The sequence below is a fragment of the Solea senegalensis genome, linkage group LG7, assembly GCF_019176455.1.
Source record: "Solea senegalensis isolate Sse05_10M linkage group LG7, IFAPA_SoseM_1, whole genome shotgun sequence".
Lineage (NCBI taxonomy): Eukaryota > Metazoa > Chordata > Actinopteri > Pleuronectiformes > Soleidae > Solea > Solea senegalensis.
Genome location: NC_058027.1, coordinates 28125347 through 28257903, shown reverse-complemented (window position 1 = coordinate 28257903; position 132557 = coordinate 28125347). Strand labels below are relative to the sequence as shown.

At 41.9% G+C, this 132557-nt stretch overlaps 1 protein-coding gene and 4 non-coding genes across 7 annotated transcripts; all 5 read left to right on the top strand.

Annotated features, from left to right (window-relative positions):
- The first annotated feature begins 18848 nt into the window (after positions 1–18848).
- Positions 18849–125999, top strand: LOC122772414 (cell migration-inducing and hyaluronan-binding protein-like). Of its 3 annotated transcripts, none has more exons than XM_044030440.1 (29): positions 18849–18942; positions 47254–47440; positions 60180–60317; positions 61043–61181; positions 62480–62716; positions 63825–64004; positions 68308–68378; positions 70494–70589; positions 71838–71959; positions 78486–78633; positions 81147–81338; positions 86091–86260; positions 88185–88394; positions 91550–91755; positions 103761–103830; positions 106133–106261; positions 109686–109771; positions 111097–111228; positions 111650–111685; positions 112562–112717; positions 113970–114150; positions 114542–114757; positions 115287–115498; positions 118436–118621; positions 118844–119048; positions 119638–119724; positions 121495–121652; positions 121974–122074; positions 122176–125999. In XM_044030440.1, the coding sequence occupies exons 2-29, from the start codon at positions 47386–47388 to the stop codon at positions 122301–122303; spliced, it is 4047 nt and encodes a 1348-aa protein (XP_043886375.1). In that variant the 5' UTR covers positions 18849–18942; positions 47254–47385; the 3' UTR covers positions 122304–125999. The 3 variants fall into 3 exon arrangements, with proteins under 3 accessions (XP_043886375.1, XP_043886377.1, XP_043886378.1); XM_044030442.1 differs by lacking the exon at positions 18849–18942 and adding an exon at positions 37204–37254; XM_044030443.1 differs by lacking the exon at positions 18849–18942 and adding an exon at positions 37237–37259.
- trnas-cga lies at positions 102444–102525 on the top strand. Its single transcript has one exon. It is a non-coding gene; the product is annotated as a tRNA-Ser (tRNA).
- On the top strand, positions 104585–104666 carry trnas-cga. The gene has a single exon. It is a non-coding gene; the product is annotated as a tRNA-Ser (tRNA).
- trnas-cga lies at positions 105163–105244 on the top strand. The gene has a single exon. It is a non-coding gene; the product is annotated as a tRNA-Ser (tRNA).
- On the top strand, positions 105742–105823 carry trnas-cga. The gene has a single exon. It is a non-coding gene; the product is annotated as a tRNA-Ser (tRNA).
- Positions 126000–132557: the final 6558 nt, after the last annotated feature.

Genomic DNA, 132557 nt, shown 5'->3' with positions numbered 1-132557 from the left:
AAACGCTCGGACATAAACAAACGCCGCTCACCTTTTCTTTTATTCTTCATAAAAAAACAACATGAACACATGGTTTCCTATTGGAAAGAAACTAAAAGACTAAATCGACCGAGGACAACAAAGACATTTAGATTCAGGACAAGACAGAAATGACAGATGTGGCTAATGCAGGAGGACAGTAGAGCGAGATGAGGGACGCATGCGTCTCCTCAGGACGTTTGAATAACTGACAGATGTGGAAAATACAATTCTAGGTCAGGAGAGGGCGCTGTGGTCACATGATCAACTGTATCGTCAAACATTATTGAAGTCTCTCTCTCCCCCTTGTTCATAAATGTGGGCCCAGTTTGATTGACAGAAGACGACGAGATCGTCCCTTCGTCTTTTGGAGTTTGAGACTTTAAAGGATTCAGTTCTTCAGAGAAACTGAGTTCAAGCTTTGGGACAAAATGTTCTGGACAATAAAATGTCACACATGCACACACACACACACACACTATATATATATATATATATATGTAATTTGCCGAGATAAGCAGTAATAAGAGCTGAAACCCTCGTTTCATCAAGTCAGCTTTGGTTTAGAATGTCTTAAGAGTATGTTCACTGCCTCTGCTGTTGATTGACAGCCTTTGACTTTATAAACAATCTCGCTCTCAGGACACACTTGGTCCACTGCTGCCTTGTTTGGTAAGTTTTCCATCACTTTGGTAAATCCAAAAGAAGAAGTTTGTGACACATAAGTCAGAACATGAGACGTTTAAATGAACTAATGAGGACGGCAGTGGATCGACGGCTCCTGTAATCTGATTACTCTTTGGACTTTGGTTTAAAAAAGACACAAACTGGAGTTTCCGGTCGGAACAGAAACTTTATTTGTAGAAACTGAAATCCTTACATCACGCTTATTTGTTCTGCTCGTTCAGAACCGCTCGTTCAGACGGCGTCCATCATTGTCGTTTGCACGTGTCATTTAAATGGATCTGACGCGTTCGGGTGCGTCGCGTGACTGCTGCAGATGCAGATGCAGATGTTGTGACATTTTCACTTAAACACCTGAAGTGAAAATGTGAAAAGCACTGTGAAAATCTGGAGGGTTCTCAGCCTTTCATTACGCAGACAAACACAAAGTGACGGATCTGTTTTTGTTGCAGGGTAAGAACAGTTTGGGTTTAATCCCCGGATCACGTGTCGCGTCTGCAGCCGCTGGCTTTTCTGCGTCCGTGTGTGTGGAGATGAAACGGCGCTGACGTGTCTGTTACACTCAGGAATCCACTTTTCTCTTCTCCCACCTTCATTTTCTCCTCTGACGGTTATCGCGTGTAAAAGCCAGGCTGGTTCCTGTCTTTATTCCAGGTGATAGATTTCTCCTTTTTCCGCCAAGCACAAGATTGTTTTACGATGAGGAATCCATCCGCCGCCGCGCTCTCAGTCAGACCTGATGGATTTGGCGTGGGATCCCGGGGCCGCTCTGGGGAGTTGCCTTTTTTTTGCAGCCTTCGCGGCTTTGATTGAAAATGAACGTGTTAAATCGTGGCAGCTCACGTCAGCGCGGGATCAGGCGACGGGCTGAGCTGTCCCTCCACGTCCTCGTCTTCTTCACGCCCCCCCGCCTCTCGTCCCTGCCGCGCTTCTAAAGGCCTATCCGTCACCTGTCTCCCGCTCCACTTCCTTTCATTTACATTCATTCCGACTCCGTGTGACGCCCTTTATCAACCTGAGGTTGGAAACATGGATGAAATCCACCGCAGAGCGACGGTAACTGAATAAACCCAGATTAAGGACGTGCTAATCAACACTTTGTCTGCACTTAACAGCTGTGCTAAGCAAGATTGGTGTCACACGGGCATAAATAATCTATATTAGGCCTGAAGTCCTGCTCAGATAAGAATTATTATTTTCTCGGAGAGCAGCGTGGTTGATTTGAATATTTGCTGCACTCACTTATTCATTTCCTCTTATCTTGTATTTCACTGATATTCTCCAGAACAAACCTTCATCTTGATTTATGAAGCGCGTTAATGGATTAATTTGCGCGCCACGTGACGCCGCAGCGGCTAACATTGTCGCCACACAGCAAGGAGGTCGCCAGTTTGGACTGAGCGGTTCTGTTTGTCTGGAGTTTGCGAGTTCTCAACGGTCCAAAAACGCACCAGCTCTGTGTGTTAGTGCATGTCTGTCTCTGTTTGTTGACCCTGGTGACCTGTCCCGGCAAAAAACGGAATAAATCCACAATATACAGTATATGAACCGTAATAGAAAACATGCACTAAATTAACCTTTTATATACATTTATATTTGAATATTTCGTATATTTGGCTCCGTTTCCACTCGTGCAGATGTCTGCTTTCATTTTGGATTTCAAAAACCTCCACAGGGACAGAGACGAGTTGGACCCAGTCTTTCTAGTTCTCTGAGAATCTCGGTTTCAAATCCATGCAAAAATTGGTATAAAAGTGAAATTCCGTAACTCAATCAAAAAAAGTGAGGAATTGATTTAAGACTTAGTGAACTGGTGTCCTGGTGGTTTATGTCTTTTATACGTTTAAACAGTGTTTATGGATTTTACCGTTACTGTAAAGCACTCAGGGCGACTGTGTTGTTGTTTTCTTGGATCTGCCGGTTGGCGCGCGACCAAACGTCAGACGGATTCAAATTTAAATGTTTGTAGAAAGGAGGATGCTTTTATCCTCCGCCTGTTGTTTGCTCTGTGAGTGGTGGCTGGACCGCGGGAAGACGCTGAGGTTGCAGCTGGTGGGAGCTAAAACTGTGAATCTCCAAAAATGTCAGCTGCTCCGTGATGAAGGGAAAACACAAGTCTTTCATCGCTCGTGTGTGTGTGTGTGTGCGCGCGGGCGCAGGGACCATGGATTGGCCCGAGCAGCGGACCACTTGCCCTTTTTGGCCGAGCTTGGGAAAATATGATATTCCTGTGGTTGCTGCACAAGTATGAGTCGCCCATAATTGCTCGAGTTTGGCCAAATTAAATCACCGTCCAGCCTTTTAACGTTTTATTACTTTTTTATAGACACACTTTCTCACTGGAGACAGAGATGGGACATCGCAGGGTCGTAAAGATGATGTATCCCATGTCCTTTGCCACCTGTCCTGTCTGTGACCCGACAAACTTGATGTAGTTGGCAGAAAATGGGGGCTTGATGTTTGAAAATTATATCATGATATTCCAGGGAAAATTTGGGTGTCGATATTTAGGACCATTAAAAACCAGTGTTTCATTGGTTATTTCAGGCAGCAGCATTTATGAATGCAAAAACAATAACTGACAACTGTGACCACAGGGTGGCGGCAAAAGCAGCCACAGGCTAAAAGCTAATTCCGATGTTACTGAATACGGAGGGGTGGTCACGATTCACTAGCTCTGTGTTGCTGTGAAGGTCCAGCAATCTGTTGTTAAGGTCCCTAAATGTGACCTCTGACCTCCAATAACGTGATCACACATGGAAGGAATAATGTGAATCATTATGCAGCAAATGCTGTGATGGTAGTTTTAACAGATCAACATCACCTAAGGTACAGTGCATAAAAGGCCTGAAGGTGGCAGTAGACGTCACGTTCCTTTAATTTTGTCGTTAAAGCTTAGTTAAGCAGCTGTCGTGTGGACAATAACTGTCGCAGTATTAAGTGATGAGGTTAACGTGGCTCCTTGAATGCATCTCGTAGCTCTGCCTCACACCGTGGCCAATCAAACAATTTCAGGGAGGAGATTCCGGGGATTTGAGATCTCACAGAAACTTGCGTGATTTATCGTGACTTCAGAATATAAACAGACTGTCGGTGGCAACAGTTAACAACTGTTGGTGCTATTTACAATTTGTAACTCACCCAGTTTTTGTTTTAAACTTGATAAATTAACGGAAAAACTTCCCTGATCTGCTCGACTACATATTCATCGGTTTCTAAGCCGCTCGCTTCCCCACACTAGATCTTAGTTGTTGGAGTTCTTGCTCATTATTGACACTTTTATTAGTCGCCGCCGTCGACCCACTTCACCTCCGGGGATACATTTTAACCATGGACACAAAACCACAACCAAGATGTTTATTCTGTACCAAATGTGCAAACGTAACATTTGCAAAAAAGTAAAATAGCAACAGTTGTTTTTTTTCCCGAGCTCGAGACTGTGGAGAGTTCAGCAGAGAGAGCGAGAGAGAGCCACAGCTGCAGAACTCTGCAAAACTGGATTCCAACAACCAGCAGGTGAAGCAAATGTCAACGGCTAGTGCACAGAAGGCTACAATACAGCTGTGCATGGTTTCACAAATGAGCTCCGAATTCCACATTATCTTAGAAAAGGGAAAACATGGAGACCAGAAGGGAGGACATGGAGATAAAGAAGGAAGAGATGGAGAGCCAGGCAGTGCCGTCTCCTCTGGGGTCCTCAAGGGCAAAAAGAATTTGACCTTTGTCATGGTTAGAAATCTGAAAAGCCTAGTTTATGTTAAAAATAAACATCTTATGTGCAGCCAGACCTTATTCGTAAAATTCTCTTCATTCCTTTGGGCCCAATCATTTCTTGTTGAATTACCAAATACCAAAGATGTTCTCCTCTGCAGAACTGGCACTAAGGTCACATTCATACATTTTCATGTGAAAACAGCGTTCTCAAATAAAAATGATCTGCACGCAGTCGAGCGTTTCGGCAGAAATCTGCTGTCCGTACTCGATTTTCACCTGAAAAACATACACAAAGTCACGTGTGTCAACATAAACGAAGCAGAAACCACAATAACTGGAGAAAAGTCAGAGACTGCAGACTGCAACTGAGGGGGCGGAGCCTCCACTGGGCGGTGCTTAAAGCAGAGGGCGGAACTTCAAGCAAAATAAAAGAATAAAAACACAATCACAGTCTTATCACAGAAATTCTGGTTATGGTTCGGTAACGGAAACTACAAGAGAATGGGCGGAGCTACGGGGGTTGATTCTTATCCTGAGGTGAAGGCCAAAGAGAAGCGGCGGCTCTTTAAGAGTTAACATGTTCAGTGGTGAGGGCAGATTTCATTTCCATCGGTAACTCGTTCCAAAGTTTAGGGGCAGCTACAGAAACGGCCACGATCGCCACCAGATTTTTATTCCCAGGGATTTTTGGCACGTTATCTGGCACAAGTAGCTTTAAGTAGGGGATCTTTTTACAAAACGTTAAATTTCTTGAGAGAAATAAGTGCAATTTCAAAAGTAGTATGCCTAAATTTACCATGTACACGTGAATTACAACCTACACATCACAGTGGATCTATGCAGGCTCAGTATTAGTACAAATTAGTATTAGTACAAATACAGTATTTCACACTTTGATTAGATTCAAATCATAGTGTGAAATTTTAACAAATTTATCCTGTGGGCCGGATTGGACCCTCTGGTGGGCCGGTTCTGGCCCACAGGCCGTCTGTTTGCCACCCCTGCTTTAGGGGACTTGTGTTTTGGGTTGGACGAACATGAAACAAAAAAAAACTGTTAAGACGTAGATGTTCACAGTGCAACCAGAGCTGACTTAAAACAATCAAGTCTCAATAAAGTGCCGTAAGAATTAGTGCATTCAAGAACCGCGTAATTTTGGTGTTTATTATAAATGGAACAATCAAAGTTGTGCATAGTTCAGACTCATCGGGAGCTTCTGTCTCGTAATGCTGACAGCAGCGGGGACGTCTGACCTCTGAACCCTAACAAGCTCTGCGTCGGCGCCGATTATATTTCTTTTTTTTTTCGAGCACAGGTTGTGGAGGTCGTGCAGTGCTGGACGGAGTTCTGAGGGAGCGCTGCCAATTATTTCGCTGGCTTTTTTTTGAATGAAATGATGGTTTTTAAATTGAAAAGAAAAAACAAGCCCACACAGAATAATGTGTGTCGTAGCAGACGTGGTGTGTGGGGTTAAACGCGTGGAGGCGGGTCACAGTCCCAGTGAAGCGGCACCGGAGCGGTGAATCGCGCGTGCCAGGGAACGGTCAGGTGGAAAGAATCCCAAAGAAAGGAGATGGAGATTTGCTGGCGGTTCAATCTCAAAGGGAAGCATCCGAAGAAAGGGAGCAACAGGAGAAAAGGGAGATTATCTTCCAATTATTCCACGTTACAATGCACCTAGCGAGGCGAGGTTTGGCCTCAATAGTTGCTGACAGATGCTGTGTGGCGGGGGCGCCCGGCGACGAGGCACTTATTGTCATTTTGTTTAGTGTGTTGCATTTTCTTCGCTCTGAAAGCGACAAACTGCTGTTTTCTCCCCCGCAGCATTTGATGTTTAGAGGAAAACAATACAAGGTGATTATTAAAGCATGTTTTTCTTGTAAGCGATCAAATCTTTCATCACATAACCTTTGAATCAAATGTAATTCAAGTGATGCACGACTCGGTAAATTGGAGAACAGCGTTGGCAACGCGGGGGAAACGGCTTTTTGGCTGATTTCAGACGTGCACTAGTCTGACGTTGTCCAGAGGGGCTGAGAGTAAGAATGCAAATGTTGGCAGAAGTTATTCTGGACCTTTCCAGGACTTTCCAGACCTTAATCAGTCAAATCCCACCCAGACTGTGTAAGTCACACAGTATGTGAATAAAACAAAAGTTACGTGCCATGGATTCCAGAACATACCCAGACCCATTTTCCCAGACAGATAAGATAAGTCTCATTTACAGGCTGTTGCTTTGAATTCTGGCCTTAAAATCCTCTGCCAATCACAGAGCAGCTGAGTGAGAGAGAAGCTTTAATTCAACTCCAGGTTTAACGTCTTTGTGAAGCTGAGCATCGGTCACAGACACGCTCAATGCAGCGTCGTCATCCACGATGATTCCTCCTTCATCGTGGGATAAACTGAGCGCTGAAGGATTTCCGTGTCCGGGTATCGGCTGAATGTCGGGGAGCTTTAGCTACACTGTGATGTGTCTTGACACCTTCTGGCCTCCAGAGGGAGCCAGTGACGGCTGCAGAACCTGAATTTAGGACACAGTCAGTCTTCTTATCGGCTTTTTTCGGCTAAATAACTTTATCTGAATGTCCTGCAGTTGAAAGACTAGAAGGAAGGAAGGAAGGAAGGAAGGAAGGAAGTATCAGGGACCAAAAGCTTCTACGTCTCATTTTTAATGTCTGTGAACATTTAAAGCTCTTTTTCAATCCTGAGCTAATGTTACAAGGACTACTCAATTAATCGCCAACTGTTTTGATTGTCAATGTTTTCTTTTTTAAATAATGAAAAACAAGAGCTCTGATTTTTCAAGTTCTTACATGTTTTCGATTTAAAGAGCGAAGGATGAGAATAGTAGTAATTTCCAGAATAGTAGAAAAGAATCGTAGCTGAAGAATAAGAATAATAATCATGTCTCTACTGGTGCTTGTGTTTCAAAAAAAAGAACCAAAGGAATCATTAAAACTGAAAGTTTGGTTTGTGGACATTTAAGAGCGTCGTACTTTAGGGTCATGCTGGTGTTTCTCAAACTTTTTTATACCAAGTAACCACCTGAGAAAATAATGATCTCTCTTAGTGACGCCGTTATCACAAACTTTCAAAATACAGACCAACAAAAGTTAGCTTTTTGTAATTTGTTACCTTTTTTACACACCAAATTCCTCAGCTCGTGTGTGGTACACGTACCACAGATTGAGAACCATGGATTTAGAGGTTTCATGGACCAAACAGCAACTCGATGGTTCGTCAGTTGTGGCCTCGGTGGAGTCACGACTGATGGTGGGAGCCTGGTTTTAGGCAAACCATCACAGCCACAAGACGACAGTCAGGGTTCACGGGGTGGAGCAGTGGGCTGCATCTGTTGCCTGGCAACAGAAAGACCCAGGTTTGAGACCCGGTTTGTGTTTCTCTCCTCGTGGGTGCGTGGGTTTTTCATGGTTTCTTCCCACAGTCCAAAACCACGCAGAGGTTAATTTGAGCATAGGTGTGAATGAATGAATGAGTAAATGAATGAGTAAGTGAATGAATGAGTGAGTGAGTGAATGAATGAATGCGTGAGTGAATGAGTGAGTGAGTGAGTGAATGAATGAGCGAATGAATGAGTGAGTGAATGAATGAATGAGCGAATGAGTGAGTGAATGAATGAGCGAATGAATGAGTGAATGAATGAATGAGATGAATGAGTGAATGAATGAATGAGTAAATGAATGAGTGAGTGAATGAATGAGTGAGTGAATGAATGAATGAGTGGATGAGTGAGTGAATGAGTGAGTGAATGAATGAATAAATGAGCGAATGAATGAGTGAGTGAATGAATGGAGGCCCTTATGTGGAGGATAAACAATGAATGAATGAATACAGATGACATTCAGTCAACATGGGCGGAGCCGTCCAGAGACGGCCCTTGGGTCATGTGTCACATATGAGTTGTGTTTGTGTCTCCAGTTTATCGGGTGGGCGGAGCTCAGTGTGGAGAGCCTGCATCGATTTAAAGACCGGGGGCAGGGGGCGGGCGGTGTTTTAAACAAAGCAAAGATGATTTATGTTTTGTCCACGATGCAGAATATTAATTTCCTACTGAACGCTGAGATGTGCTCGTCTTTTCTTCAAATGTGGAGGACGTGGACGTGCAGTCATTTCAAATATGAGATGCTTCACAGTTGTGTGGGTTGTGGGGAGGTTTTATTTTTTTTGTGTGGCCATAAAAAAGCTGGAATACTCAGAGATGCTTAGAGGACGCGGCACATGAAAGCAGCAGCAGCCTCGACTGTGATTGTTCAGCTCCTGCATCAACGTCGGTTAAAGAACCCAAATCCAGCCGTGCTCTGTATTCCGCCGCCGTCACAGGTGAGATTCAAGGATTCACCGCGTGTTTCTGCTCACTGCTCGTGCTGAACGCTGGGAAAGCACCTGCTCCTGATCCTCTGTGATCCGTGTCAGAGTCTGGACTCTGTGCTGTAAATGAATGAACGAATGAATATGACCAGAGAACTCAGGAATTACCCTGTGATCGATGGTTAAAAATCCTGGTTAAAAACGTGTTGGGAAACGTCTAAAATGTCGCAGATCAAGCGTGAGCCCGATCACGACCACGTTCAGTGGTATTTCAGTTCAGTGACTGTGTCTCCGGTCGTGCAGGAAGTACTGAACGATTCTGTGAACGATTCTTTTTAATCCACTGATTCTAATGATTCAGTTACACCCAAAACAAACTGCTTTACGACTCACTAACGCCACGGCAGTTTCACGCAGCCGTTGCTGCAGTGACTCCGCCCACATTGAGGAGGAGCTATATTGTAATGGAAACGGATACTGAGTGGAGATGTGCTGTGCCGAGGCGAGGCGAGAGAAGCCGTGCTGGGAACCATGTGGTGGAAAAGTGGCATTAGCCCCGAACTGAACCACTTCCTCAGGAATGAAGTTCAGCCTCATTAGGACCAGGTTTTGGTCTCCATGAGGACCACTGGTCCTGACAAGGTCAGTGTTTGTGACAGAGAACACACACACACACACAGACACACACACACACACACACACACACACACACACACAAGATGGAGTCTGAGGTTTTAGTCAAAACATCAGAGGTGTTTCAGCCCAGAGCTGCAGCACCAGTTTCATCTCCACATGAGGAACCCTCCTCCCTCCTCCTCCCCTCCTCCTCCTCCCTCCCCAGACAATCACAGCCGCGCTGCTGTTGTCTCCCCGTGTCACCACTCGGCGCACGTCCACACACACACACACACACAAGCTGTCGTACGTCTCGCGGGACGGTGACAGAACAGTTCACGCTCCTCCTTCAGTCGCACAGTCCGGCTGACGGCGTGTGTTTTATTCTTCTTTTATTCACAGTCTTACATCTGTGAACGTGTGTCTCCTGCCTGGACGTCTCCCGCACAGACAGACAGACAGACAGACAGACACACTGATGCCGCAGCTGCCGCAAACTGACCTGTCTGAAAAAAGTACAAAAAACAATATCAGTCTATCAGAGCTCTCATCAAACACTCACATATGTAAAAGAAAAGGATTAATATGAGTGACTGTGAAACACTTTAAAACTGTAGAGTGTAAGTTGGTGACAGTGGATCAGTGGTGGAGCGAGTCGTCTGTCAAGTTGTGTTGTTCGATTCCCTGACACTAAACCCCATGTAGCTACATTGTTTGTTGTTATCGACCAGTGTTGCTAACAAACTCTCACAAGGTGATGTCACTCCCTCTTCCGACTTCCTAGTGCCGACATAAATGGAATGCAGCATTAGTGACATCTTAAAGTCAGACTGCAGAGAATCAGGAAACTACGGTGGCCCTTGTGGTGAATGTCTCTATATTAATATAACATCTTCTATCACTCATCTGTCATCTCTCATACCCACTCACACTTGACCGAGCCGGGAATCGAACCCACGACCTCTGAGTTGGAAGACAACTTGTTCTACCACTGAGTTACTGTCGCCCCCTCACATACCAATATTAAAACACAATATTCCAAATTCATGGTATTTCACAGTAAAAGTGTATAATTCACAATCAAAACACACATGTGATGCAAAATAAATCCAATAATATTCATAATATCCCAGAAAAAAAAAGATATTGCTAGCAAATATATTTGTGGTGGGCCACATGTGGCCCGCGGGCCGCCAGTTTGTCACCTCTGCCATAGCACGTGTGTGATGATGGAAGGAAACCATTCAGTGAAAAACAAGAAACACGCAAACTCAACTCAGAGAGCGGAGCTGGGACAGACCGGGGTTCAAACCTGGGACCTTCATGCGGCGAGGCTACAGTGCTAACCACCGTGCCACATTTAAAATGTCTTTTACTTTCTTTCCTGACATTTGTCTTGTTTGTCAGCGTCTCAGAGGTTCACGCCCACAACAGTCGACGCTACATGGAGACGCCGTTGTGATGTTGATGGCGCTCTATTAAGAGACCAAAACACACACACAGACACACACAGAGACACACACAGAGACACATACAGAGACACATACAGAGACACACACAGAGACACATACAGAGACACACACACATACAGAGACACACACAGAGACACATACAGAGACACACACAGAGACACACACAGGGACACACACAGAGACACACAGAGACACACACAGAGACACACACAGAGACACACACAGAGACACATACAGACACACACAGAGACACACACAGAGACACACACAGAGACACACAGAGACACATACAGAGACACACACACAGAGACACATACAGAGACACACACACAGAGACATACAGAGACACACAGAGACACACAGAGACACATACAGACACACACAGAGACACACAGAGACACATACAGAGACACACACACAGACACACACAGAGACACATACAGAAACACACAGAGACACACACAGAGACACATACAGAGATACACAGAGACACATACAGACACACACAGAGACAGTCACACACAGTCACCTCTTGGCCTGTAAATTACTGTTTGTTCAGCTCTCTGCTCCGTATTCTCCGGCATGAAGCAGCTTGTAAAGACTGAGATTAAGCTCTCAATAATGTTACGATGATTGCTCTGTAGCTCGGGACTGTGTGTGTGTGTGTGTGTCTGCACGGCAGTGCGAGTGTCGACAGGTCAGTGAATCGGGGATTAGACTTGTGAAATGACAACAATGCAGTGGAAGGTATTCAGACCCTGAGTGTATCCGTGTGTGTGTGTGTGTGTGTGTGTGTGTGGACACACGGTGCATATTTACTCTGCTGAAAGAGCGCGACTGCAGCAGCATAATTGTCAGTTTGGGAGGAGAACTGATTGTTGGGGGAACATCTGGCTGCTGCTGCACATACGGAGCAGAGCAGGTGTGTGGACGGGTTTTACAGACCTGTGTCAGTCAGGTATTTACGCGTTTCTCTGCTGTGGTGCACGACTGACACTTGAGGAGGAGGAGGAGGCGGGGCATAGGTACACCATATATGGACCAATGATGATGCATTCAAGTACTTTAATATGGAGTTGGTCCCACGTTTGCAGCGATAACAGATCCCACTCTTCTTGGAAGACTTTCCTCTAGTTTTGAAGTGTTTCTATGGTGAATTTGAATTTGCAGTGTTGGACAAAATGTCTCAGTATGATGAAACACTAAGAGTTAAAGGTTAGCGACCCAGAGCCCAGAGACTAATGGAAGCATCTGAATTACTTATACTTAACAGACGTGGATATACAGTATAGTGCATCTAAGATGCTCTGGTGTTTGGATTGAATGTACATAGATTAGCACATTCGGTCCTTGAATTTGAGGGAATTGCTCTTGGGAAGTCCTTGAATTTGATGTCAACCAAGATTAGGGAACCCTGGTTATATAAATTAAGACCATTTTCCTTAAAAGCAGCAGAGTTTTAAATCAAGGATGAGACAACCGTGATCACGGTTTTATTGTTTCTTCGCTTTTACTTCCATTTTACATACTTGAGTTCTCTATGTGTACGTGCTGATGCTTTTTGTGTTTTATATACTTTGTCATCACTTTACTGTATGTTGACGCCTCACAAAGTAGCTGCAACCTTAGGGGCTGCCCATGCGCTGAACTCGCTAAAACGCGTCAAAAATCATCGTTTTCCCAAAGTAATGAACCCTTTCTGTCAGAAACCAGTCGTCGTCATGGAGACCAAACATTTAAATTAACTGGTTATAGTTAAGGTTCGGGATGAGGCTTTGTTCAGGTTGATGAAATGAATGGAAGTCAATGCAGAGTCCTTTTAAGGGTAGCTGGTGGTGAGAGAGTGAATTGGCCCCGTGTGTTTTTTCGTCTCTACAGGTTTGATTGGAAAGTGTTCACCTTTGTGAGACTCGCCGCAGGCAGAAGGATGAACAGATATAGATGCAATATTTATCACCCTCATCTAATCTGCATGGAAACTCTGTGTGGGAAACATGCTAGTACACGAGGAAGTGTTGCTAAGCAAAAAATATTGCTCCAAAATGAGATATACACCCAATGAAATGAACTGACAACCCCATGAATAACAATCGCTAACACAGCATTAATATTTCAAGGTTGAGTTCTTCCAAATCACAAAAAAAAAAGCTTATTTCCTCACACGGCGCTAATGGTATCCAGCCAAACAGAACATTTCATTCTGCCCTCTGAGCAGCGACGGAGGTGAAGGGATTTGTGTTTGTGGAGCTCATCGCATTCAAAGAGAAGGTCACAGGACAAAGTCATCAGCAGACATCTCTTCTTTTTCTGCAAGATACTCCGCAGAAGCACAGCCGTGCGGCTGAGGTTACCATTTTACTATTTTGTTCTGGTGAAGATGAGAATTGGATGTTCCTGAACAAAACTCGCGAACATGGTGTCAGTGCTTTCCACAAGGACATGAAGCAACAGCGGGAGAAAGAAGATTAAAACATGTGCAGATATTAAAAAAAAACTTGTGGTTTTAAGTATTTAAATTGTGGTTTGATCGTGTTATCAGTGATGTCAGTAGATATTATTCATTTTCATTACTGTCACATTCACTGGATTAGCTCACAGCTGTGTGTCAATGAATGAGGATTAGCATCGCTGACTCAGAAGGAAACCGTTGGATTGTCTGCTCGGGGTGGGGAGTGGAATCCTTGCCCCAAGTCAGGGAGTTTAAGTAACGTCTTAACGAGTGTATAGGAATGGGAGCGGCGGGAGTGGTATTGTGTTTGCTCCGCCAACCTTTGAGATGGAAAAGGGGCGGAGCCTGTCTCGAGCTGCCCCCCCCACCCCACCCGATGATGGTTGGTGATTGATGGACAATTAGATTTTTGATTATCAGTATTTAGTGGCACTCTCTTTAGTTAGTGAGTGGACCTCATGTGGTTTTTGCATCAGTGAACTTACGAGGTTCCTTGAATGCATCTCCTCCAAGTTTAAATTGACCAGGGTCTTTGAATCAGGGTTCCCGCACGTTGTTGAAATCCTTGAAAGTTGATGTCAACCAAGGTGTGTGAACCTAGATCAACACACTTACGAACCCTGCATTATGTTTGCTAGCTCTCATGCACTGGAGTTTAGAGTGATTTGGTTGATGATCGATGGACAGTTAGATTTTTGATTAGCAGTATTTAGTGGCACTCTCTCTCTACTTTTGTTCATTTATTTGCTAGTTTTGGACAAAACATCGGTCCATCAGTTGGTTTTAACACATATTTCGATTAGATAAAGATAAGATAAGATAATATATTATAATCCTTTATTCATCCCACATGGGGAATTTTGCCGTGTTACAGCAGCCAGCAGTCACTAACAGGTAGAATATAAAGACTGTTCAATATGTGCAGGAAACAAACTATGAAAACAAGAGGATATAAAAGTATTTACAAGTAAACAAGGGAAACTCAGGGAAGAAATATAACAGTAATCTAAAAATGACAATAGTTACCTGAAGTAATGTGTCGTTATTGTTGTTTGTTTCATGCCATTCAATCCCACTGTATCATCTTTAATTGCAGCTGCACTCGGTGCAGGTTTAGACTGAGAACATCCCATTAGAAAATGGCAGCAGGGCAAACAGCAGACAAAGAAGGTTTTATGCTCCAGTCGTTGGCTGTATTTTCTGACACGCATTAGCCTGTTGTTAGTTGTGTTTATGTGTGTGTGTGTGTGTGTGTGTAGCTGTCCCTGGCATAGACAGTGCACATAAATCACAGCCAGGTATTGAACCCTCAACTAATGAGGGAGTCAGGTTTTCCTCTATGTGGGTCAGAGAGACTGTGACCACACATTCATGCACACACACGCGCTGTTTCTCTACCTGCCGCTCAGATGTGACGCCTGCCACGGCGACTGAAATAACACGCGAGGCTTGTTAAGGCCCAGGCTGTTAGTGGCCAGAGAGACGAGATGTTATCAAAGATCAGTGAAGTCAGTGAAGTGTGTGTGTGTGTGTGTGTGATTTGTGTCAGCTGACGCACCTGTGTGCTGCCGTCACTGCTCTGGAATCTGACAGTTACACACACACACACACAAAGAGAAAATCTCTGATGTGGGGCTCCATCATTTTCCTCTTCCACATGATCAGGCTATAAAAAGACCGGCGGTCAGAGACGGGAAACTGTGGAGGTTATTAAAAAGATAGAAAACATCTTTTATCAATGATCTAATTTGTGCTGCATCTATTTACCACAAGCACACATTTAGTTAGTGGATTTCATGTGGTTTTGCATAAGTCAACTTACGAGGTTCCTTGAATGCATCTCCTCTGAGGTCAAATTTACCGGGGTCTTTGAATCAGGGTTCCCACATGTCCTTGAAATCCTGGAAAGTTGAACCTTGATCAACACGCTGCAAAACCTGCATTATGTTTGCTAGCTCGAGAACACTGGAATATTTGAATATTTGACCAAATTTGTTGAACCTCTGTCGCCGTCAGTTAGTGTCCAAACTCAAAAGATGTTAAGTTTGTCCTTTGTGAGCTGCTGTAGAAACAGGGCGGTCAAACATGGCCTCCGTGGAGCTCCCCTCATTCTGGGATAATGAAAAACGGCAATTCATGTGTCGAGTCCACGTTATCTGCTGTGTTCAAATCGGACGCACATTTTTTGCGGGATCCTTTTGTACATCTTGTGACATGATGAGAGCGATGGACACAACAAACCGGACTCCTCCCCCTTTTTTATAAAAGGCGGAGCCGTCGCTTTTTTTTTTTGTACATTTTTCAAGTCAGTCAGGCGGTGGGTGGCGTTAACTTCAGAAGAGGTTATAATTAATTATTCTTTAATTTCTATCTTAAAGTTCATACCAGTGCCTCTGCAACAACACTTTACTTCCTCTCTCTGTCCTTATTATTGTTGTTATTATTATTAACAGTGAGTTGTTGATTTGATGACTCAGTCTCCTGTGACAGTCGGTGACTTCTCGTGGATAAAAACAACAGTCATTTATGAATAACGAGGCGTCCGTGTGATCCCAAAGACGCTGGGCTGACATTTGAATCAGCTCGGTGTAATTAGCTCTCGTCTTCCTTGTTCTCCTGCTCGTGAACGGACTCTGAAACAAAAAAAAGAAAAGAGAAAAGGAGCTGCTGCTTTCTCTCACTGTACAGTTTATATGTGAAGTGCATGTGCGACCTCGGCGTCTCTGCTCCTGGGGCTGATAAAGGCACGAGGCAATCAGAGTGCGCTCGATTCTTGTGTCTTGGTATTTACGTGACATTTACCGGCTGAATTATCACATAAAACCCTCCACTTTCTGTTGTTTCTCTCCAGCACATTGTCTTTCATTGGATTTCTACTTATTTGATTGGATTTCCTGATTCTCAGCTTCTCCACGACTCGTCACATCCAGCCGTTTATCCCCCTGTGCTGCTTATATCTTTTATCCAGGCAATTGCGACATTGCTTTCAACCATCAACATCATTTTCTCAATTAAATGATTACCTGTTTTGAACCATAAAATGTCAGGAAAATTGCTGAAATGACGACGTGCTCAGAATGTCTTCAGTTTCTGTGTTTTATTATAAATCAAATGTGAAAATATTCACATGTAAGAAGCTCAAACATTGGAAAACCTGTTCTAATTATTAAAGAAAACCTCAAACCGTTAAATCAATTGCCAAAATAGTTGTCAGTTAATTCAGTTAACTCCAAACGTGATAAAACTATTATCACTTTTCCTTTTTCAACCATATGACGTCATAATGCAGGTTATTATTATAACGAAGTGAGTGCCCTGCATGTGAATTTACAAGGTTTCTTGAATGCATCTCCTCTAAGATCAAATTGTGATTCGCTGGCTTCCTGCAACAGCGCGAGTGAAATGACCGTAATAACCACGCGCTGTGTCTGACGTGCAGCTTCTCAGCAGTAATTACGGTGATCAGACAATGATGTGTTAATGCGGCGTATGATGATGAGTTAGTCTAGTCATTTTGTTTTTGTCTGTATTTACATCGGAGCTGGGGAAATTTGGCAAAAAGGGGTCAGAGGTCAAAAAACAAAAAAGTAGTATCATTGGATATGGAATAAGAAATGAATGAATTAAAATATTTAACATGATGTATATATATGTATGTATGTACATATATATATATATATATATATATATATACATAAAAATATGTGTGTTAACATTTGTTACTTTTGGTCATTAATGGTTTGTTTGAACATTAATTGAGTTAAGAATATTGTTTAAAATTGCACAGCAGTGCAGACATGAGATGTTTGGTGTTGTTCAATAACTGGAATTCAACTAATAAACAGTTCTATTTTATCAGTTGGAGGAGAAAAGAAAATATCTGGGCCAAAAAAAACAAACCTACTATCAGACGACCTTTACGTAAACCCACTCACGCGCTGAGTAACTAAATGTATAAATAATAACTGTGTAGCTCTGTCGCTTTGTTTTCTCTCTGTGAGACAAATGACTTTGTTAAATTTGCTGTCGTGAGAACAAATGTTCTTATCCTGATTCACGCAGGTTCCCAGAAAATGCCATTTCTCTCCAGTGCTCTTAAAATGATGATGTTTATTGTTAACAATGAGATGCATGCACACACACACACACACACACATACACACACAGTGTGTTTCTGCGTGTTCTCTGTCATGGCAGACACTTGTTATTGTGTGGGATAAATTACCTTGTTTTTGATTCAGCTGGAAAAACAGGAAAGTCTCCTGTTTTTTTTTTGCTAAATTATTTTCTGTTTTTTGCAGTTTTTTCACCACAGTTGTGTTTTTTTTTTTTATCATTATTATTATTGTTCTTATTTTATTATTAAACTGCTGTGACGTCGTCTCTGAGACGTGACCGTCGTGACTAATGACGAGAGACTGTTCAGAAGTGGTTTCATTTTATGAGAAAATATTCCACTTTCTACTACACTTCATGCTCTCACTGGCCACTTTATTAGGTACGGCTGTGGTTTTCTACTGATTCAAATCCGTGACCTTCATGCTGTGAGACAACAGTGCTAGCCACTATATCGCTGCGTGGTATGATCATTGTATGTTAGATTCTCGTTATTATTATCTTCTTATCTGTTTAAGTTAACAGTGGTTTCAGTGTGTTATGGAGACATTTTTTGCAATGATCACAAAATATCGGGAATCACAATCATCACGGTCGGGATAAACGTAGCATCCGATTTAAATAATATTCCCTTTCCGATGAGCAGCAGCGGCTAAATGTGACTGCTTTGCGAGTTTCCAAACAAAGTTACGTTTACACGCACAGTTTAATCAAACTTAGGCCGTAGTCCGACTAAGACGGGCAATCGGACAACTTGCCGAGTCCGACTATACATGCGGAGGGGAAAAGTCAAAGTCAAAGTCGCCAAGTCCGACTAAGCGCATACGTACAGGAGTAATCGGACTATGAATCGCATTATCCAGATATGTTAGTCTGACTAAGACTAGCTCGATTGTAGTCGGACTAACGTGTTTGCATAAGAAAGCCAAATTATTGTGTTAGTCTGACTAAAATGGGACTTTTAGCACTGAATGATATGAAAACAGTGTTTGAGCAGCCAGACTCAGGTGGTTCACACCCGGACGTCTACGACACGAGACGTTTTATCTGCAGAGTGCCAAAATGATTTCATCAGGTGTGAAGCTGTGTTTCCGTGTGAACGCAGCTTCACACCTGACCCCCTCCCATCGGCGCTCTGGTCCAGGCTCCGCCCCAAACCACTGGAAGTCGTGTTTCTTTGTCATGTTAGTAACACGTTGTATGTATTTGCGACACAGTAAACAGATTAGCGCAGCCTCTGCTGCTAAATTCTGCCTCTAATTTCCTCTGACAGTTAACATTTTTCAGGCTTCAGTCTTTCCGAGCTCGTCATCCTGTGACAGACGTGATCTTTGGCCGTTGGACAGATTTTTCTCTCTGCTTTATTTCTTGTTTTCACTCGCCGTGAAGTTATTTCCTCTGTGGCAGCAGAACGCGTGACGTCATCTGTGAAAACCTCTGTGTTTGCAGGTTCACTGGACCGAGCGAACGCTTTCAAGTCCGATTCTCGCCGAGGGACACGCACGGGGGATCAGGAGGGAGTGCTGGCTGCACATTTGTCAGGAGGTCAGTGGTTTGATTCCCAAATCTATGAGTGTGTGTGTCGTATATGCATCATATCATGTATCTTGTAACTTCAACTGTTCATCGTTTTCTAAAGTATTAAGATGTAAAACTCACAGGCTGAACTCACGATATTCACGGAGGAAGGATAATCTGATTATTATAATCCAGCTGTTTTACATTTAAACTCATAGTATAACTCTACTGCTTCTTTATTATCCTCTGCTATGACAAAGAAGACTCACTTTATTGTCCAGGCTTCAGTGTCTCTGGAATTATTATTCCACCGATGGTTTTAGGAGGAAAAACTTGAGGAAAAACTGATTTTCAGCCATAAAACAAAAGACTTGTGTCATAAAATGTATTCCTATATAGCCTGGGATTGAACCCTCAACCCTCCGATTGACAGATGACTTGCTCGACCACTGATCCCACAATCGCCCTGAACTCCACGACATCTTAAGAATATGTTTGCTGCTTCTTCTCACCTGTAAACGAATATTCCGTAAACCCCTCATTTCCCCACACTAGTCTCCAGAGGGAAAATCAGCAATTCTACATCACAGCGCAGTGGAGTTGTTGAGCCACTGCTGCCTCTCTTAGTCAGTGAAAGTGTGTTTGCAATTCTTACTTCAGATTTACCTCAGTGACACAAACGTACCACACGAGGCAGCGGTGGCCCAGCAGCTCCTGTTGCTCCCGTGAGCTAAAAACGCTGATTTTCTCTATGAAATTGGGTGTGGGTTAACAAACGTAGGTTTCTGTCTAGTAAAGCATATGAAAACATATTCATATGATATTTTTGACGTAAGAAAGAACTATTTGGTGGCTCAGACTAAATTTGTTGAGTGGTTAAAATGTGTTTTTCTCTGACATCTCCGCTGGCAGCCGTGCTTTTAGTGCAGGTAATTATCGTGAGGCTGGTTATCAGCGATGACAGCGCACTCGCTGAAGTCACTTGGTGACGGCGTGTTAGTGTCTCAGGAATTCAAACAATAATAAAGAAAAGAAAAGAAAAACCCTCTGGTCATCACCGTAGTTCTCTAAAACTCTCTGTGTGTCCATGTGAAGCAGCGACAGTGATCCCATTGTTACGCTGGTGATTTCAGGCTCACAGTGACAGCCTCCACTTAGATTTTCTGACAGTTTTTGTTTTGGACTCTCTCTAAGTGTCTTGTCAGCGGATTGGAGTCGTTAATGCGACGCCCCTGAGACAGATGTGGTCGTTACAGCAGGGAAATCAATTATCACGACCTCGGGGACGTGAACTGGTTGTCAACACGTTCGCTGCCTGCGAGGATTTCGCTGCCGGTCACTGCTCTGAACATAGAAATATAGACAGTAGAAGCAACCAGGCTCCTGTTGGACGACGCCAGCTGTGTTGTGCACTCATACGGGCCACACTCCACGAATTTGTGCGAGGAACCTGTCGTTATCCTTGAGATTATTATTCTATCTGAATAAATGTGGCACGGAGGTCACATCTGGCAAATGCGATATTGGTATAGTTCCCAGACCAGACCAAGGGTCTCTATTGTGCCCTCTATTGTGGGTGAAAATGGAGGCAAAATTGAGTTGCACTGAATTTCCCGAAACTTGGTGGGAAGATGTTAGAGACCAAGACCATGTTATAGACACCGTTTGGAATTTTGAGCAAACTCGTCCGAGCATGTTTGCGCCAATTTGTACAATATTGTTCTAAATGTGGACATAGTTACAAAATTGACATCACGTTCAATTGAAGAAGAGCTGAATCTAGAAATTGAGACCAATAACTCTTCAGGAAAATGTTAACTGACATGCATGGAATTAGATTTGTGTCAATATTTTCAAACAACACTTTTTAAGAAGCAAAAAAAATCAATTTAAAAATATTGTATTTTATTGATTGAAAATACACTTGTTCTTTGCACTCCCTGGTTTGTTCTTTAACAGAATCTAAGGTCCTGACCACAGCCACACATTTTATTATTATTATTATTGTTTATTTATTGTATTATTCTTATTATAATAATATTTATTATAATTTCCCTTGTTCAAACCTGAATAATAATCAGGACATGATTGTTTCACCAAAGCAACACAAGCGCATGTGAACAGTTTTTTAAGATTTAATGTCGGCAAAATGGGATTAGAAAATGTTCATTTTGTTGTGGAGAGCAACTTCAAAACAGCGACCATAAAAGAAAGCATAATATTGATCAGGTATCAGGTGTTGACCATTGGTTTCCGACCAAAGTTCCAGACCAGATTTTGAGTTAAGCTTGTTAGACGAGTGTCTCCTCACAATGAATGTTTGCAGCAAGGCTTCATTTCCTCAACACAAGTAAGTAAATGATTCAAAACAAAAAATAACTCCTTTGTGCTACTGCTTCGTGTCTGACTTAATTACAACCTACGACACATGTGGGATCGCCTAATTATACTTAGCCAGATGTTTTGCTGACAGTCGGAGCTGTGGTTACTTCAAAAACAGCAACAACTCAACTCTTTTTTAGGTTCGAGAGGTTCTGACACTAAAAAAAAAGAAAACAAAAAAACACCCACAAAGCTAGTTCTCAAATCGTGTCACTCGCGTGAATGTGGTGGTTTATTCACCCGAAAAACACAAGCAAACAAAACTATTAGCAGTTAGCTGCGATTTTAGTCTGATTTTCTCACAAATGTCTCTTTTAATAATTTGTCAGTGGATGCTTTTACATGTTTGACTGATGAGTTTTGACTGATATTAAATTGCTGATTCATTTCATACGTCGTCATAATTCAGAGCAGGGACCGCTCTTACGCGAGGTGAAAACTGGACTTATTTAATTAGTTTTAGTTTTAATTATTTAAATTAGATTTTGAAGCACATCAATTATTTTCCAATGGCTTCATTCACTCATTGAACATTATCATTCGGCCATAAAAACGCTGCTCTTTCCGACAGCAGCTGCTTCTTAATTAATATCTAATCATGCCGCCGTGGTTGGTGTTTGGCGGATTCTCTGCGGTGGCGGCTGTTCAGGTCCATCACCCTCCGCATTCGGTCCAATTATTCTCAAGTTTGTCTGGGTGTTGCTGTGCTCTGGACCCACGTCCTAAAAAAATCGTTAATGCATGTGAGGCTGATCGTGGTTTACTGTGCGTCCCTTTTGGGAAAGTGCATGTGTGGTGATCTACATCAGAGAAGAGACTCAAAGTCTTTTGATACTCCTCGTCCTTTTCTTATTTTTTAGTGCATGGCAACGAGAGAAAGTGCTGCAGCTTCAAAGTACCTCCATGTAAAAAGCCGTTTTATCCGGCCGCTCTTTGAGACACTGGACATTAATGGCTCCCAAGTGGACGTGTGTGTAGGAAAAAGGTGGCATTTAAAAGGCCATTCATCCAGCTGCTTGGACACTGGCTGCAGGCTCGTTCTCTTTCATTCCACTGACTGAATCACTTAATGAAGGTTCACAGGATGATGGCGACGCTAAAAGAGAATGACTAATGCTTCAAAAGAGACAGACAAGGTACCTTTCCTGCCCCTCTCTGTGCCGCTCCCATTCCACTGTGGTGGCTTCATTGTCTGTGATTAAGGGAACGTTTGAGAGCAATAAACCCAATAAAAGAGCTTCTATGGTGTCTCAGCCTCGCTGTGTCTGTCCATTGTCCTGCCTCTTTTGCGTTTATCCAAGGGTGCAGAGACGAATGTCTGACAGACTGTGGTCATGAGCTGCAGGTGGACCTTCCAAGTGAAGCCTGCTCTCAATCAGCTGAGGCAGTTTGGGGGCTCCAGGCAAAAAGATTCAGGGGGAACCTCACGTCACGCCAGACCGAAACCACCACCACGATAGCACATTGCATGCAATTACAGACGTTTGCCCACGGACAAGTTAGCTGTTGTTAGCATTTAATTTAAAAGTGGTACCCAAAAATAGTCATTTTCTCGAGTATGGCTTGGTAGTGCGGCCCACGACTGTTCACACCTGGCATAAAAATGTGTTGGTGGATGCGACTCGCTTGACCTTCTAAGATTGGAACTGACTTCCCGTGCACTGCGTTAAAATGTACATGTGATGTCGTACAATGTTCGCAAGAACAATTATGATTTGAACAAGTCTGAATATTCAGATGTGTCTGATGTCGGGTTGAGGTCTACTCGCGCTTCCCCTTCGCATTGCTGGACCTTTTACCTCGACAGTACCCCGGTTGTTTTTAAACAACAAGATATAGCGTAAAATAAGGGTCACATGGCGGTGTAGTGGCTAGCACTGTGTGTCACAGGAAGAAGATTCCCGGTTGGAATCCCGATGGTTGGTCCCTGTGTGTTTGCCCTACGATGGACTGGTGACCTGTCCAGGGTGTGACCCCGACACCCTTCTTGTGGTTCTTGTGTTTGGATCTGAGGACACATTCTGGGTGGATCAGGAGAGACCAGATCTGTACTTAGCGTGATCAGATTACTCAGAAGGGATGTTAAACCAGGTCTGAACAGGGTAATTGTCTGGATCAGGTCTGATGTGGTCTATGATGAATATCCAGAAAGCCACAAATTCACTAGGGCACTGACAGAAAAAAATTCAGGAGCAGTTTTCAGGGGCCCCTCCTCAGCTTGGAACATCAGATATTTGTGTGCTTGGCAGCGCCCCTGTTCACAAGGTTTGGAACTGAGCATGTGGTTCTAAGTTGTGGTGTGTGTGTGTGAGCATGAGGTTTTACTGTGGCACGTGATCGCAGCAGGATTTCAGCCTTCCTCATGTTTCCTTCCAGGGGGTTGTCAGTTTCTCTTAGTGTTTATGAAACACCGTTAGATCTCCTGTGTCTTCAGTGTAATGCAGATCCAGAGGTACCAAGCTTGATCGTAAGAGACGTCCTCGTGTCCCGCAGGCTGATTGTTGGCGTGACGGCACCGCGAGCGTCACAAAGGATAAAGGAGATCGTATAGTAACCGTGACTAATCGAGGTTCATGTGTAGAGTAAGACCTAAAAGACCAGAGTGTTGCTGTCAGATGTTGCTATCAGGTTTTGCACTAGCAGATAAACTAATGGTCGTCTCTCTGAACCGGCAGCACGGACATGAAAAAGATACCAATTCTCTCGTCTGGAATTGACGTCTGTCCTGATCCCAGTACATACGGGCAGTGCTATGTACAGGTCTGATCAAACGAATCGGTTTCCAAGAGATGTTTGGTAAATGAATGAATCCCAACTTCATTTTACGCTTTAACTAGCAACACATCCAGGGTGGAGCTCATCTCGTCTGCCCGTTAAACGTGACATTACGTTTACATTTAAGCATTTAGCAGATGCTTTTATCCAAAGCAACTTACAAAACAGGAATGAGCTACATAGAAGACGTCTTAGATAGGAACAGTGGCCTGAAGATGCTCTTGGAAGAGCTGGGTTTTCAAGAGCTTCTTGAGAGTATGATTTCTAGTTGGGATTCAACAGCATTTTATGAATTCTAAATCCAGTCAAACCCTAGTAGATAATCGGATTTGGGGTAGTCTTCAGGGCTATGGTTGTCAAACGTCTTCTTTTGGCTTCGCCCTACTGCCTCCATCTTGTGTCCTCTTCTTTTACACCAACTGTCCTCATGTCCTCCTTCACAACATCATAAATAATCAATCTTTAACATCCTTTGTCCGATATAGTCACTGTCCCAAACCATCGTGACGTCAACTTGAGCTGTCCCTCGATGCTGCTCATTTCTAATCCTGGTCCATCCTGGTTGTTCTAAATCCCCTTGATGAGAGCTGGATATGAAACTTCAATTCTCTTGTGGTGTTGACCAGATTTTGTGCTGGGTGTGGAACTTTAGTACTTTTGTGGCGTGGACTGAATGTTGTACCTAATATCACAAATGTGTTGTCATTCAGTATCAAGTTGTGTTAATCTCATCAGCATCAGTGAGCCAATGAGCATGCATGAAGGTGGATGGACCACCAGAAGCTAAAGAATTCTATAATGATGATGATAGTAATGTATCAAAGGCCGGATATCGATACTAGATTGAAACATTTCAGTCACTTTCCAGCTGGAGTGTTCGTCTCACCTCAGAAAACAATCACAGAAAATCACGATCGGGAGCTTAGAAGACGACGTGTGTTTCAAGTTTGTAGCTTTGAGCACAAGGAGAGAGCGGCGATAAAGCAGTGCAGCTGTTAGTGTCGCTCTGAAGTCTGCTGTGAGCCTCAACTTTATTAAAAACCATAAACGATTCTGTCTGTCATCGCTCCGACTCCTGCTCCCGCTCCGCTCTACATCCACCATATTTACTGCGAGCCACCGGTGGTTTTAGGGCGCAGCTCTAAAAGGAAGGAGCCGCAAATCTGGGAAGTCATACATAAAAAATGACTTTATTGTGTATTGATGTGTAACTATAAAGCACCTGTGATAACATATAGAGGGTGTCACCGGTAAGTAGCCTTAGTTTTCACAAACTTGAGCTGAAGTTAAAGCTGCTTTAGATCTGTGAATGTACAGTTTGTAAAAGGCCTCACACACGCAGACTTGTTTTTATATCTTACTGAGGACACATCATAGATATAATGCATTCACTAACCCCTTACCCTAACCTTAACCATTAAAACTAAAACCCAGTTCAGTTCCAAGCCTAAAACCAGATGTTAGCCCTTCAAAAGGTTGTGAGGACCAAACAAAATGTCCCCACAAATATAGGTTTTTACATTTTTTTTGGACCAGGTTTAAGCTTCCTCATACATATGCGACAACAAGGGTATGTATCTGCTAACGTTAGCTAACGCTAGTAGTCCTGACCGGGGATACAGGCTGCGTCATTAGCTTGCTAATGCTAACATTAACTACTTTAGATTACATGTCACTTGATTTGTTCTTTGTACTTCATCAAGTACAATATGGTACTGCTTGATTAAAAATATTATGTGTATGACCACAAAATGTAAGCGACACCACTATCGTGAACATTGGTCCTGGATTGACTAAGTAAATGTAGCGCCCCCTTGTGGCAGTACGAAATAAATCCTTAAGATTCAGTGACGGCGAGATAATAGACGACGTTTCTCAATGCACAATAATACACTAATACACCACTAATCTGATAATCGTTAAATCGTTTGAGGGAGCTTTTAACGGCATAAAACTTAAAATTTCAACGTTTTCAGCTTCTTCATTGTGAATATTTCCTGGTTTCTTTTGCTCCTTTTTATGGCAGTAAACTGAATATTTTAGTTTTTTTATGAGAACCTCATCATTTTGAGGTCTGGCAAAAAAAACAACAAAACTATTTCACTCCTTTTTTTATGAACCAAACAACAAATCAGTTCTTTGAGTAAATCTTTGTCAAATGAATCTTAATTATGAGTTGCAGCCCTAATGAGTTGCAGCCCTGAGTGACAGCAGGGATTTGACGTGAGGTGAAAAGGATGTGAGGTGTGTTTTCGTCCGCGTGTCAGACGTCTCACATTTACTGCGTGTGTGTGACAGACGAGCAGCTCCTCCCGCACCGAGCTTTAATCTCAGACGTACGCGGACGTATATTTACACGCAGTCAGTCAGTGCAGCTGAGGATTTCACGGGCGTTTGTTTTTAAATCCGCCCGCCGTCAAAGCAGCGCTGCCTTCCAAGCCTTCAACCACGCACGCAGTGGAAGTCCTGACAGTCCTGACGCGGATACACGTGCACACGGTACAGCTCAGGTCTGTGCCTTTCATGTCGTCAGTGGTTTTACATTCAAGAATTCCGTCTCCGTGTTTATATTCCAGACTCTGTGTTGACTTAAAGAAGAAGAAGAAAGTAAACCGCAGGTCGCAGCAGCTTACGCGAGGTTCTGTCGCCATGTCGGGAACACGGGGATAAACCGATTTTAGCCACTTAAGCTAATATAATCAATGTATTCTTGAATCTACAATGTCACAAGAATCAGGTCTGTTGCTTTATCTCACCCCGAGACGGCCTTTTCTGAGGTTTTTAACGCTTTGTAAGAAGACATCTACGTAAGACATCTATACTCCTACACCAAAGCCCATAGAGAAAATCGGTGATTTAACATCACAGCACACAGGAGTTGCTGATCCACTTTTGCCTCCATCACTAAGTGCAAACGTGTTATTTTGTGACTTTGCTGTGAAATCCTTTCGGTCCGATTTACCTCGGTTGACAAAAACTTATCAAAAGGCAGCGGTGGAGCAGCGGCTCCTCGGTCCCCGTGAGCTGAAAACACCAATCTTCTCCATGGACATTGGTGCAGGAGGGTGAAGGTTTTACAAACTTCAGTTTGATGTTGTAAAACGTCTGAGTCATGGTGAGCACACGTGACATCCTGGACTTTATTATCTTGTTAAGTGGCTAAAATCAATTTGTCCTTGTGTCCCTGCTGGCAGCCACATCTCTAGTATTATTATTATTATTATTATTATTATCATTAATATTCATTCACACTACAAAAATCAAACAAATTATCGCTGCCATTTAAAAAGTTTAGTCCGATGACAGCACAGACTGTTGAGTTGCATGGAGCGATGACGGGGCCCGGGGTCAGGGATCACGGCGACGTCTATGAGCTGAACATAAACTTGAATTAAGCCTTGTTATTTTTATTTATTTAAATCCTTTTTTATCCCTTGTTGTGATCTCTGTCTGTCCTCTCCCATGAATGATGCAGCGGGCATTAAACGCCACACAGAACCAGAGAGTTCTGCATCAGTAAATTGGAACCGAGAGGGTCAGTCGCTCACAGGGGACACGGAGAGTGAGCTGAATGCTGCGCCTCATATTAATAATTCAAGCGTTCTTTGGCACTGACTGTGTGAATGAAATCAATTTACAGGCGGTGTAAATTACAGTAATTACACTGGTCTCCCTCTGGGGAGCTGTAGACAAATCCTTGATGGTGGTGAAGGTGGAGAGCCGGGTTTAAACACCGCTCAGCAAAGCTGGGATTTCAGTTGCCGGGGGAACCCGCGCGCATTACCCAGAGATTTGATTAATGATGAACTGTGGGGCCAGGGAATTAAAGCCGTGATTATGTCCCTGCTCGATTGGCTTCTTTTAGGCCAATAAATGCGGCAGTTAAATCCAGCGCGCGGCCGGGATTTGAAACGCGTTTTAGACGGCGACGGCGAGAGATAACGTTGATTGAAACTGTGAGTGGATGTCGAAGCTGAATTAAAGGCACAACGCTGGTGTCGCCGACACGGAGGCAAGACGCCGACTTTTCCTACAAGCTGCTGTTGTGTTGGTAATAAGTAATAAGTACGTAATAAGTAATATCCTGTGGATTCTTTGGGGAGATTTAGGATAATTTACAGAAACTGTGTCATATACAAAGTCGTAGACAAAATATAGAATAATAAAGATCTATAAATGTCTGTGTCTGGAGGTGTCCTGTGGACAGTTTTACTATTGTGGTCTATGGGAATATTGCTTTTTGGGCCACATAAGTATATTTTTACAGTGGCCACTTGGAAAAAGAAAATAGCTGCAAAGCAGAGGGGGAGGAGCCCTATGGATCCATGGCTCCATGTGATGGAGGAACACACAGTCCAGTTCAACTGTATTTGCATCAAATCTGTTTTAGCCAAGCGTTTGCTACCGTATATATTATTCACCAACTAAGTTATCACGTTAAATCCCATAAATCCTGGTTAATTCCCATGGAAAGTTTACAAATTTGAGAATTCACGGAATACTGCAACCATAGCTTGGTACGACAAGATCTCGACAAGTTCCAGTTTTGGGTCCCTGTGCGTTTGCATTTAGCTTTACCTAACCTCAACCTCCGAGTTGAGAAATATCTTCATTCTTTTCTTTGTTCCACGCCCACCAGTCGCCATACGTGGTTTTATACGCGACACAAACTCGTTTCTTACAAAACACAAGTGGAATCTGTACCTTGACAAATACGATCTTGAATCAAGAACCGCTTGTGTGTAACTTCAGTGTAATGTGGTTTGAAAAGCCCTGAGCTGTGATCATTTGTCAAAACTAGTGTTTAATCCAACTAACCGGCTGACAGAGGAGTCGTTCCTGGTGTCAAACATCAGTCATTAAGCTGCCATTCACTCACAGACGGAGTCAGGTTGGGGTCCGTGGTTTGACCCGGGCTTGGTGGGGGGTGGAGCTTCCTGTGCCATGTGATAATACACCTGTCACGCATTGTGACTGTGATTACAGTCAATGACTGTAGTTAGAATGACTGACAGTGTGATAGAGCGTGTTATTGGCTGTCCACGTTAATAACAACATCATTTACAATCCTGTTTCTTTAGGGCACACACAATATATATTACATCAAGTATTCCCAAACACTGGGTCGGGGCCCACAGCTGGGTCACAGGAGATTATTTTGGGGTCCCCAAACAACCTTTTTAATTAAGATTTATGTGTATATGTTTTAAAAATGACATACATTTTACATACAAAATTAGATACATTTCTTGGAAATGATTTGTTTCACTGTTAATTAATTGCCAAATTGCACACAAAGCTGCTCTTGTCACAATGTATTTAGTGATTTAGTTCAGTGAGTCCCAAACACTGGGTCTGGGGCCCACAGATGGGCCTACAAACCAAATTTGGTGAAATTCTCCCAACCTTTTACTGAAGATGTGTGTGTCTGTGTTTTAAATAACATGCATCAAAGTCAATTGTAATGAATTTACAATACATTTCTCAGAAATTATTTGTTTGCCAATTCAAAATGATATTAGCTGTAAATGAGTCGCTACATTGTTCACAAATTTGGTTGTATATCATGATTTGGGTCACAATGGTTTTAAAAGTGGGATACTTTGTCTTCTTGTAACTTAGTACCTGTTAGCTCTGTTTAATGATGTCCATCAGCGTCTTGTTGTTTTTAACATCTGACTGACTTTGACTCATCAGATTAAAGAGCAAGTCAGTGAACAATGTCTAATTTAAGCCATTACACAATAAATTCTCCGAGGATGAAACAAGATTAAATCATCGCGCTTCCAAGGATCTCTCCTTACATGGTCTTTAAAGAAGATAGTCAACAAGGCAGGTGAAAGTACAAAGCAATGAACAATTAATACATAAAACTAATCTTTCCAGATTTGTATTCATCGTAAAATCTCTGGATTCCAAGTTGATGATGTGAGAAATGTGTATTTGGATTAGTATACCTTTCATTTTTGGTACTGTTGGTCCAAACTTCTCTGTTTCTCCAAAGTCTACGTCATCTTAAACATGTGTTTGCAGCTTTTTATCGCTGTTCGACGACATTTTCTGTCCGGAAGTTTGTAAACGCACTCACCCTCCTGCACCAAAGTCCATAGAGAAAATCAGTTTTAAGCTCGTAGCGACACAGGAACAGAAGCTGCTGGTCCACTGCTGCCTCGTTTGGTTTAGTTTTCGTCACTGAGGTAAATCCAAACTGAGAGTTTTCAAACATGGACGGGCTTGTTTTCCCTCTCTGTGTCGGCATCTCTCACAGCTTCACTCCAGGAAACCCACACATTCCCATTAAGAGTGTGTTTCCTTCTCTTGTGGCGACGCTAAAGTGAGTTTCACGCCGCGTAGCGACCGCGTTACTGCAGCAGCCGCCGCCGCAGGACTGTTAGCATGTGTGAATGTAAATTCCACCTGATGGATTCATGTTCCTCTTGCTGTCATTAAGCGACGCGACGCGTCCCCCCGGTAGCTTTGATAGCTGTGCTCGCATGGGATGTTTTATACATCATGGACACGTGACGCGCGGCCTCGGCCATTTTACAGGTTCAGAGATCAACAAACCTGTCAAGTTGAGGAGATTTACCCAGATTAATAGAGGAGAGGAAACGTATTCCATCTTCTACCCGTGACAAGCCGGTTCAACAAACCGACCGCTTCCCTTCCCCACATTAGACTTGCTAATACAGTGTTCTTTGGCACCGCTGACTGTGTATGTGTACAGTATATTACTGTGGGTTTTTCTCTTTTACTTTCTTTCCTTTTTCTTCCTCTAATCTGACTTTCAAATGCCGGACCACTCGGCAAGGCTCCCGTAGAAACACGGCCATGTTATTAAAAAAACATCCTCAGTGTTTTCCAGGGAAGTTATCAGAGCAGCTCGCCGCTGTGTCAGGAGTCATTTATCAGGAAACGGAGATTTGTGAGCCGCTTCGCATCGAGCGCGTGAAAGGGAGCGATGTCGCCGCGCGTGCAGTCCCTCGGAGGAACGAAATTAATAGGTGGTCACTCTGTTAAATGTTTTGTTATGATATTCTCTCTTTGCTTTCATCAATAACTTCTGTGAAAAGGCCTTCAGCGGCAATGAGCTGACACGTCCATCAAGTCCTTTTCTGCGCGTCCACGTCCTGAAATCTGTTATCTGCACTCCACTGTTGCCCAAAAGCAGTTTTAAATCCTTTAAAAGAGCCACTCTGTCGTTATTGTGCTGTCGTGTTAATCCTTTAACGCCGCAGAGATGCTTATTTACTTTGTCGCAGGCCCAACACTCACAGTCACCAGAGAGCCGACCGCGGATTAATCCGCACCTAAAAACAACAAACCAATAAAATCCACCACTGTCTCAAACTCTGAAAATGACTTTTACTGGCAGCCATTTTACTGACGGCGAGCAATTTTTGTTTTACTTGTTTTCATCATTGGAAAGTGGAACTTTGCAGGTCTGGTCGTTCTCGAAAGAGCTCCCCCTACAGTTTCGGAGTACATTTTTTAAAACCTCCGTCTGACCTCGTAACTTGTGCAGGATCCGTGTCTGTGCCGAGGGAAGAACAGCCAACCACCCCCTGAAAAACAAACCCAAAAATCGTCGGGCAAACAATAGCAAACGCAGAGAAAGTCCCAGATTTATCCCAAAGTCAACAGCGTGTTTTTCAATTCTTGGTCGGACGTTGACTCAACTGACCCCTCGCTCGGTCAGACAGTCGTTTCCTCTGGCAACGGTTTTCTCTGCTTCATTATTCGTTGGCTCTAAAATAACGCGATCACTGCCTCGATCTTAAAGCCGGCACCTGGTTCGGAGGTGACCATGTTTCCTGCGAGACCCAAGACCTGATCCAGACTGATCTTTCAAGGCTGGGCGGTGGGGGGAGCGGAGACGACAGCGAGCCGTTTACAGGGTTCCCTCTGGTCCCTGAAATCCCTCACAACAGACGGTTCTTTTGAAAGTTCCGCCTTCAGCAGTCGTATTTTATCAGCTGATCAATTATCGGCCATAGTATAACTTGTATCGGTCGACGTCATGTCGTGATATTTTAAACTCAGGGCTTGTTGTTACGCGGGTGTGAATGTGTCGAGGTGGATAAAGCTCATCAAAGCGAGCCCGTGGCCTAGATGTGGTGTTTTGTTGTTTGGGGCTCTGTCCTAGTTTAACAGCACAGCGGTTGTGAGTGTGTCTGAGTGCATGTCTTGGCACAGCAGGTTTCCCTCTTTGAACCCAGGAGATTGTCAACTTCACAACCGTCTCTCCTCCCGTTCTCTCAGCATGGCTGCCGCACCTCGCCAGGAGAGAACGCCTAATTGGAAGAAGTAATTAAAGCGAGCGTCTTATTTATTTATTTATTTCGAGCATCGGTGTCGGGGACCTGCTGCGACGGGTTCTTGTCATTCAGGACTGATAATCACATGTGTGAGGCTGGGAGCGGCGGCGGCGGCAGCAGAAACAGTCTCTTACACTTGCTGCACTTACCTTATCACCAGTGAGCTGAAACGTGTCTCATGTGGAATATTTAGCGCCTGAGCACCAACTGGTGTGAAGGCCTATTGTATCCACTCTGAATGTTCTTTTTCTTCATTTTTAGGGCCTCGTCGTGCACGAAAAACTCTGAATTTGTGACCTGACTTGAGTTTTACGACGAGATTTAGATGATTATAGTTAAAAAGAAATTCATATTTCGTGTTCCCACTAGCACGTCACTAGCCAGCCATTGCACCACCTACTGGCAACAGGAAGTAACAAATATTAACAAATATGAATGGTGTGGTCTACGTTTGCTGTACTTGGACATGACAAATTACTGGTGGCCTCGCTCTAGCGCCACACAATGGCCATTGTGGTCACTACACACCCTGACACGAATGTGGTTGCGAGAGTTTTTAAATGAAAAAAACATTTTAAATTCACCTTATTTTAAATGAACCTGAAATTAAATGTCAATTGACCCAAACCCAGTCCAACAGGACTCGACAGGCCGTGGTTCTCAAAGTGTCGGTATCTCGTACAACCTGAACTCTCCCTTTAAACTTTAGGCTGTGGTGGAGAAAGAACAAGTAAACACCTGGGAATCGTGTGATAGTGAACTGACTTTTCCACTTCCTGCAGCGACACATGGATGACACCTCTCGTCTGTTTGAAGCTCTTCTCTTTCCCTGGAACAAAAACCCTGTGTTTTCTCTCTCTCTCGCAGCCCTCTGTGCTTTTACTGCCTGCTCCTGACTCACTGTGATTACTTTCATTATGTTTGTTGCCTCTGACGCGAGCTGCACTGCGATGGGCTCGTAATGAATCGACTCCAATGGAGAGCAAAGCCACCGTGATATGTTGCTGTAGCGCCAGTCTGTGTGGACGGCAAATGACACGCATTTTGGCCTTTTCATATATCAAATGTGACGTAGCTCTGTGCTAATTTTAGCCACTTTAATGTTGTTTATGTTTAAACTAATCACAGAGATTCTGTTTTTCTGTCACGCAACCGCGGCGCGTACCTACACGTACACACAAACACACTAAACGGTGAACCGATGTTAATGCTGTGCCTGCATTTACTAATAGAGAAGGGAGCTAGCACACTAGCATACTACTTTGACTAGCTAAACCGAGACACTTTTTGATAACATTGTAAAAAGTAATGACTGTAGTTATGTGTAATACGTATAAGCCCAAGTTATTACAGTAATATCTGCTGAAACTTTAAATGACTGTTTGGAGTAATGTTAGCGTCAGGCTAACGCCTTGTAATTGCATCAGCATCTTTTTTCTGCTGACTCACTGTTCTCTAAAATGACCGTGGATTCACAGTCAGGCTGTTAAAAAACACTCTGCTTCGGTTTGTGTTTATAACTGTGCTGTATTAGCGTGCAGTGCTAGTGAAGTGGACCTCTGTATGAACCTCCATACATTATTGTTTAATTAAGTTAGTTCAAGTTGCGTTTGATAGCAATGTTTTTGTCACCGTTTAGAGTCGAACACGTCAGTGAAAATGAAATTGGAACTCTGTTTGAGGGCACTTGACTCAATTAACTACAAAAACATGAATGATTTGGTCTTTTAATGAAAATGATTGACTTCTCTACCTTTTTATTTACACAAACAAATAACTAATGGCCTTTTTAAAATGGTTATACCGCGTATAATTACGTATCGCATAAACTACACCACTGGTCCTTCGTCTCCGTGCATTTTGCTTCTCCCTGCTCAGCATCGTGACGGCACCACGGACACACTGAAGGTATTTTTTAAAACCTTAAACCACCCACAAACCCAGCACCTTGTCCACCGCCCCCCCAGCCCCCCCGGGCCCCCGTCGCCCCCGCCGCTCTCCTGTCAACCGCTGCTGATGTTAAACAGGTTGCATCATTTCCCCGAGTGTGTTTCGGTTTCATCACACTTACGTGTTTATCTGCTGTAATCTCAGTGTTGTGCAGCGATGGCACAGTGTGACTGCAGGGCTCGCCCTCAATCCACGCTGCTGCTGATGCTGCTGCTGCTGATGATGATGCTGCTGCTGCTGATGATGATGCTGCTGCAGCACCAGCTTTAATGAGGTCATTTCTCTCCTTCCTTCCTTCTTATTTTACTGTAACTCTGCAGAGATTTCATCATTTCACGGCAGCGACAACAGGATCAGTGACGGACTGAAAGCTAAAGCGGTTTGACGTTCACTGATTCTCTGATCACATTTCTGCCTCTGATCTTCCACTGAAGCCTGTAGGTGTCAAAACTATGATATTGTGTTGTAAAAAAAAATAAAATAAAATCATATTCACTGAATTCACAATCATTTTGATGTTATTGATAAAAAGGGTCAACCAACTTGACATCAGCATCAGTGCGGCGTAATTTTATCCCTCCCTTTGATAAAATATTACATTTTAATAAGAACAAAATGACTTGGGGGAAAAAATAGTGTTAAATAACTTATAAGTCATAAATAACTCTCTCTAATCTGCATTTTCTTTATTAAATAAAAAATGATCTATAAAGTGAATATTAAATACACGGAACAGGTCATCAATAAACTAAACTTATCAAAAAATTTGTAATATTAAAAAAGTAGGTTAGTGTTTATAGGCAAAGTTTTCTTTCATAGTGAGAAAAACAGAAAAATCATAATAAATAAGATGATTAAAAATCATAAAGTCATTCAAATGAAAGAAACGATAATGACAATTATTTTCCAATTTCACATATAGAAACGGATAATGAGCGTTTCCTCCCGTTTCGTCCCAGTTGATTTTTTCCATCAAACGCTAAGTTACCCGAATGTTGTGACAGGGGGAGGAGCTTCTCACGGGGCGACAATAAAGTGTTGACGGCACTACACTGTGTTACGGAGAAGATATTAAGTTTTTAAATGTTTTTTCGGTGGTTGCACTTTGCAGACGGTCCCTGCCCTCCGGATCGACGTCGTTTCTCCACTTTGTCTTTTTGATGAAAGCGACGCTGCAGCTTTTGTCGTCCACGTTGCTATGTTTTAAAATGTTCCAACATTTCCTTTTTTAACAAAAAACCCACGTGTTTTGTGTTGTCAGTGTGTGTGTGTGTGTGTGTGTGTGTGTGTGTGTGTGTGTGTGTGTGTGTGTGTGTGTGTGTGTACGCACCACTGCAAACACGTGTAGGTATGTCTGTACAGCAGCTGACAGGCACTGCGTTTCCTGTGTGTGTGTGTGTGTGTGTGTGTGCGTGTGCATTCTTGTGTGACAGAGTTCATTCATCTGTGTCTTGCCCAGTGTTTTCCTGCTCATGCTAACCTTGTTAGCTGTACCTGGATCAGGTTGAGGACAGCATGTTCAGTATGAGACCAAATGTTTTTTTTCCCCCCACAACCAAATCCAGACTGAAGCACACACACACACACACATTCTTGTTCCACATTCTCAGTGAGGACTCTCATAGACATACAGTATAACGCGCTCCCTTACCCTTTACCTTAACCTTAACCATCACAACTAAATGCCTTACCTTGACCCTTGACCTGATGTTATTGTTGGAACATACTGTTCCTGTGTTGTTTGTGAAATCACCGTATGGCAACTTTAACTAATAAATTATACAGTTCTAACTAGGGATAATAATCGGTATCAGTCAGTACCGGTACTGGTCTTGGATATCGGACAGATGATGAAAATGTCATTTTATATAACTTTGGACTGTGAACGTATGTCCAAATGTGTGTGTGTTTATATAGTTTAATAATCATTTCATCAAATTTGTCTTTAGGTTGTGCTGAAAAAAAAGTGTTATTATACAGGGCTGAAACGATTAATTCAATTACTAATGAATCGTCAACTATTTTGACTTTTCTTTGCTCCGTAAAACAAAGAAATCATTAAAACTGAATCATTTTGGTTTGTGGACAAAAACAAAGACATTTGACAAATACTGATCAATATTTTTCAACATTTTATAACGTTTTATGGACCAAACGAGACGAATCGATGATGAAAACAGTTGTTAGTTGCAGCTTCACTTCTTCTAGGCCTCTGTATTTAAACGTTTTAACATAGTAATTGGAAAAAACAGCCTAAATAAAGCCTCTGTGTTCCTGAGGATTAAATAAAGTTGTGAGCACAGGACAAAATATAGGTTTTAAATGAAAAAAACAAAACACTGCAGCTTCTTCTCTTCTGAGGGAGCTTGAAACAAAGTCTTTTAACCACAATTCTTCTTAAATCTTTGCCTTAAACTCAGTGTTTCTGCCAGGGAAGGTCCTAAAGACAAGAACACACACACACACCTGAACCTCCTCCTCCTCCTCCCGTCTGTCAGCATGTGTGTGTGTGTGTGTGTGTGTGTGTGTGGAGGCTGCTCTGTTATCAGAACTGGCTGCCGAGTGAATTGTGTTTCCCAGTGTCAGTGCAGGCCCTCAAGCATACAGGTTCATATTTTTAGCACCCAGCCCTGATTCTCTGTGTGTGTGTGTGTGTTTGTGTGTGTGTGTGTGTGTGTGTGTGTGACACAGAGAGAGAGAGACAGAGAGACAGAGAGAGAGACAGAGAGACAGAGAGACATATGGCTGGCCCACACTTTTCTTTGGAAACCCTAAGCAGAATTTGATTCTGACCCCGCCCACACTTCACCATCTGATGTTAGTCAAACAAAACGGTGAGTGCGGCGTGTTTTACCACCTCTGTTATCACAGCTGCTGGAGTGGAATCAGGAGAAGCTCCATGAAGACCTTTAATGTAAGGTGAACTTTATTAATTTTTATTATTTTTATTATTTTTATTATTTTTACATTTGGAGACAAAACAAATGCATTTGATGTATTTTGAATAAAAAAAAACAACCTAAATTATGGCATCAAAATTGCTTCGAGAAGTGCAATTTAAACTCAGAATTCTAACTTTAAACTGAGAATTTAAACTCAGAATTCTGACTTAAAACTCAGAATTCTGACTTTATACTCAGAATAAAGAATAAAGTCAGAATTGTGAGTTTAAAGTCAGAACTCAAATATTTTTTTCCTGTGTGGCCCTAATATTCTTCCGTAAGAGTCTTATTTTAAACTTTAAAGCCTTTTAACTCACTGGTGATGCAAATAAAAGAAAGATTAACGGGGAATAACTCGGGAAGTGAAGTTTTTTTATGCTTTTTTTCCCGTTAAATGTGACGCGATTAAGCATTTAAATCCTCATTTTTTGTTATTTGTTTAATTTTCCATGCACTCTGTGTATACATATATGTGTATATATACACAGATATATGTATATATGTATATATACATATATACACATATGTATATATACACATATGCGTATATACGCATATATGTGTATATACATATATACGTATATATATATATATATATATATGTATATATATATAAATAAAAAAATATATATAAATACGTATATATACACAGTAGAAGAGTATTACCGATTTTCCTCCAAGTACCACCAGAGGAAGTTCGTACCACCGGTGGTACACGTACCGCAGTTTGAGAACCCTGATTGTAGTGGGTTTGGTCGTAATCCGATTTGGTGTTTTGAACACTTCAGGTTTTATGGGTTCAGTGACTTTAACACTAAAGTGAAAGGCGACTCCAGTGAAGCAGGGACGAGTGGGAGTGGTGCTGCCCCCTGCTGGCTGTTTGTGGGTGTGCAGGATTAAGCAGTGCCGTGTCTCCAGGTTTGTGATGATATCCGACTCTCTCTCTCTTCTCTTGGAATGAAAATATAATGTAATCTTTTTTATTAAAAAAAAATCTTTGGCAGTCGTGCGTGTCAGTCCTGAGACGGGAATGTCAAACGTCTTCCTGGAGACGAGTGTGTGTGTGTGTGTGTGTGTGTGTGTGTGTGTGTGTGTGTGTGTGTGAGAGGTGTGTGCGGTGCTGCGCGGCAGTGCACGTGTGTGTGTAGTCAGCAGATTTCCTTCACCTCCACATGGCCAGTGTTCAGCCCGACCTCAAAGGCAGCTGCTGCTCGCGCGGCTCCACCCCGACACTCCCTCACAGAGATATTATTACACACTATTCATAGACTTAACGCTTGTTTCTGAACGAGATTAATTGCAAGTTTTTGTTACTTTTGGAAGTCATAAAAGCAGCTGTGCGAGTGTCCTCCGCCCTCAGTTAACCTCCGGCTTGTTTGGTGTGTCGCTGTGTCACTGTATGTGTCGTGCAGACGGTGAAGGCGGTAATTTCACTCTGAAGCGTGTTATTTAGGAAGTGTGTGTCTGTGTGTGTGTGTGTGTGTGTGTGTGTGTGTGTGTGTGTGTGTGTGTGTGTGTGTGTGTGAGTGTGTGTTGTCAGAGCAGTGGCAGCTTGTGTTTAAAAATTTCACAGTCACTCTGAGCTCATAAAGTGTCCAATAACCCGGCGGAGTGTGGTCGCACACGAGCCGCCGCCGCCGCCGCGCACTCTCTCACAACTTCATCTCACATTAAACGGGATTTGTTACGCGGGGATTTTACGACTCTTGTCTCGCAATTTTCCGACACTGTAGTTTACTGAGGAATCACATCGTTATGGGAGATGATAGCGATGAAGAGCTAGTTCTGAGGGAGACACAATGGTTGTCAAACTGCGGAACGTGCACCACCAGTGGTACGCGAGCATCTTCTGGCGGTACTGGGAGTTAAATCAGAAATACTGTATTTTCCTGGGGTCAGAGTGGAGCTGAGGGATTAAATCAGAATTACCTTATCTCTCACTCCATCTTAATCTAATTTTACGATACCAGTGTCAGAAGTAAAGCAGGACGCAGAGAGAATAAATCTTCTCGATCTATTTACAACGTTGGTGATGATAGTCAGGTGTTGTTTGAGAACCACTGGTCTAGCCCGATAACATGCTAATTTAAATGCCTGATTCCAGTTCCTGAACCTTTCTGGTACCAATCCTGATTTGTCATTTGCGTCGTTCTCATTCACCATGAACTCCCAGACCATTTGTGACATCTGGAACATCCCAAAACTCCTGGGAAGTGAAAGTTATCTGGGCAAAAAGGGGGCAAGAAGGCAGAAGTAGCCGCCTTGTCACGCATGCACAGAGCAATCTGCAGCGACACGTCACCATTGCTGGTCCACTGCTGCCTCGTGTGGCGAGTTTGTGTCACTGAGGTAAAATAACTCACTTGAATGCTCCTGTGAGCTGTGATATAAAATCACTGGTTCTCTCTGTGGGCTTTGGTGTGGGAGAGCGAGTCAATCAAATCACGTTATGCAAATGCGGTGATGTCATTTACAGATGTGCTGCTGCCACATGCGACCCTGAGATTCATTACAGATGTTGAGGCTTCTCTCACCGAGAGGCAAAGTATTTATTGGCGTATGTTTGTCTTTAAAGCTCTTATCAGAAAATTGCTTTCATGAATTGCATCTGTGTTTTTTGAGGAGACACTTTGGGTCTTTTTCTTCCGTCACCACGGATCGACCGGCTCGTCCCTCGGGTTCCTCTTTCTGTGTCAGTGCAGCGATGTAATTGGAGTCTTTTGAAACGATATCAAGCATAATTCACTCGGTCATTTTAGACATTCATTCAACGAGCGCACGCTAACAGCCTGCATCTGTTCTGACTTGGTTGAAAATGACTCTGTTGCTGCTCGGCATGAGTGGAAATGACACGTCTGCTTTTAAAGCTGCACTGCGTAACTTCATTATTGGGCCTAAGTTTGGTCTTTGTCAAATTATGTGAAGCAAAACTATCAGACCAGAGTGAGGGAGTGTTTGTGTGTATACAGCAGCAGAGCGGGTTTCACGCTACAACTGAAACGCGACACCCGCGACAAACAGTGACATGAAAGGAAATCAAATCGATCATAAAACAGACCATAATAATCAATCTGGACAACGACCACAGGGATGAGCAACGGTGAGTTTCCTTAAAGTCATGTGTTGTCATTTTGAGATTCGAGTGAAGATGCGACGTTTAATTTCTTTATTTTATTTATCGTTTATTTAGCCATTGGAAGGTCATTGAGACACAAGATTCCCACTTCTTTTCCAGGACTTTGCCAGGACATTTTCAACCATTCATTCTCACACCTACAGTCAATTTAGACAGTCCAATTGACCCAATGTCCATTTTTCATGGTTTTTGGACTGTAAAAGTAAAGTGTCGAAGTATAGAGGCCATACCAACAAGATCCTTTAAAAACATAAATATCTGCAGTGGATTCACCGAGACTCTAGCCCCTGAAAGAGAGGGAAATATTAACTTGAAAACACATCTACAGTAGCAGTGACATGGCCTTTAATCGTGAGATCAGTGGAAACAACAACACACACACACACACACACGCCCTCCCCTCTGTCTCTCTCTTTAGGAAGTTCATATAAACACAGCCTTGTTTTCCTGGCTCACTGTCGTGAAGACCGTCCGACACGAGTCCAGCTGGCTGCGTGGACTCACGTCGACAGGCTTATTGAGAAATCACAAACAGCAGAGTGTTGAGCGGCGGCTTAATGGCCGACGGCGCGGCAGCGGCGCGGCAGCTCAGGGAAATCTGTTTGAACTTTAAGAAACGCCAAGACGGAACAAGCGGCTGTTGTTAATCACACGTGAACGCTCCGCTGAAGTGGCTCCTGCCTCTGCTCACACACGTGTGTGTGTGTGTGTGAGAGTGAGACAGTCAGAACCACATCTGTCTGTCAGAGTTGGAACGTCCAGGTAACTCCTGGAAATCCATGCGTGTCAATTGATTCAAGATGTTTTTGTCCTACAGTTTGCCCTTTACTCGCGTCGCTCTCACAACGAGAGTTTTGTCGCCATGCGATCTGAACGGGAAACCCCGTTTGGCTACTTCTTGTTACCGCTACGCACACACACACACTCACCATCCTCCATTATCACCTCCAGCAAAACCGTGGCCAAGTCGACGCGACTTATTTCGATTTAATGGCTGTAGAATTGTCAAAAAAAATGTTTTGTGTGTGAGTTCTTCTGCTCCTTTTTTCCAAGATAACTCTCACTCTCCATATCTGACAGTTAGTCAACTGCTTTAGGAATTACGGTACTGAGGAGCTGACGTCACAAACGTGCGGACTCTCGTCTGTGATTGGACGGTCCTGAGGGTCCACCGTAATGACAAGTATATGGGCGCAAAGCTCTTTTTCTCTGCTTTCCGGTATCCATGCATCCATCCATCCGTCTTCTACCACTTTATTCTCCACGTGAAGGAGCGAAAGGTGACATTTTCTAGCTCTAGGTGCAAATGCTAAATCCTGTCGGCGACAGGTAACGGATGGTTTCATGTGCCGGTCGTCGCTCTTTCACTTTATCAGCTTTTCTCGACATCGTTGGAATGTCCAGTTCTCTGTTCCAGCTCTCACTGGATCCTCTCGTCAGCCACCAAACACAGGAACAATGAATGAATGAATCCTTGACTATTTTGATAATCGATTAATCGGTTTTTTGATGATTAAAGATTTCACAGACTCAGATTCCGGATTGTTGCAGCTTCTTAAATGTGAATACGTTCCTCGTTTCTTCATTAAAAGTAAATCATTTTGTTTTTATGGACAAAAACGAGACATTTGAGAACATCATCATTTCCAGGTTTGACTAACACTGATCGTCATTTTATGGACCAAACCATTACTCGATTAATCGAGAAAATGATCGGCAGATTAAGCGATGATGAAAATAATCGTTAGTCAGTTGCAGCTCTAATCTGCACCTCGACAACAGTTGTGGTTACCACCCACCAAAAAACGTAAGTTCTTTTCTGAGAACTAAAACAAAATAAAACATTACACTTATGTAGAGGTCTCTGGAACAGTTCATGCCAGACATGCCTACAAAAACAGGAATATCGCCACCTAGTGTATCGGAGGCAGAAACCCCGCATTCGATAGTTATTTCCCTGCTAGTTTCCAGAAGTCCGATTAAGTGTCATCGTCGCAATGTAAGTGTGAGTGATTTGGTTCCGTCTTCGTCGACGAGAGCGAGCGCGTGGATACAAAGTCATGACGGAACACGCTTCGGTCGTTAATCACACGTGAATGCTTCACTTAAACGGCTTTTCAGTCAGAACACATTGGATCAGAGGATGAATGACTGCAGGCTTCACATTCTTGGGAGTTCACCGGACTCGTCTACGTCTTTGTCTTTGTCTCTGTGAATCGTCGCGGTGGACACACGTACACTTTGTGAAAAGGTCGGGAACAATGTGGTGAGTGATGGACTTGGTCAGGGACAAATAAAAGAAACCTCGGTCCAAGTAAGAAAATAATCCTCCCAAGCTGAAAGCCTCTCGGAGCGAATTAAGAATAGAGCCTTTTAGTTTACTGACCATGTCGTCAAACCACTCTCAGAGAAAATAAGGCTACCAACCAGGAGAAAATAAAAACTACTCTAGCTCAAATGTACACTCATCTTAAGAATGTGTTCGCCACCTTTTCTCACAGTTTAACAGCCTTTTCTGGATGGAAACTAAAAGCTTTCTCCACCACACTAAAGTCCATAGTTTTAAGCTCCTGGGAAGACGGACACTGCTGAATGCTAAATTTGTGTCATTGAGGTCAATCCGGATCAAGTCATGAAATAGGACTTTTAAATGTATTGGTGGAGGCAGCAGTGGATGAGTATTTCCTGTGTGCTGTGACGTAAAATTGGTCATTCTTTCAATGGAGTTTGGTTCAGGAAAGTTAGCGGTTTTAAAAAATGCCCACACTTCCATTTCCAGTTTTAAAAGGCTGCGTAACACTGAGATAAAGCGGCAAACATGTTCGCTGGTGTAGATTTTGTCACGTGAGACTTTTGTTATGAGGCTAAAATTGGGTTTTCTTGGTGTTTGTCAGACATTTTTATTGGATACTATGCTAACAGAGCATGAAGCTGCCAGCGTCAGATGGGATTGGTTGTCTTAAGTTGCCATTTACGTCATCAGAGGTCAGAACTTGGAGTGACGTCACGTCAGTTGAGAAGTTGGGGGGAAAAAAACATGGTTGCAAACATATCTCAGGCTTTAGCCATTGTTAGCAAGTAGTCGTGGTGTCCCATGTGAGGGTTGTGTGGTTGCTCCAACTTTCCGAGTTGGAAATCTGACTTCAGGACCGGAACGCACCGTCATCCCAAAAATATACCGGTTGCAGAACGGAAGCGCTGCGCTCTGATCCGCGCAGCTCCGCCAATGCTTGCGTCTCACTTCCAGCTTCCGTGCGGCTGGACAGCTGGAGTCGTGAGACTAGGTTCTCTCGTGGCATTGCCTGCACGGAAATACACTGTATGTGTCGAAAAGACAACAGACAGAGCAGTATAACCCTCCCAAAAAGAACCTCCTACAGGTTCTCTTGAACAACAGAACATCCTGATGAGCTGTCGGTCCAAAACCAACCATGACCGTCTCAAGATGCTTTGAAAGGTCTCTGCAGAGAGAAGATCTTACAGTGACACCTCTAACAGCAGGTCTTATATAATTTGCCTGTGGTATGTTTCATTCAAAGAATTCCATTTCACTGTACTGATCAAAAATGTGTTTGCATTCCAGTGAGGCTAAACCTCAAAGGCAGCGATGCAGCTTTCACTGCCAACCCAGGAGCCTTTTGGCCATGAAATGGAAACATGTGAGCCCCCGCATGACACAATCCCACTCATAAGGCATCAGTGGTAAATACATGCACGGGTATCTTGACCAGCCATGTAGTCATTCACATGTTCCTGATGTTTGGGTCACTCTCCGGGTTCCTCCAGGTTTTTCTTTGGGAACCTGGATCTCATTCCCAGAACTAAACGCAGTCCAACAGTCAGTGGAGACGAATGTTCAGTGTGTTACCGCTGCAGTCTGAGCTCAGACGAGCAGAGGACGGGCGAATGATTGGTGTGATGTGCGATGTGTTGCTTGTTTTTCAGTTGAAGATTGTCTCCCCTCTGCACTGGGCCTGTGGTGACGGTGGGGCGCCGTAAAAACCTCTAATAACAGCAGTTATCTTTCTTTAGTGACTAAGCCGGATCGTTTTTTTGATGAGTCACGATAACAGGAAGCTGAAAACAACTGTACCGTAGAGAGTGTGGATTCCTGACTGTTTGAACTCAAATTTAAAGGACAAAGCACCATGATTCTCAAACTGTGGTATGTGTACCAGTAGGGGTACGTGAGCTTCCTCTGATGGCACTTGGAAAATAAGAATACCAACTCTTCTTCTTCTTCTGATTTTATTTGGTAGTAACGAGTAACAGAGATAGTTAGATTTGTACTTTTTTACATGACAACACTGTTTAAAAGAACCTCAGTCATAAGAACACGAGAAAAGAACCTGAGATGAACCGAAACCTCCTGAAACTGTGACCACGACGACTCACTAAAACAGGCTCTGTGCCAACAAGAGGAAACTGAATCTTTGATTTTCCCTGGCATCTGCGGCCGCTCGGGGGATTAATCTGATGCTAGACAACACAATCATATGATTCCAATCTGCAGAGGAGATTTTCCAGGTTAAAGGTTTCCCCGTGATTACAGCACAGCTGTGAACCGCGAGCGTGCGCGCGGCCGCATCAGCACACGCACACGTCCGTGTTCCCAGAGAGCAGATGTCTGGACGGAGGTGAAATGTGCTGGCAGGAATAATAAAGGCACCAGCAAACAAACTGAATGGAGCACAAAGCTCTGTCCGGCTCATTAAGTCTCACCCGTGCAGAGCTACGTGTCCGTTAAATCGGCCGACTAACTGCGGCTAACTGAGCAGGGAAGCTAAGTCGGTTACACGGTTTAACAACAAGGTAATTAAATGATACACTAAATTATGATTAATTATTATTATAGTGCTGCTTTATGGCCACGGCGTCTCGCTGACTTCTCTGCATGGAAGCACACGCTAATTAAATTGAATGGAGATGCCACAGGCTCAGCAGCTCTGCCAGTTTTCTTTTTTTAACTGGAGGTCACGCTACGCTAGGAGAATCTCTGCCGAGCAGGTCCGTGTTTTCACCAATTAATCTGCAGTTAAACGTGGTTAAATCATTAAATGGGTAAATAAAAAAAATGTCAAATGTCACGGCATGTTTGGCAGACTTATATTGTACTGTAGCAAAGGTCAGGGAGACGCCGCTGCCGCTAATGTGCTAACGTTAATGTGTGTTCATGCTGAATAAGAAGCGTTTTTTCGCGCCGTTTCATTCGGTCTTTGGATAATTTGTGTTTACTCGTGTGAAAGTACGTTGATGTTAATTATGGACTGCGACTGCTCCCCGGGGCTAATGCTAAAGCTAACCGACCTAGTTTCCTCAGGCACGTTTTGGCCTCCTCACCTGGTCTCACGGCGACTCTGTGATACGGAGCGTTTATTGAAAACCTGTGAAGCGACCGAGCGTAAAGACAATTTACACGAGAGAATAAAAAGAAAGTTCTCCATCCCGTTATCTGTGTGCTGTCACGTTCACGTAAATGACGGTAAAGTGTCGGAGTCTTGTGATCACAGCTTTGAGAAGAAGGAATTAATTTGAGTGCTAATTTGAAAGAAACACTCCTGGGCAATGTTAAAGGTTAATTAAGAACATTTCTCTCTCCACACCCGGAGCAAACACATGCACATACTCATCTGAAATGAGGATGTTCTGTTAATGTTCACCGCGAGATGAACTGACAGCCAAGTGACAACAGCGCAGCCTCATCGTCTGCTACAAGAGACTGAAACTGAGGCGTAAAAAGGAAAGGGGAACCAGCGGAGACTGAAACTGATGAGCACAGAGCACAGAGACAATTGTTTTGTTGCATTTTGTTTAACACGGTGACCCTTTCACTGCAAAAATTGATTTTCAAGAGAGTTTAAGAAAAGAAAAATCATTGTTTTTCACTCCTAATCGCTCTCAGGTCCTTACACTCTTCTCCCTCCTGAGAGATATAATCTCTCCACTGTGTACTGGTTCTGCCTCCTTCTGGTCGGGTTAGAGTTAGGGTTAGAACCACCCTAACCACCTCTACTGGCTCCTCTCGATGTTTCCTGTGCTGCTTCTACGTCTAAAATAACGCCATCACTGCCTCGATCTCATAGCTGGCTAGATGGTGTTCGTATTTCTCACAAAATAAACCTCCTGATTCTGTACAAAACTAAGTTAGGAGGCCCTGATCTAGCAAGGCTGGTTTCCCAACATTTAAATCGCTTATAGCGGGGCTGTTTTTTTTTACAGTGCTGCCAAAGTCATGATGTCTTTGACTTTAAGTCTAAGTCTAGTTCACACACGATTGATTTAAGGAGTTCTGCGAGTTGCAGCAAGTTGTCCCAGTGTCAAGCCCAAGGAGACACACCAATGGCTCCCTGATGCGTCGCAGAGCCCTGTTCAACATTTCAGATTTCCTTTAAGACTCAAGAACCTCGCCAGAGCAAGTGCTAAAAAAAACTAGCAGGTACTATCCCTAATGGAGAAGCAAAAAAAAAACAATGTTGACGTCGCTGAGGTCTACATCAGAACTTGGGGGGGTTTGGAGGTTCCGTTTGTACAGTGTGTACAGTACATATCTGCGGTAGCAGCTGAAACGCTGTGGTTCCTCTGCTGACGACCACGTGTAAACAACTAAATCTGGGTTTAATTTTTAATCCCGTGCAAACCTGTATGATCCCGCTGCCTCACACACACAGTAAAAAATAATCTGCCGTTAGCTTTTTGAAGATAAAGCTAAAATCCCCACAATGAGGCCGGTGCTGTGACAGACCTCCTGCCAGCCTCGTCCACCGGGGGAGTGCTTCAGAATCACCCATTTGTACGTGTCGTGCTGAGCCCTCTGCCTCTCCATGTGATGTTTCAGGTGCCTTCGGTGGCGTCCCGCTGTGAACTCGGCACTTCCCACTCTGAAACCTTCTCTGAAGCCCGCCGGGAGGTCTGGAGGAACCTTTGAAGGCCACAGATTTGAAGTTGGACTGCAGGCAGGCTGAGGGAGATGAAGACATGTGCCGTGTTCCTGGCAGCTCTGCTGCTCCCCGTCATCCACGCAGGTGAGTTACGGCGTTAAGTTTTCTTACCACCGCATGAAATCACTGCAACATCAGGACCGGGGATAATGAGAAGATTGGGGGTAAAGTGAGAACGAGAGCAAGAGGAAAAGCTCAGCTTTAACATCCATTTTTCATTATGTCGACCTTGGAATAAGAGGAAGAATGCCTTTTCAGCAAGATCTGAATGTGATACAACTGGGGCGAAACATTGAATTATTCATGTCATTATTCAGCATCATTCATTCATCCTCCCAGCATGTATGCAGGCAAGACTGTCTGTGAGGATGACTCTCTGAAAGATATTAGAGAAGAATAAAATAAGATATTATAACAAAATGAAACTTTTTGTCTTAGGCAAAAACAGGTTCCAGGAAGTCCTCATGGAGACCAAAACCTGGTCCTGATGGGGCAGGACCTCATTTCTAAGGCTAACATTTTAATTGTGGTTTAGGTTAAGTTAAGGATTTAGGTTAGACGTTAACTGGTTGTGGTTAAGGTTAAGGTTTTGTTGCGGTAGTCAATGCAGAGTCCTAAGGAGAATAGCTGGGCAAACCTGTATGTGTGTGTTCTTGAATGTGTATCTTTATGAGGACCAAAACAGATATAAGTCAGGTTAAGGGCTAGACATGTAGTTGTTATAGTTAAGATAAGGTTATGTTTTGAGTGAGTGTCCTCACTAAGACTGCTGTATAAGAATGTGTGTTGATTTCCTGCATCCTCAGCATGAATGAGCTGCAGCCGTCAGCTGGAACTTCAGCACCAAACAGCAGATTTGACAAAGTTAAGCTTCTTTTTTTTTTCTGCTTGTCAAAAACAACACGCTAACATCTGCTAACGTCTGAATTTTGACAAATGACTGAGAAAACACGCTGGATCAGCACTAATGTAAACATGACAGCCCACAGATTAATGTGCTCATTTAATCTACTCATGGTCACGTCCAGCAAAGATGCATATTTGAATATTCAGAGGGATTATTTTGAGTATGAGCGCGAGTGGAATGAATGCGGGGTTTACAGCGCGATGAGCTAACGAGATGCATTCAGCTACCCTGGTAAAGAAGTACCTACTTGTGACTGGAAACTTTTCAGATAACCAGGAACCCTAGAGGGGCGGGGCTGTGTGCTGGAGACCTCTGATTGGTGGAACACATTTTGCACAGCTGTGGCGTCAACTTAGCGACTTTCTCGCTCGTATTCAGACGCCTCTAGTGACTCTTTTTCAAAAGAAAGCGACCATAATATAAAATCTAGTAACTCTCTTTCTGGTATTTCTGGAGACTTTCGGAGACTTTTGGTCTTCGCACAACGGATGGGACCAAAGTCTTTTGAGTGAGTGAATTTAAAGTTAAAGTTTTTGCTCGTTTCAGTCACGGTGCAGTTAGTTTAGCATTCACCTGCTGCCACTGAAGAAAATCACCATGAGCTTAAGGATTTACAGCTGAGCAGGTGCTGAAGGAAACTAATCCTCACATCTGAGAGAGAGAGAGACAGAGAGACAGAGAGAGAGAAAGAGAGGGTCATTGAGGAAGTCAGGATTATGTAATCAAGGCTGTAACCCAAGTTGTTTTTATGTCTTAGTGAGGACACGTCATCGAGATAATACATCACTGAGCCCCTTAACCGTCACAACTAAAAGACACAAACTAGTGACTTGTAAAGCAGTTGTTTCCGGTTCAAATGAATCATTAGAATCAGTCAATGATTAACGATTTGTTCACAGAATCGTTCAGAACTTCTGAACTGAAATATCACTGAACGTGGTCGTGATTCGGCTCACGATCGCCGGCTTTCAGCAGTGCTGTCTCTAAATACACCAGACTCCTCTGTTATTGACATTTTTGACATTTCCTTTGCTAAATGTCTTTTTTAACTGACCTACAGTTCGGCATTGTTCGGCACATGTTAGTATCGGCTCAGCTCGCTTGGAACCTCGTCAGAGCAGGTACTCGAAGTGCTAAACTAGTTCCTAAGAAAAGGTTCTGCCTCATTAGAACCAAATTTTGGGTACAAGTACACACACCCACACACACTGATGCATTCAATGCTTACCTTGACATTAAACCCTAGGTTTTAATGTTGTATTTTAACTCAGTCAAACTATGATACACTGGAGAGTAAAACTACAAAAAAACATTTGAAATGATGTTAAATGTCACTAAGAATCAACTCTTAAAGCTGTAGTACGTAACTTAAAAAAGGATTTTACTCGTTACAACTGAAAAACAATGTCAACGTTTCCACCGACAATGTTTGAACATAATCGCTGACCTAATAAAAAGGTCATATTTTGTTTGAACAGCCCCACTTCCTGCTCTCAGCGTTGCATGATGGGATTGCGTGGTGTCAGCTTCCTTGTATATTGTAGAAACATGGTGATCCAAAATAGAGCTGAGCTCTTTAGACTCCAGGTCTAAATATTAAAGGCTCATTCTGGGTTCATTCAAACAACAACAATTCAAAGAATCAGGTGATTATTAATTTTTTTTCTCTGAAAAATAATTTCACTTCAATTTTACATACTGGACCTTTAATAGAAAACACAGCGTGGTTTAAAACGTGCTCTGAGAAAACAGGAGAGAGACGCGGAGAAATAAAAACAGGCTGGCGACGACAGTAATAATAATGATGTGTAATAAAAGTGGAGCTGAGGGTTGAAAAACAACTTCCACAGCTTCCAGGTTTATATTTTATTTCAGTGCATTTTTTAAAACCAGGTGAGAAGCAAACAATAAATACCAGAGAGGCAAGTTTCAGCCTGAGCGCATAAAAGAAAATAGAATTAACAGCACAGAGATACAGAGCAGCGTAAACAACATAAACTCCAGCCCCGCAAACACAAACATGATAATGCTGCCGTTGCTTGGCAACACAGTGGTCGATGGTTGATGTCTTTGTCCACTCTGTTTGACCACGTGTCCACGTTTGTGGACGGAAACTGAAATGGACAAGGAAAACGCTGGATGACGATCCTGGCGAGACCAAAGGGCCATTACAAACATGGCCGTGGAGGCGCATAACTCGTAATTATGACTTTTTATCTCATAATTTCAACTTTCTATCTCATAATTATGACTTTTTATCTCATAATTTAAACTTTCTATCTCATAATTATGACTTTTATCTCATAATAATGACTTTTATCTCATAATTTCAACTTTCTATCTCATAATTATGACTTTTTATCTCATAATTTCAACTTTCTATCTCATAATTATGACTTTTATCTCATAATTTCAACTTTCTATCTCATTCAACTTTCTATCTCATTACTTTTTATCTCATAATTTCAACTTTCTATCTCATAATTATGACTTTTATCTCATAATAATGACTTTTATCTCATCATTTCAACTTTCTATCTCATAATTATGACTTTTTATCTCATAATTTCAACTTTCTATCTCAATTATGACTTTCTATCTTATGACTTTTTATCTCATAATTATGACTTTTTATCTCATAATTATGACTTTTTATCTCATAATTATGACTTTTTAGCTCATAATTTCTACATTTTATCTCATAATTATGACTTTTATCTCATGATTTCAACTTTCTATCTCATATTTATGACTTTTATCTCATAATTTCAACTTTCTATCTTATAATTATGACTTTTTATCTCGTAATTTCAACTTTCTATCTCATAATTATGACTTTTTATCTCATAATTTCAACTTTCTATCTCGTAATTATGAATTTTTATCTCATAATTATGACTTTTTATCTCATAATTTCTACATTTTATCTCATAATTTCTACATTTTATCTCATAATTTCGACTTTCTATACCTCTCTTGTTTCTGGTGGAAACAGGCTTCCATAAGAATTCGACCAATATGTGGATTTTTTTATGGTAAATACCATTTTTTGGGCCCCATATTTTCAGCTGATTTCCTCATCTGATAAATTAGAACTGTTTATTGAACAACATTATTGGTCTTGTCTAAATCAATTATGTACAGTATGTTGAATAGAAATCATGTATACACTGAATTTGCTTCTGAAAATCACCAAAAACTCAGAATTATATATAATTTATTACATAAATAGGCTGAAGATAAGATTTAAAATTCAAATTAGTGAGTTAAATTTTCAGGTCATTGTCTTAAAAATGAACCTGAATCTCAAGCTTTGTTTATTCCATTGTGTTGAGTTGAATTTACTCACTTTTGCGACATTGTTTATGACTAACAAAGAGTAGCAAGGTTGTTTTTTTTGGAAAACAAAAACAAAAAAGTCTGATCTTTCACACAAATGCCAAATTTTGTTCAAATCCAGATTTGACTCTTTCTTTGTCTTCCACTGTCCACTGTCTCTCTCTCTCCACCGCTGACGTGAGATTCCGTGCAGAACAACGAGCGAGTAAAGTTACAACAAGAGCGAGCAAAATGACGACGTGACGTCTGGGAAATGAAAATTCCAAGATCTCTGTGTCACCAAAGAAAAATGACAAAGGACTGACTTTGACCAAAGATGGCAAGGACAATCACTCGTCCACAAGAGGCTCCTACAAGTTAGTCCTCCCATCTTCAATTCTGTCAGCACATTCGGTCCTTGAATTTGAGGGAATTGATCCTTGAAAAATCCATGAAAAGTCCTTGAATTTGATGTCAAGTCAAGTCAAGTCGACTTTACTCGTAGAGCACATTTGAGAACAACTGGGGTGCTTTACAGAGTTACAGCGACCGATAGGAATAAAACCTGTAAGTGGAGTGTTTTTAAGGAATTAAATGAAGTTTATCTGATAGAAATCATTCAAACTGAATCATCATCAAGGCATTTGAGAGCGTCAACATTTCCAGAGAGTCTGAGAAACACAGATCAACATTTTCAGACATTTTTTACAGATTACTCGGTTAAACAATAAAACGGTAACATAATAAAATGGTGAAATGGTCAAATCAAATCCACAATCTGGATTAGATCTAGGATAAACTAGATGAAAGACTGTATGGGACTGATGTACCAGGACACATTGGAGGTTCTGTGTGGGACCTTCCATCAGCTCTCGACTTTACATTTACCCAGGTCTCTGTAAAGCTGAAGAGCATCCCATAATAACAACAGAAAACGCCTGCACTTATTACCCTGCTCTCCTCTAAACTGCCGCAGAACCTTTTATTTCCCCTGATTTATTATTTTGTGGTGTAATTCTCACCTGGGATTGTTGTTTTTTTTTAGACGGGGTTCAGACTCGGGTCATGTTTTTTTTTCGCCGTATAATCTGGAGCGAATCGGAGCAGGTTCAGCAGTTTTCACTCACAGCTGTCAGACGCCGCAGTAACTGTGCAGCCACACGTCTCCGAGGACCGACTTCAGACGCTTCACCACAAACTGGCGAGAGGAGCAGCTGCTGATGAGGAGCTTTTTCGGGGTTTAGCTTGTGTGTTTCTTTTTTTGTAAACGTTTCCATTTTTGTGGCTTTTAATGCCTCAGTGCTTGGAGGAGGTGGAACGTTGCAAATGTGTGTTTTCCATTTGTAGGTTCATTTGCAGTTTATTAAAGAAAAAGACAACAAACAGAGCGAGGAAAAAGCAGAGTTTGTGGTTCACAAAATGAACGTGCGGATACTTGAATATAAAGACACGTGCGGTGCATTCAGAGCCTCGTGATCTTTTGTTGTATTAGTCAGTGGTTTAGTTTACATCATACACATGTTTGTGGACACGTGTTTCTGTAGCCTAGAAATCTTGACGCACCCTAGTGGTAGCAAATTTAATTTGCAGTCGGGGTTTCGTCTAGAAACTATGGAAGCCCATTTCAGCCAGTAAAGAAGAAAAAAAGAGGTAAAACTTTATAAATAAAAATATAAGTTATTCAGTCAAAATTATGAATTATTTATTAATTTCAATTATATTAAAATTTAAATTAATCATAATTTCGACCTTTTTTTATCTCATAATTATGAATTTTTGTCTCATAATTTCAACTTTTTATACCTATTTTTTTTTCTGGTGGAAACGGGCTTCCATAACCCAAACTCTGGCATGGCCAATCACATTGTGTATAGAGTCGGTGGGCGGGGCTTAACATAAAGTCCCTGCCCGTCTCTGGTGAACAGCACTCTTTTGGATCGGCTTTGGCCTTGACTTTGAACGATTTGGAGTTAAAGGAAAACTTCACCGATTAGCATTTAGCTTCGTATTTTTCTTCTGCACGCCCGCAACTCTCATATTCTTTGCGCCAAAACGGCAGCAGTCGCTGGGCTCCATTACCGTATCATTTGTTAACTGACAGGAATCTTCCGTCGCTCTGACTTTGTCGCCTCCTTCGTTGCTCTGATTGCGTGCAGAGGGAATTTGAAAGACAACCGTTTATCCCGCCCCTCGGATTGAGCCCAGACCAAACATCCTGAAGTAGTTCTGGTTTACCATGATTTCTGTTTAACTACTTAAAAATGTGCAAGGATGTGTAGCAAAACAGTTTTTTGTTTTTTTTTTTGCATTTGTTTTTGCAAATTAAATGTGAGGATGTCAGTCATTTTAATTAGAAAACATAAATTAAATGTAATAAAGTTCTTCAAGTGTGTTTGTAGTTAATTGCACTTGTGGTCTCTGGCAGCGCAGGCTCGTCACGACCTGAGTTGTGCAATGATGGTTAAAACTAAAAATAACATAAACACTTGTTTTATGTGAGGGAGTTAACAAATAGAATGAAAGGTGTATTTTGTATTTTATAAGAGTAACAATTAAGGTGTTTTTGTGTTTATTTAGGAAGTAGTAAAAAGCCAAAGTGAGGGGGCTCTTATTTTGAAAGGCAGTGATGCTGTGTAAGATTGGCTTTATTTTAAATCCATGAACCAGCGCTGGTGTTTTGTCAGCTGCTTAAATGTGAATATTTTTCTGTTTTTCATTTGCTCCAAATAACAAAGAAAGCAGAACATTTCTGCTCTAGAAATATGAGCTTCTCTTGAATCTTTTCAGTCAGTACACATTAAAAACAAATTCAACAAGTAAATGAAGCTGAATCTTATCAAGTAAACGCATAGTTGAATGTCTGTCTGCAATATTTCTGCTCTTTCCTGGCAGCGTGCAGGAGGTTTCTGTGTTGCCAAGGAAGAACATCTGTTTACATGTACGAGGAGGTTTAATATCTGTGGAAATATCACATCAACGTCACGGCGACAAATTCTGTCACGTTAGCCGCGGCCATGTGACATTTGTCATATGACATATTTGATCGACAGCCAATGTTAGACCACAGATCTCAGGGCAACCGAGTGGACGGGGGGGGGGCTTAAATCCATTTTTTCTGCTTGGTGGGCGGGGCTTAATACCCTGTATCTTGTATTTCCGACGAACTTCGACGAACCGACGAAATTCATGTCTAATATGTGTTTCCTGAGTGTTTTTGTTGGACCTTCACTCAGACTTTACGTTATTAACACTAGAAGTTGAACCTTATGTTTCTAATTTCTAATGTTTTCAAAATGTTTGGACATGTTTGCTGAAGTCCACGTGCGCCGCGTTAAAGCGCCCGGACTTGACCTGCGGACACACCTGTCTCACACAGCGCCAAACCCACCCACAGTTCAGAGACAAGACGCTGGCCACAAAAATGTTGCTCCATCAAAGCCGTCCAAGAGCCACAGAGAGACGTCTGTGAGTTATAAAAAGGAATAAATCACACTGGACTCTCCCCAGCGCTGGCTGCTGCCTGACCAAACAGAACAATGGGAGGAGGAGATAGAAACAGAGGTGGATGCTCTCCGTCCGGCTGAGCTCCAGAAATCCTGTGTCAACATGAAAGAAGGAAAGATTTATATTCAGTTTTTGTTCACGTCGGTGTGACCAAATGTAGCCGCTTTCTAGTCAAACTGGTCTTTGTTCACTTTGAAATGTGCTTTGATCCTCCCGTCATCCACATGAAGCCCCCGAGTCAGTCGAGTCGAAATTCCCTGGATTTTCTTTGGGTTTGAAAGATAGGACGATGGGCGGCAAATGTTTTTGTTTGGTTTTTTCTTTCTTACACGTGCATTGAAGTCATTGAGTCATTGTAGTGAAGCGACTGCAGCGACTTGTCCCTGTGATGGACTGACGACCCGTCCACGGCGTGAAACCCACCTTTCGCTCTGTGTCAGCTGAGATTCGGTGTTTGAGTGCAGCGACTTCAATCGTCTCAGCAGACAAAACAATCACAACCCTGAAGGTCTCACATTAACACACCTGGTTTCTTTCGCCTATTTTCTGTGTATTTTTATGATGCTACGTGTGAACAGTGTGAGTAATGAGATTAAACTCAAATACTAGAGCTAACAAACCGCTAACAACCAGTATAATCCATAGGGACGCCACTTTTACATACTGGAGGTGGATGTTTAGAAATGAGTTTCTGAAGTTGCCGACTTATTAAAAATAATCCACTGGAAATGGGGAGAACGGTCTTGTCTGAGAGCCGAGAGTTTGGATGCGACATTTTCCAAATCGTGGTTGGCTGGCACTTGGAAATCATTTCTTCTTCTGCTGCACTCCGTGCTGGCTAGTGCGAAGCATCCGGCCCACAGTGCAGTCTGATGTGAATCAACAATGTTCCAGATGACACGAACACCTGAGTCCACTATTATACACATGGCGCTTTGTTTATAAAAATGGATGTAGTCTTCTGGTTTGAAAAGTGAAGCCTAGGAAGTTGGATGGAGGTAGCAGTCAGCCACCAGGGGGCGACTAATAGACCTTGTTGTCGCTTTTATAAATGACGTTCCCATTCAGAAGGAAAATAGACGACACAGCACATATGAGTGGACACCAGTGTGATTGATGGCTAGCGGCGTCCAGTAGATGCCAGGATGTCGCCAGTGGTATCACAAATCTTTGGAATGGACCGCGTCCATTTTTTATATACAGTCCAGGAGCAAATGTGACTCCTCCAGTGCCAACCCGTCACTCGCAGACATCAGACAACCAGGTGATTGTACATCTCCACCTATCAATCTGTGTTAGCCCTCTGGGAAATCTACTTGACAGTGCAGGTCCTCAGCCAGTCACTGCCATTGATGGATCCATTAGGTGGCAGGCAGATAAGGCAAGCGCCACCTCACCCACCAGAAGGCAATAGATTGAAACTCTATTGGACAGACTTACACACACAGTATCTCCCAGTGCCAGCCCGATAATAACAGACACAGACTAAATGGGTTCATCAGTCACTCTTACTCTTGACTGAGCAATCCAATAACCTTGTGTGCTGTTTAATCGCCATTAGACATTTTGGAGGCTGAGAAAGTTACAGGGCAGGGAGGAACGGAGGGAGCAGAATAAATATTTTAGCATTTATTGACAAACCCGAGGTTTAGCACTGCTGATCTCATGAATCTGTGATTTGTTTCTGATGAATCACTGAAGATTTCATGATGTGTTTTTGTAACTTCAACCAACAGGCCAATTTATCTGGTACACATGTTGTGTGTGCTGCTTGTTAACACAAATATCTACCCAGCCAAATCACATGGCAGCAGCTCAATGCATTTCATCATGTGGACGTGGTTAACATCATGTTTTCATGAAATTCAAACTGAGCATCACAATTGGACGATGGTATGAAGGGGATGAACACACATCTCTATCCATTCATCCATCCGTCAATTGCTACCCCCGAGATCAGCTCATGGGGGTAGCAGGTCTACCAGAGAGACCCAGACTTACCTTTGCTGGCCTCATTGTCCAGCTCTGACTGGGCGATCCCCAGGCGCTCCCAGGCCAGTGAAGAGAAATAATCTCTCCACCTAGTCCTTGGTCTGCCCCAAGTCTACCCCTAGGCCTGCCCCTAGTTGGATGTGGCAGGAACACCTACCAAGGTAGGCGCCCTGATGGCATCCTTACCAGGTGCCAGAAACACCTCAACTGACTCCTTTCCACACAAAAGAGCAGTGACTCTACTCCAAGTTCCTCCCAAATTGCTGAGATTGTCACCCTATCTCTAGAGGAGACCCCAGCCACCCTTCTGAGGAAACCCATTTCGGCATTTCTTTCAGTCATGACCATAGGTGAGGGTAGGAACGAAGATAGACTGATAGATTAAGGGCTTGTGAACAACTTGTGTGTGTCTTAAATATAATGAATGCTGTCATGTTAATGTATGAAAGTTGCAGTAAGGTAACATTAGGGGAACGTTCTGGAAACACTCTCTAAAGTATGAAGGTTGTAGAAAGGTAACATTAGGGGAACCAAAAACCAAAAACTCCCACAACCAAAGTCACATTCCCAGAACGTTCTGGGAACCAAACATTGTTAGCTGGGTATATTGTCTCTAAATATGAATGTGGCTTACTGGATCCTGTACTTGTAGGATTTCTGTGTTGAGTTCTGATGCAAAATATTCAGTCGATAGAAGCCCTTTGATGTGTTTACCCTTGATTCTGTGGGATTGAGTTTCCCGGGGGGATAAACCAATAGAAAATAACACAGCCCGATCTACTGACTTTCATATTTGTCCAGTGAAAATGTTCCCACTATAAGAGTTTAAATCTGGGTGCTGGTAAACCCTGATAAAGGCTGCAGCAGCTGATGGATGCTGTGGAAAGTTTTATTTTCTGTCAAGGTTTCCAAATGTTTTTCGGATGAATGAATTGCATCGATTCATTCGTATTAGCGCCACCGCAGGGTTACTTTGTACGTCCCACCTCCTCAGCTGCTTGTTAACACAAATATCCACTTGACCACTTGATGCATTTAGGCACGTCGACGCGGTCAAGATGAGCTGCTGAAGTTCAAACGGAGCGTTACCAGGAAGTAGAAAGGTGATTTGAGTGACTTTGAACATGGCATGGTTGTTAGTGTGAGACGGGCCGGACTGAGTATTTCGGAAACTGTTGATCTGCTGCGATTTTCACGCACAACCGTCTCTACGGTTTACAGAGAATGGTCCGAAAAATTGAAAATATTCAGAGAGCAACGTCAGTTCCCTGGAAGAAAATGTCTTATTGATGCCAGACTTCAGAGGAGATGATGGATGGATGGATGGAAACAGTCATTTAAATAACAATACAACCAAGGTGTGAAGAAGATCGTCCTAGTGGTAGAGCGGGCTGTCTTCCAGCCACATGATCGGGGTTTAATCCTTGCACTGATTTTGTTTTTGGGCAAGACTCTTAACCCCACATGACTCTTGGAAGCCCAAGTAGATGCGCTGTTTCACGGTCATCAAAACTAGAAAAATGCCATTTACAATTTACAACATGACATCACCTAGGAGAATCTGAACTCCCGTTTTGGAGCCTCGAGATTTTGGGGTTTTGCAACCTGAAGGTCATGAACGTCACCTGTGTACCTAATAAAGTGGCTGGTGAATGTCGCCTCAGCTCTATCACAGATTTAAATTAACATGGTCCAAAAACTGAGCTTATTTGGGGGATTTAGATGGAAATAAAGTATAAAACCTATGCGTGTGCACCTTTTTAAGACATTTGGATCACTATTTTTTTTACAATCACGTTAATTCCATCAAGGTAAAGCGATTATTCAGGTTTTTATAATCTTGTATGATCTACTGACACACAGTCAGCGTGAACAATGGTTGCACATCTGCCGCATTGTCTGTGGCTACTACTACTACACCTACTCATGCCACACTTATCAAGCATGAAATAGTGTAAGAAAATAACAAAATGACAGCTCCAAACTAAAATGTTATCTTTATTGAAATAACGCAAATTGAATTGAATTTTTTTTCAAAGGAAGTGTGGCCTCTAGTCACTTTCATACGTTCTCTGGTCTCTTTCAGGCCTTAACTGAATCAAAAACAGCCTTGTAGTCATGGCCGTGTCCACCATCACTATATATTATATATATAAAAAAGTGAAATAACTGAATATTTGGTTCAGTTATTTTACTTTTCCATCTGATCATTGAAAAAAAAAAAAGTTATTCATCATCATGGTTGTTTTAATTATGTCAACAAACCAGACATGAAGCTGAACCACAGATGTTTATTAGCCAACTACTAAAAATTCACTCTTTCATTTCCATTTGCTGACACTATTTCGTAAACGTTAGATGATGCCAGCTAAGTTCATTTAAAGGAATAGTTCTCTAGTTTTCTACAGCTGGGTTTGGACTCTTCATTTGAACGATCTAGTAGGCTACCGATTCTCGTGATCTCTTGTGAACTGTCAGAGCTAACAGCTAAGCTAACAGCTGTGTCTGCAGATTTAAGAACCAGAAATACTTCAAAATCCAATATCAGGAGGACACTTTTGTTTGTTTCTTCTGATGCGTCACGAGGGCATTGAAGCACTCACAGCTCCCTCTGCTGGACACATTTGTTATTATTTCAAACTGTCTAATGCCGTTCTAGGCTGAATATTTTCAATTCGAATGGGTTTCTAAGGTTTGACCTTTGACTGTTCTGTACCAAAAAGAGCATTAATGTTTGTTTTTTTATATTTTGAACGATGCACCAGGTTATAAAGAGATTTAAATTTCGTACAATTTGCAGCATTAGCTCTGTGGAGCATGTTTGTCGTAACCAAGCAAATCTGAAGTTGTCTCTAAATTAATTGTTATGGAATCAAATCTAATCTAATCTGGACCTTGTGAATTGGGATGTAATCACTTCAGGAAATCAGCTGGGACACCCAGAGCAAAGAAGTCCTGAACTACTCACTTGTATCTGTAATGAATCAATGAATAAACAATAGATATCCTAATCATATCACGTCCGCTGTCAACTCAAAATAACGAGTAACTGTAGCTGTAACCAAATAAATGTTGTGTGTGTGTGTCCTCTGTCTCCTGCAGTGTGTCCAGATAAGGAGCCAGGACTGCGTCCATGGATGCCAGGACACCATGAAGACCACCGTGTGACGATTGGCTACGGCAGGAAGGTTCTCCTCACCACCTCAGCCACCGTCCACTCCATTGAGATTCTCAACGGCGGTAAGCTGGAAGTGTCTTCATCTCCTTGATAAGTGATGACGATGAATGCATGAGTGAAGGGATCATGTGAGGGTCAGGGACACGAGACACGAGACACGTGGACGCACTCACATTCACGTCGACAGATCATTTAGAGTTCTCTCTCGGAACGACACTAAAATGTTTTCCATGATGTTGTTTTGTTTTTGTGCAGTAGTTCCACGCAGAATCCTCATTACACAAATATTAGGAGCTTAGCCTGTTTCTGCCACATTAGACAGTACGACCATTTGCTGTAAATGGTAAAATCCTTGATGGAATTGCCTCCAAGTCAATTGTCTCGGCGTAATTGGAAATTGGAAGTGAAAGAAACAAACACCAAGAAGAGGAGAGGTGTCTGTGTGTGTGTGTGTGTGTGTGGGGGTGATGGTGAGAGAAAGAGAAATGTGATGAGGTCAGGGCCTCGGCCAAGAACATCCAGGAGATGACGTTCCATGTTCAACAGCTACTCACCACTTTACTACTGAACTGGAATCATTGGATTTCAGGCCTGGTAACAGAGCTGGTTGGCTGGATGCAGTCTGTGTGTGTGTGTGTGTGTGTGTGTGCGTGTGCAGTCTGAGCACAGGGCCATAAATGGTATCAGGAGGTGTCTGAGGGCACTGGGGCATGAAGGACCTGCCAGGAGACTTCATCACCCCCCTCCTCCTCCTCCTCCTCCTCCTCCTCCTCTCTTTCTCCTGCAGGAAAGCTGGTGATTGCTGACACCAGCCGGCCCATTCTGCTCCGAACAAAGCACATCCTGATTGGGAACAAGGGCGAGCTACACATCGGCAGCCCCGACTGTCCTTATCGAGGAAACCTCACCGTCTCCTTGTTTGGAAGGTACAGAGCAGCGACGCATGTCCGTAAGATGACTCTGTGATTTACAGTAGAGGTCTGAACTTCACTGAGTCTGAGAAAATATTGACCAAACCCAACACACATGCGGTATTTTTGTCTGAGCCCAACAAACACACAGCACCTGACACAGGTAAAGTAACCTGAAGCCTGTTTCTGATCAGAGAGACTGATAAACAATCTCTTAACTTCCTCATTTTAAGTAGTTTTAAATAAAGCAGCGGAGCTTTTTTTATGTCTTTATTGCACTTAAGGAAGACACATTTTTGGGATAAAGGCATAGCTAACGAAAGGCTAGCTAGGTAGCTAGCTAGCTCACATTTGTGAGGGCGGGTGGAGTTTAATCTGGAGTTAACTGTAAACGGTTAATAAATCACACTGTTTTCGTTTTATACTATTGAGTTTGAGAAGGAGTTTTAAATAAAGCAGCAGAGCTTTTTTTGTGTCTTTATTGCACTTAAGGAAGACACATTTTTGGGATTAAGACATAGCAAACTAAAGGCTAGCTAGCTAGCTAGCTCACATTTGTGAGGGCGGGTGCAGTTTAATCTGGAGTTAACTGTAAACTGTTAATAAATTCACACTGTTTTTGTTTTATACTATGTACTGTATTTGAGAAGGAGTTTGCTAACTACAGAAGATAAACTCTTTTACTACATAATTCTTTACTCCACAGTTGTCATTTCTTCGCATAACCTAATACAGCTACTGATTTACAATAATATCTAATCATTTAACATTTAATAATTTCCAAGAGATTAAACATACATTTTACATCTTCACTTAGTAGTTGGGGAAAAAAGAACAATTTTTGACTGATTAAAAAAACTGTTCATTTCCTAATTTTAAGGAGTTTTTTTTTTGAATAATTTCCAAGAGATTTTAATTTAAAACGTGTAAATCTAATCTTATCTTGGTAGTAGTAGTAGACCTTAAAATCTGTGGGTCCCTACCAAGTATTTGGTAACAGAAGCAACTCTGTATTCACTTGCCAGGGACTTAAATTTAAAGTTTTCCTTGTTTAAAGTTTGTTTTTATGCGGCACCAATCATGCACAAGGCAAGTCAAAGTGTTTTACTGAGGCAGAAAATACATCACATTAAAAACAATGGAATTTAAAATACAATCGAGGCAATAAAAGTGTGATTTAAAAACAATAAATACTGCACTGAGCAATAAAAACAAGCAGGGTAAAGTATCGAGGGATTAAATGGAATTAATGTGGAATAGAAAGTAAAGGTATGATTTAAAGTTTGTATAAGTCTTTCCACGCTGTTTTTAAGACTGGACGACAGTGATCAGGACCACAGCTACTTTGGGAAGAAGTACATTGGCGTGGGAACTGGTGGGACACTCGAGATCCACGGGAAACCGAAGCTGTCGTGGACGCTGCTCAACAAAACCCTGCACCCGGGAGAGAGCGACCAAAACAACTACCTGTTTCAGAGAAGCTGGGGGAACCGGGGCATCATCGTCCACGTCGTCGACCCAAAGACGGGCGACGTGCTGCACGACGACAGGTGAGCGTCTCCACGCTCACACGCACTCGTGTCCCCTAACGGAATGCAGAAGACGCCACCACCTCGTAAACTGTCTCACCACAGCGCGATAATGATGGAGACAAATATGCGTGTGATGGCTCTGGCATTGCTCATTGTGGGGATATTAAATTTAGAATTTGATAACATCCTTAATATCCTGTTGTGATTAAATATCCATTACATTTTCAAACAGATGTGACATTTTATGATATACAGCTTCTTTCTTTTTTTTTTTAAGTAAATAGACGAGTAGAGCATTTTTGTTAGGAGGACAAAGCGCTGGGCGTTGGACTGAATCCAGTCCCGTCAGATTTAATGTCTTTAGGAGGCGACAGCCATAAAATGCACTTGATGAAAGGCCGTTACTACACAGTTATTATGAAGTCAACTGCCATCGGAGATTAGAGAGCAATTATAGAATGATTAGAGATGGATGTGGATGGATGCTATTGGCTGTTATTTCTGCTTCCTTTTCATGTAGAGATGCAGTGATAATACTGTGTGTGTATATATATATGTATATATATATACATATATATACATATACATACATACACATATATATATATACATATATATATATACATGTATATATATATATGTATATATATATATATATATATATATATATATATATATATATATATATATATATATATATATACACATATATGTATGTATATATATATATATATATATATATGAATTTTTTCCAGGGATTTTAAAGTCATTTTAACTGATATACAGTTGAGAACGTTCTCTAAAGGTTGTATGAAGGTTGTGAGAAAGTAATGTTCTGGCACTGTTGTGGGAACCGAATGTGCAACCAAAAATGAACGTAAGGGGAACTTTCCATATCAACCATAGGAAAACCTCGGGGGAACCTTCAGGGAACGTTCCCACAACCAAAAGTTAGCGTTCGTAGAACGATCTGATCCATCCGTCCATTTGCTATCATATTATCCTCCACATAAGTGTTTGCTGCAGCCAATCCCAGCTGACATAGGGCGAAAGCTAGGGTTCACCCTGATGCCGTGTAAACATGGTGCTATATTGTCTAGTGAGTGCTTGATTTTCTCACCCTCAGGTTTGACACGTACCGCAGTAAGGACGAGAGCCGGCGTCTCGCCAAGTATGTGGACGGTGTACAAGTCGGGCTCATAATGGCTGTGATGGTCAACGACGAAGGGTCCAACAACCTGGAGGACTCGGCCAAGAAGAGTCTGTTCAGACTGGGCAGTCAGCACATCACCACTCTGGGATTTCGGTGAGATTCTATCACGTTTTATTTTTGTTTGTGGAAAATTCAAATGAGTATTAAAGTAGTTGACTTTGACTTTCGGAACGACCGGCTGTACCTGAGCAGATAAGACCCACAGATTCAGTGGCCTCTTTTAAATCACCTGCTTTTATCTTACATTTTTATTAGTTTAATAACTCTTATTTCTATTTTGTCTTATCTTTATTGTTTTGGGTTGTTTTGCTCTTGCTTGCTTTGTGTAATGTCTTTTTCTCTTTATTGTTCTTTTGCCTGTATTTACTTGGACATTTAGACTTCAGATTTTGTGATTTTTGCCTTTGTGTTGTCTCGTTTCCATCCCAGAGTATCCTTTGTTTTTGTTTTGTGTGTCATATATTATTATTATCTTCTAGGGCTGGGAATTGCCTGAGACACCATAATACGATAGTATTGCGGTATTTAAGTCATGTTATTATCGTCATATTTAAGTCATCTGGGTCAGGTTATAATATTATCATCATATTTAAGTGGCAATACGATATTAGACTGAAACGGCAATTGATTTGTTATGTTTTTTTTTTTATTAAATGATTTAATCTGTGACGACAGTTTCTCCTCCAGTACAAAGTCAGATCTTCGCTCTGTGACGAGAGAAGCTCCCAGCTCTGTATCGTCTGTAGTTTTTTGTTTTTATCGATCACTGTGGATTGATGAGAAAATGTTTTGCCCTCCCTGGAAGCTTGTCTTTCTATAATTAATCCCTGCAGCTCTCTGAGACCTTTTGCTTCTTGAAGCAAGATTTATTTTTATTTTTTTCAGTCATTTCTCTGCAGTTTTAGCCCTCGTAAAAAGATTGATATACTCTTATCGTGTAGAGTGATGACAAAAGCTTTGCTGTAAAGTTCCATTCACAGAGCTCATAATGTCACTCACAGTTTTGTTATTGGGGTCAAAGTTTTTACTTTTGTTGAATTGCACAACAGATTAGCATCTTTCACGCTTCAAGTGCCTTCTTTATTTCTAATTTTCTCATTTATGCTTTACCACACGCTGTGATTGAAGGTTGCATTCATGAAATAATAAATCTATCTAAACAAAACTATCAAAATTCTGGCAACTGGATCTGGATCCTGCAGCCCAGGAGTCACAGGTTTTTATTAATATGGTAATAACATTTGTTATCTCTTTTTGGGACCTTTTTCTGTCATAAACACTGACGTTGTCGGGACCAGTAGTCCTCGGAGACCAAAACCTGGTCCTAATCAGGCAGAACCTCGTTTAGTTTAAGGCTGAGATTTGAATGATGGTTAAGTTGAGTTAAGGTCAGGCTTGACCTTAATAGAATAGCTGTGCAAACCTGTGTGTGGAACAAAGAACCCATAAACCACAGGAAGTGAAGACATGTGAAGGTGAGGACAAGGGCTGTTTATAGGTTAAGACCTGGTTTTTGGGGGTTAACTTTAGGTTTCAGCATTTTGTTGCGATGTTAAGGGACTAGGACTTATGTCTTTGTTTGTCCTCACTCAGATATAAAAACAAGTTTGTGTGTGTGTGTGTGTGAGACAGGAACAGAGACATTGGGAGAATTAGCAGTGTGTCAGGAATGCATGGCAACTGGAAACAGAATCGTGTCATGATAACAAACCCCCAGGAGTGTCTCAGTGTCTGACATAAGGAGGAGCGAAGAAGATAAAAATGTGTACATTTGCATTAAGACGTTGACAAACTGGGCCGCTCTGTGCTGCTGCTGCTGCTGCTGCTGCTGCTGCTGCTGCTGCTGCTGCTGGGTTTGTTGGATAAGCAGCTTTTTGCAGCGTGAACCACAGGCTGCTGCTGTGTGTGTGTGAGTGGACTGCAGTATCACAGGCTTTGTTGCGGCCTGAGAGAAGAAGCTGGTGAACGCCGGCAGCCCAGGCCTCGTCCTGTGGTTCCAGTCAGACGTTGTTGTGAAACTCAACGCTGCAGCAGAGACCGCAGGAGAACTCTGACGGCGTTAACGCTCCTCCTTTCCCACTTAGCATTTTTTCCCCCCGTGGCTGTGGAGGCCGTGGAGGACAGAGCAGACGGGAGCGATGGCGAGGTGACAGAGGAATTCCTGCCTAACGACTCCTGTCGCCTCTTCTCTCGTCACGCGGCTGCCAAACAGACCGGCGCTGGTGTCATCACCAGAGAGAGAAAGAGAGGGACTCTGTCATTTGCGACGCACCCAGAGAGACGTTTTAATAAGTCATAATTTATGAGTGCGTGTAGACTCTGCGGCACGTTCTCCGTTATGTTATTTGCATATGTTTACTGCAGCTGCCACTGTGGAGAAAATACCACGACACACACCTCTGCTGCCGCGTTTTCTCTCAGAGCTCAGCAGAAATAGCTTTTCAGACATACGACGGGTTTAGATTTCAACCCTCCACGCTGTGTCTGAACCACAGAGGGTTGGACTGAGACAAAGATAAATAAATAAATAAATAAATGGCCGTGGACTTTCTGTCCCTAATAAATAAAAAAAATGTTTTATTTATTATCCAAGCTCGGGACCGGCACAAGGAGTTCACTGAATGTGGCCCTCCTCCGGCCCTTGACTTGGCACCGACTCAAACTAGCAACCCTTCAGTCCAGAGATGTTGACAAGTCCGAGTCAAGTCTCAAGTCTCTGTTTGAAATTAGCATTTATTTCAAGTTTCAAGTCGTAAGTTTGAGTTCCAGTACCAGTCAAGTCTCAAGTCTTTTGAATTTGAGTCGAGTCAGACGTCACAGTTTGTATCCAGTCTCAGTCTCAGACTCGAGTCCACGTCTCTGCTTCAGTCAAGAGCCACGTTTTCTTGCCGCTTAAGTTGCTGAAGCAATTAAAGATCTTGTGTGTAATATTTAGGAGGATTCAGACCCTCAAGGGTAACTAAACTGAAACATGTGATCATTTAACTCTGTCAGAACTGGGAGTGACGTCACCTCTGAGTTCACCACGTTACAGTCGTACGCGGACGTATCTCGAGGCTAGCCATTGTTAGCAATATCAGTTTATAATGAGGCTCTATTAACGGGAAAAGTAGGCGTGGTTGTACCCTGGCAGCCATCTTGGAATCCCATGTCGGGGTTGTTGATGTTGCTCAGAGTTTCGGAGTTGGAAATCCGACTTCAGGAATGCCCCGAGTTCCGACTACAAATGGAACGCACCATTAGAGCAAGTAAGAGGCGGTGGTGAAATCTGAGGATTTATTGGCAGAAATGAACTGTTAGTTTTCCTTGTTTTATTTTTTCTTTCTCGGTCAGAACTGAACATAAGAAGCGAAACATTAGCTTCAGCTTCACTGACGCGAGTCCAGTCGCCTTCAGCCAAACTCCTGAAGTTCACTAGAGCAGCAGAGATTTGAAGTTTAATTCTAAACACATCTGACATTCACTCGCAGCCCCGCTCATATCCTCTCTGTGCTCAGCTCCCGGTCGGTTAAAGGTGCACTGCAAAGATCTTGTGTAAACAAACAACCAAAGGTAATGTTTACATTCAGTGTCGGCAAATGTGTGTGTGCATGCGTGCGTGTGTGTGTGTGTGTGTGGCAGACCCAGAGGACGCATTTACTTCCTTATAAAACATTTATCAAAAGCAATCACCGTCTGTTTACGTCTGTGTTTACTGTTACATGAAGGACAATGAGGTGAGAGACTTTATTTAAAGTTGCACTGCTTTAAACTTCTACAGCGTATAACTTAATAAAACACATGTGACCCAAACATCGCGACCCGGTTTCTCCCCGCGTGTGCGTCGGCTTTCTCTCCGACGGTCTGCTGACCTCGGCCTCCTCTCCATCCCCGGCACCTGCAGGCAAAACTCCAGCCCTCTGGAACTCACTCCCTCTGGCTGTTCCACCAGACACCAACCCTGGAGTCGTATAAATCAATGTTCAGGTTTTTTGTTTTGGTGTTTTTGTTCTGGTTTGTTGGGTTAGTCTGGTTTTTCTACGCATGTAGCGACCTTGGGTTTCGTGAAAAGGCGCTTTAGAAATCAAAGTTAGTATTATTATTATTGTTATAATAATTACTGCCAGAAAAGGTCCTAACACACTGCTCCCTTACAGCGTTCTTTTCATATTTGATTTTATGAATCTCTCTCTCCTCACTGAAGTGTTATCATCACCTGTGTCTTTGACTCACTGTACATTCATCCTGAGTTTCCTCGTGCTCTTTATCTGCCTCCAGTCTTTCAATCTCACTCCTGTACTGGTTTATTTTTATTCCCCCTGCAGTCGTCACGTCTGTCTTCTCCACTATCTGACCTGTACTTTTCTTTCTCCTGCCTCAGCTCATCGCTCTGTTTCTGTATTTATTTTCTCTGCAGGCATCCCTGGACGTTTATAGTGACAAAAGGTGACACTTCCTCAGCTGTGGAGGATCACGCTGTCTATCAAGGTGAGAATGTGCTGTTACTGACATTCTCTCACAGTTTAGGTCAACTCCTGAAAGTGACATCGTTATTGCGACGGAGCGCGATTGGTTCGCTCAAAACTTTCAAAATAATAAAAAAAAGAGAAATCACTCAAGAGTGAGCAAATATCTGCCAAGGTCAAAACAAAAGAAAGAACAAAAAACAATTAATAGATGATTCACTCAACAATTCCCCTTTTAAAACCTGCAGAAGCTGAATCTGGATGAATCTTACAATAACCTACAGTAAGAATACAATATACTATTAAATAACCAGACCCATCTACTGTAACGGGAGCTTCTTATCCTTTGTTACTTAATTCATTTATTTACTTTTATACACTTGTTTACGTATAGTTTTTATTTTTTTTATGTTACTATTTACATTTTTACGCGTTGTTCTGATCACCCGCTCTGATCCAGTGTTTCCCCTCGCGGCTGTTTGTGAGTTTCCTTCTCTGCCTCGCTGCTGTTGTTGTTTTAATTCTTAACAGCAGCCATATGTCGGCTGAGGTGGTTGTTTTTCCTGTAAAGCACTTGCCTGGTATGAAAAGTGCTGCATAAAAAAACATAAAGTTTAATTGATAAGTTGACTGGGCAGGTGTTAAAATGGAGCAGAACTAGCATAACTCTACTATTGGAACTTTATTACCGTAACTCTACTATTGGAACTTTACTATCTTAACTTAACTAGCATAATTCTATCTGGTCTTTACTAGCATAACTCTACTATCAGAACTTTACTAGCTTAACTCTACTATTGGAACTTTACAATCGGATCTTTACTAGCATAACTCTACTATCAGCACTTCACTAGCATAACTGGCATTACTCTACTATCAGAAATTTACCACCGTAACTCTACTATTGTAACTTTACTATCATATCTTTCCTCGCATAACTCTACTATCGGAACTTTACTATCGGAACTCTACTATCAGAACTTTACTTTTGCAACTTTACTAGCGTAACTTTACTGTCAGAACTTAACTATCCCAACTAGCATAACTCTACTCAGAACTTTACTATCGGAACTCTACTACCGTAACTCTACTACACTTTACTTTTGTAACTTTACTATCAAAACTTAACTATCTTAACTAGCATAACTCTACTCTGAACTTTACTTTTGTAACTTTACGAGCGTAACTCTACTATCAGAACTTAACTATATTAATTAGCATAACTCTACTCTGAACTTTACTTTCGGAACTTTACTAGCGTAACTGTACCATCGGAACTTTACTGCTGTAACTTTACTATCTTAACTCAGCTTGCATAACTCTACTATCAGAAAGTTTCTACTGTAACTCTACTATTGTAACTTTACTATCAGATCTTTACTAGCATAACTCTAAATCGGACATTTACTAGCGTAACTCCACTATTGTAACTTTACTATCTTAATTTTACTACCGTAACTGTACTACTTTACTAAAAGTAAAATCAGGCTACTGCAGGTGTCATGTGAAATAAGTCTGTGGAGACAGAAAGCAGAGGATTGGTGGAGTTCCTGCAGCGACTGTGAGCCTCTGTTCTGCCTCTGTGACTGAAACACACTCTCCCAAAGAGAGGAGGCGAAACATTCTCTATGACTTTCATGGTTTATGGGATTTCAGTGAAAGACGCTGCCACCCAAAGTGCCGTCAGACTTGCTTCCATTTTCTAAGTTACGGGCAGTGAATGAATGTAGTTTGGTTTTGGCTCTGAAAAAGATGCAGTTTTTTTTCCCCTCATCACGTCAACATTCCCTCCATTACAAACACACCACATTTGTTCTCGACCGGGTCTTGAACTCTTGGCTCAGTTTTTTCACACACACACCACAGACGACCTCTTCTACCTCCGGGGGAACGAAGAGCCACGGCACACGTGAACGACGTCACCGCTGCGATATGTCAAAAACAAACGTCACATGGGAGAAGATTCTGTTTGTTCCCGACACAATATGTAACTCAAGATCACAGTTCAGATGTGTGGGAATGTGATTTGTTTGTTTCAATGAAATGTCATCGCCATAGAAACAGTACACATGACCCCTGTTGTGGTTTTTATCTTAAATGGCCTAAGTTTGTATCGTGTGTGTGTGTGTGTTTTCAGGGACCAAGGCTTCTTCAGAGGCTCGGAGTTCACGTGTTTTTAAGACCAGTTATGGAGATCATTTCACCATCACTGCCAGCAGCCAGTGGGTCCAAGGTAATCTACCACTTTACTATCGTAACTTTACTATCGTAACTTTACTATCGTAGCTACTATCCGAGCTTCATTACTGTCACTTTGCTACCGTAACTTAACTACCATAATTGTACTATCTTAACTTAACCTTTACTAGCATAACCCTACTATGAGAACTTTACTACTGCAACTCTACTATCGTAACTTTACTATCGTAACTTTACTATCGTAACTACAATCCGAGCTTCATTACTGTCACTTTGCTACCGTAACTTAACTACCATAATTGTACTATCTTAACTTAACCTTTACTAGCATAACTCTACTATGAGAACTTTACTACTGCAACTCTACTATCGTAACTTTACTATCATAACTTTACTATCTTAACTTTACTAGCAAAACTCTACCATTGTAACTTTACTAGCGTAACTCTACTATCAGGACTTTACTATCTTAACTTTACTAGCATAACTCTACTATCGGAACTTTATTTTCAGAACTATACTAATGTAACTTTGTGACTGTACTCTTTATTGACTTCCATTCATGTGAACATACAAAAAAAAAACTATTCAAATTTTTTTTTTTTTTTTTGCCTGACATTTTTATTTCTTGTGCCGGATTTATTTATTTTTGCCTGCTTTTTTCCCTTGTGCTGTTTTGTTTCTTTTTGTCTGGCCCTAATACTCCTTCTTCGGTCTCACACACACACACACACACACTGATGAACAGATCTATTCCTGCTCCGTCCTCCCTGGTAAACTCTTTAAATTCCTCTGGAGCAGCCATCGATCAGCCCTCTGATATCATCACCACATCATCTCCTCGTCGATACGTCTGCCTCGTGCTGCTCTGCTGTTACTGAGCACTTCGCTCCACTGCTGCTCAAAGCTGCGTCCAATTAACAGCTTCTCATCTCCCGTCAGAGAGCGTCGCTTTTAATGAAACCGAAGCATGCCGGGACCCGTGCACACACACATACACACACACGGCGGACGAGCTCTCAGACGCTCTCAGGCTGCCTAACTGTGTGCCAAAGTCCAGATTGTAATTCAGGTTCATAGTTAAATGCATCTCCCCCACTGTGGCAGCCAGACGTGGAACATAATGAGAGGAGAAAGCCCCTCAATTACTTTTGTACAAATGCTCTCTGACAGCCTAAATGGACGACAAGCCAAGACCTTGATGTAGATTAGTCTAATCTCTGTCTGACCATTGAACTTGGCTGTGACGGCGTGTGTGTGTGTGTGTGTGTGTGTCCCGCAGAGGCAGAGTGGACTGAGTGGTTTGACAGAGATGACGAGAGAGCATCTGGAGACTGGGAGAAACTGTCTGACCTGCACGAGGCCTATCCAGACCGACTGTGTGGCAGTCCACTGGACATACAGGTAAATACATGCACCAGTGACGTCAGAGTATCACGAGTATCTTACCTTGAAAGTGATTGAATCTCAATCACTTTCACCTCCAATTCATTTGTTCAGGATGGTTTTTACAGGCCTGTCCGTTCCACAGGTGACTGACATTATTCATTTTTGTGAGAACGCATTCATTAATTGCTTACAATCGGGGTGTGAAGAGCATTTTAAGCAATACAAATGATCTACCACCCCACCTTTAAGTCTATGATATCTTTAAATTATGTTTACTCTTTAATCTTGCTGTGAAACGTTACTTTTTTAACCCCTCGCGCTCCTGCACCAAACTCCATTGGGAAAATCATCGATTTTAACATCACAGCACATACGATCCATTCATCCACTGCTGCCTCCATCAGTGTTATTTTATGACATCGGTGTTTGTGACATCAGTGACAAAAACTCACCACACGAGGCAGCAATAGACCAGCAGCTCCTGTGTCCCCGCCACCTTAAAATGCTGATTTTCTCAATGGGGTTTGGTCTGAGATTTTTCTGCAAAATAGAACGAGGATGAACAAATAATCAGGATGTAATTGTTTACAATATCATTGCCATACCCCTGCCTCTGCCACACACACACACACACACCACATTCCGTCGTTTTACAGTAAAAGCAAACAAACCCATGATGTTTTAATGATGCAGTCTCTCAATAACAATGAGCAGGACGCAGTAAACGCGGTGATTAGCCTGCTGTTGCCTCCAGTCGTCCAGCCAACGCGTCACGCTCGCCGAGCCTCTTGTTCCATTTGCCCAAGCAGTATTTAAAAATGATTCCAGAAGAGCTCACTAAAGCAGAATGAGCTTCATCACTCGACTGCCTTTAACGCTGCAGTCGGAAACAACACTTGACAAACAGTTGTTGATTTTCATCCAAAGAAGAGCACTCTCTCCATGTCTGACTCTCTCTGTTTGTGTTTATAGTTTGACTCTTTGTATTTTCCTCCCCCTCCTTATATATGCACGTGTATAAAAATCATATTTACACATAATTGCCTGATGGATAAACGCAAACAAAAATAAACACATAAACACAAGCAACAATAATGGAATAAAAGACAAAAGTGCTAGTGCTCGTCCTAGCGCATTTGAGCTAGCCACCTCAAACTCGGTCCATGTGTTCTAGAGTTCTCCGAGTTAATGATTAAAAAGGATTTTCTTTACGTCAAAAGGCGTGGCCTCAGCGCTCTGACAAAGTTGACTTTAAAATGTTCTTCCAGCTGCGTCGCTGCATTTGTAGTCGGAACTCGGTATTTTATATACATTGAAATGCAAGAGAAAAAACGTGAATGTGTTTTTTTTTTTGGGACCCTAAAAACAAACCCCAACCTAGGCTTTGACAACAATTCCCAATTTAGAATTCTGCGTTTTTTCGTACTCTGTATGAAAACTGGCCAAATCATTGAAGAAATAAAGGGATTCTAAGGTTTCTTTGCAGCATCGGTAGTTTTTGCTGGTGAAATCATTCCACGGAGGGACTTACTATTTGTGTCCAGCCATGGAAAAACCAGGAACAAGTCTCCTGCCAGCATTCTGAATTATTTATAGATTCTGAAAGTGTCGTTTGTAAGCGTTCCACTGCGTAGAGGAGCCGCTCCGCGTTTGCTCAAAGCCTCCTGTGACGCTTCATGTTTAGCCGCAAGGCTGTAAGCGCCGAGTCGAGAGTAAAGTGCGGCGGCAGAGAGTCACACTCTCTGTCAGATCACTCTGTTTATATTATGCTGAAAGATTACCGGGATTATTGATCAATAATCCCAAACAAACCCTGCCTACTGCAGCGGTGAGAGACGACGGTGATGTACTGTGAAGAGAGGCTGTGCCGAGATAAAGTGAGGCAGGTGTGCACGCACACACACACACACACACACCACAGGACATATTTAATGGCTTTTGCAGAAAATAAGACGACTGTCAATAGTATCAGTTATAGTGTGTGATGAAAACTGTGAGAGTTATAACTTTAAGCTCACACATACATGTAGCCAGTAACAATAATAATGTTGTATTAAAGGGATAGTTCAGGTTTTTTTGGAAGTGTGGACGTGTGAAGGCTGTGTGTGTGTGTGTGTGTGTGTGTGTGTTCACTCTGTTTACAAACATCAGTTTTCAGTCACAAAACAAATTCTTAAAATACTGTATATTCTATGAGGTAAGCCTTTTGTATAAGAGGTTAAAATTTGTTGTGAGTGAGGTCGAGCAGCCGTGTCTCAGGCTGCTTCCTGTTGAGGGCGGGGCACAGGTGGACAAGTCCGTGCTGACACCGTGTCAGTACCTCATTCAACCACATTTAAAAAACCCAAACCCAAAACGATTTATTTAATGGTCTTCTAAAAAAGAGAGGCAGACATGTGCTGGAACTCCAGATGCTCCTGCGTCCTCCATCCATGCAGTCACGTGATGATCATCAGCGAGCCGGCCTTTCGTAAGTGTGCTGCTGGGACACGACGCGGCCGCAGACTCTCACTGTGACTCAGTCTGGCACCATAAAGCTGCAGCTGTTAACCTTCTATGAATGATGTGCAGCAGTGCCAGTTCTGCCCACACAGACTCTCACACTCATACCATTACCATAAAGACATAAGGCTCCAACTGCTCTGCTTTAATTGCTGCTCTGCACTTTTTCTACCTCAGTCTCAACTTCATTATTAGGCCCGAGCGCGAATGTTAACATGCGTAAAAACTCAGAGGTAAGGTCTGGAGAAAATGCGATAGTGGCATAGAGCACAAACACGTTCGTAGCCCCAGGGCTCCATAGCGCCCCCTGAAGTTGGTTTATGGTCAGACAAAAGAGTTTGTTGGGCTTACTGCAAAGTTTCTTGAGGAAAAGTGGCCAAAATTGCATTAAATGCTAGATTTTTTCGATTGTGTCCAAATTAAAAAAAAAATAAATAAAAATTATAATGTACTTTCATTAGCTCCCCCCCCCACCCAAGTCAGCCATTTTGGAAAAACAAAAATAGCTAGTCTACACATTTGAGCAAACTCGTCCTAGCACGTTTGAGCTAGCTGCGTCAAACTCGGTCCATGTGTTCTAGACAAGTTAATGATTTAAAGTTGCCAAAGGATTTTCTCTACGTCAAAAGGCGTGGCCTCAGCACTCCGACAAATTTGATGTTGAAATGGCAAAAGAAAACTACTTTAAAAGTCCACTTTTTTTTTATCAAACTTGTTACACCTGTTTCCAAACAACATCCTCAGTCATCGGATGTGATGAGTAATTTCATTTTTTTAAGTATTTGGTTTCATATAGAAGTTGAGGCATTGTGGCTCAGTAACACCCCAACTATGAGCTGTCATATTCATAAAAGTGGATGCCATGGACGATTTGAGGGAATTGGTCCTGGAAAGGCCTTGAATTTCACCTCAATCAAAGTGTAGGAACCCTGTGTTTGGATCACAACTTCATTTTATGCATTTATGTTATTTAAAACATATAAACACAAGTCTTGAATAAAGGGTTTGTCCCACAACCCATCCGTGGGTCCCGACCCACTTATTGGGAACCACTGAGATAAAATACGTTATTCAAAAATTGGTAAAATAATGACTTTGAGAAATGCTTAACCTTTTATTTATTATTTGCTTTTTACTCTTTACTAAATGCAATTTCAGTGTTATCATTAGCATTAGTTTTCAAAACCGCCATGTCTCTATTAGCCTTCCAGTTCTGTGTGTGTTGTGTTTCTTCAGTTTTCAGTCTTCTCTGTCTAATTCGCCTCTGTGCGATCTCTATTTTTAGTGTTTGGCTTCTCATTTCACTGTGTTACATAATGTGGTTCTGATTTTTTTGGATCATCTTGACAGTCCAGAGGAAATGACCTCAGACTGTCTGTACTTTTCCTGAATGTTTGTGTTTTAACGCTAACGCTGAAGGTCACCAGCGTTCACACGGTCATAGCGAGTTGTTGTTGTTGGGTTTTTTTGTGTAGAATGTCAGAAACGGTGACGGCACAAAAATTGGAGACGTCGAAACTCCGTTAAACAAACGGAGCTGTGTGCAAAAACAAGGAGATCTGGTAACCGCTGCAGACCTCAACACTGTGTTTATGTCACCACGTGTGCTATGAACAGAAAACCACTGGACAGGACAGGACTCATTTAAGTGCAAGCACCGCTGAAACGTTCACAGTTTCCATGTAAAATGGCAACTTTGATGTTTGCCATGGGAAAGTGTTTCATAAAGTGGACTGGATGTGAGACAAGAACCTTTCCACGTCCACAACCAGCCAGATGTTGACAGATAACTTCGCTCTCAGTGGCTGAAGCTGTGTGACATATGGGACATCACTGAGAAAATTAATCGATTAATCAACCAACAATCGACTAAATCATCATCTGTTTTGATATAATTTTATCAGTTAATTTAACCCTGTTTAAATCTTGGTCCTACTACTGTTCTACTGCACTATTGTTTTGCTATCTCTCTCTCTCTCTCTATATATATATATATACATACAGTAAACATACTATATATACTTCTATCAAACTACCTATGTCTAACAAGTTACCAACCTACCTACCTCTATCGAGCGAGCTAGCTACCTATACTTCTGTCAAACTTTCTACCGACCTACCTTCCTACCTACCTCCATTGAAGGAACTACCTAGCTTTTATAGACCTTTTTGTGCTTCTTTTATGTCTACAAAGCACACTGAGTGACCACTGTGTACCATAATGTCCTTCACAAATACGTTTACAGACAAACGTGGTAAATGGACGGTTGCAGGAACAAAAGTATGAGCCTAAAAGTCAAAAACTGTCTTCATCAGTTTCATTTCCAAAATCATTACAAAATTGTTCCAGAAAATTAAACCATCACAAGGTATGAAGAGAGTAAACTGACACTCCCTCTGAATCACCAGGGGAAGAAGGGGATTTAGGAGCTTAACGCTCCCTAAATGAAATTAATTTACCTGCAAAGAGAAAGACAAGTTAATGCATCACATATAATACATGACAGGAAAGGACTAGGATCTGTTTCTATGACAGTAAACTGAGTAACAGCGGTGTGTGTACAGTAGGACTTTTGTGTCTCCAGGATCAAATGTCGCCCTTGTACGTTTCTACAAACCACAAAAATGTGTGAGCTCACGTTTCTGAACCAAATTTACGCTAATATTTACATATAAATTAAGCTCCCTTTGCATTCCTGACTGCGGCTCATAAGGAATGTGTTTTTCCGAACCAAAATGACAGCAGTTAGTTGTTTACATGTCAACAGACGTGCGTAACATCGTAAGTGTTGGTGGTGAAATGAGGGTGATGATAGTTTTTTTCTGGTTAGAAATGTGTTTAGGTTCTGGCAGCAAAAAAAAAAGAGAGATTAGTTTTAGAAAAAGATAATGGTTTTTCTTCAATATCCTCACCATGTAGACCTTCTGTGTCGTAGAGTTGTCCTCAAAACACTGTTAAAACACACCAGGATGTCCTCAAAAAACTGTTAAAACCACAAAAGATGTCCTAAAAACACCTGTTAAAACGCACCAGGATGTCCTCAAAACTGCACCAGGAAAAAACTGTAAAACGCTAGGATGTCCTAAACTGTACCAGGATGTCCTCAAAAACTTAAAACACACCAGGATGTCCTCAAAAAACTGTTAAAACACACCAGGATGTCCTCAAAACTGTTAAAAACACACCAGGATGTCCCCAAAACACTGTTAAAACACAATAGGATGTCCTCAAAACACTGTTAAAACACACTAGGATGTCCTCAAAAAACTGTTAAAACACACTAGGATGTCCTCAAAAACTGTTAAAACACACCAGGATGTCTTCAAAAACTGTAAAGCGCACCAGGATGTCCTCAAAAAACTGTTAAAACACACCAGAATGTCCTCAAAAAACTGTTAAAACACACTAGGATGTCCTCAAAAAACTGTTGAAACACACCAGGATGTCCTCAAAAACTATTAAAACACACCAGGATGTCCCCAAAACACTGATGAGCTACATCTGCATTTCAAGGACTTTAAGTGTTAATTTATGACTCTTTTCAAGTTTCTCATATGATCTTTTCATCTGTCTGGACACACTTTAACAGCAGAGCTTGACACTTAAATCACAAATATCTTCAGTTAAAACCATGACACACAACATAAAGGACCAATAGATTGAAACGCAGTGCTTGGTGCAATTGTGCATTGCAGCATCCATCAGTGTTATGGTGATAAGAACCAATGTTATGGTAATAAAATAAGTGTTATGGTGATAAAACAGTCAGGCCTTATTCAGGGTCTGACAGGCCCGAGGGAAGAAGACTCTCCTCAGTCTTTCTGCGCCGGCCTTCAGAGTATAAAAGCACTTTCCTGACCACAACGGGGTAGAGACTCAGAGGGAAAGTTACACAGCACAAAAGAAGGTATTCAGGATGAGGCGTGATAAAGACTCTCTCTTTGTCCAAGTCGCTGGTATTTTATAGTCAAATAGATGCATAGTGTCGCTTTACGTCATGACATTCGGACAATAACGTCTTGTCTTTCCTTTTGTCAGGCTGAGACCCATGACGGCATACCGTGGAACCAGACTGGCGACGTGATCCACAAGAACGACAAGGACTACGGCTTCGTCTGCCTGAACAAGGACCAGGCTCACGGCCTGTGTCACAACTACAGAGTCCGCTTCCTCTGCGGAAAACTGGGTATGTTCACACCTGCAGGTTGTATACAACATATATATGTGTATATATATATATATACACACACATATATATCCAGGTTACTCTCTCTATAAGTAGCTCCTAACTAACTGTACAGTAATGTTATATACTGTACACACAGGTTTGCTGGCTGTGCTCCAGAGCGTGTTGTGCGTGGGAATTATTCTGCTATGGTTGGAATGCCTGGAGTCCGTATCATGGTGCAGCAAAACACTATCAAATAGCCGTCTCAGAGTTCACAGGCTGCGAGCCAACCACGCCGAGGGAACCGCGGGCCTTTGTCTGGGCTCGCCCCCAGTGTGCATGTGCGTGTGTTGTGTGGAGAGCACAAGGGAATGTTGGCGCGATCTCACGTGAAGATTGACACTGGGTACAACCCATTTGCATCACTCCGCAATTACCCCACACGCACATGTACAGCGTGTCTGGTATCCACCCACATATTTGAGGCACTTGGGATTTATTCTGTGTAACAAAAGCTGACACAATTGGAGGACAAGTGAACACGGACCGCACGCAGACGTGTTTCAAAAGTGTCCGACCACATTTTCCTTCACAAACAGCTTTCTTCATTTGTTCTATTGTTTATTTAGGAACAAGTATTTAGGTGGCAAGTGGTGAGCTCTTTTACAGCTTGAAAGTTTTCCTTCCACCAGTTAAAGCAAGAACAACAAAGTGGCCACATTTAAATATAGCAAAAGATGAAAAAATATAATACAGCTACAGGGCAAACAAGTACGTTTAAAAAGTGGGTGGGCAATGCAATGGAAAGATGTACTGATGTGTATCTTATATGAAAGGCTACAAACGTTTTGAAAAAACTAATTTGTACGTGTTAGAAGAATCTTTTCACCTTATCAAATTAAAGATCTTTACAATATTATGGTACATAAATGTACCCACAAGTCTGAAAATGAACAATAATTGTCCGCACAATAATTACATTTTGACTAAGATGGAACGGTTGCGTGTTATATACAAAGAGTCAAAATTGTACATTCCAGCATCTCCAAGCAGAATATTGTAGTAGTGCGGGGTAAATTTCTTCAAACGTGCGCCGACATTTGCAGAAATGTTCTTGTCTTGTTCCGTCATTATTGGGCGTGCATCATCAAACATGTTTCCTTGATCTCTATCGGCATATTATGGTTATTTTAGGATTGAATACAAAAGGATTCTCACTCTTTAAGTTTTGTTGTTATGGATTTAAAACTTGCCCCGAGGCCTGAAGAATAGATTTTTAGATCACGTTATTGGACTAAAAGAGGTTGTGAGCATCCAAGCAAATAGCACATCTTCAGTCCCTCTGGTGATATAAGATTTCAGTTTCCCCAATCAAGGCCGTGTAGATAAACTAATGCATAAGCCTATCATGTCTCTCAGAACACACACTCTTTTTTTATTATATACAGGATGCAAGGATGACTTCTATAAGCAATAATAAACCTCAGGGCAGAATGATAATCAGCATCCAGAAGTTCAAAAGTGGAGGCAGAGGCCAGTCCTTAAATCACATTATCATAATCCACAGTGAGGAGAGAATCCGCTCCAACGGCTGCATATTAATAATAATGGAACATGACGGAAATGTCAGTTTTGTCGATAGAAATGTCTCATTTATTAAAGTTATGTTGTAAACCCGTCACAATCGGATGTTTTTATGGAGGAAAACATAATTAACTGAGGTCATTAATTATAAAACAAACCTTCATGGCAGTTAAAGGTGAAATTAAATATCTGTTAGGAATTTTTTTAATGTAGTACCTTTTGTGGTGCTGGTATTTTCTCTAAAAAGTCTGACAGTGAAGGTGAGATGTTCAGCTCTGATACTCAGCAGAAAGTCTGAGCGACGTTCGTCCTTGTGTTTGTTCTGTTCGCCCATCGGCGGAGGCGGAGTCACAACAGGCTGGTGGCTAACGCTGCATCAACTTATGGACTTATATGGTTCTGTTTTTGTGAAGGTTCTCAGTCGTCCTTGTCAGAGGCGTCTTGAGCAGTTAGCTGGACTGGACTGGACTCGCTTGAGATAAGTTGAAGACCAGAACTGAAGAAACCTCATGGACAAGAGGTGAAGTTTCTTCAACTTTATCTCAAGTACTACGTTCAGTTGCCTCCGGCAAACTTCTGAAGGTAGAAGGTTTCGCAGCCGCGCAGTGGAGACGTCGACTGAAACACCGCTCATTGTGGGTCAAGCAGCAGCAAATCGATTCACGCTATGCTAGCCAATAATCTCACATTCATAAGTCCAGGGTCAAACAAAAGTCTCCCACAAGGTTGTTGTTGCCGCAGCTGCTTAAGAAATGTTCAACTTTCCAAGTGGCATTAAGGTTATACGAATAATTCCAGCACAGACACTAGCCAATAAAATCATGTTTATGGGTTTTGCTCAGACTGTGAGTTCTCCTCGATGTTGGACAGAGTGCACACAATTGTGCTGACACGTTAGCAACATTAGCGTCCTTTTTGCTCTAACTCTCGTCACCTTCCTCCTGCAGTTCGTCCACAGGCGTCCCTGTCCATCGACATGACGTCCAACAGCAGCATCCTGGAGCTCGATGACCGACCGGAGGGCTGGGGCCCGGGCGATCGGGTGGTGGTGGCCAGTACTGACTTCTCCATGCACCAGGCTGAAGAGTTCACGTTGTTGCCCTGCCCTACTTGCTCATCCAATCAGGTCAAGGTCCAAGGTGAGAGAAGCAGTGGCTTATGTTAAAGTGCAGCTGTGGTATGAGGAGAAAGAAACAGTAGTAGAGTCCCGTTCGTTGTACAGGGTCCGGTCTTTTGTGAAGCAATTTTTCAAGGTGTGTTATCAGTCCGATCCAGTCCTTTCACACCAGAGCTGTCCAAACCGATTTGATAATGTGAAGATTTCAGGACAATGGTCAGTCAAACTTACACACAAATGCACTGTTTTATGATCATTTTATCTCAATTGTCACAACTAGTGAGTGTCGTGGACTACAGATGGAAATTAGCTAAATTAGCTAGAATCTGGCAGCGGCGTCTCTGCTCTGTTTTTAACGTTGTCCCGAATAAAATAAAATAAAATAAATAAATGTTCCGGTTGGAACAAGGGCCTTTCTGCATGGAGTTTGCATGTTCTCCCCGTGTGTGCGTGGGTTCTCTCCGGGTACTCCGGCTTCCTCCCACAGTCCAAAAACATGCAATGTGGGGAATAGGTAAATTGGACACTCTAAATTGACCGTAGGAGTGAGTGTGAGAGTGAATGGTTGTTTGTCTCTAGTTGTGTGTGGCCCTGCGATGGACTGGCGAACTGTCCAGGGTGTACCCCGCCTATCGCCCGATGTAGCTGAGATTGGCACAGCACCCCCCGCGACCCTCTGCTCGCGGTTAGATGATGATGATGATGAAATTAAATTAAATTAAATTAAATTAAATTAAATTAAATTAAATTAAATTAAATTAAATTAAATTATTAAATAATTAATTAAAATAAAATAAAATGAAATGAAATGAAATGAAATGAAATAAAATAAAATAAAATAAAATAAAATAAATATGAAACGAGTTTGAAGGTGAAGGACAAGTTAGTTCAAATACCATTGGTTGCGAAATCGCCCAAATTGCATCAGAATTGCCGTTCAATCCAATATGGCGGCCTTCCTGTTGGGTTTAGACCATAGGTCATCGTTGACTTTTTTGACCGCCTCGACCTAATAAACCTGCGTGCCAAGTTTTGCTCATGTACGAATTAAACGTGACACCAGATGACCTAATAGAAGTTGTTTTTTTTGCGTCGCTTTTTTAACCAATCGACTTTCGCACGCTCATTTTTACCAGGATCAATGCGGTCACATGTGGTTCAGGGTATGTTCAGGCCCTCAAAATGTGATTCATTTGGAGAAAGAAGAAGAAAAAGGAGGAGGAGGAGGAGGAGGAAGAGGATGACAAAATGCAGGCAGATGATTCGCTGTGGTGACCGGTAAAGTGACAAGCTGAAAGAACATCAGCAGATTTTGTTTTTATGAAGGTAATAAAACCTAATATACATTTCGCGGGATGCCATATGATCGTATTATAGTCTTCACCTCTGCGTATTCACATAAAATCCAGTCATAAAATACATTTGGGGGTAATATCCGCTGGTGGGTCAGTTAGTGAGTTAGTTAGTGAGTTAGTTACAGACACGCTCACTTGTTAACACACTGTCCACGGCCACATTTTCCGTTTCATTTTGAAGACTTTTTATTCCAAACTGAAATGGCAAACTGTGTCGACTCGACGTTGCCTTTGTAACACAAACAACACAAACCACTTTGTTGCTAAGTGTTTCCACGGGGATGAAAGCAGAGACGTGGAGGAGCGGTTTAAGTCGTAGCAAATGAAAAGTGGCCCGAGCACAAAGTACACCAGTCGCTGTGAAATAATGTGTTTTTCATTCACTTTCAGAATAACCTTTAAAAACAGTCAGACTCACACGTTCAGATGTTGTGTAACAAAAGTAAGTTGATTTTTAAAGCTTCATCAGAACCTGCACTCACACACTCAGCGTGTGCCCTTCTATGTCCTGTGACGTTTATTTAATGGTTATTAAATGTACGTTTATTTAATGGTTATTTATTATTAACCATTAAATAACCTATCGTTATCCTTCAGATCATTATTATTATATCCGTGGCCTTGCAGCCATTTTTGAGGGTGTTAACGTGCATCTGGCCAAGTTCCCGGACCCGTGCGTTGCTCCAGGGCTCTGTCGCGTTCATCATGGCGATTTGCACCCTTCGTAAATGATCGTTTGCTTCCAAAATTTCACTTCTACATTATGCTGTGCAAGGATTATATTTGTTTATTAATAATCGGGAAGCCTTGTACTATTTGCATATTCGAAATAAACAGTACAAAACAAATATATATACATAAAGATGTACAAAGACACTGGTGTGCAGTCAGACCTCCTTAAAAACAAACTTAATTTTGTCTTTTTGAACAAACTGTGAAACTCGTGTGTGTTCACACAGAGCTCTGAATGGAGTCTGTTTGTTTTCAAACCTCAGTGTCAGAGGATCAGGTCCATTAAAACCTCCCTCCTCCTCCCTCCTCCTCCTCACCCGTCTGACGTCACAAGGTCCAAAGTGGAAATCCTGTTTTTGTGAGCCTGAGGGGGACACTGCTCCTCACACCTCCTGTCGTTCTCCCCCCGGCGATAATCCTTTTCATTAATTCTTGCACTTGTGCCTCTTTAAAGCACCATTTTTTGTGATAGCCTCTTTTTTGGCTCCTGAGGTTCAGGCGGGAGTTCACACACACACACACACACACACACACACACACACACACACACACACACAGCCCGAGGCTGTTTATCAGTTGGCGTCTAATAACAAGTGCCGGGGTTTTTACATGTTGAACTTTTGACAGTTCTAAAAGGCATTAAACGATGATGATGGGTGAGGAAAATAAATGTTGTGGAGTGGATCGATGGCCTGGAGCTGGAGTCGCTGCTGCAGTATTTAGCATTATTCTATTTCCATCCTGACATTTAGCTCTTTTACAAAAGCCAGACTCCGACTGTCTCTGCAGCGCAGCTCTTCCGCCATCTTTCACTACAGCAGCGATGATGATGATGATGATGATCACAAACCGCCACGTCAGCGGCGACCGTTAGCAGGAGCAGTCGAGAAGCACGAAACACGGCCGAAAAACTTTAATGTAGTAACGTTGTACTGTGTGTCAATCATGATTTAAAATGCATTATAATTTAGTTGTACGTTACAATTAATTTATATATATATATATATACATATACATTGAAGTAGCATTGTCATTGTATCATGTATTAAATTATTCTAAAACGGTGCATTTTAATGCAACTTTTCCTTTTTTTACTGTTTAAAAAAGCAAAATTTGCTAAATTAAATCCAAAAAAAAAAGTTCGGACGACCCTGATCTAACGTTACGCAACGTCATTCCCGTGCTGCACACGGGAAGTGGTTCCTTGGAAGGTTAGACAGACGGCGGCAACGGCAACACGGAGCTAAAGCACAAAGAAGCTCAGTCGTCAAACTCAGCGCCTCTAGTCCCCGCCCGCCCCACAAACGCTGTGTTCTGTTGATTTGTGGAGCCCAAACGGAGGCAGAAGAAAAGTTGTGTGCTGCCCACTCTCGTGCTCGACCTCACACTTCAGAGAAAACCTAAACCATCACTCTAAGTGTGCGCTTGTTGAACATTTCCTTCACTTTGTTTTCTCCTAATCGGCACATTTGTGAGGTTCAGGGTGTGAACGTGTAGGAGTGAGTGACAGCGCTCTTATCACGTCTGCAGACTTCTTCTTCTTCTGCCTCCACTCTCCGTCTTTTTTTTTTGACTCGCTCCTCTTTGTTCTCCGCAGCCTCGCCATCACTCGCCGAGACATTTAATTGGCCTTCTGTAAGCGGCAATATGCAAAAATGCATATTAGAGGAGCTTTTAAACTAGTAGGGAGTGTGTGGGTGTGTGTGTGGGGGGGGGAGGTTAGAAGTTAAAGCTTTCTAAGTGTCTCAGTGTTCTTAGTAAAAGGAAAAACATGTGCTTGAACCACCTCAGACTGTTTCTGAGCCGTTATTGTTTCTAACTCTGACAACTTTGGCAGCTCGTTAAATCCATCAAAAAATAAGAAATAAAAAAGCCAGCTGCACGGCGGGAGTCTTTTCATTCTGTCACTGTCCCTAACGTGGGGTAAATGCATGCTCTAATAATAGCATGAAAGTGACAGTGTTGCTGCTTGAGGTCAGTGCTGCCTGCACTGTGAGCGCCCCCCTGTGTTGACACGAGGAAACACAAGAGTCTCTGAAAGGTTAAGAATAAGTTTGCCTCGGAAAGTCAAGTTGGGAACCACTCACAGTCCCACACCAAAGCCCATGGAGAAACATGTCCATTTTAGCCCACAGGGACACAGGAGCTGCCGGTCCGCTGCTGCCCCGTGTGGTCTGTTTGTGTCACTGAGGTAAAGCCGAACAAAGCATTTTAGACTGAAATCACAAAATAACACATTTAAAGTCAGCGATGAAGGCAGCAGTGGCTTGATAACTCCTGAGTGTGTCGTGACGTAAAACCGCTGATTTTCTCTATGGACTTTGGTGTGGGAGCAACCGATCGTGATGTCACACATAAGCATCGGAACTCTTGTTTTAAAAAGGTCCAGAATCGCGATGTGGCCGCCTGTATGTTGATGTTTTACAACCAGAACTTCAGAATTGCGTCTTATTGTCTGTCAATCACGCTGGTGTCATGTTTTCTTCTAAATGAGAACATCAGTTACAAAACTGACACCATATTATGTTGAAGAAGAGCTGAAACTCCTTGGTAAAATGTTTACTGGTGTTAGAAATCAAGTGGAAGTCGCCCCCTAGTGGCTATTTAGTATGTTTTTACTTCCAAATTGGTCAGTGCAACCAAAGAAAAACAATATTTCTTGCTTGTGTGTGTGTGTGTGTGTGAAGGTAAGGCCCAGTTTGTCCACATGGGCGAGGAGGTGGACGGCGTGGACATGAGGGCAGAGGTCGGCCTGCTGAGTCGAAACATCCTCCTCCGGGGTGAGATGCAGCCCGGCTGCTATGGCAATGAGGCCTGCAAGTTCTTCGACTTTGACACGTTCGGTGGACACGTGAAGGTAAAACTGTCGTCCTGACCGACATGTGTGATTAAAGTAGCTAGCTACCGTGCCTGGATGCTGTGGTATCAGTGTTTTTAATGTTAGCAACGACTGAAGCTAAACACTTACGTTAGCAGCTCCCGTAGCGAGATGCAATAGCATTGGCATTTGACTTTAGCAGCTACTGTAGCTAAATCACATAGCATCATCATTTTAGTTAGCAGCTACTGTAGCTAAATTACATAGCATTATCATTTTAGTTAGCAGCTACTGTATCTAAATTACATAGCATCATCATTTTAGTTAGCAGCTACTGTAGCTAAATTACATAGCATCATCATTTTAGCTACTGTAGCTAAATTACATAGCATCATTATTTTAGTTAGCGGCTTCTGTAGCTAAATTACATAGCATCATCATTTTTAGTTAGCAGCTACTGCAGCTAAATCACATAGCATCATCATTTTAGTTAGCAGCTACTTTAGCTAAATCACATAGCATCATCATTTTAGTTAGCAGCTACTGTAGCTAAATCACATAGCAACATCATTTTAGTTAGCAGCTACTATAGCTAAATTACATAGCATTATTATTTTAGTTAGCAGCTTCTGTAGCTAAATTACATAGCATCATCATTTTAGTTAGCAGCTACTGTAGCTAAATCACATAGCACCATCATTTTAGTTAGCTGCTACTGTAGCTAAATTACATAGCATCATCATTTTAGTTAGCAGCTACTGTAGCTAAATTACATAGCATCCTCATTTTAGTTAGTAGCTACTGTAGCATTAGTGTTTGACGTTAGCCCACCTACAGAGGCGGAGTACAGGGTCAAGTATACTCGGTCTCTGCATGTAAACGTACTGAGAGTCAACTGAGATGGACAAATTAAGAATCAGGATCCAGTTTGTCCCGTCCCCATGTGTTTTTATTTTTCATTTTTGGATGTTTGATCGAAGCGTAGCATCAACACATGAAGCTGCTGTTGCTCCTTGCTTTGTTTTTCTTCTTCTTTTGTCAGTGTTTGACAAACAGCAGGAGACCGGAGCGTCTTCTCAAAGACTGTCATTAGTTTCCGCTCAAGTTACAGTAAGAAAAAGAAACAGTTGTGACGCAGGGAGACAGTGGCTCTGTGGGACAGAGCAGCTTTTCATCACTCTTTCTGCTCACTCATGTTTTTTTTGACCTCCTCAGAAATGTCCTTTCAGCTCATCTGTCTCACGGCGTTTTATTTGTTGTCACTCCGGCTCGTCCATCCCTGTCATCGCTCTCGCTCTCTCCACTCTCACTTATGTAAGACAGAGCGTATTAGTCACTTTTTAAGGTCGACTGTCTTGTCATATGTTTAAAATCTGAGGTTCGTCTCGGCCAAGGACGACCTGGCTGCTCTGGAGGGACGAGGCGTCCTTGTGTGTTTCCACTTAGTTAGAATAATAGGAAATATTTCACATTACACAATGAAAATAAATAAATATAGACCCGTCGGGTTAGGATTCCAAGACGAACGTGGCAGCTACTTTTACCGTTAATATCACTTCTGTTGTATTTATTTCACAGAAAATCTATTTCATTTTCAAAAGAACTTTAAAGAAATGATTTATCAGAGGTATAAGAATGAAGAATGTGTGTAAATATCTTTTCACGGGTCTACCATGTTGCCTTCTGTGGATTTATATACCTACATATTATATTATATACTTATTATCTACTATTATATTTATGTTTTCTCATCATTTGCTTGGGTTGAGCACATGATCCAGCAACGACTGGGCGGTTGTGCTGCCTCCTGCACACATGACCTGCAAACACTAGCTCCTCACCTCGATGCTCCAGAAGAATGTCCGCCTAAGTCGATGTGCAGCTGCGTTTGTTCAAACTCTGAAGAAAATGGCTGAAATAACTTGCGATAATACACTGGTCGTTGTGTGTCTTCCGTCCTCAGGTGGAGCGAGGCTTCAGGGCCGTTCACGTCTCGGGGATCGAGCTGCTGCACATGGGCCAGCAGACGATGGGACACTATCCCGTCCATTTCCACATGAACGGAGAAGTGGACGAGAGGGGAGGCTACGACCCGCCCACCTTCGTCAGCGATCTGTCCATCCACCACTCCTTCTCCCGATGTGTGACCATCCACTCCTCCAACGGACTGCTGGTCAGTTCCAAATTCATACCACGCACGCTTTAGTTCTTTTTTTAATTCAGTTCCTGATCAGAAGATTGCTGATGTATGGTGCTTGTCCAGTTGTATTTGGACGTCGGAATTTGTGAATTTATTGTCAGAATTTTCCACTGAAGCGCCCTGTTGTGTCGCATATCCTGCGAGGAAAGTTGGAGCAACCTCACAAACTCCAACACAGGACTCTAAAGGCCCTGGTTTACTTGTAGAGTCATCTGATTAAAAGTAGCAGATAGCAGATAGCATTCAGCGCCTGTTTTAGCGCTAACACTGTCATATTTCGTCCACTAAAAGTCTCGTAATTCTAGTCAAGTTTAAGTCGTTTTCTTGTGTTCCCTCCTAAGGTTACTCTGTCAGAACATCCTCGTTTGGGATTTACCTGCGTCTGGTCTCGTTTATCGTCCCTTTTGTTCGCTCGACCTTTCTTTTCTTGCCGTGGACATTTCTAACCCTTTCTCACAGAGCGTATCGCAGACAACACGTTTGCGCACTTTGCGTCACCGTGATAGCGCAACGGTTTATGCTATCATTACGGTTGAACGGTAATTTCATTTGTGCTGTTGTTGCAGGAAGCCGGCGAATCAGCGTCTTTGAAGCCAGAGGGGATAGAGTTGGAAAAACGCCTGAATGTAGTTTCCATTTTTTTCCACCTGTTTTTGGACATTGAGACAAAAACGCAAAACAAATGTTAACACACTATCTTAACTGCCAGATATTGAAAGTTATTCTGGAAAAATGGGCAAAAGCACTTAACTCACAGGACATTTTCTGACCCAGAAGGACATTTTGAGGTGTGTTAAAGGGCTAATCTTGTTTTAGCCAGTTTGAGATTTGCTAGTTCGACTCAAAGTGTTGTTTTGGTTTGTTTATCGGGGGTTCCCTCCTCAGAGTAGAAAGGTTAAGTGAACGTTTGTCGACGAAATGAACGCTGACACACAATGAACACAACGTTTGCGTTACTCTGCTGTGAACAGTGACAGCAGAACAGTGTTGTAGTCTGCTTTTCTCTGCATTCTATGCACACAGAGTAAGAGCAGCAGCGTAGAAATGGCTGTGTGACAGCGTGGTAAACAGTTGGAAACACATAAAGCGCAGCGTACTGTAAGAAACATCAAAACACAGTGTAAACTATGCTCTAGCTCTCAGAACTAGCTCTTAAATTTGGAGCGTGATGTCATTCCCTGACTCTTGCGGGAACTAGACCACGGGTGTATCTGTGACTGCAAGTGTAGAAACTACAAATTGTGGTTTTCACAGGTTAGGGATTATAATCTGAACAGTAACACACTTCAGCTCTGGCCTTACAAACATACTGTAAGTTTCCTCCTCTACCTCTAGCAAATAAACCCAAAATGTCCAAAGAAATAAAGAATTAAATGAAAGAACACGAGAAGTTTGCATGTGAAAATGTGTTTTGTTGCTTTAGATTTACCGTGATATGTACAGTGCAGCAATCCGGTCCGTGCACTTTGAGTAATTAGAGCAGTAAGTGGCCAATTATTTCTCTCAAACTCATTACAAGTGAAACGACAAAGAAAAAAACAACAATGCCTATATTTCTGGGGGGTGCGGGATGTGAGGGGGCACGACGACGACGACGACTCACAAATGTCACAATCTAAAGCCATTAGTGAGCGGGGGAGTCGGCAGGAAGTCAGCCAACGCTGCCAAGTAAGGTCCTTAATGTTCATGTTCAATGGGCCCAAAAATGTGGAGGCATAAAAAGGCATTTACAGCTAATGCTCGTCGTGAACCTTCATTAGAATGATTTAAGTGTCATCTTAGGAAATAGAATCCACTCCGAAGTCTGTGCCCAGAGAAGAAGGACGGCAGAGACGCAGTGTCACTTCTTCACGACGCAAATGAGACGAAGTGTGAGGCAAACATCAGACAGAAGACACAAGAAACGATAAATTGTAGTATCTCAGCAGCCGCTTATGTTTGGGAGGCAGAGCTGAAGATGCTGAGATTTCCGTTGGGAGTGTCCCGCGATGGACGGGATTAGAAATGAGCATATTTGAGGGACAGTTTCAGGTCAAACGGTTTGGAAATGAAGTCAGAGAGTCGAGATTGAGATGGTTTGGTCGTGTGCAGAGGAGGGACAGTGATCATATTGGACCAAGGATCACAGAGAAGGTTCATTTGACACGACTGATGATCTGCTGTGGCGGTCGCTAACGGGAGAAGCCAAAAGACGGAGAAGAAACACTTTGATTTAGGCTACGAAACCACCGGTTAGATTTGAGATGAAAGCCAAGCCTGTGATCAGTGTCACAGTGCTTTCCAGCGGTCGTCATTTCACAGAGACGAGTAGGAAGTTTCATTAGGAATACCCCTGAAGTTGCGATCCCAAGTCCTCAACTCGTACAAACTCGTACAAACTCCTCATACCATAAGTTTTACGACTCAAGATGGCTGCTCCAAGCGTCAGCAGTAAGTGACAGCTGTAGCTTTTAGTGTCTTTTTAGCACTCCTGTCTTTTTTGTGTCCAATTTAATAAGTCATAAACACAGTGCCGTCTGTCCTCTTCTGTTTTATAGTTCTCTATACTCCCAAAGACTTGGCGGCGTCCATCTTGTTGTTGAAAATGGAACTTATTTAAAGTTTCAGTGTGTAACATTTATGAAGGTTTACAAGCAGAAATGGAATCTACAACCAATGAGTGTGTTTATATAAGTGTGTTATTCCTCTAAAATAGATTTTTTAAAAACCTTGTTAGGCAACAACTTTGCTTTACAGAGCCCACCATCGCCATGTTTCTTCAGCAACCCGAACTATAACCCTTTCAGAGTGTTGAATGTTTTTCAAGTGATAGCTTACTAAGATGGTCACATGGTAGTACAGTGACAGGCAATGTTGCCTCACGGAGTTTGAATGTTCTCCCCGTTTAGTGAGGGTTCTCGCAGGGTCCTCCAACTTCTTCCCACAATCCAAAAACATGCAAAATTGGGGATAAGGTTAACTGGACACTCTGAATTGACCCTCATGTGGAGGTTAAAGCCATAGAAAATGAGTGAGAGAGCTTACTAAGCAATCTGGTAAGCAATGGCCTTCAGAGTTTCCCAACATGTTTGGCACAAACATGTTGTTCTGGATCAGTTTCACCATGAGAATGTCTTCTCCACTCCCAGGTAAAGAACGTGGTGGGCTACGACGTGCTGGGCCACTGTTTCTTCACGGAGGACGGTCCAGAGGAGAGGAACACGTTTGACCACTGTCTGGGTCTGATGGTGCGAGCGGGGACTCTGCTGCCTTCAGACAGAGACAGCAAAATGTGCCGGGACATCACCGATGGGGCTTTCCCAGGATACGTGGCCAACCCACGCCAGGACTGCAGGTAAGAGCAAATGTAACTTCTTCAGTGCTGTGGTGGTGCACCAGATTTTTCAGGTTGTTTGGTTCATGTCCAGTCGCCTGTATCTACACTCCTGAGGTTCCAGTCTCAGGCTACATCCACATTACGCCATTTTCATTTGAAAATGCTGCGCTTCAACTAGTCGTCCACATTTCAGAGCCCCAAAAAAAGAGTATGAAGGACTATGCTGGATTTCATAAACTCCAGGGCTGCTCACATGGACACAGATTGTTTTTTTTATGAATGAATGTAAACCCAATTTCAGATTGTTTGGTCATCATGTTTGGTTTGTTTGGTCATCATGTCGGCGGTATCTACACTCTAGTGTGAGGCTGCACCCACATTCTCCACTTTCTTTTGAAATTGCTGAAATTCTGCTCCTGTCCACATTACCCCAGTATTTCAGAGGCCCACAAAAAAGAGTTGCTTAGTCATTTCAGTTTGAAAACTAACATGGACGCAGATTGTTGTGTTTGAAAATGCAGTTTTCAATAGAAAACATAGAAGATGTAACCCCAATTTCAGGTAGATGTAGCCCCAATTTCAACAATGAAATTCTGCTCTGGATTTACCTCCCGTCCACATTACCCCCCAAAAAGAGTCTGAAAATCTTATCTCATCTGGATTCATTTCGGTTTGAAAACCCGCAGTTGTTTCAACAATGTAGTTTTCAATGATTCATCATGTCCACTCGAATTTCTGCTCTGGATTTATTGTCCACATTACACCATCATTTCAGAACCTCCCCAACAAAAAAGAGTCTGAAAAACTCTCCTGGTGTCATTTTCGGGGCTTCTCGCATGGACGCAGATTGTATTTGGATGTTGCCCCAGATCTACACTCCTGAGGCTCCAGTACAAATATATGAATAATTAAAAATAGCGGTACATTGTCGTTTGTGTGAAGGTGCACGGGACTGACGACCCACCAGGAAAAAAAGTTTCATAAAGAGCAGCACAGTGTAACCTCTGCTTAGCAACAGCAGCTTGTGGAATTCTGTCGTGCCGCGAGTTCGAGTGGTTAAGTGGTTTTTGAAGCACAGAAAACCAAGCCCATCAATCACTTGACCGTAGCTCGGCCCGCGCCGTCCCACTCGCTGAACTGAGACTTGGTGTACACTCATCATCATCCTCAGCTTCCTAAATCACAAGTGATATTTTTCTATCAAACGCAGCAAACCCCACCCTGTCCTCGCTGAATATTGGAGACGAACATTGGTATTATTTGACATTTTTTGGCATTACTCTTCTGGCCGTTTAAGCCGCTGATTAAACTCAGCACAACACTTCTCACAGGAAACGGTATCAGCTCACCAAAGTCACAAAGTGCAGGATCAGGCAGTTACTGCACAGATTGGAAATAAAAGCACACTATTACAAGTCACTCTGCCATGAAAATGTACCGTATAGCATTTTAAACTCTTACCGTTATCGCTAACTCCTCGAGCATGTAAGTGTTCTGCTGTTACATCAAGAAAAAAATGAATATACAGCTGTACATTTACAGCTATAATATGAATATGAAACTACATTGGTTTGGATTGAGCGACTGACGTGAGGAACAAACGCAGACACAATGAGATCAGCGCCAAAGTGATTTTTCACGTCACATTACTCACACACACCTGTGGTGGCTCTATAATTTGTGTTTACTCGTGCAAGTAATGGAACGGAATAGAAGATCACTCAGAGAGCTCAGACCTCCACCGAGGCTTAAAGACTTTGTCGCCTTAGTTTTTCATACCAGCACCTTTTTAAATTTTGAAATTTTGATCCACGGGATCCAGAAGAATCTGTATAGAACTTTACCTGCTTATAGCTATGACCATCATACATAAACATGACACAATTCATCCTGAGATATACACATGTGAACTTGAACTGAACCATGTTACATTTAAATTGTGGGTCGATTCTCAACAAAACTCGGATGATCACCGAGCCATAATAGAAAAATTCAGATGATTTCTTCGTACAGACGTACAGATAAACCCACGCTGATGGATTGAATCATGAAAACTCCCAATCATGAATCAATCACATAAACATATTTGAACCTTCAGGATATCTCGTGTTTCTTGCACATGTAATGCAAACAAATGCAGTTACCAGTTTTCTTCAAACAAACAAAAGCTAAAAATGACACACAGCTTCAGCACAACATCACAAAAAATACACGTGATATTATCACATTTCAAGACACAGGAAAAACTCATTCTAAAACCATTATGTCCAGGATTGTGACGTTAGATAATGTGAGCGCACAACACCTGTAATTACTTCTCATCCATTAAAAATGATAGATGGCCTTTTCAATTATCCTCGAATACTTCCAAAGGTCAGCGCGTCATCGTCTGAAACACAAAACCCTAAATAACACAAAAAATAAATTGGTGGAAAAATGGTTTGTTCTGACGTGAAAAAGTAAATTAAATGTATCAAATCAAATGTAATTTCCGGGACACAGTGTTGAGGTATTGTGGTATTGACGTCACATGCTACTAAAATCTGCTCTGACACAAAGTTTGTCTGTGATCGTGAAACATCATTTCAGTTATTAAATTTGGAAAGGATTGGCAGCGGGGTCGCAACTAACGATTATTTTTATCATCGTTCAATCTGTCGATTATTTATTGACAGATAATTTTTATTTTTTATTTTGATTAATCGAGTACTTGTTTGGTCCCTAAAATGTTGATCCAAAACCTTGAAGTGATGATGTTGTGTGTGAATGTTTTGTCCACAAACCAAAATGATTTCTTTGTTAATATTTAGCAAAAAAACTTTAATTGAAATTATTGACGTTTAAGAAGCGGAAGACTGATACTGATGATTAATTTAGTTGCTGTTGCAGCCCTGTTATTTTATACTCGTGCACAGGGTTTTAATTCCTCACGATTGCAGTTAATTTAAGTAGAAAATTTGAATTGTTGGTGAAGTGCAGTATAAAGCTCCAACGTCGGAGCATGCACTGTTAAAATATTGCCTCATTCGACAGCAAAATTGGAAAAACAACTTTATTTCCCCGGAGACTCTCATTATATCCACGACCTCCAGTGTTTGATTATCTAATAAGCAGTAAACTCTTCTTCCCGACTCGGTTCCCACTTCCTGGGAAATTATTTTATTTTGACTGAGATCACTATCATTAATGGACGTGGTCCAAAATTGTGTTTTGTAGACATTTTTTTTTCTGGCAGTGTAACGGATTCACACGTGAAGGCTGTAAATCATAAGACTGTATGTGAGCTGGAAGCCGAGCTCTCACTGCTCAGACTTTACTTGCACTCTTTCTCTGTGAATGTATGGTTTTCTCCAGAGTGCTCAGTTTTCCTCCTGCTCATGCTTCGTCTGGACCTGGACTGTTTGTGGTTAAATCTCAGCGCACACTGAGCTCCACACGCAGCCAATTACAGACGCCCACAGAGGCTCTGAAGTGGCTCCTGGAAAGTGATTACTTATTTCTGTAACTCTGCTACTTCTCTACTGTTGATTGCACTTCTGTCTTATTTGTGTCACGTTAAACATAGTCGTAAAACATTGCACTGATCCATTTTTTACCTGTGGACATGTTGCGGTGCAAAATACACTGTAGAGCTTTGTTATCACCGTGTATCATGGTCACATGTGGCACTTTTCCACTACACATTTCCAGCTCGACTTGGCTCGGCACGGCTCGACTGTATGTTTTTTTGTACCTGCTCTGACGAGGTTCCAAGCTGAGATTAAATGTGACGTCAACAGAGAGATTTTCATTTTCATTTCATTTCATGGTATTTCATTTCAGTGTCTGTGCTCCGCTCATCTCAGGAATTACTGAACGATTCTGTGAACAAAACTGATTCTAATGATTCAGTTACACCCAAAAAAACTGCTTTAGTCAAGTCACTAGTTTGCCCACGATGAGGAGGAACTGTGAAGTAATGGAAAATGATTCCAAACCGAGTCGACTGTATAGTGGAAAAGCGCCATTATTCAGTTGTGGAAAACCCTGGATTTAAGCATTTACTAGTTATTGTTACATTCATATTGTTTTTAAATTATTTAAGGCCTTAGTTTGGTTTATCACAGGAAGCTGGTGGTACACATACCACAGTTTGAGAACCATGCGTATAGAGATGACATAATGCACTTTGATTTTTCACCTTTTTTGTGGCTTTTTATTGAGTAAAAAAAAAAGCGGGTGTAAATGAAATGCAGGTGTTTTTGTAGAAACAGCTCTGTTGTGTTGCTCTCAGTAGTGATGGTCAATTTAAAGTAAAAAAAAAACAAAACAAATCAGCATCTGAAAGGGCAACAGTCACAGTCATCAGTCACCACAACCTGAGACATGTGTGGACCCGTGGAAATAATGAGGTCTACAATGTTTCCCTTATTATTATCATCATTATTATTATTATGTGTAGAATGTGTCACATGCTGTGTGAGTCCACAGTTTTCCAGGACGTTTACAAGTTCTGTGAATAATACAATCAGCACAACAGTTAAAAATCAACACACAGCAGGCACATCAGACACTGTTCAGACCTGGATCCTGAGCGATTCAGTCCCATATTTAGATGTGAATGCACCCATTAAACCATGGAAGTGTCTTCTGACCCATATGTGAACACAAATCCGTCCTCAGGAACCACTAAAGACCTCCTTCGCCACTGATCTACTGCATATTTTTTACATCTGTAACCAGCCGCCCAACACCAGACTGCTTCTCAGTCTTCATTTGGAAAGGGGGCAGCACAAATCTGTGCATGGGGGACCTGTTAGGTACCCTGGTTAGGAGCATGTCATCCTTTCACCTGTTGTGGAATTTGAACCAGTAAGGTACTAGCACAATTATTTTTTATTTTGCCCTGGGCTGCAAGCTGCTTAAGGGAAATGAAGAGTCTGTCTAACTCTGCCTAACTCTCAATCTTATTTTAGATTGAGTATGAGTCTGGAAAGGCATGACCAATGGACGTAGATCGAAATACCTCCGTACACAATGGCATAGACCTACAACCGATTAGACCAATGATCTGGATGACGTATATAGAGCGATGGAAACCGCACCAATAATCATTCTTCAGTTTTCCAGAAGCAATGGCTATCTCATACTGGCGTCTAGCAACTTTTCCTAAACCAAAGCTGCTAGACACTGCTTCTCTGCCATCATCGTGGTAAGTAGGCCTCTGTCCCAACAGGGGAAACTACCTATGTGTGATTTGTTCCCTTTATCTTTAAAAAAAATGGAACCTCTAAAAAAGCTAACCAATCACAGATGGGTTATAGAGATTCTCTACTTGGCCAAAATGGTGTCGCTGCCAGACGGATCTGTAGCGCAAAACCAACATGACCATACTGTTCTAACCTACGTACCCTAACCCTACAAGTGGCCTAAATGAGTTTCCTTCGCTGCGTGTCTGGACTCTCCCTTAGAGATAGGTTGAGAAGCTTCGTCATCCAGGAGGGGCTCAGAGTAGAGAGCCAGATGGATGCCTCCTGGACGCCTCCCTGGTGAGTTGTTGTGGGTACGTCCCACTAGGAGGAGGAGGCCCCTGAGAAGACCCAGGACCTGCTGGAGAGACTATGTCTCTCGGGCTGGTCTGGGAACACCTCCGGATTCCCCGGGAAGAGCCGGACGAAGCGGCCGGGGAGAGGGAAGCCTGCTGCCCCCGCAAACCAACCTCGGATCATCGGTAGGAGATGGATGAATGGATGGATGGATAAATTCTTACATCCAGACTTAATTCTCTGGACGTTATCCAGAGTTTATGTTTGAAAACAGCTTGAGAGTGGAACAGAGAGCCAGTGTTGACCTCGCTAGAGAAACCTTCCTCTTTTTCTCTCGTATTTTGCTGACAAATTCCACCCCTATGGTGCTAAAGGCTCCAGATTAAGTTGACAGTAAGCCTATGGACTTTTACTCTGTTTAAATAAACCAACTCCTTCCTGTAACAGTCTGTTGCTTCCAAACCAGGTTGAATTTGTCACTGAAGCTCACTTCTTGAGCAGTGTTTGCAGAGGGAAGCCAAGTATTTAATAGAAGCAAGTGGCCGAAAGATTAATTTCCTTTTCCTGCTGTGGGAATTGGACCTGACACAAATATCTTGGCTGGGAGCTGCTGTGGAGCATCCAATAGGTGTATTAAGTTCGTTTTGAACAGCTCTGAACCATATGTCATTCTAGGATGAATGTCATTATTTCCAACACACTGTGTCTGTGCCTGGATCTTCCAGAATATAACACTTTTTTAGAACCTCCCTGTGTGGAGGTTAATGCTTCTCTCTGTGAGCGTGTGGGTTTTCTCCAGGTACTTTGGCTTCCTCCTACATTCCAACACATGCAAATCGCTTGGGTAAACCGGAGACTTAAAACTGACTGCAACGTGAGAGTGAATCGTTGTTTTTCTCCATGTGTCTATGGTTTACCCCAATTCTCAACCAGGGCTGTTGCTTTACCATGGTCTCCCATCCCCAAAAACATGATATAAAGAATTTATTATATGTCCACACACACCAGTCAGTGATAGTGAATGTTACTTCTTCATTTAACCCATCATTAGTCAGTAGAAAACACATAAACTGTGCATATCGGAGCATTGGGGGCAATGGTAGTTATGTACCTTGCTTACAGGCACCTGAGTCTTTGACCTGTCCCAGGATTTGAACCAATAACCTTCCAAGTACTAGCCCAATTCTCTTGCATTGAAATACGTCTCAATCTCTTTGTGCTTTAGCCACGGGCACAGAATCAGCTGAGGTGTCTGTCTAAAGGTCAGACCAGGTGTGAGCATCCAAAGCCACTTAACAATCTGTTCCATTCCCCCTAAATCGAAACGTCAGCTGGTTGTGGCTGATGGGCAGCGTGGGAAAGAGTTCCACAAACTTTGTTGCTCCTTCTGTTTTGCTAAAGTTGAGGAACAGTTGTTTTTCAAGCATGTGGGATTTTCTTGCTCTGCTTGGAACAGCTGGCACACTCAGCCATGCAAGAAGGTAGGGGACGCAGGTTTTTTCCCAGACGACCGTCTGCGAAACTCTCCTGCATCCTGAGGGTGAAGTGTTCTGCAGTGACGTTCCAATATAGATGTTTCATCATTAGCACAAATGTAACGGGTAATGGCTCTCTTTGGAATGGCATTTTTGGGGGATTTAGGAAATCAGAAAATGTGAGAAAGGAGAGCACAGAGCTCGGCGAGCGGAGGGGAGGGAAAACTTCCGAGCTGTAGCAAGGTCAGACGAACACAAACACACAGATGTGTCAGGAAGATTAAGGAGGTCACGCCGAGGTTGATGAGGATGATTCAGGGAGAATACATAATAGATGAAGGACACACCCCGGCCGTAATAGCATCCGATCAACATGCACTCACAACAGTTTTCGCCACATAACTGTGACTGCACAACATAGGAATAAACACCGTGATATCATGTATTTTTGTGATGTAGTTGCAGTATGAAAAAAATACTTTTAAAAGACTATTTAAGGTGTTGTGACAGAAAGTGTATCGTCTGCATAGAGAAGAACATTCACGGTAAAAAGCTGGAAAATGAGTGTCAACCATTCTTTCTTGAAACTAAATTAAACTAAATAAGCTTCATCTACTGTGAAATTTTTACTTAAATGAAAAAGGTGCCACAGCAGGATGTTTTCATTCTAATTGAATACATATTAAATATTCTGCATTTACAGTATACATGTATATACATATATACAGCCTACTTGCCTGTTTGCCCTCTGCTGCATGTCATAAAATTACATTTAAATCATAAATATGCAGCTTAGCATATAAAGCAGTTTATATATTTAACCCCTCCCAGAGTGACTATGACTTCAGCTACAGAGCACAGAGGCCAAGGTGAAGGATGCATAATGACACTGACTTATTGTGATATGAAGTCATGCACACAAGGTTCAGTGGTTGGATTTGTCCTTTCCATAACACTGTTTTCCCTCCTGTTTTTTTTTTTGTTAATACACAATTCACAATACCTTCTAATGAGGCTTTTTTTGTCTAATTCGTCTGCATCATTGTATTCGGTAATGATTTCCAAATCCCAGTGCATTTGTTACTGCCATTCAAAAAAATTCCCCGCTTAATCAAACGTGATTGCACTAACGGCATTTTCCCCCGCTGTAAGATTTATGATGATTAATTTACGGCCATCTTTCCACGCTACCTCGCGTCCTCTTCTGTCTCCGCTGAGCTGCGTATGTGTCGACATTAAATCCTCACATGAGAACAATACATTTCAGTCACATTTGCCAGGAGCAGGAGACACGTGGGCTGCATGAGGAGGATGAGAGCTGTCACTTAGACTGAGCCAGATGAATGTGCTGGGCCTAAATACTTGGCTAATTTAAAGTGTGTGTGTGTGGGTGTGTGTCCCTCAAGAATCTGTTCACTGCTTCTTCATCTTACTGTTAGGCAGGTTTTCCTGACAGGAAACTGAAGTTTGTCAACTCGCTCAGTCTCCCGCACCAAAGTCCATAGAGAAAAACAGCGATTTTACATCACTGCACACAGGAGTTGTTGCTCCACTGCTGCCTCCATCAGTAACTTCAAATGTGCTCTTTTGTGACTTTGAGGTCGGTAAACCTTTGTTCAGATTCACCAAAGTGACTCAAGGTGACCACACGAGGCAGCAGTAGACCAGCTGCTCCTGTGTTCCTGTGAGCTAAAAGCACAGGCTTTTCTCAATGGGGTTAGGTCTGCAAATCAATAAAGGTGGACACCATTGTGGGCAAAGTGGCTCTTACAAGTTGCCCTCCCATCTTAATCTGTGTCAGCACATTTGCTCCTTGAATTTGAGGTGTGGGAACCCTGCGTTATATTAACCCCCAACTGCATGTACGATGTCTGTTTCTCTGCAAATAACGTTAGCTTTTAAAGTTGTTGTCATGCTGCTGCTTGAACCCACAGAACTACTGTCCGGAAATGCCAAACAAAAAGTCTATTTCCTAATTTCTGCGGAAAATACGGTCTATGCGGAAAAACAAAGTTTTTGTCTTCACGTTTTTTTTCGGGGCGGGCGTGAAAAATACCGTGTAGCAGATTTGCCCTGAGCAGTTAACCTGCTCTGAGCAGGTGGGCAGCCGACCACACAGTGTACTGTCATATAAAATATCAAGTGTGCAGGTTTGCTGCTGGATTCATGTCGCTCTTCTTCTCTCCTCTCCTCCCACCACAGAACACCGGCACACACAGAACTGGCTCAGTCAGTTCGCTGCAGGGTCAGTTTGATTTTAAAGTTTATTGTGCAAAAAAACCACTCCTTCTGTCTGTAGCATCTGTCCACTGCAGCTAATGTGATTTAGATTGCAGTGAGTGGGTATAGATGGGGAAAAAAGAGAAGAAGCACATGTTCGCAGGAACTGGGGCAGAACCCACTGGGTTTGGCAAATAAATTTGCAGAATTTTGCCAGCCTTTAACTGAGGATTTATGTGTATATGTTTTCAATTATTATACACTGCAAAAATGTATTTCCTGGAATGTTTTACAGGCCTTTGAAGTTTGGCTTATTGGTATATTAATAATATTTGTACAACAGTTTTTGGTAAGGTGGCATTTTCTGCCACTAAGAACAAATGAGTAAGTTTTAAAAAAATAAAAAGATATGACAGTGCTTCAAAATCAATGTTTTTGCCAATCATTGACCCATCCCAGGGCCTAATAATTATTATTATCAAATTCTCCTTGAAATCTATTTTATGGAAATTACTGTAGGTTTTTTTTTTGCTTTTTTCGGCCTTTAGAGGGTTAAAATATTATTAGTATCCGATATGTATATTTCAGGCTGAAGTAGTTTTAAAGTAATGACTAATTTAAAGTGGAAAAACATATTGATATATAATATTTTTATTGCGGTATTTGGGAAGGTGTCATTTTCTGCCGCTCAGAACAAATTTGTAAGTTTTTTAAAGGAAGTTGGAAGGGTTAACAACAGTGACAGAAATGCACATTTTCTCTGCTGAAGTTTCGGAGAAAACCTGACTGAACCTTGACTGAGTCTGACCGACACCTTGATTACAACATTTCACTCCCGTCTTCACTGAGCTGCTCCATGAAGCGTGTTATGTGTGGAGGAAGAAAACTGCGTAATTGAGTGGAGAGGTTAATAGGAAGCACAGGATGAGAGTTAAAAAAAAACCACCCTGATTTACCACAATGTGTCCACAAATGAGATGAAATGACCAAAAGCCAAAAGTGATTAGACTGCAGACGACACAAGCTTTTACATTTGCTCCTCTGTGTCCGCATTAACCAGCGAACAGAGGCTTCACTGTGGTTCAGTGGCACAAAACTGAATGTATTTTATCTTGAGACTGAAAAACATGGAAGGTTTCTTCAGAAGACCTTACAGTAGACAATGTTGCTGCAGATGGAAGGAGGTCAGGTGTCTTTCTGTTGCTCAGAAAAGCACTGAAAGTGAATACAACTTTCTCATTCAATACATTTTTATCATTCAAAAATGTATTGAATAACACATGTTTCCATAAGCCTTTCAATCTGGGCATGGAGACTTGACATATCACGCTGAAAACTTGGTGCTGTTTGAGCAAATCGAGGGACGTTTACAGATCATTTAAGTGTGGATACAGTGGAGAAGAGCAGGAATGTGTGGACTGATGAAACCACGTTCCCTCACTGGGTGACTGACCGAAAAGCAGCTAAGAAACATATAATGATATCAGTCACGGTGGCCGAGAGGTTAAGGCGTTGTACTCGAAATCCAATGGGGTTTCCCCGCACAGGTTCGAATCCTGTTCGTGACGCATAATGGTGTAGTGATTGGGTATCCCATGAGCAAGGCACCTAATCTTTGGTTGGATTCCATCTCATCTGTGTTCACTACTGGTGTGTATTAAGGATCAGCTGACTACAGATTTCAAATTGACTTCCTCTCAGTACGTTTACATACAAAAATCAGGCTGCCTGGATTTCTTTTGATTTCATGGCTGTGGAATTGTCAAAACAACGTTCAATGAGTGAGTTCTTCTGCCCCCTTTTTTCCCAAGATGTCTTTCACTTTCCATATCTGGCAGTTACTTATGGTACTGAGAAGCTGATGTCACAAACGTGTGACAGATGCAAAATCAGCTAAGAGACACAGGGAAACAATGTTCTCACTGACAGGGTCACGGTGGCTGAGAGGTTAAGGCGTTGGACTCGACTCTTTCCCCACACCGGTGATGAATCCTGTTTGTGACATGTTGACAGTGATGGGAGTGGTAACTGAAGGATTAGTCGAGCTAAGGCCATGGCTGTAAACTGACAGTCAGTTGGACAACTTGCTGAGTCTGGATATATACATTTATACATATATATATGGCGAAAACAGTTTATTGTATTGTGCTGTCGTTCTGTGTGTTTCGCGCAAATCTCCTCTCTTCATCAGTCTTCTCCATAGCTCTCACTCTCGTCGACGCCACTGTGTTGGTTGTTCTTTTCCTGTCAATAGTATTGCAATTTATACCTTGTCTCCTTCTACTTCCGGGTCGAAAAGGACATTTTTGTGCATGCGCAGAGCGAAGTCCAACTCCAGTCCGACTAAGTGTATACATGCAGGAGTAATCGGACTATTATCCAGGTATGTTAGTCCGACTAAGACTAGCTTGATTTTAGTCGGACTAACATGTTTATATGACATTGAGAAAAAACAAATATTGCCTTAGACCGACTAAAATTGGACTTTTAGCATGAATGTAAACACACTGACGCCACCCACTGCTTATCTCTGTTAACTAACTCCCAGTATGGGCTTTACAATTCTTTGTTTTCACACACTGGCTTTTTTTTTGTCTTTGAAGACATTTGCGCTCCAGAGAAAGAGTCAATTTATATCATTTGACATGGAAACATTTAGACTCGCTGTCAAGCTCAAATCTCTTCACTGATGTCAGTGTTCGCCGCCACGTCACTGCTGCTCTACAGTATTTGTGTGAAATCCAATAACAGAGTTTTTTTTGTCTCCTTTCTCTTCCTCAATACACTCTCCCTCCTTTTATAGTGCGACTTCAACTTTCTGGATCGCCAACCCCAATAACAACCTCATCAACTGTGCTGCTGCAGGCTCAGAGGTGAGTTTCTCTCTTCTCTCTCTCTCTCTCCTCCCTCCTTTCACTCCATCCTCTCCTCGTCTCCCCAGGTGGAGGTCTGTCTCATTACTACATTGCCAGGTCAGATTAATGGCTGTATACTCCTATTAACTTCAGAATCAAGCAGACAACAGACAGAAGCGCCGCCGCACTTCCACTGTGATCGAGTGCCAATTATGATCGTACTCCTGGGATTTCACGAGGATGCGCGGGGCGGAATAGAATCTTATTTATGCTTCGCCGATGTAATAACTTTTCTCATTTGCATACATGTACGTGTGAAGAGCAACACAAAAACAGACAGGCTGACAGGCGGACAAGGCCAAGGCCAGGCTGCAGCTCTGCACGTGGAAGTGAGCACTTTGATCTACCTCTTTTTACCAATGTAAAAAGAAACGTACGTCCTGCCACATTATTTTTGTCTTCAGTTGTAAGAACCTCTAAGCAGTAAGAGACATTGAAGTGAGGATTAGGGTTTTGAAACGGCGGGGTCACACCCTGAACAGGGCCACATAGAGACAAACAACCATCCGCTCTCACAGTCACACTTAATTTAGAGGGTCCAATTTGCCTAATCCCCGAATCTGCACGTTTTTGAAACCTGGGAAGAAACTGAAGAACCTGGAGAAAACACACACATACACACTGGGTTCAAGACCCGGTTGTAACAAGGGCATGGAGAACATGCAAACTCCAGGCCGTTGTTCTGACCGGGTCTTGGTTCTATCAATGTCGGGTCACGGTGGCCGAGAGGTTAAGGCGTTGGACTCGAAATCCAATGGGGTTTCCCCGCACAGGTTCGAATCCTGTTCGTGACGTTTTATAGGTAGCCCTTGGCCAACAGAAAAGGAAAGAAATTGTGCTCTTAACCAGAAAGCCCCCGTTCAAATCCTGCAAAGGCTCTGGGGTTCCCCTGAGCAAGGCACCCAATCCCCCAGTACTCCCTGTTTGTGGACTTGTTCACTACTGGTGCATTGAGAACATGCAGGGGCCCCACAGTGCTTAGCGCTATTGCCTTTGGGTTTGGGACAAGGGCCTTTTTGCATGTTCTTCCCATGTGTGGGGGTTTCTCCGGGTTGTCCAGCTTCCTCCCACAGTCCAAAAGCATGCAATATAGGGACTTGGTAAATTGAATACTGTAAATCGAAATTGAATAAATAAATCTATATTTTCTATAAATCTGGACTGGCGAACTGTCCAGGGTGTACTCCGCCCATCACCCTATGCCAGCTGAGATTGACACAGCACCCCCAATGGTAGAACATGCAAACTTCCTGCGGTTCTTCCGACCGGGTCTCTGTAACAGTGTGTTTTGTCACGGTGGCCGAGAGGTTAAGGTGTTGGACTCGAAATCCAATGGGGTTTCCCCGCACAGATTTAAATCCTGTTTGTGACATTTTACGGGGTAACCCTTGGCCAACAGGAAAGGAATTGTGCTCGTAACCAGAAGGGCCAAGGTCTGGGGTTCCTCTGACCAAGGCACCCAAATCCCCCATCGGTTCCCGTTTGTGGAAGAGTACCCAGCTTGTCCGTGTGCACTACTGGTGCATTGTAGAACTTGCAGGGGCCACACAGTAGTTAGCACTATTGCCTTTGCAGCAAGAAGCCCTGGTTGGAATAATGGCCTTTTTGCATGTTCTCCCTATGTGTGTGGATTTTCTCTGGGTTGTCCGGCTTCCTCCCACAGTCCAAAAACATGTAATATAGGGACTAGGTAAATTGAACACTCTAAACCTGGACTTGCGTACTGTCCAGTGTGTACTCTGCCTATCGCCCTATGCCAGCTGAGATTGACACAGCATCCCCAATGGTAGAAAATGGATGGATGGATGGATGGAGAACATGCAAACTCCATGCCCTTGTTCCGACTGGGTCTCAGCACCACTGTCTTTGGTCACGGTGGCCGAGAGGTTAAGGCGTTAGAGTCGAAATCTTATGGGGTTTCCCTGCACAGGTTCGAATCCTGTTCGTGACGTTTTATGGGGTAGCCCTTGGCCAACAGGAAAGGAATTGTGCCTGTCACCAGAAGTTCCCCGGTCAAATCCTGCGAAGGGCCAAGTTCTCGGGTTACCCTGGTGAACTGTCCAGGGTGTACCCCGCCTATCGCTCTATGTCAGTTGAGATTGGCACAACCCCCCCGCGACCCTCAGTGTTGATTTGAACAGTGTGGCTATTTCGCAGATCAAACAATTCCTAATCTTACAGTCATTGCATTTGTTTTAATGGTTATTCAGTCCATAAATCTATGTTTTTATACAAAACTATAACTCTGTGTCTCTCACAGGAAACAGGCTTTTGGTTCATCTTCCACCACGTGCCCACAGGTCCTTCAGAAGGCCTCTACTCTCCTGGACACACTGAGCACACACCTATGGGCCAGTTCATCAACAACAGAGCTCATTCAAACTACAGGGTGAGTGTCAGCTGTAACTGCTCCCACTTTTTGCTCCCAGAAATGAGATGGAAACTGGGATGTGCTGTTATTTATGGTCCGTTTACTTCACAACCAATGGAATTCGATTTGGGGAAAATAAGACCAAAATCAGAAAACAAGCTGTTGTCCATTGAGCACACAGCACGGGCGACTTCCGGGTATAGCATTTGTTTCCCGATACTCGTTTGCACATCCAAGAAAATCAGATTATGGATATGATATGTTGTTTTCCATTTTCAGTGATTGTTTTCATTTTCAATTTCCCTATTTCTTAATGGTAATTGAGAAATGTTGCGCGGATAGCAGTAAACAGGTGTGAATGCACTCAAAACAATCCTGAATGTGTCTTCAAAGCCAATCACAAAACCACTGGGACACATTCATTTACGTGGTGTAAATGGTGTAGAGTCGCAAAGCAACTGGTGTTTCTTGCGAGACCAGAGACTTCGCAAGACCTCCTAACTCTGAGAATTTAACCATCACAATGACTGGAGCTGTTAAATTCAAAATCCTGGATAGTTCTGTTTAAAGGAACTGTGCTTTGACATCTTGTTATATGACTTTTGAGGTTCTGCAGAAACTGGAAGGCATTTAATTCAGGTTTGATGTCATTTCCAGTTCCGACATACTTTCAAGGCCAGAATACTTAAAATAATATTGCTTTATTTCTCTCTATATAAGCTTCCAACTTGAAATGTATTATTAAGCTCTGGAAAAGCCTTTTAATCACTATTAGACAATCAAACATCTCACAGACAGACTAGTTCCAGGGTTCCTTAAGTGATCCATGGATTTCTTTCCACCATTTCTTTCATTAGTATAAGTTATTGTATCACTGTGACCTGAAACTGTTTGTTCCTGGTTCATTTGTGCTACAGCAGCAGCCGCCGCAGCAGCAGTAGCAGCAAATCATTATCCAGTGTTTTTTTTTGTTCAAATAAATCTGTGATTCCTCAGCTTTTATTTTTTCGATATTAAAAGCACTACATCACTAAGAGCTAAGGAGGTGGCACCTGCTGAGGAACAAATCAGGAAGAGGGATGGGTGAAGTGTGAGACTGAGAAAATTGAGGACAGACAAGAGAGGGAAAGCGCGCCGAGGCCGGGGGATGAGATGCAGAGCAAAGGAGAGAGTTTAGAGGCGCCCGCGGCAACAAGCACAGCGCGGCTCGAGAAGAGATTTATGAGGCGCTGGTGGAGAGGAAGTGTTATTGTTATCTCCCTCTTTTCTCTGCCCCCGACTGTGATCTCTTTTCTCTCCTCCTTCCCTGCTTCGCTTTGAATTTGGATCATCCTAATGGGAGCATAACTCATGTCAGGCGCCCACCCCAGGATGTTTGTGAGAGGGAAGGTCACGCCGGGGCGGCAGGTTGGGCTTTCACGCAGGCAAACACAGTGACGGTGTCGTTGTTTAGAGCCACAACACACTGGCTCAGGATGGCTTTCATCATTATTATGACTGTTTTCATTCTACTTCGATGGAACTTGTGTTGAATGTTCCCAGCTTGGTTGTGGGATTTGTGATGCCTGAAGACCATTGTGTAACAATTGGTGACATCAATTGGTAAAACAACATATTACAAACCCCAGAAAAGATATAAACACACACACACAAACTCTCTCTCTGCCATTTTCCCATCTACTTCTTCATTGGTTTATACATCAGGTTTATGTAGGCGGAGCCATTCTCAACTTCAAAACATTAGATGCACTTCCATTCAGGCTACATATACACTGTAAATAAAAACACTGTTATAGCATTTCAATGTTATAATTTATGTATAAATAACTGATAACCTGAAATGAGCTTCCCCTGTTTCAAAGTCCAGCGACCACCACTGGTACAAAAGGCTATTTCAAATTCTACAAAAAATAAGCCAGTTTTATATTATTACAAACAAACTAATATGTTTTATATTCAAATTTCGCTAATAAACTGTCCTAAACTTAACACACTGGACTTTTTTTGACCTTAGCAACTCATGTAGCCAGATGCTATTCCAGGATTGTTTGACTTTTGCAGCTAGTATAGTTACACAGTGTGCCATTAGTTTGTCTTTAGTGCAAATGCTGTAAATGGTGTTCGACTCTAACAGCTAAAGTAACCTGACAATATTTCATCATTTATTTCAGCAGCTAACTAGCTGCCTATGCTACCTGCTTCCTACGATAAAACTAAGATAACTCGGGGTTAAATGGCAGCTTTATTAAAACCACAGCTGTGACGGCCCTCACAATATTAGCATTATACTCATAATGAACGATAATAAGAACAAGAACAGATGCATCTGATTTCATCGCCTGCTGTTAAACTGTTAAGACCAGAAAGGACCACAAAAACAAAGTGGAAGTCCCCTTTTACTGAGTCTGATTTGTTGGTGGAAGAAGCCAATTAAAAAGTTTCACAACGACACTTCCAGGAAATAACCGTAAATTAAGGGTTTCAGCTCAACTGAAAGGTCACTTATTACATAAAAAATTCTAATGACTGGAGTCCAGCTCCAGCTTGAAGTCTGTCTTCACATAATCATTTTAAAATATTTGTCCCTTGTCCCAACCCTCACATACCGGCAGCATACTCACTGGACCTTCATCACCATGGTAACCACATTAAAGATGCAGTAAAGCCTGATTTATACTCTGTTTCATGGTGCTTTTAAATGTGTCCTGTGACAGCAATGGAGAAAATACTCTCCTCTTGTGATGTGCACTGTCTATATTTGAAGTCATTTTTTTGATTGGCTTAATTTTAGCAACATTTTTGCTTGCGTTAAAATATCTTTCCTCATGTGACTGAAGCAAGTGAGGTGAATTTTAAGTATTTTATGGGTTTGAATCGCTGGAGTCACGCAATTTACATCCATTTAAGTGGAATTCGCAAATTTGTTTCACTTTCATTCTGAACTCACTATCACAATTCTAATTTCAGTGTCAGTCAGTGCTAAAAATTTGTGTCGATGCAAATCTTTTATTGATTTTCTATTTTTTTAATCCCGATAAAGCACAGACTTGTGTGTTTAATCAAACAAATTCAGGGATTTGGCATCATCTCACAGAAACTTGCGTCATTTGACATGACTTCAGAATATACAGACTTGGAGGTGGACTGTCAGAGTCATCAGTTAGTAGCTGTTGTGTGCGCACGATTTTTGTGCTGAGAAACGTGAAAAAAACTGTGGATAAAGTCATGAGGAGACAGAATCACCAAAAACAAATGTACCCAACATCCGTTCCCTCGCTCAGTTTGCTATCGTTGGTTATTGCGGGGTTCTGCTCACGCCCCCAACTGCTGTTCAGTGGTAAATATCATATATATGTTTAATACTTTGACTCCACCATAACACACCATAACCTTGCCTTATTTTTGTTTTTAGTGTTTTATATTATCTGGTTTTACCTTTCAGGCTGGAATGATCCTTGATAATGGAGTAAAGACCACCCAGGCTAACGACAAGGACAAGAGACCCTTCCTGTCTCTGATTGGAGCCAGGTCAGCTGACATCACATCACACCCAGTGTAACTCGGCGCGGTTGATCTGCTGTCTCTAACTATCATGTTTCCTGTTGATGTTTTTTTTCTAACTGACAAATACCAAAGAAAACAGCGGGGAGTGTCACTTTAAATTCCCCTCAAGCAGAAGTGAGATTACTCCCATTGAAATCAACTCAAGTACAGCAGTAGAAAACGGGCCTGTGTAACAGTGTGTGGAAGAACTGATGTGTCATCTCGACCTCATCATCTCAGCGTGAAAACACCCTCCTCAGCTCAGTGATGCTCTTCAAAGTTCTCGTCTTTCTCAGAAAACTTTACCACAGGTTCCCGATCGCTTCACAAAAAACAAACAGAAATGAACTTGTACTGGACAAGAAGAGCGGAACCACAGATTGCTGTATTTTTGTTCTGCAAATACTTTCCATCCTGTTGTACATGGAGCAAGTATTATGGGGCGATCTCCTCAGATTGTGTACACACTGAAGAGAACTCATGTTCCCTCGACAACACAAACGGAGGCATTTTATATGTAAATCTGGTTAATACACTTTCCCTGTACAGCTGAGACTCGGGGAGGCAAATATAATCCTATAAGAAACAAATTATTCAGGTACAGTGTCACACGGGTGTAAGGAGAAACCATGTGGAATGAGCAATTGATTAAGTTGCACACAGACAAACCGATTCTTTAATGTGAATATTTCCTGCTATTTTGGTCTGTGGACAAAACAAGACATTTGAGAACGTCATTTGGAAAACAGTGACCGATATTTTTCAACATTTTCTGACATTTTATCGACCAGACTAATCTATTAACTGAGGAAACAGTCGACAGATGAATCAGTTATGAAAGTAATATTTTGTTACAGCTACTGGTAGATAGCTAGTTAGCTAGCTAGGTTAGCTAGATATGTTGTTTGCTAGTAAGGTAGCTAGGTTAGATGATTAGGTTGTTTGCTAGCTTGGTTAAATAGAAGGGTAGATAGGTTGTTTGTCACTTAAATAGTTACGTTAAATAGGCAGGTTGTTTGCTAGTTAGCTAGCTTGGTTAAATAGAAAGGTAGATAGGTTGTTTGTCACTTAAATAATTAGGTTAAATAGGCAAGTTGTTTGCTAGTTAGCTAGCTCGGTTAAATAGAAAGGTAGATAGATTGTTTGCCACTTAGCAAGCTAGGGTTAGATGGATTTTTTAATTGTTATTTTTTACTTCTCTGATGGGAGGAGCGCTAACAGATCCATGTGTAAAACGATAACACTTTTAGAGTACAGAGTGTTAATACAGCCTAACTAAGTAATACTGTATGTGTGATGTTATTGTGAAGGTATGGTCCTCACCAGGACGCTGACCCCTTCAAAGCCAGAGTCCCTGCTCTCATCCATCACTTTGTGGCCTACAAGAACCAGGACCATGGAGCCTGGCTGAGAGGAGGGGACGTGTGGCTGGACGACTGCCAGTGAGTACTGAACATGTTTTTATTTGTTAAAGATGAAAAACACCAACCGTAGAAACTAACTTTCACTTGCCTTTCAAGGTTTTTGCAAATAAAAATGAAAAACTCTCAGAATTTTTCCAATGGTTTGTTTTTGTAATATTGATTTTGGCCATTAGGGGTGCCATTCCACCACTGTCCTACAAGGAATGCATTGTGAAGTCATGCTACAGTAGAATAAGGACAAATATTTATACATATATACACACATACTTTCTGGTGGAACAGGGGTCTTTTTTCTCCACATTTGATAATGGAGGAAATGAAACAGAAAATGTTTCTCTTATCGAGAAATATCTTTTTATCTCCTCCAGACTGTGTGTGCTTTGTGTGTGTGTGTTTTACTGTTGCAGCAATAATATTCTCTCTTTTTTTCCTTGTTTAGATTTGCTGATAATGGCATTGGCCTCACTCTGGCAAGGTAAGTCTGTCTTTTTTCTTTGCTGTAATTGCTCATTTATCGTCTTGTCTAGTATCTAAAAATGCACTACACTCGTTGTCCACTTTATACGGTACACACATTTCACTGCTTGTTAAGAATATATTTATATTTATATATATCTCCTATTAAATGGAGTAAGAAAATAAGAACAACACCCAAAATCCCAAAATAGTTCATAGTAATGTATTGTCATCAAAGACCTCACGCTGTGTTCTCTGACTCATTACTTCCTCCTCCTCATTTACTTTAGTTTATTTTTGTTTTCAGTCCCCACAGTTATAATGACGATGTCACCTCAGCCTCTGTTTTTCTCCTCTTTCTCTCACTCTGTTTCTCACTGTTGACGTCAGATGATGGTGAACACATGATGCTGCTCCTCTTCGTCATTTCAGCTTTTCTCTTCTCGTCTCTTCCCTTGTCCTCTCATCTAATCTCATCTCATCTTTCTTCTCTATTCTTCTCCTCTTATCTTTTCTCATGTAATCTCATCTATTCTCTTGTCCTCTCATCTCATCTAATCTCATGTTCTTTCTTCAGATGTCTTCTCATCTCATCTTTTCCTCATTGAATCCCCTCATCATTTCACTTTTAATCTCATTTTTTGTAATTTAATCACCTCATCTCTTTTCTTCTCCTCTTCTCATCTAATCTAATCTTTTCTTTTCTATTGTCTTCTCATCTCTAGTTTGTCTTCCCATCTCATCATGTCTCTTTGTCTCTTCTCAGTTTTTACACACTCTAATGTCTGGATCACGTTGTCATAGTATTAATAAAGAAGGAAAATCCCTCTGTCTTTGTTTACAACGTTAACGCTGCTTCCACACGCTAACTCCCGCCGTCTGTTATTTTCCGCAGCGGAGGAACGTTCCCCGACGACGACGGCTCTCGTCAGCAGGTGAAGAACTCGCTGTTCGTGGGTGAGAGTGACAACCGCGGGATGGCCCTGACTGACAACGAGATCTGGGGCCCCGGTGGCCCCGACCTCACCGGCAGGACCCTGCCACGCGGCGTGTAAGTGGTGTTCAAGTATTAACACATTATCTCAAAAAGTAAATCCTCCACTGGGACCTGTGAGCGAGGCTTTCAATCGCTGCAGTAACAGATTAGGTGACACTCTGAAATTCCTCCACATGTCCTGGTGCCACTTTAATCTCTTTAAGCTGGCGTCACTTCAATCTGACCACAGCTGCCGTTTTTTATAGAAGTAACAAATATTAGACCGGCAGCTACTCCAACCCCCGAGTTCTTGACAGTCCCAGGATAATAGACATACTGTAGATACTGGGTGGAGTAGCCGTGTAATGGCGGTTGGTATGTGTGAGAGCAGACTTGCTAGTCCATGCCCACTTGGCAGAGAACAGAGGGAATGTCTCAGCAGCAGTATTATTAGAGATTTCTTTATTGTGTGGGAAAATGAGAACGCCACATGAAGGCCCTGGAAATCTGGACGCTTCATCTTTAGTCTGACATTCTTTGATGGAGGAGATGAACACGTCCACGGCAGCGCTAAAGTGCTCTCACGCTGTGCGGAGCTGAACATTGGATAAAGGCCACTGGATAGAAAAAAGGCTTTTCATCAGCATCCATGGCAGACAGTCCTGCTCTCACACACACACACACACTCACATCTTCATCGTCTTCTCTTCCCTGCACTCCTGAAAACACCACAATGTCACTTAAGGTTGTTGATCTTTTTTTCCACTGTGACCATAACTTACCAGAATCTGACCTTGGAAGACCTAACATTGACGTCATATGTTTAAAACTGAGGCTGGCCTTTTTCCTCTGAAATCAACATGTTATTTAACTGGTGGGTCTCATACTCTCCGACTAAAAGACACCAGGGCCGGACCTAGGGCTGACATGGGAAAGGAATATTTTACCATGTTTAATTCAAGTGTAACTAAACTCCTAAACCACTCTTTGTCAAGTGAAAACAGTGTATGTGGGAATATGCTGAATTGTTATTTACTGAACCAGGTGCAATCCTTCAATTTTATGCTGTCCACCTCTTAATATCATGTTTTCATTTACACATTAAGTTTTGCATCAAAAATAAGTTCCTATTGTGAACCATAGATCATTCCTCAAACAGTGTCATTTCAAATGAATTTTATTCTATAATTTTAAGCTCATATTGCCCACCTCTACTGCTTTTTCTCATGAAGTTTGACTTCATGACCTCTACTGAGACCCCTTTGATGGAAAGTATTGGAATTATACATGTGATAATAAGAGGCTAATTCTGTCTCTTTTATTGCAGTGATTTCCCGATGCGGGGCATGCAGATCTACGACGGCCCGATCATCGTGCAGAACTGTACCTTCCGTAAATACACGGCACTGGACGGACGTCACACAAGCGCCTTTGGCTTCAGGCTCAACAACTCGTGGCAAAGCTGCCCCAACAACAACGTCTCCGACATCACCTTCGACCACGTACCCGTGAGTCTGCTTCCCATGAATCCAGAATCCTGTTTTAAAGTAGGAAAAATGCAGGAGAATGGTGTAGAACAGTGTTGAGTTGGGACTCGTGTTAGATTTTCTCTGGGTTGACAAATTTGGAGACATTTTATAACCGTTCTTTCATGATTTATATTGTCACAATAGTTTTTAGCCATCTGTGGGTCCCTGTGGAGAAAGTTTGGGAAACACTGGTTTAGAATGTTTACGAAAACTAGCTTGAAATTTAGAAAGATTTGAGAACTTGAATGTGTACAAAAACCAGCTTAAAATTTAGAACGTTTTGAAAACCTTGAATATTTTAGTTTGTTAGCTTGAAAACCACGAAAACTATCTTGAAATTGAAGCGTATCGCTGTATTCCTCTGCTGTAGATCACGTCTCGGGTGTTTTTCGGGGAACCGGGTCCTTGGTTTAATAAGATGGAGATGGATGGAGACAAGACCACCATCTTCCACGACATCGACGGCTCCGTCAGCGAGTATCCTGGAGCTTTCCTGGTCAAAGAGGACAACTGGCTGCTCCGTCACCCGGACTGCATCGACGTGCCTGACTGGAAGGCTGCGATCTGCAGTGGTCACTATGCTCAGGTGATTCACACTCACGTGTCAACCTTCATAAACACAAATCTACGCTCCGTCACGCCGCTTAGCTTCAGGTGATGACACTTATTTTCAAATCCAAACCAAAGTTCCATGAAACCATAATTACATTTATGTTAATACTGTGTGAAATGAGAAATCGGTCATGCATTAGCCATCAAAATATTTCATAACTGTGCTTGATCAGGCTTTAGCTGCTGTAGATGGCTGATTCTGTTAATGAACTGGATGCAGTGAAGATTTTCCGTTTGTAAAGAATAACAAACATTCTAGTTACTTTTTTGTAATGTTAATAACGTGTTTTTTGTAAAGTTACTACGTTTTGTAACACATTTTTCTAGTTAATTTTGTAATGTTAATAACATGTTTTTGTAGTTAAAGTGATTTTTTTTGTAATTTAAGTAACACGTTTGTGTTACTTAAATATTTCATAACTGTGTTTGATCAGGCTTTAGCTGCTGTAGATGGTTGATTCTAGTTGTCAGTACCTTTAACTCTGTGGTCGTCTTCTCTTCAGATCTACGTTCAGACACGTAACCCTGCCAACCTGAACATGTACATGGTGAGAGACGAGTATCCTGACCGACCCCTGATGCTAGAGGGCGCTCTGGGCAAGAGGAAACACTACCAGCAGTTTCAGCCTGTGATCACACTGTCCAAAGGCTACACTGTCCACTGGGACCAGGCGGCTCCTGCTGAGGTCGTCATCTGGCTCATTAACTTCAACAAGTCAGTGGACACACACACACACACACACACACACACACACACAGAGCGAACAAATTACTGTTTATAATCAGACAGAGAAGCATTTACTTTAAAGATCGTGTAAGTCGGAATGCAACAGGTAAGAATCCTCACTACACTACTCCAATTACACAATAGTGCAACCCACTTTTTGGTGTTTACAACGGGTTACATTTTGTAAAAAAAAAAAAAAGTTTCTGTTACATAGCCATATTTTGTAAATAAATACAAATTTGTTGAATTGAACAATTCATGCTAAATGTTTTAGTGTATCAAAAAAAAAAATTTTCATTAAAATTTCAACAAAATTGAATGTAACACAAATGTAAATTTAACAAAAACATTTAACGTAATTTTAGTAATGTAGTAAGTTTTTTGGGGAATGCTAGCAACATGTTTTTTGTTTCCTTACAACAGTTTGTAACTTTTTTGGTTTTACATTCAATTTTTGGTCATGTAAATATATAAAAATATTTTTGGAAAATTTGTAACACAAGTAACATTAGTTTCTCCGTTTAATCTCGGACAAAGGTTTGCAACAACACACGTTTTGTGAAAGCTTACAGATTTGAATTTAAAAACAATCATTACAATATATTCATGATTCTATGTCAGAATATTCGTGCCAGGAAAGTTTTCAAATCATCCCCTGCTGAGTGCACATGGACTGAAAGGAAACTTTAAATCTACTTAACGTGTAAAAATATTACATATCATACTGTTACTGTCGTTTTTCTCATCACCTGGCACATTTTCAGATTTGTAGGGCGAAAAAAAAAAAGTATCACAAATCAGTTATAGGAATGTTCTGCAGCGATGTAAAGCTTGGACTGATGTGGGGGAAATTGACTTTTCCTTCCCGGTGAGATGCAGTCACTTCATTTCACTGAGCAGCTCTAATGTGCTTAACTGTCCTCGTTTAAATTAGAGCGGAACCAAAAAACCACTTGGAAAACACGGATCTGTCCTTTTCCAAGTGACTGTGGTGAGATTTTCCTCTGCAAAGTTTATGGTCACATAAAAACATGTCTAGAAATGATATCAAATAACAATGAGTGGTAGATATTTGAGCATTTAAAGGTCTAATATGTAATACCTTAAGTGTCAGTGAGCTATGATGTTAATAGTAGCTAGGACTCATGAAAACGTGATGCAATATGATTAGATGATTAATAGGTTAGTTATAATCCTCATGTTTTGTTAGTGTGAGTGATTTATTTTTACATTCAGTTAGTAACATGTTTCTGTGGTGTTGTGACTTAAATATCGTGATTGTATCAGGACATAAGTATCGGGATAATATCGTATTTTCACTTAAATATCTTGATAATATGGTGTTGTGACTTTAATATCGTGATTGTATCGTGACATAAATATCGGGATAATATCGTATATATCGGAGTATTATTGAGATAATATCATATCTCAAATGTTGAAAAATAAACAGCAGCAGCAGCAGCAGCAGCAGCAGCAGCTCTGCGGCACACACCTCCACTGTGGCCCTGACCTCGGTGTCGTTTCCTGAATCCGCGACAGTGTTAAAGTTTAGTTTCAGCCTCTGTGTTTGAAGAAGACTGACGACTTAATCCTCCATGAAGAGGTTTGAATTGCTCTCCAGTTACAGAGAAAACACAGAGTGACAGAGCACACAGACAAATCAAAGTGTTGTGGGGATGACGGCCGGGGGGGCGGGGGAGGCAGCTGACAAGAATAATGTTGTTCTCCACGCCGATCCCTCCTCCAAGGCTTTGTGTAAATGTCGGAGCGGCTCAGCGGAGGGGATCGCTCTGACGGAGGCCTCGCGCTCGCTCCCTCTCACGCTCGTTATTTGCAAGGATTCGCCACAGAAACGAGGAGCGACTCACTCTCCACTTGTCAGATGATGTTAACCGTGCGGCTCAGTGCTATTTAAACTGCGTGAAGGCAGGTTGTCATTTCAGGCACGTCAGCTTTTCCCTCGTGGCCTGACTGAGTCAGTCCACACCGACACGGACTGTAACTTTCCACTGACAGGGCTCCGGAAAAGACCTCAAATATGACTTCTATGTGTTATTTAACAGCCACGGCCGGATTCTTCTGAGAATATTCATATCTGATCACTGTTTAATGAGTCGCTCCATCTCCCCCTTGTTCTGTTTGATGTAGTAAAAAGCTTAGTTAATAGATCACAATCTTAATAAATATGCTGCCTTTTTTTGACAAGTAACTCAAAAATAGATGTGGTGTAGTTTTGATGTGAGTGACTGTTTTAAACTTCTTCTAAGTTTAAAAATTGATGTAGGACTTTCTGTTCTCTTACTGACAACACACACACACACACACACACAGTCTGGTTTTCACGACTTCAGATGACATTACATTGACCTACATCATTAATTGCCTGGATACAGTGGCCTGGAAGTGCAAACCATTGTTACAAAATGTGAAACACTTTTACAAAAGTTGGAACAATTTTATATTTTTGAAAACAAATTAACAGAATTTCAAACTAATTTACAAAAGTTGAAACAAATTTGCATTTTTGAAACACATTTACAAAATGTCAAACAAATTTACAAAATGTCAAACAAATTTACACAATTTCAAACAAATTTATAAAATTTTATACAAATTTATAAAAGTTAAAACAAATTTATAAAAGTTAAAACAAATTTACAAAATTTCAAACAAATTTACAAAATGTCAAACAAATTTACAAAATTTCAAACAAATTTACAAAATTTCAAAGAAATTTACAAAATTTCAAAGAAATTTACAAAATTTCATACAAATTTACAAAAGTTTAAACAAATTTACAAAAGTCAGTGTTTATGCCAGAAAATGTCCTAAAGAGGTAACGAATACAATAAAACACACACGCAGAATCTTAATTGTTTTAACAAACACAAAAGTCCTGATCGTTTTTGTTGTGTGTGTCAGAAACGACTGGATCAACGTCGGCGTGTGTTTCCCTAAAAACACCAGCTTCACCGTCATCTCTGACCTCCACAACCGTCTGACCAAACAAACACGCAAGACCGGTGTCTTCATGAGGACAACGCAGAGGGAAAAGATCAACCACGTCCACCAGACCAGAGGATACTACTACTGGGAGGAGGACACTGGGTCAGGACACACCCACTCTCCCTCTACTGACACCTACTGACATTACTGCATTACTACACTCAGGGTTTTCAGTCATAACTAAATGATTACACCAGTAATAACGACTACATTATTGTTACAATGTTACACATTTTTGTCATCAAAGTTAAGTCTTCATGTACAGTGTGATGTTCTTCTGTAGTAACGGAGCTCACGTTAGTAACAGGTATGATTTGGCCGCAGGCTGCTGTTCCTGAAGGTGAAGGCTCATAACGAGAAGGAGCAGTTTGCCTTCTGCTCGGTCAAAGGCTGCGAGCGAGTGAAGATCACAGCTGTCATCCCCAAAGGAAGTCCAGCCAGTAACTGCATGGACGAGGCGTATCCAAGACACGCTGAGCTGCCGGTGGTGGACGTACCCATGCCCAGGAAGATCCCCAACGCCAGGCTGGTCAGTATCTCTGTGTGTGTATGTACATATATATACCGTATATATATATATACACACATATATAAATGTATGTAGTTTAGGATTTTTAAAGTGTTGTAGGTATAGGCCATGAAGCCTCACTGTGCTTTAATCTGTGCTGTTACACTGCCTTTTCCAGGAAACCTAAGTTTTTAAACTCTGTTCACTCTCCCACACCAAAGTCCATAGAGAAAATCAGCGTTTTTTTAGCTCACAGGGAAAACATGAGCTGCTGGTCCCCTGGTCGCCATTTTTTTGAAAAGTTTTTGTCACTGAGGTAAATCTGGTAAAGTCAAAAAAATAACACATCTATAAAGAGATGTAAGCCGCAGAGGCTCAACAGCTGCTGTGTGTGTGTGCTGTGGTGTAAAAAAAAAAAATATCTATGGACTTTGGTGCTGGAGAGAAAACAAGAGAAGAAGCAGAGAATATATTATCGAGATGTCGTACAGTTGCAGGCGTAGCTGTGACGATGTGAAGTCAGTGTTGACAGCAACATCTCATGTTATTTGTTTACAGTGATTCTGCGCATTTATTGTACATTTTTATTTTTTCTTGTTTCCCCTGTCAGCACTCCACCGAACATTTCTTAGAGGTCAAGATGGAGTCTTACAACACTCGCTTCTTCCACATCAAGGAGGACTTTGCCTTCACTGAGGTGAGATTTGTCTCAAAAACAGACGGTGGAGCAGTAGATGTGTTGCTTAAGTGAAATTGAATGGTATTATGAGACAGTTTAATGTTTATATATATATATGTGTAAGGCAGTATGAAAATGATGTCAAACAGGCTCTAATATAAATAAAAGGAAAAGTAAATTAGGGATTCAATTAAAAAAAAGGGTGGTGATGAGTGTGTGTTTTTAAAAGTATCAACACTCGCGATCTTCATGGCGGCTGCTCCACAGTCGTTACAGTCACGCTGAAAAATAACAACGCGTGTGAGAGGAGATAAAGACATAAAAACCACAGCAGCAGCAGCAGCAGCAGCAGCAATCACGACAGTCGCACAGTTGTTGTTTTTTTCCCCCTGACTGAGCGTTTGCTGGAGCTTCATTTAACACGGATTTTATTAACTGAAAGTGTTTGGTCTGACAGCAGCTTTGACGAGAGCTGCGGTGTGACTCAGACCTCATCCACACTCACACACAGCTTTCACTATACTGTATATACAGCACTGCGGTAGCTGATGTCACACAGCCATAACGCCATCAGGCAGGAAACGACCTTGTTCGACCTTTGTAGAGTCACGTGACTCGGCCTGAGATGCAGCTAAAACATGTACAGGACCGGAGAAATTCTACAGCCATAAAATCAAAATAAATCCAGGCGGCCTGATTATCATGATGCTCATAAGAAGGCTTAGTTTCCCAATGCAAGGGTAGCATTTTGAAAGTTTTCATTGAGTTTTCCAAAACAACATAGCATTCTAGGTCTCCCAAAACTATGGAAGCCCATTTCCGCCAAAAAAAGAGGTAAAACTTAGCCTTGATAATAAAATACCCTCAAAGTAAGTAAAAAGTGTATAATAATAATTTCGACTTTTTTTATCTCATAATTTTGACTTTTTGTCTCATAATTATGACTTTTTATCTCATAATTTTGGCTTTATATCTCATAATTTCAACTTGATATCTCATAATTATGACTTTTTATCTCATAATTATTATTTTTGATCTCATAATTATTATTTTTGATCTCATAATTATTATTTTTTATCTCATAATTTCGACTTTATATCTCATAATTATGATTTTTTATCTCATAATTATTATTTTTTATCTCATAATTTCGACTTTATATCTCATAATTATGACTTTATATCTCATAATTATTATTTTTATCTCATAATTTCGACTTTATATCTCATAATTATGATTTTTATCTCATAATTATATATTTTTATCTCATACTGACTTTATATCTCATAATTATGACTTTATATCTCATAATTATTATTTTTTATCTCATAATTTCGACTTTATATCTCATAATTATGACTTTATATCTCATACTATTTTTTATCTCATATGACTTTATATCTCATAATTATGACTTTATATCTCATAATTATGACTTTATATCTCATAATTATTATTTTTTATCTCATAATTATTATTTTTTATGTCAGAATTTAGACTTTATATCTCATAATATGATTTTTTATCTCATAATTATGACTTTTTATCTCATAATTATGATTTTTTATCTCATAATTATGATTTTTTTATCTCATAATTATGATTTTTTTATCTTATAATTTCTACTTTTTATCTCATAATTATCATTTTTTTATCTAATAATTTCTACTTTTTATCTCATAATTATTATTTTTGATCTCATAATTTCATTATCTCATAAGCAGAAAAACGTTCTCCTCAGCTTGTTCTCACGTGCAGAGGAACTCTAAATCCACTCTGTCGTCACAGGTGAACGGTAAGAAGCTGTACCAGTCAGAAGATGGCGTTCAGCTGACGGTGATCGACGGCCGCGACGGGAAGATGGTGGACACCAAAGGCTTCAGGAACTCCATCCTCCAGGGAATCCCTGCACAGATAGACAACTACGTCAGTGGACTGAGAGACGGGTGAGAAGCTGACACTCATGTGTCATTGTTTTTATATCATCACAGTGTTTAAAAAGGAGTTACACCAACTATGAGTCATTGAGCCAACTTAAAAAATGTTAGCCTACAATAATACGGTAGAAAACAGTATGAAGAGGAAACATTTTCTTTACTATTTTGTGACTACTACTAATCATAACTTTGACTCAATAACATATAAGAACAGGATGTCCATATAAGGAGCTGTGTATTATCCCCACAGCAGTTTACCTTTAAGGCTTAAAGGAACCACCTTCAGCTAAATAAACGCTAAACTGAAAGTTTCTCTCATTCTTCCTCCAGCTCCGTCGTCCTCATGACGTCTAAAGGCCGTCTGTTCACCAGAGGATCCTGGACTAAAGTCCTGGAGAAGCTGGGAGCAGACAAAAACATCAGACTGAAAGGTAGCAAACCAACAAAATGGCTTCCTTTTTGAAAATAAGCTCTATAATGAGAATGAAAATGTGTCATGTGTAATGTGTAATGTCATTTCTCTCGCCTGCAGATAAGTTGGCATTCGTGGGATTCAAGGGCTCGTTCCATCCCGACTGGGTCCATCTGGAGGTGGACGCTGACCGAGCCAAGATCCATCAGGTGCTGCCAGTTCCTGTGGTGCACAAGATGAAACTATGAGTGGAGCACGGAACAGGAGAGGAAGCCAAGAAGTGACTATGTAGCTCCCAGATACTGATGCACATGCCCCGCCCCCCCAAAAGAAACAGCGGCACACACTTACACATGTACACACACACACACACTAACACACACACATTTGCCAGCACTGAAGAATCAGCTGCTCCAAACCATTGGTCCTGGATCAAGTGGTGATTTTTTTGGTGTTCTGGTTTTGGCGCTCAGACAAAAAAAAAGAAAAAAAAAAAAGATGTGACCTTGTGTGTCATAAAAGGAGAAGAGCTTTTCCAAAAAGCCAGCACTGCCCGTGATGAACTGTATCTGTGTAAGACACCCACCATCAGTTAGAGTCCTTTAAAGTGACCATGCTCCCCGTGGCGGCCATGTTGGCTCAGAACAACTCGGAAACACAGTCGTCTGTGCAGAACTTTTGAAAAGATACGACCGACGGCGGCTCCGTTTTCTGATTGGACTCTCTGTCGTCGCGCCGCTAAAGATTGTTGTCATGTTTACACGTGAGCTAAAGAAACCACGGGACTCGGTCGGCTAACAGCGACTGTTGTTGTGTTGTGAAAACATTGTTTTTGTCGACCAGCTAACCCGGACATTAAGGTTCAATCTACTCCCTACGAAGTGACAGACCCATTCAAGAACGTGCTAACATAAGCAAAGATGTTGGAAGGGCTAGTTAGCGCTAGAACTTCATCCTACCCCCGCTAGCTCAGCAAGAATCGGGACACATTACGCCCACATGTGAACGCACAAATCAAGGGGTGAAATGGGATTGAGGCCAACACTGAGAAACCTTTTCTGTTGGTTTGTAAGTTCTTTGAAGAAGCCAAACTCTTCTCAAGTAACGTCTGCATCGAGACCTTTGATCTCTAACAGACTTTGCAATTAAATTAGCCCCAGTACACACAAGCTAACATCTCTAGCAATTTGATAGCCTTTGTTGTCGCGCATTCAGGGAGACTGAACCTTTTTCCACTGGGTCAAAAAAAACCAAAAACACCACAAACATCCGAGCTTTTGTCCGGACTGGGAGAAGATAAAGTTTCACATTCACTCCCAGGTCACATGACCCTCGATAGATGTGGGTTTTTAAATCACATGACTCCTTGAACGTGCTGATTCCGTGCTTGTTTTCGTCTAATGAAACAGTTGTGAAGTCTGTTAGAGATGTAGAGGTTCCATCCACCAACTGAAGACAATCATATGCGAGTGTTTTGTATTAGCGGCGCGGAAAATATTGTGATATCAGCTCCAAAATATTCTTGTTTTTTATTTTATTTGCACAAACAACAATTTTGACACTTTACAACCCGGGCGCAGGAGCAGTGGGCAGGACTCATCTGCACCCAAAGAGCAACGGTGGTTGGGTTCCTTGCTCAGGGGCACCGGATTTGAACCGGCAACCCTCGTGTTACAAGCCCAATTCCCTTCCACTCGTCCATGGGGCGACAAATTAAAAAAAAAAAATTCTGTTAGGATTGTGAATCGCCAGAGACGCTACGATACAATATTGTCCTGATATTTGAGTCAGGATCACGATATTATTATGATATTGCGATATGCTCACACAACAGTGAGCAGTTGGCACCATCTAGTGGACTGAATTGTCAATTGATTTTTTTTTTATGCTAATCCACAATCAGTTAATTTATTTGTATGCTAAACAAAAATCAATACTTGGTGTCTCTATAATACATTCTCGGAAACTTTATTGTTACTTTACAAAGAGTTTATTTTCTTCATGACCATGGAAGCACAGTCCCGAGGCTAGTGCCTCTCCCTGAAAAAGGACTTATTTTTTTATATTGTATTATATATTACGAATTTGTTTATCTTTATATTCAGGTATCGCCTGGATTTATTTTGATTTTACGGCCGTTGAATTGTCAAAGAAAAAAGTTCAATGAGTGAGTTCTTCTGCATCGCTGATCTTTTGCGTTCGTGTCACTATTTCCTGCTTTGGTACGCAAACTGCTTTTACAAAAAAACCTGCGTATGATTGTCGTTCGTAGAGAACTGGGTCAGCCAATTTTTGATGTTCCGACAATAACTCACTTGTGTGCCGATGAATCATCGGGTCCGGCGGTTTGATATCCATCCACGCTCAAGTCTGTGGCCTTTGTGGCCGTAAACGCAGAGCGAAGTGAACAACGAGGGCTCATCAGACACACGTGTATACTGTACATGCATCTTTACGCCCTGCAGGTCTACATGTGACGCGTAGAATCTGAGTACTTTGACCTTCCTTTTTTTGGGGGGGTTTTAAATCGGTCAAAATCTGTTTTAAAGAAAAGAGAAGATAAGAAAAAAAGATGAAACATTCCTTGTTTTGCTTTCTGACTCGTGGCTGTCGACTTTGCTCCGCCTCATTCCGAGCGCTCGCTCACTGTGATTGTGATGTTTTTTCCTGCCATATTTGTTAGTTGTGTGTGAATCCATTTTTGTCTGTGTGTTGTTTTTTTGGGGTTTTATTTTTGGAGTGAACCAGCAGAAAAAGGCCCATAATAATCTTAACAATTTAAGAAAAAGAAAATAACAACATGTCGTTCTGTTTACGTTAAAGCTTTCAAAAAGTGGAATTTTAAAGTAGTTTTACTGCCATTTTAACGTCAAATTTGTTGGAGTGCTGAGCCGATGCTTTTTGACGTAGAGAAAATCCCTTTGTAACTTTTAATCATTAACTTGTCTGGAACATATGGACCAAGTTTGATGCGGTTAGCTCAAACATTGCTAGGGCGTGTTCATTCAAATGTGTAGACTAGCCATTTAGTTTTTTCCAAAATGGCCGACTTCTGGGTGGGCGGAGCTAATGGAAGTACATTAGAAATTTGTGTTTAATCATAAGAGCAACGAGTGTTTGCTTAAAATCGAAACAACGTGGATGCGATAGAAAAAATCCAAAATTTAGCATTTAAAATTCCTTATCCGACGACTTTTGGCTGACCGTGATCCGACTTCTGGGGGGCGCTACAGAGCCCATGAACGGGTTTGTGCCCTATGCCACTATCGCATTTTTCGCCAACCCGACCTCCGTGCCAAATTTCAAGAGTTTTTATTCACGTTAACACCCTCAAAAATTAGTGTGACATCGGTGAAAAATAATAATCTCAACAGGAACAATAGTTTCCTTGTTACCCAGTGGATGTTCAATCTGGATTATTTTTAATCTCCCACCATCGTTTGTTTTAATCCGGCGAGAAAAATAAAGGATTCGCCCCACTTTCTTCTTTTTTTTTGCCGAAATAGCTGGTCTTTTTTCGGAGGACGTTAAGTCGCAGTGATTTCGTGTTTTGTATGTTTTTTTTGTGTGTTTTTAAAAATCTGCAGATTGCTAAGAGATATATTTTATACTTATTTATTGTACAGACACCAAATTTACAAAAAAGGGGACATCTTATGAGTTGTAATGTTGTTACTGTTCCTGTAGGTGGAGACAAACACACAGACACACACACACACACACACACCTTCCATTTAAGAAGAAGAAATAAATAAATAATAATTAAAAAAAGAGATTTTCCTGTAGACACTCCCAGCAAACATGCGTATGACTCTTATGGTATAGTCGGCTTGTTTTAACTGTACATCAAATGGATGTGTTGTATATGTGGCTTGGGCTTGTAAAGTGATGACTTTGAATTTCTTTGAGGATTTTTGTACAGAAATAAATGACAATGAACAGTTTGTCATTGTGTCAATCAATCGATCGATGATCAATCTAGATCCACGTGTTATTCATTATTTCAATTTTTAAATGAGACAGCTGAAAAGTACTTTTTTGTCTCATTTTGGACGATAAACTATACTATGACTTTTTTGACTGATTTCAGATGACATACTAAAGTATGACTTTTTTGGGTGATTTTGGATGACATACTATACTTTGACTTTTTTGACTGATTTTGGACAACATACTAAAGTATGACTTTTTTGACTGATTTTGGACGACATACTATATACTATCTTCCATCCCTCTGTTTTTCATCTCTGCTGCCATGGTTACAACAGTTTTGGAGGAATCACATTTGCACTGAAGTGTTTACAGTGTTTTAGTGTTTTGGTGTGAAAGTGATGACACACACACACACACACACAGTAAATGGAGATAAACAGGACGTTTAAACTGAACATTTTTGCTCCGCCTCAGTCGTCTTTTTACGTCCTTTGTGTCCAAACTGTGATTTTATCAGAGACCGCGAGGACAAAAACTCACTGAATAAAATCTGCATCAGTTTTAACATCTTTGTGTTTTATCTCACTGATGACCTCAGTGTCAGAACACTCACACACACACAAACACACACACAGCTTACACCTGGCTTACACACGCACACACACTGCACACACACTCCCACACACACACTCACACACACACACACACACACCGCTTCACACACACACACACACACACACACACACACACACACACTCACACACACTCCCACACACACACTCCACACACACACACACACCCCCTCCCACACACTCACACACTCCCACACACCTCCCACCCCACACACACACACACACACACTCCACCGCACACACACACACACTGACACACACACACTCACACACACACACACACACACACACACACACACACACAAGTTTATAAACTTCAGTTTCCTGTTGGAAACTGATTGTTACGACGTGTTGAACCCTGAACTTTAACCTCTGTCGTTGTCGTTGTCGTTGTCGTGCAGAACGCGTACGACATGGCCGAGCTGCAGAAGTCGCTCCAGCCGAGCCCGGCTCAGTCGGTCCAGTACTGTCGCTCCAGAGCTCTGCACCACCCTCCTCCTCCGCCTCCTCCTCCGCCTCCTCACCACCACCACCATCATCATCATCACCTGCTGCACCAGGCTCCTCCTCCTGCCGCCCCGCCCTCCACTCAGTCCCTGAGCCGCGCGGCCAGCTGCACCACGCTGCCGCCGTCCGCGGCGTCCTCCTGCTCCACCTCCGCTGGCGTCCGCAGGGACGTCCCGCCGACGCGGCTCCCGGCGCAGGGTCAGGCGCGGCCCTCACTGCTGCCGCGCCGCTCCCTGTCCTTCTCCAGCCAGGACCTGGCTCGCTACCTGTGCGAGATCATCCGCGACGCAGACCGGCACCCGGACACGGGGCCGTTCGACTCGCTGCAGGTCTTCTCCACGGAGGGCGGAGGTTCCCCCGCCGGCTCCCTCAGCTCCTTCAGCTCGGCGGGGCTGGACGGGGGGAGTGGCGGCGGCGGCGACGGGGGAGGGGAGGGGCGGAGGGAGGAGACACTCGGGGAGTGGGGGCCTCGCTTTGAGAAGCTGCGAGCTCTGTACGAGCGAACGGAGGCCAGCGACCTCTGAACTCTCACAACGAACAACAACTCAGTGTGACTGAGGCGGGGAAAACAGACACACAACAGACACACAACAGACACACAACAGACACACAACAGACACACAACAGACCGACAAGCTCCGCGGTTCAGACTTTCATCCGGAGCAGAGTCGGGTTTGAGCCGCGTCTGTGGAAACTCAACTGTGACGCTGTGAGCTGCTGCGGGACACACGCGGGACACACGGGACATTTTTGTCGCCGTTTTAACATGAAACGTGTCGTTACACAATCTTTGTACATAAACAGAGGACGGAATATTTCACACACAGTGGACGTGAGGAGCTACGTCGTCCACACTTCTGTGTTTCTGTTTCACCTGCTGTCCACGCTGTCCACACTGTCCACAATGACTTTCAGTTTTACTTCAGTGTTTGTCTCACTGCATAAAATCCCTGCTTTTTTCTATTTCCCAGCAGGAAAGTGAAGTTTGTGAACCGCTCACTCTCCCACACCAAAGCCAACACACACACACACACACAGGAGCAGTTGATCCACTGCTGCCTCCATCACTAACTTCAAATGTGTTATTTTGTCACTTCATTCAGATTGACCTCAGTGACACAAAGTGACCACACGAGGCAGCAGAGGTTTTCTCTGTGACAGGAAGCAGTTAAAAGCGTCCGTGTAACAGTGAGATAACGACGTGAACCATGTTTTTTTTAAATGTTCTGTCTCAGGCTGGTTCCCTGAAACTCACGACTGTTTTCCTGTTTCACGCCGTGGACCTGTGAGGTCATGTGACTCATGTTTTCAGGTGTGTTTGTGTGGACGCAGATTGTTTGGAAAGTTTTTTGAATGAAAACACAGGAGTGTGGACGCAGCCGGTGTTGGGATTTTTCATTTCTCGTTGCCTGATTGTAAAACAGCTTCTGTCAATGTTTGTGCGAGGAAAAAAAAAAAAAAAGTGTTTCAACCATCAAGTTTTGTTTTTTCATAATTTATAATTTTCTTTTTTCTGCTCTTTTGTAAACGTGTTTCGCTGCTTTGTTGAATTCTTCTGTATCAGTTTTGTGTTTTTTACGCTTTCAAAGCTCCACAGTTTGTCACACTTTTGACTTCCTCGTTCTTTTGATTTTCCTGTCGTTCACGCTCCTCCTCCTCCTCCTCCTCCTCCTCCTACGTTCAAACAGCCTGGGTTACAGAGCCGTGGGAGTGGACGTGTGGACGGAGGAAACGCTCGCTCGTTGAATACAAACAGGAGTCAAACGTCGTTGTCTAGGTGACGAGGAGAAACAAACACGATGAAGGAGATTTAATATGTGACGATTAAACAGAAAAAAATCTCTGTGTTTGTTTTTTTAACACTCAACTTTTTATGGCCCCAGGTAAAAGGCCCCCAGGTAAAAGGCCCCCAGGGGCCCATGCATCAAGGCCTGTGTCGTATTTTCTTCTTCTCCGTTTTCCCTCATGGACGTGAAATATACAGTACGTTCATATACCTCATCTACACACACACACACACAGGCTTTGTAAACCACTCACTCTCCCACACCAAAGTCCATAGAGAAAATCAGTGATTTTAACATCACACACACACGAGTTGTTGATCCACTGCTGCCTCCATCACTAAGTTAATATGTCTTATTTTGTCAATCCGGCTTTTGAAATCCTGCGTTCAGACTTACCTCAGAAAATTTAAATCAATTTAAGAAAAGAAAACCATCACAGAATCAGACGTTTGGAAAAAAGAAACATTTTTATTGATGATTCTGCGACTGAACAAATCTTACGTAAACACGTTTGTTTCGTAACGTAAACATTTGCTGTCTGACGTGAAAAGAAATGTAGAAAAAACACGAGGCAAAGACGAAGAAATGAGCAGAGAAACGAACACAGACACTCACAAACATCACGATATTTACATCCAAACACGTTAAAAACAACAGTTTCATCTCAGATCACCAGAAAAAAAACATCACGTTTGTGGTGGATTTTTCCACCAAGGCAAAAATTTAAAAAAATGCACAATCTCCGTATTTATTTTTTCCGTTAACCTTTTTAAGTAGAAAACAAGAATCTCTTATCGCAATAATACAGCAAAATTCTAACATTCATTTACATTTCGTCTCATTTGTTAGCGTTAGCAGTTTGTGTTGGCAATCTGCTCAAAGCTCCGCCCAAAAACACTGCAGGTCGAATCACAAATTGCATTTTTATTTTTCGCAAACATTTTTTATTTGAAAAACAAAAACGCCCTTAAGAAAATCATTGAAAAAAACCTTTTCTTAAGCTAAAGTGATTTCAGTTTACATTTATATCGCAATTATCGCGATGACATCGTGAATCTCGATTGAGTAACATTGACTTCTATATCGTACGTTTGTTAGGCTTTGAAGAAACACGACGTCAAATCCCTTTTATGTCAGCAATACACTCAAAGCTCCGCCCCCGAAAGCACTGGAGGTCACATTGTTTTCATAACAGTTAAACTTTTGTCCAACGTAAATAAATTCACTTACGAATAAAACCAAAACAAAAGGAAGAGCGCAGCCAGAAGGCTCCGCCCCTTTTACGTTTACAAATTGTTGTGTTTAATAAATATTTGTGGGGTTTTTCTCGCTGGTCATATTTGATCGTACTCTGAGTCGTTATTTACACTTTTATCTTCACGTGTGATTTTCGTGTTCACAGTTTCATTGTTATAATGGATGACTACGTCCAGATGGTGGCGCTGTTACAACGATACAGAAGCCAACTTTTGAAAAAACAACAAAGAAGAAGACGTCCAAAAAGTTGTGGCATGAATATTTTTTTAGTGGGCCGGCTATTGATCGCTACTTTTTTATTCATTTTAACATTTGATCGTAATCGCGATTGTTATGTACACGAATATTTTCACGTGGGATTTTTACGCTGTTACAACGTGACAGAAGTTGACTGTTGTAAAAACAACAAAGAAGAAGAAAAGTCCAGAAACCTGACGTTTAAGTTGAATAATTATGACATTTGTTCAAGTGAAGTTTGTGTTTTTCTTCATAATAAAAAGCACGAGATTCGTTTAATTTCCCGACACAAACATGACGAGGCCGTGAAACGAGCTCCAAATGAAGAACGGGAATGAATGAATGAATGAATGAATGAATGAATGAACTTCTCAATAAACTTAATATAAATGTAAATGAATCCGCGTCAGTCGTCTCTTATTAGTCAAATATAATGAATCTGTGTTTCTGAAATGAAGAAATCAGAGTTCAGAGAAATGAAACAGGAAGAGGAGGAGGGAGAGGAAGAGGAGGAGGGAGAGGGAGAGGAAGAGGAGGAGATCATTCACAAACACAGAAAACTAAAGACCTGGATGAGTCTGAGTTAGTGAAGATTTAGATTATCAGAGACAGATTAACACTCTCAGTTTCTGTCTCTCAAACGATGTTGGACTGTGTGGCAGAGAATAAGCGCCGCTGTTCCCCCGCTGGTGTTTCCTCAACACTTCCATTATTCGTGTGTGTGTGTGTGTGTGTGTGTGTGTGTGTGACTCAGAGAGAATGACAGAACATCAAACATCAGATCCTTGCGTCTGCTCCAATAATCTACATCAACCATTTTCATCATCGATAAATCGATGAACCAAACAATTCATAGATTAATCAATTACGAAAATGTTCCACAGATTAATGCATTTTTAAATAATTGACAGATTGGATTAATGGATTAAGAATGTATTCGAGAGATTATTAGTTTATGAGAATAATTGACAGATGAATCAATTTTGAAAATTAAAAATCCAGGAAAATGATCTGTAGATTCATAGATTATGAATATATTTGATTGACTATTTTTTTTATGAAAATATTGGACAGATTATTGTGAGAGTCAGACAACCAGGGAATCCAGGGAAACAATCCATAGATTAATATATTATTAATATATCAAACAGATTATTAGTTAAATATTCTACAGATAAATCAAATATGAAAATAATTGATTCATGTTAATACATTTTGAAAATAATTGACAGATTAATAATCCGTAGATTCATCGATTATGAAAATGTTCGACAGATTAATTGATTCAGCCTCATGTGTTGGATTAAATACCCGGGATTACGTCGTCGCTCTGATGATCAGAACTTAGTCACTTTTTAATCTGAAATGTTATTTCAAGAAAACAAATGTATCAGAATAGTCTGAAGTAATAACCACGTGGTCCAGCAGAGGGCGCTGTGAGCTCAGAAAAACAAGACACAGCACAAAAACAGACGAAGAAAAGAAAAACACGCAGATCGTTTCCATCTGTTTTAGTTTGTAACAAAAGAGGTGAACTCTGAGATTAAAGTCTGAATTCTATCCCTAAAGAACATGTGGCACTAATACACTTCCGTACTTTGGCAACTTACACATTTAATTGTTAAAGATTATTTTGGCAAATAATGAACATTTTCTCCTTTTAAAGAAGGAAAAGAAAAACATTCTGTAAAAACCCTGCTGACGCTCAGATTAAACCAGCGTTGTTGGATTAACGAGAGTTAATAAACAACAATCTGGTGGTTGTTAAAGGTGATTCTGTGATTTTATCACACTCATAAATGCTGGTGACAAGTGTGAACATGAGCCAAGTTTACGACAACAAAAAAAAATCTGGGACGCGTGTCGGGTTTGAAATCGTGGGATTAAATCATTCACTTCATTCGTTCTGTTCCTGTGACTATTCTTAATATCTATGACCACAAGGTGGCAGCAGCAGCAAGTGTTTAGTTAGGGTGGTTCAGTTTGAAGAAGTGATGAAATTTACGAGGTTTCTTGAATGCGCCGTGTTCAGCCAATGTGAATAATTAAGGAATAAAACCGTCAAATATTCAAATTGTATTTTTGTGAACATAGTTTCCACTCACGTCTATACATATATATATATATGTATACATACGTACTGTATATA

What these genes read in the sequence shown, in the direction of transcription:
- LOC122772414 (XM_044030440.1), top strand. Translation starts at nt 47,386, where the DNA reads ATGAAGACATGTGCCGTGTTCCTGGCAGCTCTGCTGCTCCCCGTCATC. An exon ending in CGTTCGGTGGACACGTGAAG is followed by an intron (nt 86,261 to 88,184) that starts GTAAAACTGTCG and finishes TTCCGTCCTCAG; the next exon opens with GTGGAGCGAGGCTTCAGGGC. An exon ending in AGGACCCTGCCACGCGGCGT is followed by an intron (nt 112,718 to 113,969) that starts GTAAGTGGTGTT and finishes CTTTTATTGCAG; the next exon opens with TGATTTCCCGATGCGGGGCA.